General features: G+C 42.1%; 1 long non-coding RNA gene across 2 annotated transcripts; it reads left to right on the top strand.

The window, feature by feature from the left end:
• Window positions 1–34,089: 34,089 nt before the first annotated feature.
• On the top strand, window positions 34,090–107,377 carry LOC123367452. 2 transcript variants are annotated; one of them, XR_006578473.1, is made up of 6 exons: window positions 34,090–34,317; window positions 43,588–43,689; window positions 54,354–54,404; window positions 54,884–54,984; window positions 90,720–90,822; window positions 107,144–107,377. It is a non-coding gene; the product is annotated as an uncharacterized LOC123367452 (long non-coding RNA). The 2 variants fall into 2 exon arrangements; XR_006578474.1 differs by lacking the exon at window positions 90,720–90,822.
• The last annotated feature ends 12,132 nt before the right edge of the window (window positions 107,378–119,509 follow it).

The following is a 119,509-nucleotide window of genomic DNA, read 5'->3' as shown; positions in this document are numbered from 1 at the left end:
GAATGGGGCCCTGATTTTAACTGGAGCTGTACAGTAATACAAAATAATAATTACAAAAGGTAATACATACAATTCAATTAAACTGCAAACACCACAATACCCAAATGAATGAAATGCACTGGCATTAAGATCACTTTCCTAGTCACATGAAATACTCAGCTGTTATTATTTATTCCCTGATTATTAATATGCAATTTTCAAAATAAATTCTGTATAACATTTCAGCTGCAGTCTTCATTCCAGATGTTTTCAGGAGTAAGCAGCTGCAGCTGCACTGTAAAGATTGCAGGTTCAACAAAGCAAGAAACTCTGTTTTATCTTTAGTCTTTTGCAGAGACATTATCATGATGTTAAAAAACTTTACCTGGCTTTCCAAAGTAACTCTAGAAACGAGTAATCAAAACTATCCAACATGCAATTAAAAAAATTCAGTCTGGATGATGTTGGCAGGGGAAAAAGTCAAGAAAGTTATTTAGATTCAGTGAACAGCTGAATATTTGAGAACCACACTCCAAATACTCGCCTAACTCCTTTTCATACTTTTTTTTTAAATAGAATCTTGTCTTGCTCTCCTGGAGAGTCTATTCCATATATTGAGTCTTCTCTGTTTAAAGGAATTGGGCCAAATCCTGATCCCATGAGTGGTCAGAGGACAAGAACTTAACCTAGCACCTCCTGTGCTGTGCTCTGCACATTTAACTCCTAGCAATACTAGCTGGAGTTGAGTGTACTCAGCACACTTAATAGGAGCAGGACAATTGTACTCAGGTTTCCACAGTACTCAGCACTTCCAGGTCTCAAGTGGTAGAATTTGTCTTTGCTGTTTGTACTTTGCACTATTTCCTTGGGGACTTGGAATCCCTCAGGGTGTCCCCACTTTCATCTGTTCTTTATCTAAGAAAACTAATCAAAGTTTCCCTATCTTCATTTGTTAATTCATGGTGCCCAGTTTAGTCTAGGGCTTGGGATTCTGACCCTATGGCAAGTGAGCCTATGAACCAGGAAAGGCATTCTGCTGCAGAAGTGCTAACAGAACTGAAAAAGCAAAACCATATATATTTGCACTTATCCAGCCTCTTAGTTGCTTCTCCTGCTCCAGCCCCTTCTTCTGTCTCTGGCATGTGAACTACACTCATATTGTTCTCATCCTGGGTAAAATTCCCTAGTGTCCCCTGCACTGTGAAATTTTTTGTTTTAATCTTTCTGGGTTTTAGTTTACTCATCCGTGAAACAAAAATAATACATTTCTCTCTCTCAAAGAGTGTTTTGAGGCCCTCACTCAACCCATCCAACAAGGCTAGCTCCCTGTGCATTACTGGTATCTTGACCAAAAGGGACTAGGGATTTTCAGAGGTGGTTGCTTTTCGGCACTTTCTGAAACTCAGGTCCCTTCAGAGTATCTGCAGTTGAGCATCGAAAAATGGAAACCCCAGGCACCATTAGTCACTTGTGAAAATCTTTGCTCTTGTCATTCTTGCTAGAAAAACAGATTTTTAAAAAAAATGCAGTCATTTAAAATATTAAAATGAACGAACTTCTCAATAACCATCTGATCAAATATCAAGGCTCCACTGTTATTGCCAACTCTCCCACAAAATAACGATCCTCCTGACATACAGTAAGCATTGCATCTTTCAGCACAGGGTGCAGAAATTATTTCTACTGTTCATTATTCTGCAACGAAGCCTGCAATGGTGGATATTGCTTGATCTAAGTAAATCATGTGAGGCAAAAGCATTCATTTAGAGAAAGAAAATGTGAATCACTAACAAATGAAATAGTTACAGAGGCAGAAGTGCAGTAAAACAGAGCTGGAGAAAGTACATAATCCCAGTTTGCTGCAATTACTTTAACATGAATTTAAAACAAAATTAAAGTTAACAGTTTAAACTGATGTTTGAGGATTTTAAAAGATTTTGTTTCCTTTGTAACCACTGTGTTATTTGATCCAGTATAATCTCGGTGTGCGCTGCTCATAACTGCTTTTCCCAAGTGCTGTTACTACTAGATTATGCCTACAGGTTAAGTTACAAATGTCTAAAAACCTTAAAATTATTCAAGCTAGATTAAAGCGTTCAGAGAATTTGGTATTATTTTAGTCCCCTGCCATATCCTACATTTACTATAAAACTCTTATATTGGCATTCTAATAAAATGTCATAAAGCAAGTATGTAAGGAGGTGTTTTGGGTTTGTTGCAGTGGTATGGAAGCCAAGTTAACATGGCAACCAAAATGTGTAACAGAAACACTTAAATGTTTTTCATAAACTGCAAGCCTTGTAAGAGCATAAAAGCACATTGACTACTGGGCAGTTACGGGAGATTATATTCGTACTTTATACTATTTCATCTCAGATCATTTATATAAATATCCAAGATTAATTATCTGGAGTGAAATAACAGTTTCCTAGGGCCAAGCTCTGATACCCTTAAGCAGAAGATTCCTACTGTCTTCAGTTGGCATACTCAAGGAATAAGAAATTACTTGTGGTAAGGGAATCGGAATTTGACCCATAGATTTTGAAGATTTTAAGGTCAGAAGGGACCAATATTATCATCTAGTCTGACTTCATTAGTGTCTGAATACTTTGGAGTATAGTCTTCTCTTGAAGCATGTGCCTAAGATGTATTTGATAAGGCTAATAGGGGACGAGATATACTAATGCTCCAAGAGGTGAATATGCTTGTATAACTGACACAATATTTGTCCTGACTGTAATGCACTTCATCTTTGTTCTTGTGCACAGATGTTTTTAAATGCTTTATTTAACTAGATGAATAAAGCTTCATTAGTAGCACCCAGTAGTGACCGAAGACAGAAGGGTCTTATGATGTATGGACTATAGCTTAGAAGTTGATTTCACACAAACTAAAAGCATGTTTCCGAAGAGTGTAAACATTCTACAACCTCAAATAGGAGATCCTCCTAGCTCATTTCTGAGAGGAAGAGAGAAACTCCTCTATGAAGTTCCTTTTAGCCTAATGAAATCCAGATGAATGATTCAGCAGCAATTACCCACACTATGGCAGTTTTTTCAATAGTGCATGGCACTGCAGCTCATAGAAACCTCCACTGACAGTATGTGTAGCCAAAACGATAAATAAGCATACAATAAAAGCAATCTTACAGTAGGAAACTATATAGAAGTAGCAGGGAGAGGGGAAGAGAAACACAAAAAGGTCTATGATGGAGGGAAGTTAATACACTTTAGGGGTCTTATGTCTGTTGGCTAGCTGGGGAGGAAAGAAGCAGAAAGTTACTGGACCCCAAGAGGCAGTAGGACTATATATAGATCCCATTAAAGGTGTGCATGGCAATTAAAAATGGCACTTCCCTGTCCTTAGGAGCTGATAATGTACACTCTAAATATACAAAGGCCCAGGTAGCCTGAATAAACACTGCATCACAAATTTCAGCTACTCTGTGGCCCACACCATATAATACCTTGAGGCACAATAGGGGGAAAAAAGGAGAAATAGCATTGGGAATAAGTACAGCTCTAAGCAAAACTAACGGGGGCTGTGCAGGAAGGATGGAATCCACTCTAATGCAGACCCTTAAACAGGGACTAAGCAGCATGCAGGGCTTTGTGTGGGCTGTTTCACCAGGGTGAATTTCACTCAGAGGGAACACAGTGCAAGCTGGAAAAAGCACAAAGAGCAGCATTGGTGAGCTGATCACATCATCAAAACAGAGGTAGTCATGGCAATAGGACTGGAGGAAATACACTATAAAGGCCAGGGTGTGTCTTCCTTCTTCCCGACCTCCTGTATTTGTTGCATGTGACTGGTGATGAGGATTGTGCAGGGGACCATGACACAAAGGTCCATAGGCAGCTGAATTTGGGAAGACTTCCACAAATACACTAGCTCACAGGAATGGCTTTGTAGAAGTTAGTTATACTGTGGAGGGTATCTAAAGACCTTGTAAGTCTGAGAGAAAATTCAAGCTCTGATAGCTCAACTATGTACTTGCATTCCCTATGACAAATAGCTATGGATCATTAAGGGGTAAAATATATTGCACTTGAATGTCCCATAAGAGATATAGCTATAGTCCATTGTTCTTACAGTCTCTGACAGTTTAGCTGGCAGCGTTTGTAAGTCTCCTCATGGTCTAAATATCTCATTTTCATCATCCATAAAGGCTTTGCTGGTACAGCTGGTGGAACTTACAAATCCCACACCATAAATTAATATGGTCATGGTGTTTACAAGCTCTCTTGGCACAGGCATTGGACCTTTTGATTCCCAAGTGCGAAACAGTTATGGTTCATAATACTTGCAACTTTTGCTGGCTGAGGGGGCAGAGAATATTAGTGCCATGGTAGAAACACTTATGGTTCATGACACTTTGAAGATTACAGCTACAGTTGATAGTGCTTACAAAGTCTAATGGCATGGCTAGCAGAGTCACATGATGGAAAGAGCTACAGCTTGCAGCAGTTCCATGCAGAGGGAGTAGGTAACCTGCTGGTCAGTGTGTGTTACATGGGTACGTCCACATGTTACGTGCATCTGATCCAGAGAGCCCCAGTTTGAGAGCCTGATGATGATCTCGCTGAAGGGATTCATGCTTTTAGCTTTGGAGGTCCCTGGTTCAATCTCCAATGGTGGCCATCGCCATAATGGTTACACAGATTCAACTTTGTTCTATGTGATTCTAATACTGCCCTCATCATCATTGCATCTGAGTGCAGCAATGCATTAAGCAACATGGCTAACATCTGTCGTGTTTTTCATTCACTCTCTCATCCACTCACTCCAGGAATTGTGTGTGCAGTGTTTTATTTTGCTAGGGTTCTGGATTCTTTACACTGTTATGTGTTTATTGGAGAATTTAAGGAAATGTGCCTGACACTTAGAGTGGAAGGCGGTGAAGTTTGTGATGATCCTTATTTTCTGTGGGAATTCATTTCACGGTCTCAGATCAGCCCCCCCCCCCCAAGAAAGCTCTGTCTCCTGCACAGGTGGGCTTTACCCTTATGATACCATTATGCCTGAGGGATGAGGTGTTGATCTGTCTTCTTTCCAGAGCTTGAGGCAATCTTTCATTTGGTAATATGATCACATACCTATTTTGATGTAATATACATGCACTTGATAAAATTATGATGAGTGCATTGAGACACTGTGTGTTATATCTATCATCTATTTAACCATGCACATTGGCACAACATTTTCAGTATATTTAATTTCATTCCATGTTATTTTTTGATATCAAGTGAATTGCATGTATATTTAATGTATATTGTTGGTGATCCCTTGGAATTCCTGGATGATTGTCTTCCATAAAATGATAGCCAGTTATCACTAGTGGATCTGCAAGTGGCTAATGAGACCAATCTGGGATCCACAGATCTTGTCACTATTGGGCAGACATTTCCCAATGGAAGAGACACATCTGGATTGTTGAGTCAGGCTGCAGCGCGTTCTTTCCTCCTTTCCCATTTCTCTGTTTCCTGTTGTCTCTGTTGGACCTCAAAATACTGGAATCCTTGCCACAAGGTCCTTTTTCATTTTGGTCAGTTGAGGGTTTGGATTTCCCATGAGTTTATGTCAATATTGCACTTCTTCATGTTGACTTTCAGGGTGTCTTTTAAGTGCTTTTTTTTTTTTGCCCACCCCTTGTCGATTGGCCATGTCTCAGTTGTGAGAACATGACCTGCTTGGGAGTCAATTTTCTGACATTCGAATAACAAGACCAGCCCAACAGAGTTGATGGTGGATGACCATAGCTTCAATACTGGAGGTTTTGGCTTGGAACAGAACACTGATGTTGATGTATTGACCATTCCACCTGATTAGGAAGAACTTGTGGATGTGTCTTTGATGGTTTTGTTCAAGAATCTTGAGGTGTCTACTGTATGTGACCCAAGTTTTGGCACCATACAAGAGAGCAGGGATAACAATAGCCTGGTACATGAGAAGCTTGGTTTGATTCTTGATGTCACAATCTTCAAAGACACATTTTCTCAAGTGTTCTTAATTTCATGGGTTTTCCTTTGAAACTCATCTTTGAGTTGGTGGAGGAAGTATTGCTTCTACTTGGAATTGATGTCATTCTGCCAAGCACAGAAGGCCTTGCACTTATGGTCGATCAGGTGTTGGATTTCCTGATTGTTCTTGTCAAACCAGTCTTGGTGCTTTCTGGCTGAGAAGCTCAGAGTTCCCTCACACACAGCATGAACAGCCAAACTGAGCGATTTCCAGTGATACTTGGGGCTCTCCATCTCAGTTTTGATATTCATCAGTTTCTCAATGAGGCACTGCTGGAAAAAAGTTTTGTTTAGTTGGGTCCTTAAGACTCTCAACGTTGATCTTCCATCTGTCTGATTTCTTTCACTTGTCATCATTTTGGTGCGAGTTTGATGGAAGTGATGGAGCTGATAAGGCGATGGTACATGAAAAAATTGTCAGCATCAGTCGTCACTTTGGTGATGTAAATGTCTTCATGATTACGATCACAGACAATTATGTAGTCAAGTAGATGCCAATGCTTAGATTGTGGGTGTTCTCATGATGTCTTGTAGTTATTCTTTTGGTGGAACATGGTGTTTGTGATAATCACGCCATGTTCTGCGCATTTGGTTGATGTAAAATCCTTCCTTGGTTTCATCATCAGTGTAAAGAGTTGGAGCATATGCACTGATTAATGTTGCATGCTGATTCTTGGCAAGTTTAAGGCAGAGGATCATGAGTTGTTCCTTGATGCTTACTGGTAATTCCAAGAGTTGGTTGACAGTTACCAATGCCATAGATTCGTCATTCATCATCACCTGCTCGTTTCTAGAAAAAAGTGTAATCACCAGCTTGTTCCTTGAGCAGTCCTTCTGCTGCATGTTGGTTCTCAATGCAGCAATGTTGATGTTATGTCTCCTGAGCTCTCTCTCACCACAATTGCTGTTCTTTGTTCTGGCTGGTTACTTTTCAGGTTGTTCATCAAGGTTTGAATGTTCCAGGTTTCAAATTTTATTGTTTAGTTTCAACCGCAGTAAGGTGATCCCTTTGGATGCAGTTATCCAGTCCAGGGGAGGCAAGACAGACTATGTTTAGGGCACCTTTTCTAACCCTTTCACCATGTGGGGTGAGCAGAGTGGATCCTAAGAAAGGCTGCTTAGTCACAGTTGCAGCTGCCAAGTTGCACTCCTGTTTCTGTCCAAATGCAAAAATGACCATCCGATAGCTGCTGCCTATGTGTTGGTCCATGATTAGAAGCTTCCAGTCATCACTGTCCTGCTCCCATCACCAGTTGCCAATCACCACAGGACTTGGACATGAATATGTGGCAAATTACATGTATATTTAATGTATATTACAAGTTATGTTTACAGTATTTGTGGGAAAAGATATGTGAAATACATGTTTTGTCCTGAAGGCTAGCAGATGAAAGAGACAATAATTCTGATCCTCATTCTCATCTCACTTACTTGGATGTTAATCCATTAAATTCAATAAAATGGGTGTGAGTGAGATCAGAATTGGGCCCAGGGTATGGCATCAGAAAGAAAGCTGGTGATAGAAAGGGAATGGACCCATACTACTACCATAAGCAAAATAGAACAGTCTCAATACCTTTCAGTGTAACAGACCATCCTGCAGCAATTTTGGCTTTGGAAGATCCATCTAGTCAAATGCTTTGTGCCTAGAATTTTTATTGTAATTATTTTTATACCCTAACATGAAGATAATCTGCTTAGTAGAATTGCAGGGAATTAAGTGTCCTTATGGCAAGTTTTTAACAATCCTCTTAAAGTTGGTGAGATTGAGTTATAAAGCTTACAGCCATTCACCTTGTAATTTTAAAAGGGCAGAATACAGCCTATGAAGAGTTAAATCTCAAAACAAGTCATAAAATGGATGACTCTTTTTTCAGCCAACCTTAGATGAGTGACCATGTCAGTAAGAAAAAGAGTGCCCACTCTGTAAGATTTCTAGAGGTAATCCCTGATTACACTCAGTAGAGTCCTCTGATATCTCTAGTTAGCACTCACAATAAATAGATAACATGGAGGCATAATGAATCAGAATCAGATTCCTCACAATCAGAGTCAAGAAAACCTGAAAACTTCCGGAACAGAGATCTTTTGTTTGCATGAATTTATCTGACACTGCTATTCGGTGGCCATCAACTTTAATAATCTACATTAACATACACAGACAATATGGTAGTTATTTAGGGCCTCAGAGGCACTGCTCTCACATTAAAGTTACAGACGTTCCCAAATATCTTGCTAAATCTAGGCCTTGAACTGCACATCTCTAGCAGTGGAGTTCAGAACTAGCAGCTTCTGTTCCAAAACCACAGACCTCTACTGCTTGAGCTAAAGAAGATACCATTAGCTGGCACTACTAGCTGGGATTACATTTTCTCTATAGGATGGCCATCACTGGACAGAAACAATTACATGTGAGCAAATCTAATTCAATCCTGCAGAGAGAAGCATTCAACAAGTATGCCTGTCAAGCAAATACTGCAGCCATTGCTAGCTATTGCTTTGTACCCCTAATTTCACACGTGTAGAAGATAAGGTGTTCACTCTTCCAACACAGAGGTCTCTCTCTTGCCTCAAATTTAATTGGCTGTTGGACAATCTGAATACACACTTTCAGAAAAGAGACAGAGATCCAGATTTCTGGTTCTCATAAAGCAGCCAAATTCAGTTAGGCTACAGAATTATTATACAATGTATTAAAAAGGCAAGTATACTTCTTATCTTTATATAGTCTACATTATTTAGGAAGGATGGTATAGAAAATAAGAGACTGGATTGGGAATTAGGGGACCTGGCTTCAGTTCCTGGCTCAGCCACACACTCATAGGCACCAACTCTGTGAGTGCTCCAGGGCTGGAGCACCCACAGGGAAAAATTGCCTCCCCATCCCTCCGCCCCAGCTAACCTCCACCTCCTCCCCGAGTGTGCCGCGTGCCCGCTTTTCCCCCCTAGCTCCCAGCACTTGCACCACAAAACAGCTGTTTTGCGTGGCAAGCACTGGGAGGGAGGGAGGAGGAGGGGGAACGCGGCGTGTTCAGGAAAGAGGCGAGGCCAGGGCAGGGATTTGGGGAAGGGGTTGAATAGGGGCAGGGAGGGGGTGGGGACTTTGGAGAAGGGGTTGAAATGGGAGCGGGGCCAGGGACAGGGGGGCGCGAGCACCCACCAGCACCGGGGAAAGTTGGTACCTGTGCACACACTCCCTGTGTAAACTTGGGCAAGTCCTTAATCTACTTGATGCCTCAGTAGATCCCCATCTGTAAAATGAGGGGTGTGTGATGGGTTAGACCCCGCTTCTGGGATGCTACCTGATGTGCTGGGGTTTAACTGAGCCTCCCCTGCTCAATCAGTCTGGGCTTCCTCTCCTTGCTTTGCTGAATTAAGCTCTCCCACCTCTTGCAGCACACACACGCACACACACACACCCAGAGGTAGGGTGACACCCCACTGCAGACGTAGACTGAAGTCAGCTCTGTATAAGAGGACTCCGCCAGCACTCACGTGTACACCTCTTTTTGGGAGATAAACCCAGCATCCATGAGTCAGTGGCAGTATGGAGCATCCATGAGTCAGTGGCAGTATGACACAGCCTTTTCACAGTCCATTGTCCTTGCTGATGGGCCATCCACCCTGTCTGGCTTTTCCATGGTTGTACCTGAAGTGTTAGCAGTGGGAGTCACCCAAAGTAGCATAGTTGAAATACAGATACATAGTCAATATTCCTAACTTCAGATACAGAAATGATACAGTTATACAAATTGAATAATCACATTCAGTAAATTATAACCTTTCCAGTGATACCTTAGAAGACCCATCTTGCATAAAGTACTTCTCAGTTATGTCATAGACTCATAGACTTTAAGGTCAGAAGGGACTATTATGATCATCTAGTCTGACCTTCTGCACAACGCAAGCCACAGAATCTCACCCATCCACTCCTGCAACAAACCCCTAACCTATGTCTGAGCTATTGAAGTCCTCAACTTGTGATTTAAAGGCTTCAAGGTGAAAAGAATCCTCCAGCAAGTGACCCATGCTCCATGCTGCAGAGGAAGGCGAAAACCCCCCATGGCCTCTGCCAGTCTGCCCTGGAGGAAAATTCCTTCCTGACCCCAAATATGGCAATCTGCTAAACCCTGAGCATGTGGGCAGGACTCACCAGCCAGACACCCAGGAAATAATTCTCTGTAGTAACTCAGATCCCACCCTCTATAGTGTCCCATCACAGGCCATTGGGCATGTCTGTTACAGCTCCATTTTGTTCTTATAGCTGTCCCCTTACTCCATTTTGTTCTTGTTCTCCTCTGTGGCCGCCCCTCCCTGGCTGTTAAGTTGTTTACCAGGGCCTCTGCCCTTCTCAAAGGGAGGGCTCCTTAAGTTGTTTAACAAAAGCCATTGCCCTTCTCAAAGGGATGGCCACTTATGCTAAGTGGGACCACTGCCCTGTTCAAAGGGTTAGTCCTGTTATCACCTTGTTAAAACCTGGGCTTGGTGTAGGGTAGGCAATGTCCAGAGCTGCAAGACCTATTGTGTTTTTAAGATCCTGGGCATGAGTCATACCTCTGGGCTCAGGACTAGTCCAAACATGTCTTGGTGGCTGCCTGCAGTTTTTTCTCTGCCTCCCTCCTCCCTGTAAGAGGGGGAGCCAATCAGAGTTACTGGCGGGAAGCTGCCAGGGTTTGCCTTTAAAAACAGACATTTTTTGAACAGACTTCAGAAAGGTTCTTGCATTGCTGCCTGGTCTGATCAACCAGGGGTTCTGGGGGTCCTTTCTCCGCTCTCGTTTTATTTTTGAGCGTACCCCCGTTTTTGAACCCCCCCCCCCATGAAGAACGAATTGCTGCCTGAGAGATCTCCTGATTATCAAGACTGTACCGAGCCTTCTGATGTTCTTGCTGCTTCTGCCTCTGCTGCTGCCTTGTGGGATGGTAAGAATCCCTCTGTGAAACTTTCTATACTTTTATTTTTATTATTTTAGCTGCTGGCTCTGTCTCCCCAGCACACAGACTCAAGCTAAACCTTGGTCTGTGTTTTAAAACCTCTCTCTCAAACCCCGTGGCACTCTGCCACTAAAAGTAAGTTGGTGCTGCTGCTAAGCTCTGCTCCTGTGGGCTTTGCCCTGGACTCACGGTTTTCAGCTGTATCCACTGCTGCAGCCACCTCCCTTGGCTTCCTTGGGGGCTGCCTTGGGAGCTGTATTCTGGGGCACATACCACTCTGCCCTCTGTAACTTCCCCATAGCATAAGGTGCACCATAGATTTTGTTTCTTTAGTTTAATAAGTCATAGTTTGTTAGGATTGTAAAGCTTGTAAGTCTCACCTGCCTTGCTATAGTTCGTTGTTTTGTTGCTCCATATAGCTGCTTGTTGCAGTTTGCTTAGAATTGTGATATTTGTAGTTTTGCCTAGTCATTGGTTAAGATAGATTTAAAAAGTCATTGCCTGATTGTATTCTGTACCTGTTTTTGTTACTTTGTAGAAGCTGCTTGTCATTTTATATAAGTTTGATTAAGTTAGAGGATAGATAAGGTTCTTGCTGTTCCAATCTCCCCCTCTGAACTTCCCAAACCCCTTGCTTCTTTTTTCCCGTGTCTGCATCACCTCTGAACTTCCCAAACCCCTTGCTGCTTTTTTCCCCTGTGTCTGCATCAACCTCTGAACTTCCCAAACCCCTTTGCTGCTTTTTCCCCTGTGTCTGCATCACCCTCTGCATCACCTCTGAACTTCCCAAATCCCTTGCTGCTTTTTCCCCTGTGTCTGCATCACCATCTGAACTTCCCAAACCCCCCCCCCCCCACTGCTCTGTTGTCCTTACCTCGCAGGGCTTCAGAGTCTCTCGCTGCTTGCAGCTGCATCTCTCATCAGCTGCCACTATCATTCCCCCCCCCTCCTGTTTCTTGACCCAGCCTTTGGGTACACTCTTGCTATCACAGCCTCACAAATTAAGTCTACACTGCATAATTTCACTTATCACCCATATTGTATTATTGCACTGTGATTCACATATTACTTCCACCTTTCTGATATACTTTGTATTTGCATTGATACTATTGTGTTACATTGTGTATAAGGCCACCTACCACTTAATACATTCTATCTAAGATTGTTGACCATTCTATATAGAAGCTACTATTTTATTTTGCATTTCCTTTTGATATGTTTTACGTTCCACATTGTATCTAGAGCTGTTCCTATATAAAGTTGAGTTGCTTATTAACTGTACTGTATCCCATTGTGCTAAACCCCCCTTACTGTACCCCACTGTTAGAACTCCCCACACTGCTCAATAAGAAACCCCCCCACCATCATTGTCTATTGTAAACACCCTATACACCCCATCCCATCGTATTTCATTGTTAAATTCTCACCACTCCCTTTTTCCTTTAATAAAGAAATTAATTTGCACCCCACCCGTGTGGTAATTGCTCCCCAAGATCCCATATACCTGCAGGCAGGGACAGGGCATATTTACCGCTAATAGTCAAAGATCAATTAATTGCCAAAATTAGGCTATCCCATCATATCATCCCCTCCATAAACTTATCAAGCTTAGTCTTGAAGCCAGATATGTCTGTTGCCTCCACTGCTCCCCTTGGAAGGCTATTCCAGAACTTCACTCCTTGGATGGTTAGAAACCTTTGTCTAATTTCAAGTCTAAATTTCCTGATGGCCAGTTTATATCCATCTGCTCTTGTGTCCACATTGTTACTGAGTTTAAATAATTCCTCTCCCTCCCTGGTATTTAACCCTTTGATACATGTATAGAGAGCAATCATATCTCCCCTCAGCCCTTTTTTTGGTTAAGCTAAACAAGCCAATCTCTTTGTCTTTCATAAAACAGGTTTTCCATTCCTTGGATCATCCTAGTAGCCCTTCTCTGTACCTCACCATTGCCTTGTATAACGGTACTAACACTTCCTTATCTCTACTGGAAATACCTCGCCTGATGCATCCCAAGACCACATTAGCTTTTTTCACAGCCATATCACATTGGTGGCTCACAGTCATCCTGTGATCAACCAATACTCCAAGTTCCTTCTCCTCCTCTGTTACTTCCAAGTGATGCATCCCCAGTTTATAACAAAAGTTCTTGTTATTAATCTCTAAATGCATGACCTTCCACTTTTCACTATTAAATTTCATCCTATTAATATTACTTCAGTTTACAAGGTCATCCAGATCTTCCTGTAGGATATCCTGGTCCCTCTCTGTATTGGCATATTCATATCATAAGCATATTTTCATAAAGAATATGGAGTGAAACATCACAGGGTGTTTAAAGGATAAAAATGCATTAATGATTGTGAGATGCTCGGATAGTAGCATAATGAGGGCCATAAAAATGCTTAGACAGATTTTTCACTTGATTCCCATTTCCTGTTCACCAAGTGTCCTCCTTCAGCTTTATCCTTTAAATCCATTTAATCTAGGAATGCAGGAACCCCTCCTTTCTACTTCTCTTCACTAATAACCTCTCCTCCCCCTTACTCCTCTTGTTTTTGCTTCGTGGGCTTTTTAACTTGCCCAGAAAGTTAACAAATCCAGTTTCTGGTCGACCAAGAAAGAGGGAGTTCTGAAGGCAAGGTTATTATAAGAGCTGATCAGAAAAAATTGCCAGTTCAATTAATGGAATTTTGTGGGGATGATCCAATTTCTCCCCAGTGCTGATGGGTCCCTATCTATCAGGCAGGCATCCATCGAAAGCCTGCCTGGTTTCCTACCACCTCACCTCTTTGGCTGCCCACCTGGTAGCTTGTTGTGAAGCCTGGGTTTCCGGAGTCCACAGCTGCAGAGCTCACCCAGCCATGTGAACTGCCTCAAGGGCCCCAAGGACTTCCAGGGTCCATAACTCTGGGGCAGCTCAGCAGGTAGACTTCCCTGGATCTGGGACTCCATTTGATTTTCTGAGAATTTCAAAATCTGGGGGGGTTGGTTCCTAATCAGAATGAAATCAAATTTCAAAATATCAAAACCCTTGTGAAACAGATTTATATTTTTCTGCCCAGCTGTAGTTGTTATGTTTCAGGATACCCAAATGTTCCCACAGCCCTTCAGTAAACTCAATTACTTTAAGTAGGATAAGGGGAAAACAAGAAAATCACAAACAGGTCTCAAAGTCAGCACAGGAAGAGGGTCTTTGTAAATGGTTCCAACCAGCTTCAGATCCAGACTTCAGCTTACCACTCCTGAACACTTCCGTGCACAGAGTTCACGATAGATAACGTTTTCACAGCACACACACCACAGAGGGCCTTTCATGGAGAAGGTCCTACCAGCAGCCCACACCGAATTAAACCCAGGGGTTACCAGCTCAGACGCCTCCATTAACTAATGGAGTACTATTGCATGAGGAGAGAGCCAGTCTCTCAGGTAACCAGGTCCCAAACCACTTAGGTCTTTATAGGTTAAAACCAACACCTTGAACTCAGCCCAGAAATATTATTGGCAGACATTGCAGATTTTGGAGCACTGGTTTTATGTGCTCTCTGCATGATGCTCTGCTTGATAAACAGGTGGCTGAATGTTACACTAGCTTCAGTTTCCAAATGGTCTCAAGATGTAGCTTCACACAGAGCACATTATAGCAATCTAACCTTTGGGAAACAAATGTATGGATAAGTGTAGCATGGATCACATGTGATAGGAAAAGTTGCATCTTTTTGCTAGACACAGATGGAAAAACTCTTGACCAGCCACAACTGCTATCACAGCATCTACAAGCAGCCCAGGATCTAATATAAGCCCAAGAACCAGTATACTCTATGGCAAACTGGTCTTAAATTGTGAAGCCAGGTCCCTAGATTCTGAAAAACTGTGGAGCAGCACACTGGAAATTCTGTGGCACAATGATTTGAATTAAAAGATTGAGATAATTTAACAAACAATATACAAAATTAATAATATGGCATTAATAACAATGCTTCCCCCACATTTTCAGTTTTGGATGTGCCACAATTTTTTTTGAATCAGAAAGCACAACTGCATAAGAGAGATTGGAGCTGCAGGTTTGAGATGCTGGGAATTGGACAGCTGAGGCTTTGAGGGGAGGCAGTCTGGGCTTGTGGGGGTAAGTACATTAACTAGATGTTTCTGCTAAAAGGATCAGCATTGCAATAGCTAAGAATATTGATATTGAAATGGTCGTCATCAACTTTCAGAAGAAAGACATGATTAAGATGAATTAGGAAGTTCAGTGATTATTTCAGATTGTCTACACACTCAGCAAACAAGAATTGCATCTGTTCACTTTTTCCAAAGATATCTTCACAGCACTGAGAGCTGGAAATGTAATTTGTTTAAAAAACAAAAGCTTGGCTTTTGGATCACAAACGTGGCAAGGGTCGAAAAAGTGGGGATTCTTCAGCAACCCTACAGCTGCAGAATCATGAGGTGCAGGGAATCAAGAATACCTGAAGTTAACAGTGGATGCATTCCCTCAATCAAGGATATCAATGTAGGGTAAAATCCTGGCCCTACTGAAGTCAATACAAGTTTTGTTGTTTGACTTTATTGAGGCCAGGAATCTACCTATAGTCTTCAACTCTTCAGTCATTTCTTCCAGCATACTAACTCTTCTCAGTCTTGTCTAGGCTGAGCCCCAGCAATCTGTACCTCATCCGAGTCCCAAGCTCCTCTGGGAACTGGCTATCCTGAGAAACATGAGGAATGGTGCTGGTGTTTTTTCTGTGTATCTAAAACATACATGTGCACATATTTACACTAAATATAAGCTTCAAATAACCTCAGACAGACTATGGCTACCACTTTCAGGTGTAGTGACTTTTTTCAAGAATACCAGTAGTCATTCAAATGCTTATGAATAACAAAGTGGATGACACACCTATATCTGCAGATCAGGTAAAGCTTTCAAATGCACTTAAGTGATTTAGGAGCCTATGTTCCATTTTCAAAAGTGGCATTTAGGCCAAAGGTATTTATGTGCTTAAATCAATGGGAGTTGGCTCTGTGATGGGGCATTCCACCATCCCACTCCGAAGAAGGCTAATGAGCTCCTCTGGGCTCAATTCCTACCAAATAGGCACACCTGCAGAGACTGATCCAGCTGGAGGAAGCAAGCTTAAAAAGGAGAGCTGATCACAGGAAGGGGTGGCAACCAGGAGGAAAGCTGCCATGCCTCAGAAGAAGCTGACTCTTGTTACAGAGCAGCTGAGAGGGAGACAGCTGACAAGCTTCCGCCACCCACAAAGCCCTAGATAGACCTTTGAAAGAGAGTAAGGAAACTACCTGAGTGTGACCCCCTATGATAGGCCCTATCTATCACAGGTTTCTAAGTACCTTTGAGGATCTGGACCTTAGGAGCCTAAATCTTATTGACTTTCAGTGAAACTTAGGCCAGGTCTACACTACAGAGTTAGGTCGATACATGGCACCTGACATTGACCTAATTAAGCATCTACACTAAAATTTCACTCCTGCCAATGTAAATGCCTCACTATGCCGACTCAATAACTTCACTTCCACAAGAGGCATAGACTCATTGTTGATGTAATTAGGCCAACGCAACATCAGTGTAGACACAGCGTTGCTTACATTGACTGTTACTGGCTTTCAGAAGCCATCCCACAATGCCTCATGCTGACAGTACAATCAATACAAGCTCTCCAGGTGAGGATGCACACCACCGACACAAGGAGCAAAATGTAGACACGCACAGTTAATGCAATTACTGTGGCAGGTGTATGCCGACATAAGTTAGGACCACTTAATTTTGTAATGTAGACATGCCCTTAGGCTCCTTCGTGATTACATCTCTTGAAAATGGGATTTAGGCTCCCAAGTCACTTAGGGCTTGTCTACACTTACAACACTGTAGTGACACAGCGGCTGCACCGCTGTAGCGCTTAGTGAAGATGCTACTTACACCAATGGGAGAACCTCTCCCACTGGCATAGGTACTCTATATCACCAAGAGGCAGTAACTAGGTCAATGGGAGAAGCCCTCCTGTCAACATAGCATTGTCTACACAGGAAGTTCAGTCGGTACAACTCATCTCTCAGGAATGTAGCGTTGTCTGGATTTTCCACACCCCTGACGGATGTAGTTATATCAACATATGTTTGTAGTATTGACCAGGGCTTAGATACAGTGCCTAGTGCAATGGGGTCCTGTTCCATGACTAAGGCTCGTAGGCACTAATGTTATATAAATAAAATAATCAATAACAACAACAACAAGGTGCTTCAAAAATTTTACCCTAGGCCTTTTTTCAAGCAGCTCTATTAGGAATAAAACGTTTACAAATCATAGAATCATAGAAATCATAGAATCATAGAATCTCAGGGTTGGAAGGGACCTCAGGAGGTCATCTAGTCCAACCCCCTGCTCAAAGCAGGACCAAACCCAACTAATACCATGTCAACTAAATACCGTGTTACTCAAGAAATTTCTCTTTTTTTTGTAGTTAATGTAAAGTATTTTTTTTAAAAAAGCACAATTATCAAAATAAAAAAAATAACTTATTTTCAATGAATTGTTTTCAGTCACATGAAAGATGGTGGATTGACATAGCTGAAGTTCTTGGTTTTATCCAGGGAACAGGTGCTGGAGGGTTAACACTGCAACATTTGCCTTACTGCTCCAGTAGAAGGACTTCACTACTAGTTTAAAGAAACTTCCCCTAGGGATGAAATAATGGTGCAGTTTCCCTACCCATTCTTGGCCTCTCTGGTGAGGTTGCTGACAAGGGTGAAATGCAATGCCAGTTGTGGGTGGTTTTGTAACCTCAGTTTAGTGTTTTATTTCTTAACCAAAGTAGTGAAAACCATGATTTGTATGTCATTTTAACAATATTTTGGTTTCCTGTTTAGGCTAAAACAGCTTTTGGAATTGTAATTAATCCACTTGTGAACTAGACTAACTTCTTGTAAAACTGCACAGGGCTTACACTAATATCACTTATTTCATACATATGCAAAAGTTAATTGTTGTGATCCTGTATTATTATATGTGAACATTCATAATCTCATCCTTCTAAACACTGGCCCAAACCTGCTATTACTACACACTGAAAACTCTTGTTGGCTTCATGGAGAGTTTCACCCACGGACAATTACAGGTTTGTAGCATTGGTGTGCAGGCAATTCAATAATTTCCTCTCTTCCCTTGGAGTCTTGATTAGTTTTGTTCTCAACATCATGATTTAGTTCTGAATGAGTGCTCAGTTGTTCTGCTTTGTCAGGAGTAAAAGCCCTCAGCTAGCCTGCTTACCTGCTAGCATATCAGTCTGACAAGTCCAGCTGGGCTCCTGGCCCAACTGCCTGATTGAAGGGATCTGCAGGTCTACTCTTAGGATCACCAGCAGCAGGGCACTGGCTGCACAAAGCATTCGTCCATAGCTGCGTGTGCTCCTGTGCCTGTTTGTTCCTACTCTTGCCCTTGCCCTATTCCTGCCCAGGCCCCAGCTTTGTCCTGCTTTGCCTCACTCTAGCTAACCTGGCTCTGATCTGCAGTTTCGATTCTTAACTTCAACTCTGACCCTTGGCTCAAATTCTTGGGTACTGACTCCAGCTCCAAGCACTAGGCACACCTGCCCTTGCCCCAATCCCTGACACTTCTTTTCACCCTCCCCTTTTGTTTTTAATTTAATGCCCTCCTGACTACTCTAGCCAGCCTGTCCCCGAGAATATTGGTTCCCATTCTGAGATGGAGGCCAGCCAAACTACAATCAGGCCATTGTTGCTAAAATATGGATTTAGATGCCTACATTTATGTATTCAAGTTTGAAATGTTTCACATCAATTCCCTCCCTCATTGCTTGGCCTACACAACTTGCTCTACCATCAAGACCCAATATATATATATATATATATAATTATTATAATTTTAAAACAATAAAGGTAAATAAGGAGCCCTTGGTGAATTCAGAAAATATACGCGTGTTCACTCATAGGAACTGGGCAAATTCCAGCTCAGATAATTACATTCTGCCTGCCATCCATTGTCTCAGTGTCCCCACTTGGAGTAAAAATCAGGCCACTGATTTACATAATAATTTTTTTTTTTAAATTGAAATGGATAAGCCAGGTCAGGCAACAAGTTATCCAGGTTATTCACAACCCATAACCTTTTGCATGTGGCTATAGGCACCCCATGTAATCTAAATCTTGCACACTTTAAGAATGATCTAATTAGACAGGTATTATTCAGGTCATTATTAACTGACAAAACAGTTTCATTCCCTGTGCAAAAAAAATGGCTTTTTTTCCCTTCTGCAGAGAAATGCCAAAACCTAGCTCTGTGAGTAATAATATATCATATTACACATAGTAGGTTCCCAGGTCCCAAATCCCAATGGCCTGTTCTGGCTCCCAATTGGTGGTTAATATGATTATCATTTATTTTGTTTGAATATCTGCATTAAGAGGTGTGGGGTTTTTTCTTCATGATTTTATTTTACTACAGCTTTGTATATGTTCTGCATTAACATTCCAGTTCTACCCAGTAAAAAATAGTTGGATGTCAGCCAGCTTTTTAAAGTAAATTTTTGGTTTACTATTTTTTAAATTTGGATTTCTAGTTATAGCTACCTCTTCATAAATAGTTTAGCAGAGCTGGAGAGAGTGTTAAGTACTGCTTTTCTGAACCTTTCTTCCTTAATAAGTAGCTATAACCTGGCTCTGACACACCTCGGCTGTCCAAATCCCTCCCAAATCCAATATATTTTTTGTAATTTCCCCTTCTTTGTTCTGGAGGCCTTAGAGTCTCCTCAGAAGGGGAAATATCCCTCTTGCCTCTTGATCTCGGATGCAAATCTGCATTCCCTTCCTCCTCTCATCTCCCCAGAAATCAGCCCCTGTCTTTAACTGAATCTATGGTGCCTTACCTAGAGAGCTGAAGGTGTCTCAGATGTACTGTGTCATCTGAGAGAGATTCTTTGATGATGTGTTCAGCTTTTCTAGAGTTCTTAACAAGCCAGTCAGCTCATGCAGCTGTAATTATTATTGAGTTCACAACGTTAGACTTAGTCATTCAGCCCCATATATTAGTTTTAGTTACTATAGTTTTTGGCTATTTAAGCATCTTCAATTTACAAACTACTGTGCACTTTATATTTCCAGTGACTTATGGGGGTATGTAGAAAGGAATGTGCGAGGGGCATATGAATAGAGACACATATACATACATATATAAAAATTAAATACATGGTGGATACTGTTTGATGGTTTAAAGGATTTATTGGCATATGTTTAAGTTAGTCACCTTACTATACACAAGGGACGAATGAAAAAAGGAGCAACTTACGTGATGCCTATCAATGCTGCATACCATGAGCCTGATTCACCAGTGTTACTCCAGAGTTATAAAAAGCAACAAAGAGTCCTGTGGCACCTTATAGACTAACAGATGTATTGGAGCATAAGCTTTAGTGGGTGAATACCCACTTCATCAGATAGGGTGACCAGATGTCCCGATTTTATAGAGGCAGTCCCGATTTTTGTATAGGCTCCTATTACTCCCCACCCCCGTCCCAATTTTTCACATTTGCTCTCTGGTCACCCTATCATCAGACGACAGTGTTATTCTATAGCTCTCAAGATAGTCACAAAGGTGTGAAACTGGCATAACAGTGATTAATCAGACCCCATCCTTTCCTTTGTGTGGCACTTGCGGTACATATAGCTCCTCACTGAGCTCATCTGGGAGTTCTGCAAAAACACCAGTAGTACGATGGATGACTTCGCCAGCAGAAGTTCCCTTAGAGTTACAGGACTGAGGGTTAAGCATGTTTTCACTCACATGGCACCAAAAACATTGGATGACTGTTTATTAGCCCCATTTTAGGGCTATGGATATTTCTCTGTTCTTTAGGTTTTATAATCACTGCCTGAAATGTAAAACTTCTATTCAGGCCATTTGAAATTACCTATTGTTCCCTTTTACCCAGTGTAAAGGGGATGCAGCAGGGCTGAGGATCTCATTCTCATTCAAGTTCACACAGGAAGTCTGTGGCAGAGCTGAACCCAGATGGCCTGGATCCTGGGCCAGTGTCTTCACAAGACCATCCTTCCTCTCTACATATTAGCACCAACTCATTAAATGGGTGAACGTTCTTCTTGGCCAAACCATGTTTTATAACTTTTCTCTATCATTTTTATGTACAGTATGATTCTATCTATATTGCTCTGATTTTGTCCATATTGTATTATACATTGGCGCTCACAGTAAATTTGCAATTTCAGTGCAGAAATGGATAAATTTCAAGTTGCAGAAGGTTTTCACCTCTGCTGTCTTAAACTCTCATTCAGCCATCAAATTGTTGTTATGAAGTTGGGGGAGGGGTGTTTTTTTTTATTAACATCTGACTTACACAAGTTTTGTAAAAGATAAAGTGCACTTATAAACCTTGGTACCTGTGCAACTGTAATGTCTTAGCAATTTCATAATGAAATTCATATGGAATTTAGCAATCCAAGCCAGATTTGTGTCAGAATCTTTAACATGTTCCAGTTGCATGAAATACTAATTAAAGGCACTCATTGTTAACTGATATAAATAGTCCCCACTTAGCCCATTATAGGTATGGGTTGTAAAGCAAACAATTATGTGACAGATGATACATGTTAACACAGAGAAATTCTGTAATGACATTTCTGTAACACTGTAACCTCTTCAACCGCCATGTGTTCTGTATTATAAGCTAAAGGGGGTGCTGATTGCAAGGGTGACGTACTTTCTAGTTGTGATTTTTTTTCTAAGAATAGACATGCCTTAGAGCACCTCCGAATGATTTACTTTACAAATTTATTTCAGGTAATGAAACCATTAATGCAAGTTTGATATTAACTGCTATATGTGTTTGTCATTCTATGCACTAGTGCCCAACCGCAGAATAGGCTTACCTACCAAACTGCACCCTACCTAGAAAGTGGGTTATCCCAGAGAACAGTTGTCTTCTATTTAACATTTATTTTTTTCCAATATCCATTTTCCTGTCCCTCTGTACTTAGAATAAAATGATTTGGCCCAAACAGGAAATTGACTTTGAAATGTATGGTTTTTACAAAATGTGTCATCTAAACTTCAAGCTAATCACAGAATAAAAGTAATCTCCTGCCATTTGGACAAAATACACAGATTATTCAATTAGAGAAATACCAGTGTCTGCCTTAACACTATCCAGCATGTTCCTGTAACATTAAGAGCAGGTGTCTTCCTTACCAAAAACACAAACATGCACATTTGTCTAGCCAAAACGATGTGTGCTTGCATCTGTAAGTGTGTAATTCTGTGTTCAACCCTTACAGCTACAGAAATTAGACAGAAATCCAGCAGGCCTTTTGGAGAGTAGGACTAAAAAATGGCAAGGGTGAGTTTTTAAACATAGGCAACCAATGGGAAAAAAATAGCAGTTGGTTATACCACATAAACAAAACCAAAAGAGATTTCAGCCAAGACTTTCAAATGTGGGTATTTAAAGAAATGCTTCTAGGTTTATATTTATGCACCTAAAGATCTGATCTGAGCATTGACTTCTCCTGGGTGGTTGGTATTTTTGAAAATCAGTCTGGACTCAGCTGCTTTTTAAAATTTCGGTCTTCGTGGCATTCTGCAAATATCATACTGCCTGATTTGTCTGAGAAAGTAAATCAATAAAATGAAGAAGAATGAATGAATGAATGAAGCAAAGCTACACATTAAGGGAAATATCCTTGCCTCATGTGACAGCAACCCTGGATGTGATCAGCCCTGACTTTTGGAAATTTGGATCTAGATCTGAATCCAAGCTTTGTGGTTTGGGTCATTCATCACTGGAAGGCCCTCTCCCCCAACCCCACCCAAAAATATGTCACTCCAGGTCTTTCCTAGGTCCACTGTGTCATCCCATCTGGGAGGCAGGTAGATAAGGCCTGTTCATCAGGCAGTGGGGCTGGTGTGGGAAAGACACAGTAGCACAGATGACAGAGCTAAAAATCCTAGAACATCCTCACTCAAAGTCTCTGGCCCTGGGTTACTACTGACCCTTGTTCCCAGCACTGGTAACATGGCTGTCGAAGTGTCTGTGCCCCTAGTATTAAATGCCTCAACTGCCCAGGTCCCTCCAAATCCACCACATTAAACTTCACCTGACCAGCAGTGATCTTATGCCAGAATAGATTCCCTCTCCCCCCCACCCCCGAGAAGTTTGGAAGCCATTTGGACAGGGCATTTGAGTGATGATATTGTCCCAAATTGGAGGGGTGCTCATTTCTTGGACATTTTTCCTAATCCTTTTTGGTTTTCAGAACTCAAGCCTGATTTCCCCGAGAAATGTCAAATTTGAATCAATGTGTGCTTGGTGAGGAGATGTGTCTTTGGATGCTTTTAAAGAGGTTAGGTGGGTAATTCTTAAGTTTTTACCAGTTCTTTCCACATACACAGCATATAGTGCATGACCAATGCATGTTAATAAATATCTGTTGGGTAGATGTGTGTTTTATAAAGGCTTGGCCCAAAGCCACTGATGTCAATGAAAACACTTCCACTGACATTAATGGGCTCTGGGTCAGGCCATGAAACTCCTAAAAGGATATGTTAGAGCTCTATAAATCATGAATGCTCTGGAGAAAGTGAATAAGGAAGTGTTACTTACCCTTTCACATAACACAAGAACCAGGGGCCACCTGATGAAATTAATAGGCAACAGGTTTAAAACAAACACAAGGAAGCACTCCTTTAAACAGTGCACAGTCAACCTGTGGAACTCATTGCCATGAGATGTTGTGAAAGCCAAAAGTATAACTGGTTCAAAAAAGAATTAGATAAGTTCATGTAGGATAGATCCACCAGTGGCTATTAGCCACGATGGTCTGGAATGCAACCTCATGCTCTGGGTGCCCCTAAACCTCTATCTGCCAGAACCTGGGACATGAAATTTCCCTGTTCTATTCATTCCTTCTGAAACATCTGGCACTGACTGTGATGGGTTTCTCCCAGGATCCCACCTGGAACTGGGATACCACTGAACCTGTCTGACCCACCAGCCTGGGATTCCTTTACACTGTACTGCTGTGACAGCCCCTCAAGCCCCCCTCCAGCACACATACAGGTAGGGACACACCCAGCTGCAGCTACATAGAGATGCTGAGATCAGCTCTGCATGGGAAGGCTCAGCTAAGGCACCTCCCAGTTCCTAAGGCCTCCCCCGGAGTGTAAACCCCAAATTATACCATTTTGCACTGCACAGGGTAAGCTTATGAAATGTGCTCCCTCCCTTAATGTGGAGAAGAATATGCAACAGCTTTGTGCCCTAAGTTATAATTTTCACACACTGGTTTTAGACAAAACAAAAACAAGTTTATTAACTACAAAAGATAGACTTTAAATGATAATAAGGGATAGCAAACAGATCAAAGCAGATTACCTAATAAACAAACAAAACACACAAACTAATCTTAACATACGGAAGAGACTAGATATGAGTAGCAAATTCTCACCCTAAATGATGATTTAAAACAGCTGCAGGCTCTAAAGGAGCAAGCTGCACTTGCTTGCAGCTTAAAAAACCCAGGTATTCCCTTCACAGGCTAGAAATCCCGATAGCCCGGGTCCAACACTTCTCCCCCAGTTCAGTCCTTCTTCCTCAGGTATTTTCAAGAATCTCCTTTGGGCGGGGAATCAGTGAAGAACCACAATGATATTACTCTCCTGCCTTAAATGGCTTTTGCATACGGTGGGAACCCTTTGTCTCCAAGCTTGGTTCCCACACCTGGTCAGTGGAAAAACACTGGTATTCCAAGAGGGAGTCCAGTCCAAGGTGACTTGGTCACATGTCCCTGTAGGCAGCCATGGAAGGCTTTCCAGGAAGGCTCCCTGGTGGGAGATTAGCTTCTTCTAAGACCTATTATTCTCCCTAATGGCACTTCTCAGCCAGCCATCTAGACTGATAGTCTTTTGCCTAGTGGGTGTTTCCCAGGTATAGACACATTTGTAGTAGATACATAGACAAGATTCCTGACTTCAGATACCAAAATGATACATGCATACAAGTAGGATAATAATATTCAATAAATCATAACTTTTTCAATGATATCTCACATGCCTTATCTTGCATAAAGTACATCATAATTATGCCATACTCATATCATAATAATATTACTATGAAGAATATGGGGCATAGTGCCACACTGGCCACCTCCAAAAGCAAGGATACTGGACTAGAAGGACTATTGTTCTGACCCAGTATGGCCATTCTTATATTCTTGTGCATGTTTCCAGAGCTCTGCAGATACAATAGGGAGTATGGGGAACAGAAGGTGGAAAGAGTCTGTGTTTTGTGGAGCTCAGAAGCTTCACATGGAGAGAGGAGGATGGGAGGGAATCTGTTTCTTGTGGAGCTGAAGTGTTCTCTAGAGGAAGGAAGGGTGGAATTACAGCAAAAAAGGAGCTATGTGGGATTAGAGGGGGTGAGAAGAGAAGCAATGTCTTGGGTAATGAAACCTACTATGGTCCCAGTGGGAACAGGGAAGGATCCTGGTTCAGTTCATGAATTTGTTTGTTGGAACAATAATGGTTAATATTAATTATGACTGTGCCACTTATTGTGGATGCCAAGAAAGAGGCAAGTCTTAGGGCTAGTAGCCTCATGGGAGGTAAGGCATCCTTTGAATAGTAGGCAGCATAGAAAAGGCACTGAGATGCTTGGACAGAGCCATCTCTGACTGGTGCAAATATGAGTGAAAAGTGAGTCTATCAGAATCATACATTTGTACTTTTCAAAAGAAAGTTGTGGGAGTGTCTTCCTTGTTACCTGGGCAAACCAACAAAAACCCAGCTCCATATTTCATCAAAGACTAATGAGAACATTGGCTCCATATTTTTCATACATATGTGTACGACTTATATGTGTACATCTTCCTGCTTACGTACATATAACATCTCTTTCTCCCTGCTCACTCATACAGATATATATGCTTACTCATGCACATATTATATAATATACACAACATAGCTGGATATACTGTATACACACAAACAGAAAGATACACTTATAGTGTACAGATTATATAACAAGCTGATGTTTTCATTTGTCTGATTTGCTATAGCTTCATGCACATGGCAGATGTCCACACAATTATCCTTTGAAAAAACACCAGTGCTGGACAAAGATCATAGTCACTCTCATTCTCCCTCACTCCTTATTTGTGTAATTCAGAAATGATTTTACGCTCAACAGAAGCATGGAATCTAGACCTCTGCATACCTAACTGCAAACGCATATGCTTGCTTACTTCCTGTCACACACATATAGGCTGCAATATTTTGCATATTCTAGCCTAAATCTAGGATTTTCTCTGTTTATTCTGTTTTAATAGTAGTTCATTTTGGGGGCAAGCCCTAGAGAGAAGAAAGTTTTGCAGAGAGGATTTTTGGATTACGGAGGTGTGCAAAGTCCAGCGGTAGCTGGTTGGTAATTAGCCATTCAAAGTTGAAAGTTCAGCAGCCACCTGTGTCAAGTCTATACCTTTTGGATACAATGGGTGTTATAGGAAAGGCGTGTTTAGCTTATTTTTTTGGTAAGACTAAAAATGGAATGGAGTCTTGTCTATGAGATACTTGTTTCCTAGTGCAATTTAGTAGCCAGCTGGTATCTGGCCACTGAAAGGTGAAAGGCCTTTGGACAACTGTGTGGGATTTGTCCCTCACTTGATGTGTTTGGTTATGAAATAGTTTATTTCTGGAGTAGGTAATAGAAATGGGAAAGGTTTTACCTTTGGGACATTTGTTTCCTCTTCCACTGTGAATATCAAACTGACAGAAAGTTGGTCGTTGGCCATTCAGAAGTGAAAGGACAAAGGGAAATTGTCCCCTATTTATCTTTTACTGGGTTAAAATTCAAAAGCTGTTCATATTTCACTCATCTAGTCAACAAATGAGATGGGAGGAGTTTGCATGTCAAGAAACTTGTTGACTATGGCAGAGCAAATAGCCAACTGGACTCCAGTTTGCTATTGCGCTGACTAAAAGTTGAAAGGCCAGTGACTAACTGTGCCAGCTTTGTTCCAGGGTTAGCAAGAATAATACCGGAATTGTATTTATGTTTTGCTTTTGCTATGAAGTTCCCTAAAATCCAAGTACTGATCCTCCTTTGCCCACGTGATCTTTACCCAGGGCATATGGAAAGCAGGATCTGAACTTTCCAGAGATAGCAAATTGGCTGAGTGAAGTTGTACTCTTCCATTTAACTTACACTTCCTGTTCATCTCATATACTCTAACCTCTCTTGTATCTGCAAGTAGCTTTGGCAGACACTAGCAGGAGATTTCTATGTAGCTATCCAATCTCCACCCAATCCTGGAGACTGCGGACAAATTCTCTGCTAGTGTAAATGAGCAAAACTCCATTGAAGTGAGTGTAACTAGGCCAATTCACACCAGCTAAGGATCAGGCTGAGAGTCAGAGAAGTGCAGGACTGGAAGCAACCTCAATCGGTCATCTAGTCCAATTTCCTGAACTCAAGAGAGGACTTAGAAATTACTGGACCATCCCTGGCAGGTGTTTGTCTAACGTGTTATTAAAAGCCTCCAATGACAGAGATTCCACATCCTCCCTAGGCAATTTGTTCCAGTGCTTAACCACTCTGATAGTTAGGAAGTTTTTCCTAATGTCCGACCTAAACCTCCCTTGCTGCAATTTAAGCCCATTGCTTCTTGTCCTATCTTCAGGGACTAACAACAACAATTTTTCACCCTCTTCCTTGTAACATCCTTTTATGTACTTGAAAACTGTTATCACGTCCCCTCTCAGTCTTCTCTTCTCCAGACTAAACAAACCCAGTTTTTTTTTCAATTTTTCCTCACAGGTCATGTTTTCTAGATCTTTAATCATTTTTGTAGCTCTTCTCTGGACTTTCTCCAATTTGTCCACATCTTTTCTGAAATGTGGCGCCCAGCACTGTACACAATGCTCCAGCTGAGGCCTAATCAGTGCAGAGTAGAATGGAGTCCCAAACTAAAGCCTCTCACTTGCACTGAAGCCGTGGAACAGCTATACTTGTGTGATCTGGCCAACTACTGTTTTTAATTTATAATTTAATCTGTGTGCAAGCGTTAGCACTGGAAAGCTATACTAAGTACACTCTTGTTTGGTATCCTGGAGTAAAAAGCCATGTAACCACCAGTATATATTTCCATTCAAGAAGCCAATAGACAGCCTTTTGGCTCTTGGTCCTCTGCACGGCCTAACATCTTTAGTGATCCAGAAACAATTTCAATGTCTCTTTAGCAGTACATTTACTTACTTAAATTTAGACAAGAAATTAGCTCCTGTGCAGTCTGCCCAAATAAAAACTAAGGGTTAGAGATGTGCCAGCTTTTATTCTATCTGCTACTGCTCTCAAACAATAGGTAACTACTCACTGTTTCCTTGTACTCCGCTGCCTGTCTCCAGCTGTTGTCTTTTATCTTGCACATTACTTTGATTGCAAGCTGTTTGGGATAGGAGCTATCCTTTTCTTCTCTGTTTGCACAGCATCTAGCACAGACGAGTCTTGGTCAATGGCTTGAGGGTTCCTGGGCACGGTGGTAAGGCAAATAATAAATAACAACAACTAGGATTTTTATTTTTAAACAATAAATCTGCTTCTAGAAATGCAGAAATCCTTGTGGCAGTGATAGAAACTCACATTGGGATAGTTTTATATAGTCCTTACTCAGCCATGCACAAGAGTAATGCAGGATAAAACCTACCCACACATACCACCACACACTTTACTTCTCTGCTTAGCCCCACACAGATTGTGACTCAAGCTATGGGGGGAAAAGAGCAGGAGCTATTTGCCTGATTCAACCTACTGTGAGCAAATGGGCGGGGAATGGAAGGAGCCCTAGCTACACTCAACCCTACTTGCAGGCCAGAGTAATTGGCTAGGCCCATAAGTGTGAATAAGATGATTCCCCAAAAGAGGTGAAGTCAATTATTCTGGTCCATGTTATATCCTTGGGGGCAACAGTTTTAGGAAGAAATCACTGGAGACACAGAGAGCTGTAAACCTTGAAAGCAGCCATTTATTGCCACACACTGAACTAACCAAAAACCAGCCAAAACTGGCGGGGCTATCCCCTAATAATCTAACTCAGTTGCCATAGCAACACAAGATTCTATTACCACGACAACCAAATACACAACATATTCCTTCCCCCTTAATAAGAATGTCCCCTGAATAAAACACATACTAGACTAGAGAAGGAGGGTAGACTGCCTCCATTCCCGGCTAAACTCTGGGGATTATTTTGCCCCGTAACCGTGGGTTTGCCCTAGCTAAAGATCCAGCCATTGAGGAGGCCTTCTGTCTCTAGATAGATTACGGCAGAGTTCTCATGTTGTTGCACCCGAAAGTGTCTTGGGCTCAGGGTTCGTAGGGCGAATGGGTGAGGATGTGGCATCAGCTTGTTCCGGGCAGAGCGGTATCTCTGCCGCCGGCAGTAATGGAGGGGAAAAGTCAGGTACAGGTGACTCTTGATTCGGTGTCTCGCCAGAAGCGGTGAAGTCAGGCAACTCAACTGAAGATGTGTCTTGAGGACTGGTATGACCTGACAGCAGCTGATCTACATGTCGCTGCCAGGTGAGATCCTCTGCAGTCCTGACTGTGTAGGAAACAGGCCCTGTTTGAACGATGACAGTGGCAGGGACCCATTTAGCTCCAGAAGTATAATTCTGAGCCAAAACCAGCTGTCCCGGGCTAAAGGTTTGGTCTTTTGCTCTGGTTGCATGCCTGATGACTTGATCTTGCTGCTGATGTTGCACAATTTGTCGGGGTTCAGAAGGTTTCAGCAGATCAAAGCAAGTGCGCAGCTGTCGTCCCATCATTAGAAAGGCTGGGAATGCCTTAATTGTAGCATGAGGTGTGTTTCTGTAGGATAGTAAGAAGGTATCCAGACACTTTCGAAAGGATAATTGTCCCCTTGCCGATTTCAAAGCTTGTTTCATTGTCTGCACGAATCTTTCAGCTAATCCATTGGTGGATGGATGATATCGTGCTGAAGTGATGTGGTATATCCCATTTGCCTTCATAAAATTTTGAAATTCCTGAGAGACAAACTGCGGTCCGTTGTTGCTCACAAGTTGTTCTGGCAGACCGAAATGACTAAAGAGTCCTCATAGTTTTTGGATAGTACTCTCTGCAGTAGTGGACTGCATTACAGAGACTTCTGGCCATTTAGAATGGGCATCTACCATCACCAAGAACATGCTTCCTTCAAGGGGGCCAGCGAAGTCAATGTGAATACATTGCCATGGGTTTTCAGGCCAGTTCCATGGGTGTAGGGGTGCATTCCTCACACCCTGACATGACATACAAGCTATTGCCTTCTCTTCAATAACACTGTCCAATCCAGGCCACCAAAAATAGCTTCGTGCAATTTCCTTCATGCGCACTATTCCACAGTGATCGGAATGTAGCTGTTCTAACATCTGTGATCTCAGTGGTGGTGGGATAATGACATGTCTCCCCACAACAAACAACCAGATTGGATCAATAACTCCATCCTCCTGGACAGGTAGGTAACAAGGTCAAGTAAGACTGAAGAGGTTCGTCAAGATATTCCATGCATCACAAGGTCAATAATTTGGGACAATACTGGGTCAACTTGAGTTGCCTTCTTTACCTGAGTAGCGGTGATGGGTGTTTTATCTACCTGTTCAAAGTAAAAGATTTCCTTCTGGGCAATATCTTGACGTTTGACTGGAAAAGGCAGCCTTGAGAGACCATCTGCATTGCTGTGCAGAGTGGATTTCCAATATTTGATTTCATGCGTCTGCGCGGAAAGCAACAATGCCCAATGTTGCATACGACTAGCAGCTAATGAGAGAATGCCTGTGTGGGATCCAAAAATTGAAGTCAGGGTCGATGGTCTGTGAGAAGAGTAAACTTCCATCCAAACAGGTACTGATCAAACTTCTGACTTACGAAAACGATTCCCAATGCCTCATGTTCAATTTGGGAATAGTTAGTTTCTGCTTTGCTTAGAGTGCGTGAAGCAAAAGCAATAGGTCTCTCTTCTCCCAAAGGCATAATGTGCAACACGACTGCTCCCGCTCCATAAGGGGATGCATTGCAGGCCAACTGTAGGGGTAAGGATGGATCAAAGTGCATCAGAACTTCAGAATTTAGCAATGCATCCTTAGCTTTGTTAAATGCAACATCACAAGCTTCAGTCCACTTCCAGGCCTTGTTCTGCCCAAGGAGTTTGTGAAGTGGTTTTAGCAGTGTGGCTAACTGTGAGATGAACTTTCCATAATAGTTCAATAGTCCTAGAAACAAGCGAAGCTGGTTAACATTTCAAGTTGGGGGAGCCTCCACAATAGCCTTAACTTTTGCAGGGGCCTTACGAAGATCTGTAGCATCAATGATGTGCTCCAAATATTTAACAGAAGGCTGGAAGAATTCACACTTGTCTTTGCGGACTCGCAGTCCATAATCTTCCAGTCTTTGTAGGGTAGCCTCTAAATTCTTTAGGTGGTCCTCCTCATTCCTTCCAGTGACCAGGATATCGTCCAGATAGCACTGGACTCCTGGCAAGCCACACAACATCTGGTGCATAACCCTCTGGAATAGGGCAGGAGCAGACGTTATTCAAAAGGGTAGGCGACAGTATCGATATAAAGCCCCTTATGCGTCACAATAGTCAACAGCTTTTGGGACTTTTCACCAACGTGCATCTCTAAATATGCTTGTCTGAGATCAATCTTACTGAACTTTTGTCCCCCAGCCAGGCCTGCGAAGAGGTCATCGATGCAGGGAAATGGGTATTGCTCTGCACACAACACTGGGTTGATGGTGACTTTAAAATCACCACAAATCCAGAGGAAGCCATCTTTCTTCACTATTGGAACAATAGGAGTTACCCATGGACTATGGGTAACTGGTATAAGGACTCTATTTGTGACCAGGCGCTCCAAGTCTGCTTCAACCTTCAGCCTGATGGCATATGGCACAGTTCTGGCTTTCAGATATTTAGTTGACTGTCAGGTTTAATGTTCGATGTTACAGAGATTCCCTTCATACTTTCCAGATCCTCTCCAAAAACAAGCAGCATGTTTCCTTAGTATAGCGGGCAGACTGGATTCTTCTTTAGTCATTCGGTGCACTTCTGCCCAGTTCAGCTGGATCTTCCTAAGCCAAGACCTACCCATTAAAGCTGGGTAATTACCTCTCACCACAAACAGTGGCAATTTAGCAGCCTGTCCATTGAGCTCCACCTTAACATCAATAGTGCCCAACATGGGCACAGCTTCTCCCGAATATGTCTTCAGAATTGTTTTTGTTGCTTTAAGTGGAAGATGCTGTAGCTTTTCTTTATACACAGTCTCAGAGACCAGTGAGACGGCTGCACCGGTGTCCAGTTCCATGCGTATAGGTTTGCCGTCCAACAACGGTGTTACTCAGTATTCATGTGAGGCCACTGCCAAAGACAAAACGTGGAGTGGCTCTTCTTCTTGTGATGAGGTGTCTCCTTGGTCATCCTGGGCCTGCTCTAGGGTATGGTCGGCCAGACCACAGGCCTCTTTTTCTTTTGTTTACAGGCACACACAATGTGTTCCTTTTGGTCACAGTGTTGACACACCAGGTCCTTACACCAGCATTCTGATGCATGGTGACCCGGCTTACCATAGCGGTAACATTCCTGACTCCCCACCGTTTTGTGGGTAGGTTCTTGTGAAGCTTTATGCACCCTAGGGGAGGCATCAATGTATTGCGCCTCCTTTGTAGCCAGTTCCATGGAGACCGCAATCAGGGCCAGCACTAACATTTTTGCTGCCCCAAGAAAAAAAAAAAAAAAGAGTGCCACCCACCCCCGCGAGCGCTGCCCCGCCGAACCCCTCCCCGAGCGTCACGTCGCCCAAGTCCCCGCCCCCCCAAGCGTCGCATCGCACTGCCCAAGTCCCCGCCCCCCCGAGCGTCACATCACGCCACCCAAGTCCCCGCCCCCCGAGTGTCGCGTTGCGCTGCCCAAGTCCCTACCCCCCCAAGTGTCGCGTCGTGCTGCCCAAGTCCCCACCCCTCCCGAGCACCGCATCGCACCACCCAAGTCCCCGCCCCCCCGAGCGCCATGCCGCTGAAGCCTGCCCCCACTGAGCGCCGCACTGCTCAAGCCCTGCCCCCCAGCACCGCCCAGCCAAACCAAAAAAAACAAAAATGAACCCCGAGCGCTGCCTCGTCCCAAGGTGCCAAAACAAACCCCAAGCCCCGCCTCATCACAAGGTGCCGCCCCAAGCACGTGCTTGGTAGGCTGGTGTCTGGAGCCGGCCCTGACCGCAATGTCAACAGCCTTCTGTAAGGTAAGCTGAGCCTCTATCAATAGGCGCTTCCATATAGTTTCACCGTGCAGGCCACACACTAACCTGTCATGTAGGGCATCATTTAGTATCTCCTTAAATTCACAGTATTCTGCAAGCTTTCTCAAAGTTGCTACAAATTGTACAACTGTTTCATCTTCTTTCTGGTCTCTTTTGTGGAACCTATATCTTTCAGCAATTACCAATGATTTTGGAGAAAAATGGGACCCCAGGATTTCCACAATGTCACTGTAAGATTTAGTCTCTGGCTGAACAGGGTGTAGTAAGCTGCGTAGCAGAGAGTAGGTCTTAGCCCCTACAACATTTAAGAATATTGGCACTTTCTTCTCTTCTGTAATGCCATTTGCAATAACAAAAAGCTCAAAACGCTCAGTATACACATGCCATTGCACTATAGTCTCCTCAAAAGGTTCCAGTGGCCCTGTAAGTGTAGCCATGATTTTAGTTTCAGTTTGCACAGCCAGTGCAAACAAGCCAGTTCTCACCCCCTTCCAGCAGCAAAAAGTTTTTTTTGTTTTTTTTTGTTTTTTGGTACCTTAACTTCTACTTCCTTCTGTTGCTGGGGCAGCACAGAGATCCCACCCTCGTCGCCATGTTGTTATACCCCTGGGAAGAAATCACTGGAGACACAGAGTGCTATAAACCTTGAAAGCAGCCATTTATTGCCACACACAGAACTAACCAAAAACCAGCCCAAACTGGCTGGGCTATGCCACAACAACACAAGATTCTATTACCACAACAACCAAATACACAACAGGCCAGACAGTTTATGTCACATTTCAGTCTTTAGTCTGCCAATGGGATGGTGCAGGTCTGTGCTGACTCTCACTCAGGGCAGACTGTAAGGTTATCCCATTCTAATTAAACATTTTTTTCTAGTAAAAAAAACTGTTGCTGCTTGTAAAAGTGAGGCACTAATATCACTAATGTCAGCACCTTGGAATGGTGCAAAGAAATGATCACTCATCTCAATCATGCAAGGCTCCCGCTGATCCTGTGTTGGGTTTCCCTTGAACAAAAAATGAAGGTAAGCTTTCAATCTTTAAAATTTTAGTGATAAAAAATGGTACATGATCAAATTCCATTGCCAGGATCAAGTGATATGGCATGCTCTAAAGAAGATTACTAATGATTTACTAATCCTGATTTATTTGTTTGGAAGGTTACAATTTAAATAAATAAATATAGAAAAAGTTCCCAGCTAATAATGCTCTACTATGAATATAGATCACACATTCCTTTCATGGAAAAACAGAGCCAGGCCCACATCAAAAAACAGGCTCTGAACAGCCCTGGACTTCAGGGAAGTTGGAAGTCAGACCCAACTGTGGCTTATGCCATGCATCAACACAAATATGTTGAAGGGATTAATTGATTCCCCCTCCCCAGTTCACTCACCCCGAAATCTATAACTCCTGAGCTTCTGCTCTGGGAGGTAGGTATTGAGGTTCTATGCACCTGGGATAATATAGTTTCTGAAGGGCATTAAGGGCAATCAAAGAAAATTGTTTGATGTAAGGGCTTTGTGGGGGAATGAGGAGCAGTAGTGGCAGAGAGGAAATGTCCACTTGGGTGGGATTAAAATGATGCCACCAAAAACATATTAATTGGTGACCACGTATGGGCCTGAACCAAAACCCTGGACAAAAAACTCCCTGAACTTTGAGAATGTTCAGATTTGGATTTCATTCCACATAAGAATTTTGGGCCCATTGCTATTTGCAGCCAATATGGGATTTTAACCCAATATATCCATATGTGAGTAGTGCTTACATACTCTTTGTCTAAGCATCTCCCGCATTCTCCGCCCTGTAGTATCTTGGCATTAACCCACAGAAGCATTTAGCTCTCATGTCACATACTTGAGCACAACCCAATATAACCTTATTAATAAAGCATCGTTCTTCTTTGTGTGAAGGGGGAACTGCTGTTTTACAGAAATGTATTGAATACAAGCCTCAATTGCAGGCAAAATAATCTACATTACACGCAGGTTGGTTAATATTCAGTAACAAATACATAACTGTATTTGTTGCACTTTACTAATGCTTTCTGTGTGTTTGCTAAAATTATTGGTGGGATCATATCTGCTTTTTCATGGCTATTTTGAGATGGCTGTTTTCCAAAAATGTTAAACTACATTCTTGCTCTTCAAACTGCTAAGTAGGGTTGATTCCTGATGTACGGCTAGGCTAAACATGTCATATGCCAGCTTCCCCACAAAGCAAAAATAAAAATCTAGTTTTGCTGCTGTGTTTTTCCAGAGCCTAGGCCATATTCCATGAAGAATACAGGCCAGATTCTCAGCTGATTTAAATCATCATTGAAGTCAGTGGCACTACATTGATTTACCCCAGCTGAGAATCTGGTTCTATAGATGTGGGGCCTTGCACCTGACTGGTGTTATATTAAAGTCCCCTGACCCTCTTACTTGATTACTTTGCTCCAATGTGTGGTGGCAGCATAGGGAAATTACACCTCTGCTGGCCACAAAGCCTGCTGCCCTAGCAGTACTAATAACCTCAGGGTTTCTAATATTCCTACCAATGCTTACTAGACCCCCTATATAGTCCTCTGGGGCTGCTCTGACAATAATCTCAATATATTTTGTTTTGAATGAAAATAAACTTAATTGCAACTTTGGTTGGAGCAAGACCCATGACTCTACATTATAGAGTGCCTAGTGGGCAGCTGTGTAATCATTAGCAATCCTGTGGGGACCAGTACTAGGATCAGTTCAAATCCAACTGGGACTATAATTTACTATGCCACCATCACTAAAATAACAAAGGAGCATAGGAAAAACATGTCTGAAGGAGTGACAATGAAAACTAACCTGGCACTAGGTGTGGTCTTTGGGGCAAGCTTTTAATTAGCAAAATGGTGACTAAATGTTCTGGTAGCAAAGTGTTTCACCTATCATAAAGGCCAATGTGCAGCTGAAATGTGCATCTAAGGCATTCCCATAGAAGATCCTTGCCTCTATTGTAAGTCATATTTCTAGACAGCACACTTGAGCTTAATTTACGAGGATTTGCCTCATGAAGACTAATAGCTCTCTTCCAGACATTTTGCCAGTGATATGCTTTGCAAAGAATAAGTTTTCAGCCACTTAAACAGCCTAAAACATGAATCTGCAGAGTACACATTTGGAGGGTGTTTGAAATCTGATTGGCTAGGTCTGAGTGCACATATAGGTCACATGGTATTGTTTCTGTTCTCTGACTGGATGAGAACAACTCAATTGTTTAAGGAATATTCTCTAATATTTGTATCAAATTCATTGTTACTGTTCACACTCCTAAAGTAAACTCATTTGTTGGAACATCCAGGGAAAGCAAACAAAAGAAGGGCTAGGAACACCAGCAAAATGAAATCCGGTGTTTTGTGCTAGTGACTATTTGTGGAAAATATCTTGAAGTATTCACCCAACTGCACTTTCTTGATTGCTTTACACAGCCGTCTAACTTGAGCCATTTCTAGGCACTATAAATTGTCTCCCTACAGTCAGCACTATACTATAAATTGTACAATTGCTGATCCATGATGCTGCATCAAGCTACTCCAAAGCAGTTCCTCTGCTAAAGCTGCTGAGTGAAAAATCACACTTGCTTCATAAGCACCATATTAATTATATATTTCAAGGGCAAAACAATTCCCCACTTTCAGTAATTGATCATAAAGATCTAGGTAGAAATCTCTCCATGCTACCCAATAAAGACATAAAGGAGAATTTACTGTGATTGAATAAAAGAAAAGTTTTTAATCAGAAGATCTGTAACGTGGAATAAGTGACCTAACAACGTAGGTATGGCCATTAGTATTAGAGATTTAAATCTAGGATGTCTATCAACAATGCTTGTGATGGTGCTTGCTGAAAGGTAGATATTCCTGTCACAAGCACTGGCATGGACTACGCTGACTTACAGATTCCCAAGCTAATCAAGCTTTTCCATGTTTCTATGCAGCAAATCAAGATCTATGTAGCAATTTGGCCAAATTCATATGAAAAACACTTTTCCTTAATGAACATCAATCACTGTAGCAAAATTGACGATTAATTATTTGTGTTACTCAGGCCTGATGCAAAAGTTGGAGACACTACATCATAGGCCTGGTCTACACTAGGACTTTAAATCGAATTTAGCAGCGTTAATTCGAATTAACCGCTCAACCGTCCACACCAGGAAGCCGTTTAATTCGACCTAGAGGGCTCTTTAGTTCGAATTCGGTACTCCACCCCGACAAGGGGAGTAGCGCTAAATTTGACATGGCTATCTCGAATTAGGCTATGTGTGGATGCAAATCGAACTTAGTAGCTCCGGGAGCTATCCCACAGTGCACCACTCTGTTGACGCTCTGGACAGCAGTCCAAGCTTGGATTCTCTGACCAGCCACACAGGAAACGACCCGGGAAAATTTGAATTCCTTTTCCTGTCTGGGCACTTTGAATCTGATGTCCTGGTTGGACATCGGGGCGAGCTCAGCAGCACCTGCAACGATGCAGAGCTCTCCAGCAGAGGAGTCCATGCAATCCCAGAATAGAAAGAGGTCCCCAGCATGGACAGACCAGGAAGTCCTGGATCTGATCGCTGTGTGGGGCGAGGAGTCTGTGCTTTCGGAGCTGCGCTCCAACAAACGGAATGCAAAGACCTACGAGAAGGTCTCCAAAGCCATGGCACTCAGAGGATACAGCCGGGATACAACGCAGTGCCGCGTGAAAATCAAGGACCTGAGACAAGGCTACCAAAAAGTCAGAGCGGCAAACGGACGCTCCGGAGCCCAGTCCCAGACATGCCGCTTCTACGAGGCACTGCATGCCATTCTAGGTGGGTCTGCCACCACTGCCCCACCAGTGACCGTGGACTCTGAGGATAGGATAGTGTCGACGGGCAGTTCCTCGGCGATGTTCGCCGATGGGGAAGATGAGGAAGGGTTTGTGGAGGACGACGCAGGCGACAGTGCTTACAATACTGCTTTCCCCAACAGCCAGGATCTCTTCATCACCCTCACAGAAATCCCCTACCAACCCTCCCCGGCCGTTAACCCGGACTCAGAATCAGGGGAAGGATCAGTCGGTAAGTGCTATAAACATGGAAACATTTATTTTTTAAAAAACAGGAATAAAAACTATATAAAAACTATATAAAAACTTTTCCATATAAAACTATATAAAAAGAAGGTCCACACATATAGGGATGGAACAGAAATCCTCTTGGGACACTTCCATGAAGCTCTCGTAGAGGAGCTCGAAAAGCCTCCGCAGGAGGTTCCTGGGGAGAGGTGCCTTATTTGGTGCTCCGTGGAAGCACACTCTTCCGCGCCAGGCCATCCTAATGTACAGCGGAATCATTGCCTCCACCAGCATGGCAGCATACGGTCCTGGTCTGTGCAGGGATTCTAGCAGCATCCTCTCTCTCTCTCTCTCTCCGAGTGACCCGCCTCAGGGTAATCTCGTTCGGCGACTGCTGCATCTAATTAGGGCAATTAGTGTACTGTTACTATTGTGAATGCTTGACTTTTACTTTGCATAGCAATAACCTTCGTTTAACAGCCACGTGTTGGAGGCCGCAGAGGAAAAGCATACAGTGATCTTTCCCGGGCACAGCCGCGAGGGGCTGGAACAGGGTCAGACTTTATGCTTTCCAGATTGCCTTCAGCGGGAGGGCACAGCTATCCATTAACTGTTAAGCAGCCTATAGTGTAGGGCTTACCAGGCCTGGCTGCTACACGGATTCAGCTGTACCGCCCCGCTTGTCCGATCTCCTGTTTAAGACCGCAGCCAATGAAAGCGTATTCCGAAATCTCGAACTTGTCCTGAGAGCTCGTGAGACTAGGTGCCCTGTATGGTCTTGTTCACAGAAACTGAGTAGACTGTGTTCAGTGTTCGCAAACATGTATCTTTTCAAGGAAATCACTTCCTTTTTCCCATCACACAGCTGCGGCTCTTTCACGAACTGCCCCGGCTTCCCCCTCACAGAGGCTGGCGCAGATTAGGCGGCGAAAGAAAAAGACTCGGGACGACATGTTCTCGGAACTGATGGCCTGCTCCAGAGCCGAGGCGGCCGAGCAGAGACAGTGGAGGGAGACCCTATGTCAGCACCAGCGCTCACACAGCGAACGGGAGGACAGGTGGCGGCAGGAAGACCAGCAGGCGACTCAAACGCTGCTTGGGCTAATGAGGGAGCAAACGGACACGCTCCGGCGCCTTGTAGATGTTCTGCAGGACCGCAGGCAGGAGGAGAGAGCCCCCCTGCACTGTATCTGCAACCGCCATCCCCCGCCACAAAGTCCTGTCCCCCCCTCACCCAAAATCACAAGAAGGAGGGGCGCTAGGGGCCGTGAAAACTGTCACTGCACCCCAGCAGAGCGCTCATGTACCACACAGCTCTCATGCCATAAATTTTGAGAAGTGCTTCCCTTCCTGGATCACCCAGTCCAAAATCCAAGTTTCATCCCCCCACTGTGTAGTTGAGTATTAAAAGTAGTTTGTTGTTATTCACTGTTCCCGTCACGTTTTTCTTGTCAGAAGACTTTGTGTGAAGGGGGGGGAGGGGTTTTTTAATTGCATAGGACAGCCTCCATTACCAGGGTACAGACTTGGGGGCAGGATCAACAGCAGGACACACACAGACTACAGTCACTAGGCACCAGGGTCAGTCTGTGAGGTGTATGCTGTCCCAGGTCAGTCTGTGAGGTGTATGCTGCCCCAGGGTCCTAGCGCCTGCCATCCACAAATGGCAAGGCAGCCTGCCCTTACCATGCCCTTCCACCCTAGCCACGAGCCTCTCCGATGCCCTGAGCCCCAGCAAGAGCCCTCATCCACAGACACATACTCACCCTTCCCACACACCCCTCACCCCTTCCTATGCCCCAACCCCCAGCCCAGAGCCTGCATCCAAACTCCATCCCAAAGACGGCACCCCTCACCCCTTCCTGCAAACCCACCCCTTCCTGCACACCCACCTGCAACCGTCCTCCCCCCAGAGACCGCTGTAGGAACAGGAGCCTGTCATTCCTCTAGTGTAGAAGCGGTCTGTACATCAGTGCACACCATACCCACCACAGTCTGCGTCCATGTTTCAACCCTAGAACAGGAATTCATAATTAAAGAAAACTTTGTTAATAATCAGTGTTCCATTAAATTTATTTTAAAACGTGTGTTGGAAGGGGGGAAACCTGGAGAACGGGGTATGTAACCGCAGATCGAAGTCAACAGTCACTGAAACAGGCTCAGGTTCAGCTTCTCTGTAAATCAAGTGGACAGTCATAGGTTACCCTGCTCTCCGAGGAACCTAGCTTTCAAAGCCTCCCGGATGCACAGCGCTTCCCGCTGGGATCTTCTATCGGCACGGCTGTCTGGCTGAGCGTAATCAGCAGCCAGGCGATTTGCCTCAACCTCCCATCCCGCCATAAAGGTCTCCCCCTTGCTCTCACAGAGATTGTGGAGCACACAGCAAGCAGCAATAACAACGGGGATATTTTTTTCTCTGAGGTCCGAGCGAGTCAGTAAGCTCCGCCATCTCCCCTTGAGACGTCCGAAAGCACACTCCACTACCATTCTGCACTTGCTCAGCCGGTAGTTGAAGAGTTCCTTCTCACTGTCCAAGGCGCCTGTATAGGGCTTCATGAGCCAGGGCATTAGCGGGTAGGCTGGGTCCCCGAGGATCACTGTAGGCATCTGCACATCCCCAACCGTTATTTTGTGGTCCGGGAAGAAACTACCTGCCTGGAGGCGTTTAAACAGACCAGAGTTCCTGAACACACGCGCGTCATGAACCTTGCCCGGCCACCCAACGTAGATGTTGGTAAAACGTCCCCTATGGTCCACCAGTGCTTGCAGCACCATAGAAAAGTAGCCCTTTCGGTTAATGTAATGGCTGGCCTGGTGGGCTGGTCCCAGGATAGGGATGTGAGTGCCATCTATAGCCCCACCGCAGTTTGGGAATCCCATCGTGGCGAAGGCATCTCTGACGACCTGGACGTTTCCTAGAGTCACTACCTTTGAGAGCAGTTGCTCAACGATTGCGTGGGCTACTTGAATCACAGCAAGCCCTATGGTAGATTTGCCCACGCCAAAGTGGTTCGCTACTGACCGGTAACTGTCTGGCGTTGCAAGTTTCCAGAGGGCTATGGCCACTCGCTTCTGCACAGTCAGGGCTGCTCGCATCCGGGTGTCCTGGCACTTCAGGGCAGGGGACAGCAAGTCACAGAGTTCAAGGAAAGTGCCCTTACGCATCCTGAAGTTTCGCAGCCACTGTGATTCATCCCAGACCTGCAGCACTATGTGGTCCCACCAGTCCGTGCTTGTTTCCCGGGCCCAGAATCGCCGTTCCACACCATGAACTTGACCCATTGCCACCATGATCTCCACTGCGCGGCGTACCCTGCTTTGTGAGAGGTCTGCGCCACTCTGTGACTTTCTGTCCTCACTGCGCTGACGGAGCCTCCTCGCCCGATTTCTCAGCAGCTGACTGTGGAAGAGGTGGACGATAAGGTGCGAGGAGTTGACAACGGCCATAAGTGCAGCGATGATCGCAGCGGGCTCCATGCTCGCAGTGCTGTGGCGTCCAAGCTGTAACCGACCAGAGAAGGGCGCGAACAGATTTCCCGCCGGCGCTTTCAAGGAGAGAGGGCGGGAGTGACGGTTGAATGATGACAGTTACTCAAAACCACCCTCGACACATTTTTCCCCCAGCAGGCATTGGGGGCTCTACCCAGCATTCCAATGGGCAGCGGGGACTGCGGGAACTGTGGGATAGCTTCCCACAGTGCACCGCTTCCAAAGTCGACGCTGGCCCCGTTACTGTGGACTCAGACAGTCGAATTAGTGTATTTAGTGTGGATACACAAATTCGACTTCATAAGGTCGATTCCACAGATTCGAGTTAAGTAGATTCGAAATAGTCTTGTAGTGTAGACGTACCCATAGTCAAGAGCTCGACAAAGAACCTTAGAGCAGTGCCACCAGAGGCAATAATACTTGGCACATTTGATTTCAGTGGTTGAGCCAGTGAGGAGACAAATTTGGCTAACAATACCACTCTCTTGCCAACTCATCCACTCTGAGCATGGGGAAAGTCCAGTCCAACCCTCCAGTGTGGCTTGCAGGAGGCTGAGTATAGTTGCGATGGTGATGAGAATTGCTCAGGTGGAAACCAGGGGTGAGGGATAGCTCAGTGGTTTGAGCCCAGGCCTGTTAAACCCACAGTTGTGAATTCAATTCTTAAGGGGGCCATTTAGGGATCTGGGGCAAAAATCTGTCTGGTTGGTCCTGCTTTGAGCAGGGGGGTTGGAATAGGTGACCTCCTAAGGTCCCTTCCAACACTGATATTCTAAGTTATATCATAATCCTTATTCAATAACTTAGAACCTCAAGGAAATACATGTTCCCAGATTTTCCTCTATTGTCAGAAATGTGTCCCTTCAGAATGGGGAAAAAACCCCATCCTAACAGAAAACCTTTCATTAGACAGCACATGGTTTCGAGCAGAACATTAAACATAGCAAGATCTATAGTTACACCTTTTACACTTTAGTTCAATTGTCAAAGCTTTTTTTTTTACTACCTGCTTCAGTACTTTCAGTATTGAAAGTAAGAAAGAAATCTGTTGGACAACCTTGGGCAAGTCACATCACTTACCTGTGCCTCAGTTTCTCTATCTGTTAAATGAGGATGGTATTTTCCTCCTGTGTAAAACACTTTGAGATCTATAGCTGAAAAGTGTTATGTAAAGGCAAGTTATTATTCATTATTCATTATGATTATTTTAGTAGTTAGAGCACAGCACTCAGATTCAAAACTCTTGGGTCCATTCCTTGCTTTGCCAGTTACTTGCATTTGGCCCTGAGTGAGTAAGTCACTTTACTGCTCTGTGCTTCCTTTTACCCATCTGTAAAATGGGGATAATAGTATCTCACAAAGATGTGAAATCATAGGTTTTTTATTTTAGTGAAGTGCTTTGGTATTCATGAATGAAAGAGTAAAGAACTATTATTAGAATGCATCAGCCAACTATCCATTAGTTAAATGGACTATCATCAGTTTGTTTTTCTTCTTATCATCAAGACAAAAGATAAGGTCTAGCTCAATCAGAAGTTAGGGACTTGAAGCAGGATCCACTGGGTGAAATTCTATGGCCTGTGTTAGGCAGGAGGTCAGACTAGATAATCATAATGGCCCCTTCTGGCCTTAACTAGGTCTATGAATCAAAACGCAGATTTAGCTTATGCAGATAATATTTATTTTTATATTAATAGTATTACATAGCACTTATAGTTTTACAATGTGTTACAGCAAACCAGCTGAGCAGCGAGCAGTGGAGGCTAACAGAGGAAGTCTGCCTGGGATCTGTCCAAGAGGAGGTACACTAAGTGCTGCATTAGGGGGGCTGTGTTGGTGAGTATCTGAGTGTCTGTTGCGGGGACAGTTTGTCAGTTTGACCATGTGCTTGATTGTTTGTTTGAAAAGTGTGAATTGGGAATGCTTTATTCCAGGTGGGCCTTGAGTGGTCATACTTCTAATCTATGTGTTCCTTTGCATTATATCTGTGACTTCACTGGTATCTGAGCTACCCCTCAAATAGGTTACCTCTGCCTGTAGGGTCAAACTATGATCAAATTCTTCACACAAGCTGTACCATTGGCATTACTCAGGTGTAGAATGATCACAGGTCAACTTTTATTATCATCTGTACTTTTTAAAAAAAGTGTTGTTTAATCCCATTTCCAGATTATTAATGAAGACCCCTAGTCTAGCAAGGCACCAAATAATGTGATTTCACTGGAGCTACTCTCGTGCTGAATCTTAAGTCTGGATTTAGTGTTTTGCTCGGTTGCGACCAAAGATTAGACTTAACTCTGAGACCATTCATTGTGAAATGAACTTTCTGCCTTACAGTATGTCTTCACTGTAGGGTGAACTTGGGCAATTGGCACATAGGAATGAGCATGCAGGGTAACCTAGCTTGGGTGTAAGCGGTCACACTGCAAAGCCACACTCAAGCCAATGGATCCACAGTGGTGCCCAGGGGCAGCTCCAGGCACCAGCATGCAAGGGCATGCCTGGGGTGGCAAGCCACGGGGGGCGTTCTGCTGGTCGCCGCAAGGGCAGCAGGCAGGTTGCCTTCGGTGGCATGCCTGCGGAGAGTCCGCTGGTCCCGCGGCTTCGGCGGACTTCCCGCAGGCGTGCCGCCGAATCCATGGGACCAGGGACCGCCCACAGGCAAGCCACTGAAGGCAGCCTGCCTGCCATGCTTGGGGCGGCAAAATACCTAGAGCTGCCCCTGATGGTGCCACACTCACTCCTGCACATTGGTGGGATTTCAGGGGGCACATTCCATGGTCCTTAGCACTGTGGCAAGCTGAGCTGCTCTATGAGTCTTTCCCAGTGAATTATGGGAGAACTTGTCTGTCTTTCTAAGCACTCAGGGGAGCTGCAGGAGGGCACTGGAGGACAATGAGAACTCAAGTGTTTTAGCCTTTTGTACTCACTGCAAAGTGGGTGAGTTACTACCCTGACTAAAAGTAGCACTCAGGCTTTAGCCTATAGCCCCAAATAGGGTAGCTAGTTTGAGGTGAAAGCACCACCATGCATGGGTCAGAGGTTTGTGGATGTGCATGGGAGCCAGGTTCGGAGGCAACATCCAAGTAAGAGCCTGGGTTCACTCTGCAGTGGGGACATTCTCTTACTAAATGAGAATCCTTGCGCCAAAAGCCACATTCCACTTTTTATTTTTTGGTGTCTAGTGCCATTTCTACCATCATCTGTCTTGAATCAGCCCCCTGTGGGGAACTTCAGCTACCAATGCTAATTATATTACACACAAGTGCTGCCATTGATGCCAACATGAAATGGAACAACATCTTTTTTTTGTTAAGACGTAAAAACTTCCAGATTTAATTGAGCAGGGTTACATTTATCTTACTCACTTTATAATGAGAATGCCTTAGTGCGTGTGTTTACATTATAAAGAAACGCTAAAATTAACACATTGGAGACCACCTCTGAACCCTGGGCAAGGGGGACAAGGGAGAAAAGATGAAAATTAATCCAAACACCAAGCCAAATACTAATAAAAAAAGACTGTCTAATACTGCTTACTCATTTTAACATCTGGAAAGATTTGGGAGGCAGGTTTTAAAAGTTTTTATTTGACTTTTTTAATGTCTGATTTGCACTGCACTTGGTTTATACCCATGTATTTAGGTGTTTGCACCCTCTCTGTATACCTAGAGGGCTCGTGCCTATTTCTTGGGCACTGGCCCACAGTGGGGTGTTGCGAAGCTGCTTGCAGTGGGAACTCCCTAAGGCATTGTTCCTCCCAGAACTCCCCAGCACTCAAGGGGAGCACGATCACTGGTACACCTCTTAAAGTTGTATATGGAATGTGCCCTCTCCGTGATGGGCTGCCTCTCCTGGCCAGTCAGGATCGGGTAGGGTTGGGGAGAGGTGAAGGAAGAGAAGAAATGGGAGCATGACAATGAAGATAAGGAAGAATTTGTTTCTCCCCTTTCATTCCCATAAGTCTCACCTATACAAATGCCCTGGTGTTTTTAAATAACTAAGGCCACATTGGTGAGCAGTAACTCAGATGAGTAGTCTCAGTGACATCAATGGGATTATTCATGTGAGTAACTGCTCACTAATGTGACTAAGGGGAGGAGGGGGAGGTGACACTCTGGCTTTTTGTGGTGTAGAAGCAGCGACTGCTACTTGTCACTGACCGTGAAAGGCTGGGTTGAACTTTCTCTTGCAGAGAAAGCTCTTCCCCTGGAACTTCATTTCAAAGGCAATAAAGTCTAGTGGTTATGATCAAGTACTCTTGTGGTTTATTCTTTTCTCTGCCACTGACGCATAGGGCCACCTACACTGGAGGGGGAAGAGGTCGATGTAATATACGCAACTTCAGCTACGGGAATAGCGTAGCTGAAGTCGATGTATCTTATTTTGACTTACCTCCTGTCCTCACAGCGCAGGATCGACAGCCGTGACTCCCCCGTTGACTCCACTTCTGCCTCTCATCCTAGTGGAGTTCCGGAGTCGACGGGAGTGTGTTCAGGGATCGATATATCTCATCTAGACGAGACACAATATATCGATCCCCAATAGATCGATTGCTACCCGCCAATCCGGCGGGTAGTCTGGATGTACCCTTAGACAAGTGATTTACGCCCAGAGTTTTAAAGGTATTTAGGCAATGCAGCATGCAATGTTGCAACTCCTGATTTAGGATCCTAGATCTCTTTTTCAAAAGGGATTTAGGCACTTAGAACCCAAAATCCTATTGACAGTTGATAGAATTTAGACTTCTAAGTGCCTAAATCCCATCTGATAATGATATTTAGACTCCTAAATCAGTTAGCATTGCAACACTGAACACAGCTACACCTAAATACCTCTAAAAATCTGGGCCTTAAGCTTTCTATGCCTCAGTATAACCAGTAAATGTAGTTATCCCTACATCACAGGTGTTCTGAGGCTTAGTTAATGTATATAATGTGATTTGAGAGCCTAAAATGTCAAGAGCTATGCCCAGGCAAAATATTTTAAACATTTTACATACAGCCAATACACATCAATGAACCTCAAAATATAAAACTATTTCTCATGAGATTTTACAGACTATTAACAGGTACCAAATATGGGATATTCATGCTTTGTGAAATAACCCTTTTCACACCAATGTGCAACTATTTTTAGCATGCTGACAGATCTTGAGCATATCTCCTCAATCATGTATTGCTTACCACACATGGAAAATTCTATTGTCAAAACTGTGACTTCTGACCTAGAAGGTTGCAATGACACATGAACCTGGCGAAATGTCCTCGAGGAATAGGACAACCACACATGTTAATATTGCTTTGTTTTACTCTAAGCACTGTCTGTCCAGTTTCACTTGTACAGCATTTATCTTTCTAGCCTTTTTTAATATTAAGGAGTTGTAAGCACAACACTGCAGCACTAAAGGCTGCTCAGAGGTCTGTGTGAAATTAGTTAGTAGTGTTAGTCGAAATCATAGTAGATAGATAGATCACCAAAAAATCTCCATAAGGGACAATACAATGGCACCCTTCTGACAATTACAGAAAAGAGGACAAAAGATCTGATCCAAAGCCCATTGAAATCAGTAGAAAGATTCCCATTGATTTTAAATGGAAATTAGACCCAACATTTACATGGATGTGGAAACTCTATATCCTTATGCTGTAAGTTCTCTGGATTTGAGGTAGGACAGTGAACCAGCTTTGTGAATAGCTAAGACCTTTGGAGTCATGCTTGAAAAGTATATTCCCTTCATTGGTCAGTGTATCTGTCACCATCGCTGGAGCTTTACTAGAATTTATCCCTACCTGGTCCCTGTCTCAGCTGAAATCCCTATTAATGACTTATTCTTTAACCATTTCAGTTCCTTCTTTTGTGATCTAGTCTGTCTACTCACTAATCTTCATATGTTTGAGAATACTGTAGACAAGCTATTCTCTTGCTCCTAGAGTCAGGGCCACATCACCCTCCTCCTCCTCCTCCATTATCTTCATTGGCTTCCACCATCAAAATTGCCAGCCTGGTTTTCCAAACTTACTTTGTCATCGTAACCTTACTATATGCAGCAAATTCACTCATTTTGCTTCAGGTTTGGTCTTCTCTCTCCTTACAGGTCACTCTTTCATGTGTATTGTCCCAGCAATCCTGAATCTTCTGTCTATCCCTTCTAGGTTTTTATCAGGATGTCCATCACCATGGTGTCTGAGTGCCAGTACCATTGAATTATTCCCTCAGTACTTCAGAACTATGGAAAACTCCATGGTTTCACTGTGTGGAGGGGCTGTTTTCTTTTATTTGTATCTGGGTGGGTTCGCAGCCTATGAGTTTTGCTTTGAGTTTTAGGTCCAAAAAATCCTCAAAGTCTCAAAGTGAACCACAGTCAAAACTGCCAAGTTTTATCTGGTTTCATATCAAAACCATTTGAAAATTAAAAGCATAAATCAGCCAGGGTTCACTCAAAACTGGACCCAGATTCCCTTAGAAAGTCCAAGACTTTTAGTGAATCTTTTGCTCAACTTGGTATTAGTTTGTAACGAAACACAAAAACAACGAGGAGTCCAGCGGCATCTTAAAGACTAACAGCTTTATTTGGGCATAAGCTTTCATGGGTAAAAAAACCCACTTCTTCAGATGCATGGAGCCACTCAGTCCCTAGGTGGTGGTGGTTGGTGGTGTCTTGAAGATAGCTAGGAGTGCTGGTAGCATAGAGTCTGAGGAGAGTGTCCAAATAGCCAGATAATCCTGCTGTAAGAGTGCCAATGCCTGAGATGATGGGGCATCCAGGATTTCCAGGTTTATGGATCTTGGGTAGCAGATAGAATACCCCTGGTTGGTGCTCTAGGGGTGTGTCTGTGTAGACAGGCCCAACAGGGAAAATAACAAAACACCACTGGCCATCACATACAGCCCGCAGCTAAAACCTCTCCAGCGCAGCAACGATCTACAACCTATCCTGGAAAATGATCCCCCACTCTCACAGGCCTTGAGAGGCAGTTCAGTCCTTGCTTACAGACAGGCCCCCAACCAAGCAAATTCTCACCAGCAACTACACACCACACCACAGAAACACTAATCCAGGAACCAATTCCAGGAACAAACCCTGCTGCCTACTCTGTCCCCATATCTACTCCAGCAACACCATCAGAGTACCCAACCACACCAGCCACACCATCAGGGCTCATTCACCTGCACATCTACTAAGTGATATGTGCCAGCAATGTACATTGGCCAAATCTGCCATGTACATTGGCCAAACCGGACAGTCTATGTAAAAAGATAAATGGACACAAATCAGACATCAGGAATGGTAACATACAAAATCCAGTAGGAGAACACTTCAATCTCCCTGGACATTCAATAACAGATTTAAAAGTAGCCATTCTTCTACAAAAGAAGGTCAAAAACAGACTTCAAAAAGAAACTGCAGAGCTACAATTCATTTGCAAACTTAACACTATTAATTTGGGCTTGAATAGGAACTGGGAGTGTCTGCTCACTACAAAAGCAATTTTCCCTCTCTTGGTATTGACACCTCTTCACCAATTATTGGGAGTGGACCACATCCACTCTGACTGAATTGGCCTTCAACATTGGTTCTCCACTTGTAAGGTAGCTCCCTTCTCTTCATATGCCAATAAATATTTATGCCTCTATATGCAATTTTCACTCCATGCATCTGAAGAAGTGGGGTTTTTTACCCACGAAAGTTTATGACCAAATAAATCTGTTAATCTTTAAGGTGCCACCGGACTCATTGTTTTTGTGGATACAGACTAACACAGCTACCCCTATGATACTTAAAAACAAGAAAGTTTTGCATGATTCAGAATTCTATAAATCTCATCTTTGCACCTTCCTGTTTGCTCTAGCCTATGACTGGGCCCAGTTCTGTTTTCCATTTTGAGCCCAAACATCCACTTCTCAGTGAGAATTTTGGCTAGGTCTGAGTAACAACTCCAGGTTTGGGTCCACTGGGCCAAATTCTGATTTCTGTTACACTGATGTAATTGAAAGAAAAATCTGTTCTACTGATTCTAAATCCTGCTGGAAACATCATTGTTCTATTTCCCCTTCAGTACAACTGGGCTATAGGAATGCTGATTGGTATCTTTACTGCTTTAAATTCTCAGTCCAGAGGTGCACAGCCAAACAAAACAATCCTATGTTCTTACCCTCCCTGGGTAAACCAAACCAAACCATTATTGTTCTCCATCTTAAACAGTAAGCTCCTCAAAGGCATCTTTTATTTGTCTGTGAAGCATCTAGCACACTATTCTTGGTGCATGTTATGTATGATGCTCACTCGATCTATCATGCCCATCATTTTACTGTTAAGTGTTCAGGCAGGGATTTGTTTTTCCATGTGTCTTCTCTGAAGTGCCTAGCACACTTGCAGGCACTAGAAAATAATAGAAAATAGGAAGCAGACGCTGTTTTATGTTTTTAATTTGAGTGCTGGAAATCCATGTTATTGTCTCATATACTTTTCTCCCAGTCAGGACACCTTAGATTGGTACTCAACATGCTAGCCTTGTCAATTCTGGAGCTCTGAGGATAATCCTGGGAAAAGCCTTTTCAAAGTCTGGATTTTCTAGTCCTAGCCCATTTATACATCTCTGTAAATCTAGAATAAATTATTAGAGTGTGTTGAGGTAGCCTTTGGGGTTGAAATGGTTATCTTTACTAACTAATGGTTATCTGTTTCAGAGTAGCAGCCGTGTTAGTCTGTATCCACAAAAAGAACTACAGCATCCGAAGAAGTGAGCTGTAGCTCACGAAAGCTTATGCTGAAATACATTTGTTAGTCTCTAAGCTGCCACAAGTACTCCTGTTCTTTTTACTATTGTTGTGTATCTTCTTTCTTGCATAAGAGGTAATGCGCATGCAGAAACACTGGAGACACTGAGAACATTTTGTATGATGACTCGTTATTTAAAATATGCTGTGAAACAATTTGGGTTTAGAAATACTTATGCCCTGAAGAATATAATGAAGAATGACTACATTCCACAGCAAGTACAGTGTTTGGAAAGCTTTCCTCAGTGCAGCCTACACACAGTGATGATAAATTGAGTGCACTGTACTGTGTGTGTGTGTGTGTGTGCGCGCGCACACAGTTTTTATGCAGGTGTTTTTGTTTGGTTTCATTTTTTCCCACTGCGAACACTAAGATTGATTCCTTAGCCATTACAGCCTCTAACTTTGCATAGCAGTGAAATTCCTACAGATTCTCTGGCCTACTTCATCCCTAAAGTCTTCTGCAGGGGTTTCCCCCGGTGGGGAGGAGTCTCTAGTCGGCACAGAGATACCATAGCTAGTTCTATGCCTCCCTCCCGAAATCGCCAAGTACAATGTTAAGGTAAGAAGGGGCAGGAAGGCAGAATGGCTGGATCACAGTGTGAGCCTGCTATGCTTTTCTGGCAGATGGTCTCTTAGAGACCACTGTCATCTGTGACATATGACAGCAGCCTCTAGGCTGCTCTAACCTGCACAGGAGCCAGGACTGGGACAGAAAATCAGGAAGCAATAATCAGCTCCCTGATGCTCCCTCTTTCTGTTGGGAACAATTACAGGTAGCAAGGCCAAAGTCTTCTATAACAAGGTTCTCATATTAGCAACTCCAGGGCTTGAACTGAAGTAAAGAAATTATTAGTGTACTTCCCCCTCAAACACCTTTTCTTTTTTTCACGTGGGGGCATTGCACTGACACCTACCCTCACCCTCCTCCCAAGTCCAACATTAACCATTTCTCTGGAACCACTTTAGCATCTTACTTAAAAATCATGTTTAAACATAGTTCATACTAATAAGGTGTTTACATGTTTTCCCTTGCTAACATAGACAGAACCTCACCATGTTTAAAGGGGATTTGGAGAGCTCTGTGGTAGTGTAAACAAAACAACCAAACACATTTTAAATGGTCAACATTGAGACAAAAATATTTAGATTTTGTTGAAACCAAATGTTTTGTCCAACCTAAAATGATTTTTTTAAATGACCAGCTAATCGAAAAATCCATTATTTGCACAGCTCCCATGTTAAATGAACTGTTTAAAAAGCCTTTAGGTTGCTGAGACTATAATGCAGGAACAATCCAGTAAAGTGTATGTAGCAAGGCTTTGTCTACACTGATATTTAAAGCCAATAAAAATGGTTGTCTAACAAGATGCTGGCATGGTTGAAATATCAGTGCAGAAAGGGCATTTGTTAGATGATTCCTGCACTGTGTTCTCTTGTAAATCCTTTTATCATGGACAAATTTGGGTTGTTTTTTTTAATGGAATGGTCTGAAAATGTATTAAATGTCTGACTATTTTCTTTCCATGGGGCAGCATGTGACATTTAAAGTGGTATGAATTAGGTGTTTCAAAATTAAAAATTATACGAATATACCACTTATAGAGTTCCTGCTGCCTGCTAAATGTTTGGCATCATTAAAGCTGGGCATATTCCACCCCCGCACCCCAATCTGGATGTCAGTAGAAATGTGAAAGCATTGGGTTTTATTTGTTTGTTTCTTAGTACTGAGCTGTGTTAGTTGGATTTAAAATAGGGACTGTAACCACATAATATTTCTTCAGGTTCCCTGAATGCGTGAACTATATGCTCAAGAGCCTCAGGATAAATAATTTTGAATGGTTTTCCTGGGTCTGAGAGGGCACAAATAAGGACAAAAAACACGCAATCCAAAGAAGTGGGTTTGCCATCAGTCAGACACACCGATCTGGGATAGTGGGCACTGCCACAAAAAACCACTGCCAGCAGTAGGAGGGTGGGAAGGAAGGACTGATGCACAGATGGTAGGGGATGGAGGCTGTGTGGGGATGGGGAATGATGCTCGCTGTAAACTTGGATAGTTCTGATTAACAGCCAGATTAGTGATACTCATTTTGACTGAATTCTAAACCTTTTCAGGTTTTCAGATAAGTAATTTTGACCATGATCCTGCAGATACTTTCACACCTGCTTAACATTAAGCACCTGAGTTGTCCTCAATGGGACTACTCAGGTGCCTAAATTTAAGCATGTGCTGAAGTGTTGCTAGGATCTGGTCCTCTTCATGCATTTTTCATAATTGTAGCTGTACATTCCAGGTGAATAATTGTATATGAACTGGGGGAGTCCTTTACCGTACACGTAACCCACTGGTGAGTGTGTATTACACGGCCTCCTCTGCATCATGCCCATCCATAGAGTTTTAGCTCAAGCTGTACTAGCTCAAGTTCTCAGTTCTGGAGGTCTGCAGTTTAATCCCCACTGTGTCAACCAAGATGGTATCAGTCACACATGCTCCATATGTGGCTTTTAGTAATTATAGGTTGGCATGCAGTGTGTGTGTGTGTGTGTGTGTGTGTGTGTGTGTGTGTGTGTGTGTGTTATTGCCTTTGTACTGTAGTCCTAGAAGCAGGACAAGAACTATTTAAAGGGCAAAAAGAGTATTCCGTTTGGGAATTACAGATGAGCACAGGAAATGTGGAGAGTATACATGGTCTGGTCTGTGAGTATGAAACTCACTTCCTCCTACCTTTGAACGAGAGTAGTATTTGGCTGTTCCTTAAGAATTATCAGGCCAGCTCTTAGCACGCACTGTGGCTTCTTTTTACCACTTTGCCAGTGCAAGCAGCCAGAAAGTCATCCTAACCAGCTACCTGAGGATTCCTTTGGTACAGAGGAATCCGTGGGTGGCATAAGCTTAGATGTAAATAAAAGAAGCCTGTTTGTGATTTCATCTACACCAATGAAGCTTCAATGGAATCACTCCTGCTTTATACCAGTGCCAGAATCAAGCTCTAAGTTTCTCACTTGGTCCCTCTCACTTTCTCTTTGTAGACAGAAAAACTTCAAATATGTCTTTTTGTACCCCTGCCTGGTTTGATATGAAAAATATGCATCACCACAAAATTTCACGGTAAAACAAAAATGTCCAAAGTATGGAATCACCCAAAGCCAAATAGAGAAATGGTTCATAAGAAATTTTGTTTAAAACACCAATGTCCTTACTTCTGCACATAATTACTAGCAATCTTCTTTTGATATCAGCTGGGTTTCCATAGACCTTTGCTTTCTTAATACGACCAATGGTGCATCAAACACTATGGGTAAATTGTGATGCATTATTATGGTTTAATAACAATTTACCCCACAAGTAATGGGCATTGGTAAGCCTTGAATGGGACTACTTGTGAAGTAAGGTACTATTCATTGAGAGTTAGAGTATCACAGTCTGGCCCTATATAGACCCACTCATTAATGTAACAACTACAATAATAATAAAAATAATTAATAATAATAAACAAGTGGGTTTTGAATGATTGGGCTTTAAATCCATGATGGGATTCTGCTCATTATGATACACAAACCATCTGGAGCTTCAGTCTTGTGGTTTATAAATTAACCAGAACCCATATATGCAATTTTAGCCCCATAATTCAAATATGTCTTATTTATTCTCTGTAGACTGCCTCATACCATACTACAGTGGAACATAGCAAAAATAGCCTTTTTTTTTTTAAAAGACAGAATCTATACTGGATCCGCTACTTCTGCTACAGCTACTGATGCCAAAGGTAAAATTCACATTGATTTTGGTGGGCACAAAATAAAACCCATAATGTTGCCATATATATTTTAATGGGGACAGTTTAAATGTTAAACCAAGTATACCATGTCTATGAAGTTGACCTAATAACTGTGTATTCACTCATTTTAACTATATGAAGATTATTTGGTTCATCTTTAGGCCACTTAGTCTTCTGCACTCTTTGTCCAGAAATTCCAGATGTCAAATTATATTTGATGTACCTTGGAAATAATACCAGCAAAAACCAAAAACACACACATACAAAAATCACAAGTACTGCTAAAAATCCTGAAAAATGAACACTCCAGATAAAATGAAGAATTCTGTAGTATGCACTGATGTTTATTTGTACTGTTTAGATTTATTGGCATGCATAAAAATAATCATAAATAAGGCGATTACAACCCAGAAGTAGCAGCCAAAGGCTGATGGTAAATCACTAATCTCCTCCCCACTTTTTTCAAGGTCAGAATCATTCACAAGCCAAGCTCCATAAAAAGGATATACTACTGGAAACCAGAACTTCAAGAAGAGGATCACCAGAGACCAAGATTCTGGCAATCAAGGTCCAGTAAATTCTCTTGAAAAACAGAGCAAACTAGAAGCTGAGACAGGCCTCCTTGAGCTTTAAAGGAAGCCTAGAGCAGGAACATATTTTATAGCTTTTAAACACTGAGTAGCACGTAGCTAATTATACTTTCTTCCCTGTTAGTGCTTTGTGACAACTCATGCCCCATTCTGTTTACTCCAGTTAGTGAAAACTTACTCAGGCAAGTAGCAAAGAGTCCTGTGGCACCTTATAGACTAACAGACGTATTGGAGCATGAGCTTTTGTGGGTGAATACCCACTTCGTCGGATGCATGCAGGCAAGTAGTTTTATTGCTACTTCTGTCAGTAAGTGCTCTCTAACATGAGTAAAGATGCCAGAAGTAGGATCTTCAATAGCCCATAAAACTATACTCTGAACAGAAAATATACATTAGGGGTATAGAAATACCACTCTTCTTTTCTTATTCTATTGCACTCACCTGTTCAAGGTTTGTAAATAGAACTGGGTGTACTTTTCATAAAAAAACAGTTAGTCTATACACAATGTTTTTGTCTATTTGGGAATTACTCACAAACAGGCTTTGTGTTATTACAAATATGTTCACTATTTTCAAAAGGGATTGACAAACCTTTTATGTCAACATATTTCAGTCTGTTCATCTCAACTACATCTTTAATTATTTGCTGTCCATTACTGGCATGGCGTGCCTATCATCCATGTAATTATTTCTGCTCCCAGAATGGACAACACATTTTATAGACACAAGGAGGGAAATCAAAAAGAATTCAAGATGGCCACTGGAAGCATTCCAGCACAAACCTTCAAACAAACACAAATTTGTATGAGTAGTCATAAGAGTTGCTCTTGCTGCAAACAGTCACATGAAAAAAAATATAGCACTGGCAACCCCAAGCACTTGAAAAGCATGACTCTTGTCCCAAACATCATGAGACTAGCTTACAAAGATAAAATAAATAAAAACAAGTATTCACAAACACTTTTCTGCAGTATTCTCCCAGCTCTAGTTGTAAGGTGTGAGCACTCATAATACTGATTGGTTCTCTCTCTTTCACACATGTACTTTCATGCACACACAGAATCAACCTAGATGGAAGATTTTTCTTACTAATAACTTGAGGGGGAGCTAATGTCTTAACTTCAAGGGGTAAAATGTTCACAGAATAGATCAACAAACCCATCCACCAGTTCAGTTTCTAATTCGCAGGCAGGAATTTGAATAGAGGCCATAGACTCATTTAAGTTAGAGATGGATAAGATCTACAAAATCATCTAATTCATCTCCCCACCAGTGCAGGATTACTTCTTACATTATAGGCTAGATTTTCAACAGCACTCATGACACAGAACTTGGACTTGATTTTTAGGAGTGCTTAGCTCCTGTCTAAGCACTAAAGCAAGTAGCTAGATTTTCAAAAGAGCTAAACCTGTTTGTTACATGTTAAGAGCTGAGCTCTTTTGAAACTCTGCCTGTTTGCATCATAGTGGGAGCTGCTTGGTTCTAAGCACTTGGATAAATCTGGTTCCAATTTAAAAATCAGGCCCAGAGATCTTTTGAAAATCTGGTCCTATGACCTCTAGTGTTTGTCTGGGTGGGCAGATTATCCTACAACTTCCTACTGCAGCATTCTTACACCCAGGCCTGCAGACAGCAATTCCAGGCCCCAGGGAAGAATAGTCAAAGGGCCCCCACACAAAAGCTGCACCGGTGTGGACACGGTCAGCCTGACATTCGGGCAGTGCTGTGCCTGTGCTGGCTAGTGCCCAGTAAGCTGCCAGCTGCGCTGCTGGGTGCGCTCTTCCGGCATGGCCAGGGCTTCCTCATGCCCGCTCGGTAGGGTTGCCAACTGTCTAATCATGTAAATCCAGATAACCTTAACCCCTACCATGCCCCTTCCCTGAAACCATGCCCCTGTCCTGCCCCCTCTCTGAGGCCCCACCCCCTGCTCACTCCATCCCCCCTCCCTCCGTCGCTCACTTTCCCCCACCCTCACTCACTTTCCCCAGGATGGGGCAAGGGGTTAGGGTGTGGGAGAGGATGCCAGGTGCAGGCTCTGGGAGGGAGTTTGGGTGCAGGGGTACGGGTCGGGATCTGGAACGGAGTTTGGGTGTGGGAGGAGGTGAGGGGTGCAGGCTCTGGGTGGGAGGGGTGCAGGCCCTGGGAGGGAGTTTGGTGCGGGAGGGGGTTCAGGGTGAGGGCCCTGGGAAGGAGTTTGGGTTGGGGTGCAGGCTTTAGGCTGGGGCAGGGGGTTCGGGTGCAGGAGCAGGGCTTGGTGCTTACCTGGTGCAGTGGCTCCTTGGTAGGGGGCCCTGTGGGTCTCCAAGTGCCACTGCCCACAGGCACTGCCCCCCCGCAGCTCCCATTGGCTGCAGTTCCTGGCCAATGGGAACAGCAGAGTTGGCGCTTGGGGTGGGGGCAGCATGCAGAGACCCTCTATCCAGGGCCACAGGGACATGTTGGCTGCTTCTAGGAGCGGCGTGGAACAAGGGTGGGCAGGAAGCCTGCCTTAGCCCTGCTACACTGCCAGCGGTGACCAGGAGCCTCCAGGCCCTTTTAAATTGCTTGGGCCCTTGGGCAATTGTCTCTATGAAAGCCTCCCATTCTGCAACCAGTTGAATGAACATTTTCATAACATTTTGTCTCATAAGTCACCCAAGCTGAGGCCATTTTCACTTAAACATTTGTGTGTGTAAATCAGGGGTTGGCAACCTTCGGCATGCAGCCCGTCAGGATAATCCGCTGGTGGGCCATGAGACATTGTGTTTGCATTGACTATCCGCAGGCACGGTCCCCCACAGCTCCCAATGGCCAGGAATGGCAAACTACAGCCACTGGGAGCTGTGGGGGGCCATGCCTGCCAATGGTCAACGTCAGCAAAATGTCATTACCCTGATGGGCCGCGTGCCAAAGGTTGCCGACCCCTGGTGTAAATATACAGTATACCATAATGGAATTAACGTTGCATTCCCCAAGTCAGGTGCAGTGAATGATCTAAAGTTCAGCATCAATAGTTATACTTGTATCATCTTCCTCTTTCTAAAGGACACATCCAAGATACACAACAGGCTTTTCTTAAATGACTTATATTGAACTTACTCTCACTGCAATTCTTTGAAGAGTATAGTCTTTTGTTGTAATATGCCACTTTTTCTAGTCCTCATTCTTGGGCTAAAACTTCTCCCAGTCTAAAAGCACTTGTATCCCTCTCCATTGTGAAAGAGGTTTTGAGCCATACCTGGGGCGATCACACAAGTGCCTCTCTTACTGCTGCAAATGTCAAGTCACTCCTAACTTTATGTCCAGGTCTCCTTAGGTCCCCTTCCTCCCTTTACTGGAGCATTACCCAAACATATGGTTGTATTTAGTGGTTTCAGCCCATGGGGCTCAGGGAAAGGTGTGGAGACCAACTATTCACTTCAGAGCAGTCACCTACAAAATGTTTCACTTGAGTCACGTCTTTCAGTAGACTTTCTCTAGACTGGATTCATGGTAGCCCTGTACCATCATTTAATATACATTAGATCAGCGAGTCTTAACCTTTTCCACATTGGGATCCTGTATTCTAATAGAAAAAATATGCATGACACCCTTCCCATACGTCTCGGACCAACCTTTTCATCTAGCCAAAAAGAAAAGGAGGGTGTTTGTGCCCCCTCAAATCCCTGCAGTAAATTAGACTCTTCTCATCTCACTGCTAAAAATGCTGGTGAAATTCTTAATAAAAGTTGTAAACAAAAATGCACAGTAGCTATTTTTCCACTTAAAAAAACCAGTCAGATTATTTCAACACATAAGGGCACCAAACCACTTAATGGCCTTAAATAACTTGCACAATTTCATTATGGAAAGAAATATTCCTTCCAGTATAGGCATGTAAAGCAAGCTCCTGAAAACTCTTTATTTCTAATTATCTAATTTTATTTTGCCCTGTAGTAACTTACAAAATGGAGCTGAAGTTGCTTTTTTTTGTGCTCTTGAAGTTAGACATCATTTACCATGTCTAAGGCTAAAATACGTTTTTACAGCTGGGTCATAAACCAAATCAATGGAAATGTTGACGCAGCTTTAGTTATATCAGTCCTAACAGGTGTTTCTATAATCACCCTTGTAAAAGAAACACCTCTGTACAGCACTCAAACAGGTTCCAAAGACTGTGTTATAAGGAGGGAGCAGGACATAATAATTAATTTGAATTTTGTTATTTCACTAAATCGGAAGACAGTTTATTCCAATTCCTCTTGATTAAATTTACACATGTAAGCCTTATAACATGCTCAAATCATCGCACCATGCATTTCACCTACATTCTTCTGTTAGGCCTCAGGATAAAGAAAAAAAAGTCAATCCAAAAAAGGAATTGACAATTTTCTGATTATTTTATTCATTATGTATAGCACATGTGCAGACCTGGATTTAGGGGCAGGCAACCCAAGTGACTGCTCGGGTGCTGGACTTGGGGGGTGCTGGGCTTGAGGTATGTTTTTTGTTGTTAGCGACAAAAGGGAAAATAGCATGTTTGAAGTAAAATGTTTCAGGTATTCTGTATGTGGATTCATTTTTCACTCACCTCCTAGAATGTTCTGGACCTTTGTAGAATCTCATGGAATCTTCCAGACTTTCTGAGAACTACATTTTCCTTGAACCTCCTAGAATGTTGTCAGCCATGCCCTTGTGGATATATAAAGGGTGGGGCATCACCAGTTAGTCAGTGAGAGTTAAGAACAAGTGAAGCGAGAGTCCAGTTGCGATATTGTAAGCCTTGTTTTACTGTGTAATTGTAAAAGTGTAATTGTGTTTTAAGACTTGAAGAAAGTAGCGACTAATAAAGGAAATATTTACTGAGACACCAGAGATATCAAACCCTTATCTACGCAACAGTATAAAAGAAATACTGTTACTTCTTTTGCCATGCTCAACATGTAATGTTTGATGACTTTCTAAGGCTGCGGAACATAGACTTGTGCTCTCCCTAATACTGTCTGTTTTCCCCCATAGAAAAAAAATGCTTCTGAAGAAGCCTTCGGGGGCTCAGTAGAGGTAGTGAAAAGCTCTATTGCAATCTAGTTTGCAGCAAAGGGCAAATTTGATGGGAAAATATCTGAAACAGAATAATAGACTGGGCTTTAGGCAGTAGGGATCATCCCAGTGCAGAAGAAATTGAGGAGTGAAGCATAAATGGTGGCAGTCCTATTACTTGTCTCAACAAGGACAAGTGCAGAGTCCTGCACTTAGGACGGAAGAATCCCATGCACTGCTACAGACTAGGGACCGAATAGCTGGGCAGCAGTTCTGCAGAAAAGGACCTAGGGGTTACGGTGGACGAAAAGCTGAATATGAGTCAACAGTGTGCCCTTGTTGTCAAGAAGGCTAATGGTATTTTGGGTTGTATAAGTAGGGGCATTTCCAGCAGATCAAGGGATGTGATCATTCCCCTCTACTCAGCACTGGTGAGGCCTCATTTGGAGTACTGTGTCCAGTTTTGGGCCCCACACTACAAGAAGGATGTGGATAAATTGGAGAGAGTCCAGCGGAGGGCAACAAAAATGATTAGGGGGCTGGAGCACATGACTTATGAGGAGAGGCTGAGGGAACTGGGATTGTTTAGTCTGCAGAAGAGAAGAATGAGGGGGGATTTGATAGCTGCTTTCAACTACCTGAAAGGGGGTTCCAAAGAGGAAGGATCTAGACTGTTCTCAGTGGTAGAAGATGACAGAACAAGGAGTAATGGTCTCAAGTTGCAGAGGGGGAGGTTTAGGTTGGATATTAGGAAAAACTTTTTCACTAGTAGGGTGGTGAAGAACTGGAATGGGTTACCTAGGGAGGTAGTGGAATCTCCTTCCTTAGAGGTTTTTAAGGTCAGGCTTGACAAAGCCCTGGCTGGGATGATTTAGTTGGATTTGGTCCTGCTTTGAGCAGGGGGTTGGACTAGATGACCTCCTGAGGTCCCTTCCAACCCTGAGATTCTATGATTCTATGATATTAAGGAATTAGCGGATTTACCTGAAGATAAGGGATGGAAATGTGAGGAAAGTGATGGAGAATCGTCCAGTTTTCCTGACAGCATAAAGGAGAGTGATGATAAAGAAGAATGTGGCTCACAAGAGAAGGAGAATAATAACAAAGAAAAATCTGATTTACATGAAAAGGAGACAAATGATCAAAAAGAATCAACCTCGCATGCAGTGAGAAAAATAGCACACCACATATCAGTACATCAGATCCTGCTTTTTGGAGGCAATCCTAAACTCTGCCAATATTGATTTATACAATTTTGAACAGGCCAGGCAAAATGGAGGCTATGATGTTTCCAGTAAATGAGCAGAAGTGACACTTCCCAAAGTGCTCGAGAATGGTAAGAAACTGAATCGGTGTTGGCTAGTTTACTCAAAATCAACTGATAAAGTGTTCTGGTTTTGTTGCAAAATATTTGACAAAATGCCAAGTCAGTGCTTGTGCTCTCCAGATACAATTACTAGCATAATTTAGCTGATGCTCTGAAACAACATGAAAAGTCACTGGCCATTTTATGGCCCACTCCAAACAGATGGAGGTCAAATCCAGGCTTAAGCTGAATAAATGCATAGGTGTAGAAAACCTGCACTTTATTAAGGTAGAAACTCAGCTTTGGAGGAACATGCTCTCATGTCTGATCTCAATTACACTCTTCCTTGCAAAGAATAATTTGGCTTTCCGGGGCTCATCAGATAAGTTGTTCACATAACATCACAGTAATTTCCTTGGTTTGGTAGAGCTCCTTGCAAAATATGATGGTGTCATGCATAGGCACCTATGTCAAGTAGTTCATAAAGAAGCTATGGACCATTTGTGATGTTGCACTCCATGTGTTTATGGAAATATGCTTATGAGTGTAAATATAATGTAACTGGAATATGCTTTATGCAAAAGGTCTCTTTAAGGTATCATTACAAATCTTATAATCTACTGAGTGTTTTCATCCTATTTGTATGAATGTATAATTCTTGTATCTAAAGCTAAAAATATGAAGTATTACTCTGAAGTCCTATTGCAACTATGCAAAGTGTGGGTCATTAATGGTGGCTTGGAATCTTGATGGCTCCCATTAACTAGGACAATTGGTTGTAAATGGCTTTGTTTACTTGTAAGCCTTTCTGTACACAGTGGGTGCCAGCCAGTAAGTAATGAAGTCTCACAGGACATGTGAACATGTCACATGATACTGGAATCCATCTTAAAGCTGGTGCTTTTCCATTTAGAAGGAAGGGTGGGAACCCAGAGAGAGACCAAGGATTCCCTCCTTGTGAAACAGAACAAAGGGGGTGCAGTCATGAGAAAAACCCTAGTTACCACCTGAGCTGGAACTAACAAAAACTGTACCAGGGGAAAGGATTGGGCCCAGACTAAGAAGGAATCTAGGCTGTGAAAGAAGCTTATTGGAACATCTCTGATGGTGAGATTTACCTGTATTCAGTTTCTTAATTGTATTAGGCTTAGACTTGCGTGTTTTGTTTTATTTTGCTCGGTAACTTACTTTGTTCTGTCTGTTATTACTTGAAACCACTTAAATCCTACTTTTTATACTTAATGCAATCACTTTTGTTTATTAATTTACCCAGAATAAGTGATTAATACCTGGGAGAGCAAACAGCTGTGCATATCTCTCTATCAGTGTTATAAAGGGCGGACAATTTATGAGTTTATCCTGTAGAAGCGTTATACAGAGTAAAATGGATTTATTTGGGGTTTGGATCCCATTGGGAGCTGGGTGTCTAGGTGACTTGCTGAGCAGCTTTTGGTTAAAGACTGCAGCTTTGGGGGTATGGACCAGACTTGGGTCTGTGTTGCAGCAGACTAGCATGTCTGGCTCAAAAAGGCAGGTTCTGGAGTACCAAGCTGGCAATGGAAAAGGGGCTCAGAGGTAATTCCAGCATATCAGATGACAGCCTCAAGGGGGTCTCTGTGACCAAACCTGTCACACCATTACTACAGTAAAACAATTCAAAAGAAATTGATTGGCTTTATGGCAAGGAGGGTGCTTGATAACATATTGATGCTGCTCGACAAAGTGAAGTAGTATGCCATAATAACGAACTTCACTCCCGATTTCAGAGTAGCAGCCGTGTTAGACTGTATCCACAAAAAGAACAGGACTACTTGTGGCACCTTAGAGACTAACAAATTTATTTGAGCATAAGCTTTCGCGGGCTACAGCCCACTTCATCGGATGCATAGACTGGAACATACAGCAAGAAGATATTTATATGTTATAAATATTTATTTATATTTATATGTATAAGTATCTTCTTGCTGTATGTTCCAGTCTATGCATTCGATGAAGTGGGCTGTAGCCCACGAAAGCTTATGCTCAAATAAATTTGTTAGTCTCTAAGGTGCCACAAGTACTCCTGTTCTTTTCACTCCCAATATTAGTCACAGTGAAAAGATATCATTTACAGTAAGATTTGTTGGCAACAAGGATGGCTGTATCCACGTAAAAGAACACTTTATCTGTTTCCGGTCTGTGGATGACTCTACTGGAAAAGGCCTAACAGAAGTGTTTATGAATGTTTTGAATGAGTATAAAATAAAATTTCAGGACTTTCATGGCCAAGGCTATGAGAACTGTGTGAACATGAAGGGAAGAAGCAGTGATGTCCAGACAAGGATCCTTGCACTGAATCCAAGAGTTTTCTTCATGCCTTGTGGCTGCCATTCCTTCAGTGTGGTTGTGTCAGATGCCATGTCATCTTCTTTAGATTCAGCATCTTTCTTTGGAGTACTGCAAAGGATGTTTTCAGCATCAACTATCAGATGGAAAATCCTCACGGATAATATTGCAAATCTGACCGTGAAGCTGCTAAGTGACACTCATTGACAGCATAAGGCCAAGTGAGGTACCAAGTGACTGAGGTTTATGATGCCCTGATGGAACTGGTGCAGTTGAGTAAAGCTGAGAACAGAATCTGACGCAAGGCACAATCCCTCGGAAACCAGATCACTGACTTCAAATTTCTGGTCTCAGTTGTGGTTTGGCACAATATCCTTTTCCAAGTAAACATTGTAAGCAAGGCATTACAAACTCAGTCGATGGACATCGCGACCACTACTACTTTGATGCAAAGCTATTTTGATTTCATTGTGGCCTACAGAGACAACACATTTGAAGATGTCATCACTGCTGTCAAAGAAATGATGGAAAACTTAAGAGTTGAGCCTGTCTTCAAGGAAACATGTATTCATCAGAAGAAGAGACAGTTTGGTTACAAGGGCAGAGATGAAGTAATAGGAAACTCAGAAGAAAAATTCAAGAGGGAAGGGTTTTCTGCTCACTCGCTGACACTGCTCAAGTGACCATTGAAGAAAAGTTTTGATAATGAAGCACCACAGAAAGATCTGGGGGATTTTGCATGACCTTAATAAGCTGCCAGTGGACAGGAAAACACTCTTGAACAATTGTACAGACCTTCACTGGATGCTAATACATGGGGACTGTTTGGACGTCAATGATAAAGATATATGTCAAATTGGACAACCATCCATCACATTTTGCAACACAGGAAGCACTCTCTGCTCCAAATTGTCCAATTCATTCATGATGCGGAGCTGAAGGACACTTTTCCTAATGTGTGGATAGCTTTGATGATTCTGCTCACATTGCTGCTCACAGTCATGACTGATGAGTGCGGCTTTTTGAAGCTCAGGTTCATTAAAACATATCTTCTATCGACAATGGTTGATGAGATACTGACATCATTTGCTATTTTATCGCTTAAAAATGCCATTGGCCAGTCTTTGAATCTCTCTGATGCTGTGCTTCAGTTTGCAACGGCAAAGGCAGAAAAGCAACCTTTTGACCTAAAGGACTAGGGTTAACATTCTAAGGCTGTCGCCTGTAGTAACACTGTTTAATACTGGTTCACCCAATGTGGGTGCACAGTTCAATTTCTTGATGTTAGTACATTTCAGTTATTCTTAAAATTAAAAAGGTTTTATAAGCTTATAGGAAACAATTTTTGCTTATAAATGGCATGAATAAATACAGAGTTACAGCCCCTAGCATGCAAATGTATCTTATATGACAGAGATAAATCATGCATGCAAATCGTGCATCAAAGTCATGAAATGTGCTACACTGCAATAAAAAATATGATATTCAAAAGTTTAACAAATGGAGGGAGGCTCCAAAGATGCTCCTCGCCTGGGGCACCATTTGGGTCTAGGTCCAGCCCTGCATATGTGCCTCTTTGCGTGCGCACGCACACACATTCACACAATATTTTTAAAAGTCCAGTATCAATCTGTGTGATCTCTGAGATAAATTTGATGTCATATTGGCCCTATTCAATATCTGAGCCAAATTTTAAAAATGGCCTTTAATTTTACATCATCATTCAGCTGTAAATACAAAATTAGAGGCTGAGTTTGGTCTTCCTTGAAAATTTGGCCCTTTGTGTGTAAAATATTCTTATGTCAGAGTTTTTTCCAACTTTTCCATGATGGAACTTCCTTTTCCATACCGTTTCCCTTAGGGCAAGAACCTATGGCTTGTTCATGGGGATTCATGACCATAAAAATTAATGCAATTTAATCAGAGTTGGAAAATGCTACTTGGTATCTAGTTGATCCCTCTGCCACTGTGGGAGGATTGAGGGTATCAAAGTGCTATTTAAAGTCTAGTTTGAAATGAAGCATAGAGTGGAGGTCCCCAGGCTCCCTTTGGAAGATGTCCTATAGACACACAGAGATCTCTGTTACTTAAGAAATGTTGAGACTACCTTGGACGCTGTGTCCTTGGGTAGTCAACTACAGCCATGCAAAGGGAATGCAGAATGGGTGTAAAATGCTCACAAATCTGAAATCTCCACTCACACTATGGAAGCATTTTACATGCAGTTTGCACAGTTGTACATTTCTATATTAGGTGCAAGACTGTGTAAACTCAGGCCCCTTATGTCCTGCAGTGAAAATTTGGACCTGATCTTGTAAGTCCTGAGACACTAACTCTTGTAGGAGCTGTGACTGCATAAGTACTGTAAGACTTAGCCCATTTCCAAGAGCTACTATATTCAGCTGCAAAAAGACAATGCGGCTATTTCCTTGAAATGTATGCAACCCAATTCAGGGGAAGAACACAAACCTCCCAGGGACAGCACATGTTCTAATGGGACAAGATTTTTTCACTTTATTGGAGATGGCTTTGACAAACTTCAGGTGCCTCTGGACAAGGGAATGTTCAGTTGTGGGCACATTAGGTGCTTTTGCCTTTTTTGATATTCCCATCCAGCCATGAATGCTGTAATTTGTTCTGACATGCCAGTAAGTAGTTTCTCCTCTCAAGTGTTACACGAATGATGTGTGAAGCATTGAATGTACAAGTGTGTTGACACTCTGACACCCATTTCTGAGAAGCCTACTCCACCTTCCAATCCCTCACTTACAGCTATTGTACCTTGTCTCTAGAAACCTATGTTGAGGATGGTGCAGGAATGTGCTTCTCCAAAGGGAGCACTGCAAATGCCTCCCAAAGCTTTCAGATATGCAAAGGAATTTGTCCCCCACCCCACCCCCCGCTGGAATCCTTGCTACCCTGCACATTGGTCCCACTCTACAAGCCAGTACATAGGCGCGCAGAGCCATGGCACCACCTCTTACTTGTATCTTCTCTGCTGAAGTATCATTTGCCCCCAGGAGAGCAGGGATGGAACAACACCTGTGCTCTGCCAAGCCAATGGCTGCAATTCCGTCTGGCCCATACATAGGCCACCTGCTCTCATGCTTATACTGTGCACCTATACGTAAGGACCAAGCAGAATTTGGCCCTTATTTTGGGAACCTTTCCAATACTGATTTTTCCAAAAAGTCTTCACTTCTGGGCTGTGTCCTGGCCCCTTTAGACATCATACACCAAGTTTCAGGCTAAGGTGAGTTTGGACAGTTGGGTTAGAAACTGAACCAATGGAAATGCTGACTTGTAAAAGAACCACCCAGTTCTCCCCATCAAGGACTCCTGGTGTAAAAGGGATTCTCTGAGAGCACAAGTCTGGCACAATGACTCTAGGCAATCCCCTTGCAGTCCCCAGAGGAGAGGTGTGATGAGGCCATGCCCAGGGTAGGGAAGTATAGTGTTGGGGAGAGAGGAGTTATGGCCAAAGCACTCTACTCTTGCTTACCCTAGGCAGCTGGTTGGCCTGTTGGGGACTGTGAAAACCAGGGTGAAAGCATGAGCAAACGTAAGGGGGCAGCAGGAGCGAGCACAGCTTCTCCTCCTCTACTAGAAGCAGAGGGGAGTTCCCCTTTCTCTCCCCCTCCTCTTTGACTAGTACGGCAACATAGAATCATAGAAGATTAGGGTTGGAAGAGACCTCAGGAGGTCATCTAGTCCAACCCCCTGCTCAAAGCAGGACCAACACCAACTAGTTCATCCCAGCCAGGGCTGTGCCAAGCAGAGCCTTAAAAACCTCTAAGGTTGGAGATTCCATCACCTCCCTAGGTAACCCATTCCAGTGCCTCACCACCCTCCTAGTGAAATAGTTTTTTCCTAATATCCAACCTAGACCTCCCACACTGCAACTTGAGACCATTACTCCTTGTTCTGTCATCTGCCACCACTGAGAACAGCTGAGCTCCATCCTCTTTGGAACCCCCCTTCAGGTAATTGAAGGCTGCTCTCAAATCCCCCCTCACTCTTCTCTTCTGCAGACTAAACAAGGCCAGTTCCCTCAGCCTCGCCTCGTAAGTCATGTGCCCCAGCCCCCTGATCATTTTCGTTGCCCTCCGATGGACTCTCTCCAATTTATCCACATCCTTTCTGTAGTAAGGGGCCCAAAACTGGATGCAATACTCCAGATGTGGCCTCACCAGTGCTGAATAGAGGGGAATAATCACTTCCCTCGATCTGCTGGCAATGCTCCTACTATGCAGCCCAATATGCCATTATCCTTCTTGGGAACAAGGGAACACTGCTGACTCATATCCAGCTTCTCATCCACAGTAATCCCCAGGTCCTTTTCTGCAGAACTGCTGCTTAGCCACTCGGTCCCCAGCCTGCAGCAATGCATGGGATTCTTCCATCCTAAGTGCAGGCCTCTGCACTTGTCCTTGTTGAACCTCATCATATTTCTTTTGACCCAATCCTCCAATTTGTCTAGGTCACTATGGACCCTATCCCTACCCTGCACTGTATCTACCTCTCCCCTGCAGCTTAGTGTCATCTGCAAACTTGCTGAGGGTGCTATCCATCTCATCATCCAGATCATTAATAAAGATGTTGAACAAAACCAGTCCCAGGACCGACCGCGGGCACTCTGCTTGATACTGGCTACCAACTAGACATCGAGCCGTTGAACACTACCCGTTGAGCTTGACAATCTAGACAGCTTTCTATCCACCTTATAGTCCATTCATCCAATTCATATCTTTTTAACTTGCTGGCAAGAATACTGTGGGAGACAGTATCAAAAGCTTTGCTAAAGTCAAGATGTATCATGTCCACTGCTTTCCCCATATCCACAGTGCCAGTTATCTCATCATAGAAGGCAATCAGGTTGGTCAGGCATGACTTGCCCTTGGTGAATCCATGTTGACCATCCCTGATCACCTTCTTCTCCCCCAAGTGCTTCAAAATGATTTTCTTGAGTACCTGCTCCATGATTTTTCCAGGGACTGAGGTGAGGCTGACCGGTCTGTAGTTCCCTGGTTGCGCCTTCTTTCCTTTTTTAAAGATGGGCACTATATTTGCCTCCATGTTCAATCACCTTCCGGGTTAAGATTTTAGCCCCAGTATTCAGGATAAGCAAAGATGGCACAAACCTACCTTTACTCTCTATGTCTCCCTGGCAGGACTGAGCCCAGATTGGCTAGAGCCCACTCTCAAACTGTAATTATCTGTATCCTAGCTCTCAGTGCTAGACTGTAATCGAGAAGGGTATAAATTCCATGACTGCAGAATCCAGAATTATACATAAGGAATTCAATGCAGGGCCTTCCTTTGGTAGATTTGCAAAGCACCACGTGCACTGATGGCATTCTAGAAATAAGGGGAAAAGAATCACCTGCAGAGAGAGCACAATATTTAAAGTACCTATGCACAGGATTAGTATTTTAGCAATGTGCCTCTGGGTGATAGATATGTGCTGGCTGACTCTTCTAAACACTGTGCCACTTGGGTACTCCCTGGGAACTATAACAGCTAGACATAGAGATGTGTGTGAGGCTGTCTTCCTCCCCCCGGCCCCAAGTAAGATCCCACACAAATTCAAAAATTCCAGAACAGAATATGTTGGCAGCCTCTCATGCCTAAAAATATTTATATTATTTTACTGCATATATATATAAAACCACTTGACAGTCATATTTTTTATTATCTTAACATTATAAAACTCAGAGGAAAACCAGTAATATTTCCCTTTTAGTGTTGCCAACATTGATCTGTCTTTGATTTCCTATTCCCATCAATGTGCCTGAATGTGTGAGCAATTCTTCAGAGTGACTAGATAGCAGGGTGTGGTGCATCTGTTCTGTTCCTTCTCCTTGCCTGTTAGAAGCAAAAGGGGTGAGGTAATATCTTTTATTGGACCAACCTCTGTTGGGGAGAAGTTGGTCCAATAAAAGATATTTTATTACCTCACCCACCTTGTCTCTCTAATATCCTGGGACCAACACAGCTACAACAACACTGCATAGAAGCAAAATGAGCAGTTTAATGCTTTTTAATTTAACTCCCCATTTTCTAAGTGTATACATCGGGGTGGCCAAACCGTGGCTCACGAGTCTCATGTAGTTCTTCTACAGTTAAAGTGCGGCTCACGGAGCCCCACACGTCCGTGCTCGTCACGTTCTCCATCTACCAGACTTGGGGCAGAGGAGACGGGAACGATTCCCCTGCAGCACAGTGCTGGGGCTAAGGGCTTTTGCCAGAGACAACTGGTGCCTGCTGGGGGGGGGGGCACAATTTAAAAGTTCATCTTCTCCCAACAGCTAGAATCACATGCCTAACAGGAACGCCCCCCACCCCCTTACCCTCAGCAGCCTCTGCCAGCAGCTCCCAGCTGTTTGCCTCTGCCTCTCCCTATGGCTGCAGCTCCCAGCTTGCTGGCTCCAGGAGCTGCCATGCAGGGAGGGAGCCTGGTGGCACCATGTGACCAAGCAGGACCAGCAAACCCTGGCAAAAATCGGGGTGAGGGGGGCACATGACCCCATTTGTCCCCCCCCACATGCATCACCTCCATCTTCTGCTCAACAGGAAGGGAGTACTCGGGGTTTTAGCCCCACAGAGCATGCTTGCAGGGCTCGGGGCCTCAGAAGGAGCAGGGTTGAAGCCTTGAGCTCAGACAGGCACCTCGGCACAGCTGAAGCCCCAAGCCCTGGCAGGTGTGCCCCAGCTTTTGAACTTCTGAAGATTGTCATATGCGGCTTGAAGGGTCAGTAAGTTTGGCCACCGGTGAGTTAGCATGGTCTCTTTTAAAAAAAAAGGGGTGAGGGGAGAGATTTTAAACCTAAATTCAATCCTTTTTAACACACCATGTGAAATAAAGCCAAGTGTCACCTATGTGTATAGTGTTCTGTATATACAGAACATGAATGAAGTCAGCAAAACTTATACAATTGCTGGTCTTCTACCGTTTACTCTGATCTTTTGACAGAGTAAACATTGCTTCTAGCCCAGATACATCAAACTGGCTTTATATTCCATCATGCATTTCACTTACTTTAAAAAAAAAATAAAACAAAACATTTGACATTCACTGTTTAATTTTTTCCTGATAATCTAAAACCCAAAGGAAAAATTCTAATAATAAAAGAACAACAACAATAACAACAACTCTTCCCCTGCAATCACTCTCCCCTTTTTTTAATGTGTTGGCAACACAGATCACTGTTGATTCATTGAATGGAATAGAATCTGCAAACTCTTCAGTAACACTATATAAGCTGCTACTACAAGCAGCTGCAGTTGCAGTTTGCATCTCACTAGGGGTTTCTTGAAAACCCACCCACAACACTCACGGGGAATTCTCCAGGACAAGCTGCAGGTGCTATGGATATTTTCATTTAATATTTATTCTTGCAATTCAGCACATTTGTAATCCATGTGGTAAGCTGTTACTTACATTTCCCCCAGTGGACCACAACCAGATGTTGAAAATAAGAAGTCCAGTGGTGATATCGCTTTTTCTCCTCTTCACAATTTTGTACATTAAGATGGTCTTAAAACAAATCTGCCTTCTCAGGCCAAAAAAATATGCTTTTTTATTTAAAGCTATTTTGTTGACATTAAATAATAATAAATATTTCCAGAAATTACAAGCCCCACATTATTATGAGATGCTGTAATTGGTTAAGTATCCTCTGTTATATAGAAAAAAAATACATTTTTCTTGGCATCATCGTCATCATTGTTAACTACAAGGCAAAAAAAACCTCACACTAGGACATTACATGTATTCATAGATGTGTAATTATTTGCTTTTTTTATTAATAGGCATTTCTATGGCATTCATCACCATAGTATCTGTGTCCAGTGCTTGCAATCCACTGCATTCTGTAAATATGTCAAAGTTGACTTTGAAAAGAACTGAATATAGAGTTATATGCAAAAAACTGCAGTTAAATATAAACTGGAGACCTTGTTCTTCTTCCAAAAAAGAGGAAGGGAAAAACAACTCTTGTCACTAATGCAGTTCTGTAGAGTTTCAGAAGAAAATCCCTAAACTATGAATCATTTAATATTTGTATAGAAATTTTAAGAATAAAAAACCTAATCCTACAAACACATATGCACAGGAGTAGCTTTACTCATGCGAGTATCCCCATTGAAGCCAGGAACTGGCCCAAATTCATAGTGATAGGAGTATATCAATAGGGCTGGAGAAGCACATCAGAACTAGGCTGTTCCTTGGGATCCACAAAACCAGGCTGGAAATCTCAAAAAACCAGCCTCCCTTTCCTTGATTTTAATATTCTTTAAATCATGATTCTTATGATTATTATCCTTATGATGCTTCAACTGAGACTGGCGCCCCATTGTGCGAGGTGCTGTACAAACATATATTAAGAGACTGTCCCTGCCCCCAAAGAGATTAGGGTCATTCTCCTTCCAGTCAGAATTAGACTGGAAAGTATTTTTACACGTTTTACAGTTGTGATGTGGTATCCACCCCACACAAGGCAGAGCAGGTTAAGTTAGGTCAATTAACCTCATATGCATCTGGCGGGGAGCCAGGGATCTATAAAGCCTAATGGAAGATGAAGTTCAGCTGGGAAGGAACAGGTTGGGCCTGTATAAAGAGATGAAGTTGAGAACAAAAAGGGGCTACAGAAGTAGTAGTCTGCAGTCACTCCCTGGGAGGAGGAAGTTTGGGCTGGAAAACCCAGAGTAGGGACCCAGAAGATAGAGAAGAGAGTAGGAAGGGAAATAGCAACAGGATCTGGGAAGCAAGCAGACCACAGTTGCTGGATATAGGGTCCCTGGGCTGGAACATGAAGTTGTGGGTGGGCCTGGGTTCTCCCACCAGCTGCTAGGAAAGTGGCACAGGACCTGGCCTTGGACTGGAAGACTGTCTGGAATGGCATGTGGATGGCTGACCCAGTGGTACTTTGATACCCCAGAAGGGGAGGACTATACAGCAGCCTGTCACGAATAGGGAGAACTGCTAGTCCTGGAGAGTGAGGAGAGACGTGTGAGCAACTCTCAGAAGCGGGATGACTGACCTGAAAGGAGCCAATCTGCCACAAGGAGATGCCCCAATGATGAATGAAACCCATTACAATAGTATAGTCGATTGTATCTTTACTAGATCAATATGGAGATGGAAATGAAGGTCTGAGGAAACCAGGAAGCTACCGTGACACATTGAATTCGTTCATTAGCCCCGGAAAGATGGGCTTAAGCATCTGTTACCTCTGAACACATGAATTCTCAAATAAACTCAGGTAACAATTAAAAGTAAACGTAGCTATCTCATCCCAGTCTCATATTGTTGCCTTTGGGCATGATTTTCAGTCACTGAACAATCCTGTCAATGCTGAAGTCAATGGGATTTTTTCTATGTCTGATTCTACCATACACAGCCCTGTCCTAGTGTAACCCACACACCTTCTGGGTGTGGTGTTCTGTTCCATCTAGTGGCACCGAGACCAATGAAAGAGTGAGATTAATGAGTCTGCTCTACAGCCTTAGCTAACAGCGAGTTGGCTTTTAGCTCATGCAGTAGAGGCTCATGCACTAAGCTCCAGAGATCCCAGGTTCAATCCTGCCTGTCGATGACCAGGGCTTGTCAGTGTTACACTAGCTACCATCCCCATATAGCACAGAATTCCCAGCTAGGAGTAGTAATGTGGCTGTGGAGTCAGGTATATATATTCTGGGCCCTATCTGACCGGATAGGTAGTATAGGCTTAAAATCATAACTGCCAGTACTATTGGTCCCTCAATTTCATGAGAATTAAATTTACTCACACACTGAAAAAAGCTTGAGGGCATTGACCATTGAATTTCTCAAGTATATCTCCATTACTGAAACACCTGAGCTAAATAACTTTGTGTTAAGCCCCTGTAAAAATTCAATAGTGTTCATTATCCCTCAAAATTTCTCATTTCCTATTTGTGGCGAAGTGCTGGTTGCACACTGGGTTGCAGTCTGGAACATGTAATGACAATTGTTCAAGGCCTGTTAAAGGATTTTTTTTTTTGGTGTTCTTTTTTACAATGCCAGCAAGGTAGTGGCAGTAAAAGAAAAAGCTGAATGCATAACAAGATTGTTGAATGAGAAGCATATGTGCTGACAGAGAAGTGAGTTCTATTAGAATCACTGAGACTTTAAATATGTTTACAGAAGGAGCAGGGAAATCAAGGCAGGAGAAGGGTGACAGGAAACAGCAGTAAGAATGAATGTTTTATGAGCAGAAGGGTATATTACTGTTTTTGGCTAATACAGCAAGGACTATTTTGGGTTCAAATTCAGGGTAAAAAGGGGGAGCAGGGGTGGGGAGAGGTGGTGCTTGTTGCTCTGGAGTTCTTGGACTCTACATAAACTAGACTAGGGGTAACATTTTCAAAAGAGTCTAAGTGATTTAGAAACCTACATCCTATTTTCAAAAGTGACAAGCAATGAAGAGCCTGATCCTACTGAGTTTCAATGAGACTTAGGCTTCTAAGTACTTTAGAAAATTTGACTATATCATTAAAAAAAATAAAAATTAAAGCAGGCCCGTGAACAGCCCAGTAGACTTGTTACCCAAATACCAGTTACAAAAGCTAAAGGGAAAGGGGTTTGTCTTCATGGACATAGTATGGGGTGGTTTACTTAGACCAGTGGTTCTCAACAAGTGGTGCAGGGCTCTCTGGGGGGCTGTGAACAAGTTTCAGGGGGTCCACCAAGCAGAGCTAACATTAGACTCGCTGGGGCCAGGGCAGAAAGCCAAAGCCCCACTGCATGGGGCTGAAGCCCAGGGCCCTGAGCCCAGCCACCCGGGACTGAAGCTGAAGCCAGAGCAATGTAGCTTTTTAGGGGCCCTTGTGTCATGCGGCCCGGGGCAATTTCCCAGCTTCCTACCCCCTAATGCCGCCCTGGCTTTTATATGCAGAAAACCAGTTATTGTGGCACAGGTGGGCCACGGAGTTTTTATAGCATTTTGGCGGGGGGGGGCAGTGTCTCAGAAAGAAAAAGGTTGAGAACCCCTGACTTAGACAACATTCTAAACAACCAAAGAATTATGTGATTGCTTGAAATAAGACAGGTCTGGTATATGGGGACCAAGTTAGAAATTATCAGGTCGACTATTGATTCCTCATGCCAAATTTTAGAAAACATCCTGGAGTAGCCATAATGAAAAATGTAAAAGTTTTGGAAATACTATAAACCACCAAAGTCAGAACTCACATAAGAACATAAGAATGGCCGTACCGGGTCAGACCAAAGGTCCATCTAGCCCAGTATCTGTCTACCGACAGTGGCCAATGCCAGGTGCCCCAGAGGGAGTGAACCTAACAGGCAATGATCAAGTGATCTCTCTCCTGCCATCCATCTCCATCCTCTGACGAACAGAGGCTAGGGACACCATTCTTACCCATCCTGGCTAATAGCCATTTATGGACTTAGCCACCATGAATTTATCCAGTTCCCTTTTAAACATTGTTATAGTCCTAGCCTTCACAACCTCCTCAGGTAAGGAGTTCCACAAGTTGACTGTGCGCTGCGTGAAGAAGAACTTCCTTTTATTTGTTTTAAACCTGCTGCCTATTAATTTCATTTGGTGACCCCTAGTTCTTGTATTATGGGAATAAGTAAATAACTTTTCCTTATCCACTTTCTCAACATCACTCATGATTTTATATACCTCTATCATATCCCCCCTTAGTCTTCTCTTTTCCAAGCTGAAGAGTCCTAGCCTCTTTAATCTTTCCTCATATGGGACCCTCTCCAAACCCCTAATCATTTTAGTTGCCCTTTTCTGAACCTTTTCTAGTGCTAGAATATCTTTTTTGAGGTGAGGAGATCACAGGTATTGTTTGTGTGTAACATAACCTTACATTTCCATCTTTGAGCACAGATACAAAAAATGATGAATGAGAACAGAGGAGAAAGATTTGAAAAAATATTTGATTAGATAGGAAAGATTAGATTAAATCATTTGAGATTAGATACAATAGATTAAGATAGATTACATTACATTTAATACATTAGGTTAGACTAAACCAGGTTAGGTAGGTTAGGTTAAATTGATTTTTATGGCAATCACATGAATAATCCGTACACCATCAAACATTCCCACCATTCTGGGCATGTTTCCCTCCTACACTGCTTGAACTTTTGCATTAGTCTCCAACCTTCACCTGAGTACAGTCCCCTTCCTTTCTGAACCCACCCAGTACTTAACTTTTGCTTATATTTCTCCCCTTGTTTCCTTTCTCCTCTTCCCTGTGCCATGCAAATTTCGTGCCTTCAGCTCAGTTCCCATTCTTTCTCACACTAAATGGTAATTTCAGAGCAACACCATGGGCAATTTATGCTAAATTTCCCCATTTCAGTTTCTCTTTTTCAAATGACTTCTAAAAATAAACCCGCTCCAAAAAAAAACCAGTCTCAGGCTAACATCCACATGTTGCTCTTTGTTTACTGTGCGGTACCATTCACACCTCTGGACTGTAAATTCTTCAGGCCATGCAGCTTTCTTTGAGATTTTGCTGGGCATATTCTACCTATTATAAAATCCATGTACAACTTTGAGCCTATTTGTCTGTCGAGCAATATAGATCACATTCATCCCCATGGTATCTGTTTTGCATCATTACACAAATCCAACAGGTAATCTAAACATAGTGTATCTTAGGCACTCACTTTGATTCTCTCCCCTACTTTCATTTCTTATTAGATATCTGCACAATGCAAACAACTATTCTAGTTTGAAAATAATTATTTCTCTGTTACTAGGACTACTAAAAGACTACTTATTTTTGCCTTTCTGAAACAGGACTTAAAACAAGATTTTCAAGATCTACTTTCAATCTAGAGCAGAGATTGGCAACCTTTGGCACCCAGCCCATCAGGGAAATCCGCTGGCGGGCCGGGACGATTTGTTTACCTGTGGCATTTGCAGGTTCGGCTGATCGCAGCTCCCACTGGCCATGGTTTGCCGTTCAAGGCCAATGGGGGCTGCAGGAAACTGCAGCCAGTGCATCCCTCGGCCCGCGCCGCTTCCCACAGCCCCGATTGGCCTGGAACAGCAAACCACGGCCAGTAGGAGATGTGATCAGCTGAACCTGCAGATGCTGCAGGTAAACAAACCGTCCTGGCCCATCAGCAGATTTCCCTGATGGGTCGCATACCAAATGTTGCCGATCCCTGATCTAGAACCTTTGGTTTTTGTGTGGGTTCCAAACTGACCAAACCCTTCAAACTCTTAAAGCAATATTTGTTTCTTAGATTATTCTTGCTTAAAAATGCTAGCATCTAAGTGGCTTGCAAGTGTTGCCTAGCTCTTTCCTTTCCCCAAAATGATTCTAAAATCATAGAACTTTAGCATCAGTAAAACTCCAGTCTGAGGTTGTTTTTAATTAAAAATCAAGAGTCAAATTCTATCCCAATTTAGAACCTGTGAACCCACCACTGAAGTCAATGTGTCTAACTTTAACTCATCTCCATATTCTCCTGAGCATGTCTTGGTCCCAGATATGCTGCTGACATATGTCACAGAAAAGATATTTTTTGAACTGGCATACTTAGAGCTTAAGTCTGAGGTGCTGAGCATCTACAAATCCAGCTGTAGTCAATAGGACCTACTTTTAATGGAAAATTGGGGTTTCTTCTATGGAAAATGGGGGGGTTGACTAAACAAATTTTCATAGAAAGTGTCTGCTTTCCTTGAAAACTCCCAGTTTTCGGCTGAAATTTTGGCTGCCAACAATGAAAAAAATGATTTTGATGAAAAGTCAAAATTCTGTTAAAAATTAAAACAAAACATTGTATTTGTTTTAACAAAATATTCTGTGGGGTGGGGAGGAAGAAACATTTTTCCAAACAGCTCTAAAGGATAGTCTTTACAATGAATTAGTGGCTAGAAGGAGCTAGAGAGATGGTGAAGTCAAAAAGGTATACCAACCACTGTGCTTTCAATCACCCTAAGAACATGGATCTCAACTGAGCAAGGCACTTAAGCATGTAAGACTACTCAGATGCTTACAGTTGAACACAGCTTAATGCTTAAGTGTTTTGCTGCAACAGGTCCCTGGGAAGCACCTGGTTCTGTCACTAAGGAGATCAAGGAGAAAGGGGAACTCAATAGTAGTTGTTCTAGCATCTCTGAACCTTTTTCTTCCTGTGCAACGCCCCTGTCCTTACCAGTTATGGTTAGCTCATAACTTTTATGTCAAACTCATGGTTTTTTGGTCTGTCTTCATATCTCTATGGCAATGCTGGGAATGCTTAGATCCCACAGAGAATAGCAAAGTGTATGAGAACTGCCTTTTTTTTTCAGCCACATTTTTCCAGTGTGCAAATGGAGCTTTTATCTGGAGCACCGGGGAATAAAAGCTGTTAAACAGTCATTTTCCCTTTGTCTTAGAGGAAGAAGGTGGGATGAAGCCCTGACTAAGCTATGGATCAATTTTCCAGAGACAAAGGGAAGCCAGATAGCGTATAGTTAAAACCAGAATTTATTTAAAATGTTTTCATGAGCTTTAAGAAAGGTCGTGAAATTAACATTACACTCTTAGAAAGGAGGGGGACATGCCTGATGATTAGAAAGTGGCAAGTAAAACTCCATTAGCCTAAAAAGGGTCAAGAGATTAAACACCAAGAAACTAGAGACCAGTGAGTTTAACATCTGTTGTAGGGGATGCCTTGGAAACTTTAAAGTATGTGGTGGGAAGAACACCTGGGAAAGCAGTTTGGTTAAGTGTCAGCAGCATGGAATCAGGCAGGTTATGTTTAACTATAAAGTCCTATATTAAATAAATGATAGACCTGATCTGCTGGAGTTCCTTGAAGGCATCACAAGCATGATAGGAAAAGGGAAACATAGTTAATGTTCACAGCAAAATGAATGAAACAGAAGGCAAAATAGGATGGTGTACAAAAATTGGCTTATGAATATGAAAAAGGGTTGTAGGCTGCAAACGGTCTACAAGTAGGGAAGCTCAGGGGTGTGTTTTAGGTGGTCTTCTATGTACAATATAGCTATGATATATTATTAGAATGAAGTTATTTAAAATGAAGGTCCCAATGTTAACTGAATCTAGAGTGGAGTATAAGCTGGTATTACTAGTATCTTCCCATCATAATGTGATGTACATGACACCAATCTAGCTCATTTCATTTATTTTTAAAATATAAGTTGACCTGGAACCATCAAGTTGAGCAAGAACAAACGTACGTGAGCAAATGTTCTTACTTCCACAACCACAGGCACCCTTCCCACTTCCCTCCTTCTGAGTTTTATCTCAGTATAGACTGTAAGCTTTTTGGACCAGGGAACATATCTAGCTATGTGTTTGTACAGAGCACATTGGGCCTATTCAGGAGTGAGGCCTCTATGAACTATTATAGTACAAATAATAAAACTCAGACACACTCTACAGTTCCTTGGACTTCCTCACTTAGACTCATTTTCAACATTTAACTCACACTCTCACACATACCCTTATACCTCACAACTGAATGCGGTCCATAGCTAACTGACCAAGAGAGTCTAAGATGGTGTAACTCACAACAGACTTCCATTGGTTTTAACAAGCTTTAGATGAGGCAGTAAGTGGTCAAATCTAAGGGAATGTATCTTGTGCCACATAACATATTGTGGTCCACCTTCTTAGCTCCATTGAAGTCAATGGAACTATGTTAATTGACACCAGCTGATGATCTGACCCCAGCTCTGAATTTTGCCTCCGATTTCTTTGGAAGATCTGATCCTGTAAGTGCTCCATGAACAGATCTCCAATGAATTAATGGGAATTCTTCATACAGAGCACTAACCAAATCAAGTTTGATTTCAGAAAATATTGGAAACAGAGGCAGAAAACACAATGAGGAGGGGGAAAAAATCAGCCATATTCAGAAGACTGTGAATTATTTAGGTAAGAAGCCAGTAGATGACAAACACAGTTCAGTGATGACAAATATAAATGTATTGGACTGGGAGTGAGTAACCAGTCAAGGGAGTTTGTGCTTACTGTAATAGTCCCTCAACACTGCTAATCAGAGGGAAAAAAATCAGGGGATTATGTGGAAAATGTACTGAAAAAAATCAACACAGTAAACAGCTGTGGATTTTTAACAAAGCTTGCAGTGCACAGATACAAAAAATACATAGGGGTTGAACTGAAATACTGAAAACTGAATAGGTCATACTGGAGGCATTTCACAATAACATAAAGATAATCTTCCTTCTTTGGCAGCCAAAATATGCTTCTCTGGGAATTCCATAACATTCCTTCTTTAGAACAGACTTGTTGAGCCCGATTCACCTTTCAAACTGGTGTAATGTCTGATTTAAATGTTGATCTAACTCTTATTGAAGTCTATGGAAAGACTTCCCTTTCACTGTTAGAAGGACTAGGGTTTTATACTAGTGAGACATTTGGGCCCTTGGACTGTCAGGTCCAATTTCCAGGTATGCCAGTTGCAGTGTTTGAGCATAATGGTGAGGGAACCTAATGGGCGGGCTGGGCTTTTCCTAACTGGCTTAACATTGAGGCCAATGGGACCTCAATATGCCAACTAGACCTGGTTGGGAAAAAAAGTGACAAACCCTTTTCTGTCTAAATGTATGAATGTTGACAACAATTTTGTTGAAGTTTTCTCAGGTGCCAGTGTAACCCACACACCTTCTGGGTGTGGTGTTGTGTCCTATCTAGTGGCACCAAGACCACTTAGAGAGAAATAAAAAGAGTCTGCTCTACATCCTTAGCTAACAGCCAGCTGGCTTTTAGTTCTTGCAATACAGCACGGATCGTCAACCTTTGGCACACCGCCCGACAGGGTAATACCCTGGCGGGCTGGGCAGGTTTGTTTACCTGCCACGTTCACAGGTTCGGCCACTGGCCATGGTTCGCCACTCCAGGCAAATGGGGGCTGCGGGAAGCAGCGTGGGTCAAGGGATGTGCTGGCCAGTGCTTCCCGCAGCCCCCATTGGCCTGGAGCGGCGAACCACAGCCAGTGGGAGTCGTGATCGGCCGAACCTGCAGATGCGGCAGGTAAAGAAACCGGCCCGGCCCGCCAGGATGCTTACCCTGGCGAGCCACCTGCCAAAGGTTGCCGATCCCTGCAGTAGAGGCTCATGCACTAAGCTCCAGAGGTCCCCAGTTTGATCCTGCCCAACAACAACCGGGGTCTGTCAGTGTTACACGAGCAAAAATAGTGTAGCTACAAGCTGCTGGTTAGGACTTTGCTCAAGTTGGTGTCAGACTCTGGTTCAAGCCACTACTCCAGATCAGGCAGAGCAGGGCGCGCAACCAGTGCTGGTTGGAAAAGTGTCTTTTCTTACAGAAAATGTTGATGAAAATGAAAAAAAAATCCCTTGTCTACATTTTCCATGGAAAAAAAATTGTTTCTTTTTCAACAAAAATTTGAAAATTCTACTATTCTGGCCCCAAAAGGACGGCTGCTCTGCCTGATTTGGAGCAGGCACTTAAACCTGGGTCTCTTAGATCCTCAGCCAGTGCCCTAACTGCCAGGCTATAGGGAGTCTCTTTTGCTTTGTGATCCCTTCTGGAAGATCCCTTTTTGTTCTGCAATAAAACAAAAACAAATTTCAAAACTTCAAAGTATTCCGTGAAACAGAATTGTTGTTTTCCAACCAGACCTAACACCAACCATTTTTTTCCCCTACTGTCAATAGAATAAGTGAAAAGTGTCAGTCTTAATTGGTACTCATTTGCTGATTTCAATAATGTTCCTATTAACAATGATAAAAACATTAAGGGTTCAAACATGATCCAAAAAAACAGATCCCTTCCTGACACTTGTTATAAATTGGCATATGCCCTGAAGCATGAGCAGCCTCATTACCTATGTAATATAGATGGACAGAAATTCTCAACAAAAGTGGACTTTTCCCATTAAAACCAGCTCTAAATATAACTATGAATGCACTGAGGGTCCACAGCTATTGAGATTTCCTTCTGTAGCCAGTAGGCTAGAAATATTTCCTGCTGGATAATACTTAACTCTTCTCTAGTTCCTTACAGCCCCAGCTTTCAAAGCACTTCAAAAATCTTAATTAGCCTCACAAAAAACCCACTGTTTAATTATACCCATGTTATAGAGCGAGGAATGGAAACAAAGAGATTAAGAAACTTGCCCATAGTCACACAGGGCTGGGAACAGAACCCACCTCCTTTGAGTCCCAAGTCATTCACAAGATAATCCTTCTCACTACATTTGCTAGGAGGAAATTTTAAGAGATTAGTCTCATTGCAGAAAAGGAGAATTACTCTGATAAACCAGTGATGGTTGGGAAATAAGGTGTATGTTTTGTTTTTTCCCCTAGAAACAAAAAAGTTTCCACAGAAAATTTTGATTTTTTTCAGAAAAAAATTGAGAACATTTGAGAATTTGACAAATTGAGAAATTGTCTGAAAACCAAAATATTTTGATTTAGAAATACTTCTGCAGTGCCTCATGGGAATTGTAGTTCTGATGCCTCATGCTCCCATTCTCTTATATAGACTGGGTTTTCTGGTTAGACTCCATAACTCACCATGGCCGTTGACACCCGTAATGTATGTGGGTCCCCCCATGTTGGGAAAAGGAAAGCGGTGCATTAAGGGAGATGTAGTCCAGCTGGGGAGATCAGCCCATAAAGGAAAATGGGGACATGAAACAATGGAATTACAACTCCCATGAGATGTTTCAGCAGCATAGCCAAATAAAGATATTATGTCTTTTTCACTTTCTTTAAATCAAAATTTTGATGCAAAATGGAAAAAATTATACAGGTGTAAACCCAATTTTTTACTGAAAAAACAGTTTAGACCGAAAAATTTTGACCAGCTCTAGGAGAAACCCAATAGAAAAGCTGATGGACAAAGGTTAAGTGCTCAGAAGGGGCTGAATTCTGCACTCACTCACTGTTATATATTGGTGTAAGTGAAATGTTTTCAATGGCATTACTCCTGATTTACAGCAGTGTAAGAAGAGAATCAGGCCCAAAGAGTGCAGACACTGTAGACTGGCTGTTGACCTTGTAGTTGCTACTCTGCACTACTGTAAAAGAGACCCACATTTTATTTCTGCATCTGATTATTTGATCTCTGGGTCTCTGGAGGAGGCAGCGGCAAAGGAGCAGGAGGAGTAAGTGGGTAACTGTGAGGTGACTCTCCTGCTTCAGCAGGATTTGCATGAGGACGGTGCTGTTTTTAAAACACCCTACATCTATTAACAAAAAGAAGACGTGGTAAAGTAAACTTCAGGGAGTTCTTAAATGTACTGGGCAAGATCCTCCCCTGTGATGAGGAGCCTTCAATGGAGCTATGCTGATTTACAGTAGCTAAGAATCTGGTCCATTATACAGAAAGTAAAACTTGTGACAGTCTGAGCACAAGATTAGAAGCCAGGAACTCCTGAGTTGGGCAAATCATGGACTCTTCATGCCTCAGTTTCCCAACCTGTGAAATATGGAGGATAACACCTATGAACCTCACAGTAGTGTTGTAAGGATTTTAAGTCAGTATCTACAGACAAACTAATCAGCATGTCTGCTGAGAAATTTTTTACATTTCATGTTAAAGAAAGCAATGAAATAACATGCAGAAGTTGTTCAGTTTCTAGTGGTTCAGTATTTCTTAGGAACGACCACAGGGGGAAAAAAATCAGAGGTTTGAAGGGCTAGACTACTAAATTTCCTGAAGACATTACGCCACTTACCCAGTGAAATAATCACCCAGAATAAGCATTACCTTACCAATCTGCATTTTGTTATATAGCCAAATAATGAAAATTTGATAAAACACAATTTAAAAAAAAATCTAATTTACATTCCAGATGTCAAAATCTGAGAAAATGGGCAATGAAATGGTAGAAGAGGGGTGAGACCAGCGAAAGCCTTACTTGTTCTTCCAAGACTGAGCTAGAGTGATTTTTAAAAAGTGTGGTTCAAACATTTGTAGACACAGAAATACTCAAACAGAATTAATGCTTCTCAAATTTGGCAAGCCAAAAAAGAAGAGGGTTAGTGTGTAAATAACAGCCAGACTTTTTATTAGTTGTCTCCAAATTTTCTAGTTTTCAAGAATTATAAATTGAGATTTGTTTTTTTTAGGTGTTAGAGAAAATAAGATCCTGCTCCTGATTATTTCTAAGGGGAAATTTAAAAGAACTCAAACCATAACTATATATTTTCAAAATATAATATATCCAAAGTTTGTCCTGATTTGTCCATTGAGGACAATGTAAATCAGGACAGAATTAGGTTCCCTTTATTCATAATGCTCAAGGAAAGACAGTGTGGGAAGGGGAGCTAGTTGACATTCTTAAAGTCTGAAGAATCATTAGCTGTCTTAGTGTCTGTTGTGAGCTGTTCCAGACAGTATTTATTGCATGGCATTTCCATATGCTTGTGGGAAAAACCAGAATTGCATTACAGTGACTGCAAGTAACCCAACACTTGACCTAACAGCACATGGCAAGTATAGTAGAGGACAAATACAGTTCAGTGTAGACAAATGTCACCTAGTTTGTATGGAAGTAAGGAGCCACAAGTACGCCTCGTTCTTTTTGAGAATTTGTGCTAACAGCCATCTGTGGGGAAATACATGGGGATTTGACCTGCATGCTGAAGATCATAAGGGAAATGAATATCACACTTCTGTTTACTGCATTCTGTGTACAGGGAGGTGAGATGGGACCTGCATGACCTGTGTGCAACCAATCAATATTAGACTTGTATGCAAGTCTCCAAAGAAGGATAGGGGAGCCACGCCAGAGGATTCAGAAGGGAAGCTTCTGTCTATGGACAAGCAACAATCAGATTGTTAGGATCTGCGTTTCCCTAAGTATGTAATGTTAGTTCATCTATGTGCACATTTCATTGCAAGACACTGGCACATATATTCATATAATCTGAACAGGACTCTTAACCTGCTAGACAAAAAACCTCAAGATGGTGAATATACTACAGCTCCATTCCTTTTTGACAGTTCTGCAAATCTAGCAGCAAATTTTAGATTGATTTTTATTTGATCTTCACATCCAATGATAAATTCATGCCAGCACAGACTCCAAAGTAAGGATTATTTGCTTCCTTTTCAGATCAAGAGACATTAAATTCCACATATATCACACATTTAGAGCAGATGTTCCTGAAGACAAACCAGGTGCTAAACATATTTTATTCTGATGGGCAATTTTTGAAATTATTGCAATCAATGAGCTAATAATAATGATGGTAATGATGAAGGCAAGTTATTATTACCTATTACATTTAATCATTGACAGCAAGTTAATTGGACCGAATTAGAGAAATCATCGTAAATAGCAGAGCAGATGGCAGACGTTTGTTTTTCCACTTCTAAATCTATGTAACAGAGTTATAGATAAAAATGAAGTGAACCAATGTTGAAATATGACTATCCAATACACTCATCCATATATAGCAGTTTAAGTTCACACTTGGAATTTTCTAAATATACTACCCACAGACAACAATGATATGGATGAAGTGAGTAAACTCATCTTGCTAACCTTTAAGCACGGGTCTCAGTCCTTTTATTCACTGTGCATTACCTTGAGTCACCTTGGTCACAGCAGTGCAGGTTCAGGCGTTATTGGTGTAAAACAGGTGTAAATGAAAGAAGGTTTGCTGAATACCAATGAATGCAAAGCCTTGTTTCTAGAGGAACAAATTGTACATCTCTTTTCTTGCGTTTCCTTCATAACATATCTTTTAATTCATGAAGGTCAATTCCATGTTTATCATGCCACTTCAGCTCCTCTTCCTTTCCATCAACTGTTCCCTGCTTGTGGTCTTTAAATGGGAACATTCTTTCCTACTTACGATTTCTAAAGTTACAAGTAAAACATAAATATAACACTGTGGGATGATTGCATTATGAACTAAGACCCATTATTGTACCTCTTACAACAGCAATATTATTTTTTCTACTTATTCTGGTGCTCTTGCCAATGCACATGGCTGTAGTGTAAGATACTTCCATGGAAAAGCTAACTTGTAGAGGGTCATGTGCTATCTTCAGTCCACGTTCAGAACTGCCATTAAAGTCAATAGTAAATTATGCCAAAGCTGCTGACAGGGTACGTGCTTCTGCTTCTATAATTTAATCAGATGCAACTTTAAAAAACTTATTTTCCACCTGTAAAATCTGCCAAATATAAATGCCATAAAACAAACATGGTGTCTTCTTAGACAATGCGTGGATTACTTACACTGATAAGAATACATACAGGCCAGTATCTTGCTTCAAGCGGTGGACAGTACCAATTGCTTCAGGAAAAAGGGTAAGAAACCCTGTAACAGTCACTTATAGGAAAACTTGACCTTTTACCCCCAATAGTTTAAAAGAGAACTGGATAAATTCATGGAGGTTAAGTCCATTAATGGCTATTAGCCAGGATGGGTAAGGAATGGTGTCTCTGGCCTCTGTTTGTCAGAGGGTGGTGATGGACGGCAGGAGAGAGATCACTTGATCATTACCTGTTAGGTTCACTACCAATGGGGCACCTGGCATTGGCCACTGTTGGTAAACAGGATACTGGGCTGGATGGACCTTTGGTCTGACCCAGTACGGCTGTTCTTATGTTCTAGTTGGAGGGTTATGCAACAGTTTAATGTCCAATCACTAGACCACACTTAGAAGGTTAGATATTTTGAAGACTATTGAACACTGAAGTTTTCTTAGTAACTCAGTCCAAGGCTATTTGGTACATCAAACTGCTAGTTTATTATTAAAAAAGGTATCCAAATAACTCATGAAACCATTTTAAAATTTAGAGTGGTTAATATAAAAAATAGGAACAAATACAATAAATTAAGGTTATTTTTTCCATTCCCCTACAAGCGTATGTCAAACTATATTCTCCTTTCCCCAGATAACTGCCTCCAGCTTGATTCTTCTCCAGTTCTCTAACCCAAATATCCTTTTGATCCAAACATAATATCTTATCTTTAATCTAGCTCTCTCAGTTCAATCTCCACTGTGTTCTGCTCTTTAGCCTGTTCTCAGGCATCCTCAACTCCTCCCCGCTGCAAAATACACTCCACTTTTTCATGATGGTCTCCTGTTCCTTATGATCAGTCTTAATCGGAATCCAAATGTATGCAGGTTTTTTTACACATTTACTTAGCTTCGAGTTCTACTGAGGGGTTATTAACCCATCATTATATTTAAAACAAGTACCATTGTAATGGTTTGGAAAAGCTTGAAGCTTAAGACATGCAATCTGCTTGTTTTTTCCAGTTTGAGTGGGTTTGGTATTTGCATTTACACATGGAATATTTTATAAAGAGAAAACTAGTTTTTACAAACTGAGTTTTGAACTTGAAAATATTGCACATCATAACAAAAAGGTTTGGAATCCCCACCCTTGGACATATTTCATCCTAGATGAAGTTCACCTATCAGGGAAGGTAGCATACTCAGAAGCATACTAGGGGACCCATTCATCCTAATGTACTCTGCGTCTATTTGGGTTGCTAACATGTCAGTCAAAGGTACGCTATAAAAGGCAGGAGTATTTGTGGCACCTTAGAGGCTAACAAATGTATTTGAGCATAAGCTTTTGTGGGCTACAGCCCACTTCATCGGATGCATAGAATGGAACATATAGTGAGGATATATATATATATACATACAGAGAACATGAAAAAGAGAGAGTTTCCCTACCAACTCTAAGAGGCTAATTAATTAAGATGAGCTATTGTCAGCAGGAGAAAAAAAAACTTTTGTAGTGATAATCAAGATAGCCCATTTCAGACAGTTTGACAAGAAGGTGTGAGGATACTTAACATGAGGAAATAGATTCAATGTGTGTAATGGCTCAGCCATTCTCAGTCTCTATTTAAGCCTAAATTGATAGTATCTAGTTTGCATATTAATTCAAGTTCAGCTAGGCACTAAAATGTGAATGCAAGACCTACAAAGACAGCTCAACATCCACAACGGAGTCATCCAACAGTGCACATAGCACCTGCTACATATTTAAGAATGTTTTGTTGTAGTGTCAACATGGGGGTATTTTATTTAATAAAATAAGAATCCACCCCAAGTCCCAATCTTCACCTGCTCTTACAGCCAAATGCAAATCAAAACCTTTTTTGAAAAATTTGGATACCTGTTTTTCCACTTCCAAGTTCCAGTCAGGAACAGAACTGAGGAACCTGAGTTCCCACAACAGCAGATGCTCTCATGGCATTTCCAGTTAGGACCAGAAGCAGAAGTGCTGGAAAATTCATTAGAAATATTGTTCTCACAAGATTGCTATCCAAAACTTGTAGACTCTAGAGGCTCAGATAGTTTGGATAGTTGCCCCATGGACCCCATGCTCTACCTTTTGAAGGTTCGACCATCCACACTTTAAGAATATGTTCAAAAAATGAGTATTTTTCTTTCTTGAAGGCAATAAAACAGGTGTGAATAAGACAGGTTTGAAATAGGCTTTAACCTACAGATGAAGTACACTCCAGAAGTACACATTATAGAAAGTATATAATTAGAACTGAAACCAGTTCATTTTACATAGAATATAGGCTAAACAACTACCATATGGTAGCAAACTTTGATCACAAAGACAGACCGATAGATGACCTAGAAGTGAGAGTTTATACCTAATTATAAATCCTCCAAGCCATCCAGAGACAACAATTTAATTTCTTTAAAAGGCGGGGGGGGGGGTTAAATTCAGTAGCATTTGCCTAGGTGGAGCTTTCACTAATGCTTCAGCTGCACTTTCAGACATTTTTACTTTCTCTTTTTTACAAGGAATGCTAAATGGAAAGCTTTAATCTGCTGCCAATTTATTTATTTAATTTTAATAAAAACTAAAGTGAAGTGTGAATAGGCCACTGGTAAAGCACTATTAGTCAATATTAAGGAAAGAAACCAGAGACTGGATGAGTTTTGGAAGCAAAAGACAGTTGGGAATCCTAGACTAATAGAAATCAGATATGGGAATGATCTATTAAGTCATCCAATCAATGCCCCAGCCAATAAAAAATTGTTCCCTGCAGTACATTTTGTAGTGCTCTGTCCAGTCTAGTTTTAAATGTCACAAGCAATGGGGCTCCTTTCACTTCCCCACAGTCCTGTATATCTCACTGCCAGGATATTTTTCCATGTTATTCAGCGTATGTTTGCCTTTTCTTGCTGTTTTGTGTACGTTAACATTTCCCAAGTATTCCCTTGCTTCCTTTTTATCGGTAGCTATTTTTACAAGCTTTTCATTAGTCTTAATTGTCCAAACTGCTTCTCTTTATTTTTCCTGTTAAAACAGATTTAATAGGAAAAATAGAGACGGGGCTACATACTCCTCAATTCAGGGCAGCTTGGAATCTAAATCCAACTCTGGATCTGCATTTCACAACTAGTCAGTAATGGGTTGAACTAACCCCCCTTGAGCCAAACCTTTGGGGTGTTTAATACTTTAGCTGGGCCTGAATTTTGCAGTGTTTGAACTTTTAGTGGACATTAATCACATCCCCCATTTTGTTTGCTTTCTTCATAGTTCCTGGTTTTCTCTGATAGTATTGGTGAAATATTCCTGGTGAACATTCCTGTTACATTTAACCCCTTTGGCTAGTGTTAACTTAGTATGCGTCTTTGCTGTTCTTTGTCCCTTTCCCATCAAGGCTTAGCCAAGTCTTAATATTCTTCTTTGGTTTCCTCCCTACTACTCTTTTCCAGAAAAATATATTTTGGGGGTCAAAGGGTGAGACCCCATCTTTTTTTGAATAGTCCCTTATTTGACCACTTTGGCAATATCTTGAGCCTTTGCTTTCTTCTTTTCCACAGGAACTGAGATCTGTTTCACCTTAATTTAAGATGTCCCTTAGATTCTTCCATGCCCATAGATCTACTTCCTCCCATTGGCTCAATACTGCAATCAGAGCTGTGCAGGTGGACACATGCACATGCATGAAGCCCATTGAAGTCAATGGGCCCAAGGGTATTGTTACACAGATACAGTTGCAGGATCAGGTCAAGATTTTTTAAAATGGGGGCCTAAAGTAAGGTTCCTATATCAAATTTACACACATATACAATAACCTGATTTTCAAAGGTGTTGGGCACTTGGCAACTCACATGGACTTCAACCCTGCAAGGTGCTGTCTCTTTGCAAGCAAAGAAGGCCCAATCATGCACTATTTTGTTTAATGCCCTTGAAATCTGGTCTGTGGGCTCGAGAGCCTTAGATTTTTAAAGTCTCCTATTATCCAGTACACCCATTCCTGACTGAGAGGGCATCCCAACTATATAGTCTGATAATAGATGTCTTGTTAATCCAACAGAATAAGGCATAATGAGAGCCAATAAGTGGAAGATGAAGCTAGACAAAATTCAAACTAGAAATAAAGTGTCAATTTTTAACAGTGAAGGTAATTAATTATTGGAACAACTTACCTTGGCATGTGGTGAGGTTTTTTATATCAAGACTGGATGTCTTTCAGGACGAGAAGATGTAACTCAGTCAGAAATCATAGGCTTGCTGCAGAGCATACTAGGTGACATTTTATGGTCTGTATTATGCATGTTTTGACATGGAATGTTGACAATTTGTATTTGAATGGTTACAAAGCTTTAACTGTTTGAATTTCAACATCTACTGTCATTAAAAAAGAATTATCTGACACGCCTATATTTTCCTTCAGCTGTGAAAATATAAACCTATGAAAATGAGAAAATGCTTAAAACCCATAATTTTGCATGACTGTGAACATTTAAATTGATGATTTAAAAAAACACTTAAAATAAACTATTATCTGTAAAAATTATATATAAAAAATTACATTCTGCCAAGTCGAATTGTGCAGGAGGTCTGCCTAGATGATCAGAATGGTCCCTTTTGGCCTTAAGATCTATGAAGCTATGAATAAATTATTGCTTGTATCAAAGCCTGGAGTAGCTAACAAAACAAACAAAATGCAGGAAGAATAAGTAGGCCTATCCAATCTCCATAATGTCTAACCAGATGGCAGCCTTCATGCTAAAGAAAGGTAAAAAAGTCTGGTTACTCTAACCATATACACTAAATTTTACCTTGACTTTACATCAGCAATGCATGATAAATCAATCTGTTTCCACTAGGTAAGCCTGAAGCAGTTGTACAGCTTGTTCCAATGAAAAGTCATCTTGGCCTGGTGGCAGATTACCATTGCAAATTACCTGCCAGGTGCAGGACACAGGAAAGGTGGGTTCAAAGTTCCATGAATCTCAGAATACAACAATATAACATTTCAGCAAAGATAAACACTGGCACTTTCCAGCAGCCTCAGAGTGGAAATATACTCTGATTTAATAACATTTTACCTTGAAATAAATGAATCATTTCTTTATATGTAAAGAGTAATAAAATTTACCTTGCACTTCTGAAAACGAATTTTTGATCACCTCATGCCAAATGAAAACAACAGTTAAGGGACTACCACAGCCTGTGGGGAGAATACACTTAAGACAATTTATTGACTTCTGACAGTCCCCTCTAGGGTTGGAACAATTGTGAGTATGGCTTAAACAGACAATGTCAGATTTTATCTCTATTGAAACAACACACACACACACACAGCATCCCCTAGACCCAGCGCTGAGTAGGGGAGATCCCTGCACACACCCTGCTAATCTGGGGGCACTGGGAGCCAGGTGGGTGCCTCCTTTCCCTCCCTCCCAAGTCCCCAGTGTGGCTTTGGGGGAGAACTGTAGAGAAGAGCCAGCCAGAGATGTTCAACGGATTCCAGATGTAGCAGAACAGGGACGGCTGGACATTTGGAGAACTATCTACAGCTTTTGAGTGGACTTTCTCTGCCCCTTGCTGATTGGCTGCTTGCTCCAAACCTCCCCCTCCCTCAGACTCTTCACCTCAGCTTCACTCCACACCTGCCCCTCTTCTCCTTTGCCCTATCCCCTCCCTTTGCTTTCCATTCAGCTTATCTCCTCCTAACAGCCCTGCCCCAACCAAAACAATAATTGTGGAAATAGCATAACAGTTGCTGTCTTCACATTGTTCATTCTGCTTTTGTGTTATACCCCTTTGCCCCCACCCAGTGCCTCTCTTCTCTACTTAGGCCTGGTCTACGCTGTGGGGGGGGGGGATCCATCTAAGTTATGCAACTTAAGCTATGTGAATAACGTAGCTGAAGTCGACGTATTTAGATTGACTTACTGTGGTGTCTTCACCGTGGTGAGTCGACTGCTGCCGCTCCCCCATCGAGTCCGCCTGTGCCTATCGCGGCAGTGGCATACGTGAGTCAACGGGAGAGTGCTTGGGGGTCAATTTATCATGTCTAGACTAGACGCAATAAATCGACCCCCGCTGGATTGATCACTGCCCACCGATCTGGTGGGTAGTGCAGACATACCCTGAGATTGTCAGTTCTTTGGGACGGGGTCATCTACTACTCTGTTTGTGCAGTGCCTAGCACAGTGGGGCCCTATTCTTGTTTGGCCTATAGGCACTACCATAATAAACATGATAACTATTATTACTAATCAACACGGATTGCCTCACTGGTGCTACTTTAGATTAATACTGAAATAACTTTAAAGTGTAGCTTGCTGTACCAGGGGAAAAAAGGCTTTTGGTAAAAGCACTAAACAGACTTGGGAAAGCCTGGCTCCAGTTCCTGGCTCTGGCACAGACTTCCTGGGTAACCTCATGCTAGTCACTTAAATTCCCAGTACCTCGGATCCCTATGATAGAAATGCTTCCTTTCTCCAAACCGCTGTCTGTTTAAATTGGAGGCTTGAAGTAGAGGCCATCTGCTGCCACATGGTCATATAGTACCTAGTGCAATGGGGCCTCTGTCTGGGGTGGGTATTGTAGGCACTACAGGAATATTAGTAACAATAAATATTTCACTAGACTTAGGGCTTGGCTACACTTGCAAGTTACAGTGTGATAAAGGAGCTCCAGCCTCCCTAGCTCACTCCCTGTCCACACTGGCAAGGCACACAGAGCGCTCTGACTCCGCAGCTACAGCGCTGCTGGTACTCCACCTCGGTGAGTGGAATAACATTTGCTGCACCCCCGCTGGAGCGCCGCGGCGCCAGTGTGGATGAGGTGTTGCATTACTGCGCTGTGATCGGCCTCCGGAAATGTCCCATAATCCCCTTAAGTCAAGTGGCCACTCTTGTCATTGTTTTGAATTACTGTAGGAATGCGGATATGCTGTTTGAAAGCTCTGTTTCTGAAAGCCGGGAATGCTGTGTGTGAGAGAGAGAGGCGGGGGGGAGGGGGAGGTCTGCTGCTGTCAGAACTTACAAGACAGCATGCTGACATGCTCTCAGCCCCCCAAAACCCACTCTCTCTCCCCCCACATACACACAACACACTCTCTGTCACACTCCACCCCACCCCACCCCCATTTGAAAAGCATGTTGCAGTCACTTGCATGCTGGGATATCACCCATAACGCATCACTCCCAATGCTGCTGCAAGTGCCGCAAATGTGGCCACGCCAGTGTGCAAGCAGCTGTCAGTGTGGACAGACTGCAGCGCTTTCCCTACTGCACTCTCCAAAGGCGGGTTTAACTCACAGCGCTCTACATCTGCAAGTGTAGCCATGCCCTTACTTTTTACACTTTACTCAGCTTGAACAATGAATACTTTACTCAGCTGCACATTTTGCAATTAGTTTCAGTTTCCTATTCTTATACACCAGCAAAATTCTGCAACGTTTTAGTTGCAAATCTAGCTGTGGCCATGGGACCACTTATATAAGCCTTTCTCTCTTTCTGCACTTCAATCTAACTCTTATCTAGAACTCCTATGGCAAAAGGCTATTGAATTTAATATAAAGTAAACAATTTCAACAGAAGTATTAAACCAACCTCCAGAATTCTATTAATTGCTTTAGGATAGAGTAAAATTCTATAGAAATCCAGTAACTGCTAACAAGGGAACACAAACTTTCAGTTCTTTCCAATGGGTCTTCAAGTACATACTGTAAACATTCCCCATTATGACTTTCATAAGTACTTCTCATTCTCTTTCCATTTTTCAAACATTTAACTGTCTCTAACTGGGATAATGTTAACAAATATTGACTTAATGCACTATTAAACAAAGTATCCAAAGCACTTTAAACAAAGAGAGAAAACATAATAACTTATCTCAGTGGCTTTCAACCTTTCCAGACTACTGCACCCCCTTTCAGGAGTCTGATTTGTCCTGCGTACCCCCAAGTTACTTAAAAACTATCCGCTTACAAAATCAGACATAAAAATACAAAAGTGTCATAGAACACTATTACTGAAGAATTGCTGACTTTCTCATTTTTACCATATAATTATGAAAATAAATCAATTGGAATATAAATATTGTACTTACATTTCAGTGTATAGTATATAGAGCAGTATAAACAAGTCATTGTCTGTATGAAATTTTAGTTTGTACTGACTTTGCTAATGCTTTTTATGTAGGCGGTTGTAAAACTAAGCAAATATCTAGATGGGTTGCTATATCCCCTGGAAGACCTCTGTGTACCCCCAGGGGTACGTGTACCCCATTGAGAACAACTGACCTATCTGACTTGAGGATTCAGGTAGACTGTCATTCTCTATGTTAAATGAGATTGGTCTCCCCCACTTGTAAGTCTCTATTGTGGTCTGGTTTTCCTGACCACTTTTCTGGTTTTGGTCACAGGACTTGAAGAATAATCAGTTACTGTCAATCCTCTGATGACCATGAGACATTCGCAAAACTGTCTGGATGGCTGATTCTGTCTTCTAGTTCTAGTGTAATAGGGGGCCAATTATCTCATTAGTTATAAGCATGGCACTCTGATTAAAGTCAATGGCAGTTGCACACACACATGTACCACAACAGAGGTAAGTGTCCACTAACTCATTTGGCTGCTCTCACACAGTTCCCTTGTCACATTCCTTTCATCAGAGTGAGATTCTTAATGCATCTTTGTCAGCCCATTTGATTTTTTTTTTAAGATCTGGCTATCTAGGAAATAATTTATGTTCCCAAGCAGCATTTGAGCACATCGCTAGTTGTTTCAACATCAACTGCAACTGATATGGGTTGCACGTTATAGTATATTTTTGGAGTGGTGCTATAAATAAGCAAAGTCAGCTTGTTTCAGGAAATTTTTCAGACTGTACATTCCTCTGAGCCTCCCCATTAGTCTGAGGACAGCAGAGCCCAATTGCAATGTGTCAAAAACTTATATTTGTCCATAAATTAAATGTATTCTTCCCTGTCAAATAGTGGGCCTCCAACTGTGATATTTTCATCTGGACTGATCCACTTGATCACCATATTCTTTGGCTGATTTATGACACTTGAGCTATAAGTGTGTAATCTCTAAATAGCTGGCCAAGTAGCCAACTGCAACCAAAGATCTTATTCCTTTATCTCACAGACAGCAGTCTCTACTTTCTTAAGGGTCTGAGTGGTTATTAATGGTCGCTTATGTTGGGTTGCTTGACAAAACTCACAACTGGCTATAATCATCTAATAAATGTTTTCCAGTCCCTGGCCACAAAATAGACACCTTTGCTTCATAACACCTAGTAGTACCCAAATACCCATCTTGAGGTCTCAGAAAAAGATATTGTGATGCATTTCTGTTGGGGAAAATGAACTCACCTCAAAGTAACTTTGCATTAGGCTCTATAAGACTTTATCTCTAAGACGTTCAGATTCTCTTACGTACATTTTAACATATTTAGGCCAGGATTTTTCCATGTATTATGACACTCTCTGGACAGCTAATTCTTCATCAGTGGTCTGTCTCATAGTGTAACAATACTTAGACATTTCCTTAGTGGTTTGCACAGCCCTTTCAAGGTTCTATTTCCTCAGTCACTGTTAAATTTCATGATATCAGCCATCACCAAGACCTTACCAAGAGCACAGTCTGACCTCAGATTGTACCCCACCATTCATAGCAGTAGTTTTGACATCTTACTGGCATATGAGTCTCTGCTATTTATCAGGTGTACAAACATTTAGTGGTTAGTGAAAAGTTTAAAGTTGATTTTTTTCATATGCCCAGAGAGCAATATAAGAAGGCATATCATTAGTATATATCCTGGAATGGTATGCAATGGATTTCAGCTGACCATCATCATAATACTCTCTTTACTGGCACAGAAGTACTGGGGCTTTGGAGAGGAGTTTGTTCTTTCTGTTGTCTGCCTATTTTTGTGTCTTCCTTCCACACCAGGACCTTTCACTTTTCAGACTGTAGTATTTCTGGCAGGATTGGTATATATTTGTTTAGATGCTGAATGAAACCTACAATTCTCTTCTAATTCTGGAATGGATTTAGGAGCCTGTAGTTCCTAATGTCTTACTTTCTCAAATCCAGGCACAGGGCTTATCTGTTTATAATGTGTCCAAGTAGTCTATCCACCGCTGACACAGCAGGCACTTCTCTTAATATTGAACTTTATCTGCAGACTTGATTACTAGAATAATGGATTGTTATGTTCCTCTGAGTGGACACTATTTTTATTGTTTATTGTATTATTTTTATTTTTACCTTGGGATGCAGGCCAGTCCTCGCTTACAGACAACCCCACAACCTAAAGCAAATACTCACCAGCAACTACAGACCACACCACAGAAACACCAATCCAGGAACCAATCCCTGTAGCAAACCTCATTGCCTACTCTGTCCCCATAGCTACTCTAATGACACCATCAGAGGACCCAACCACATCAGCCACACCATCACCTGCACATCTACTATATAGTGCCATCATGTGCCAGCAATGCCTCTCTGACATGTACATTGGCCAAACCGTACAGTCCCTATGTAAAAGAATAAATGGACACAAATCGGACATCAGGAATGGTAACATACAAAAGCCAGTAGGAGAACACTTCAATCTCCCTGGACATTCTATAACAGATTTAAAAGTAACTATTCTTGAACAAAAAAATTTCAGAAACAGACTTCAAAGAGAAACAGCAGAACTAAAATTCATTAGCAAATTTAACACCATTAATTTGGGCTTGAATAGGAACTGGGAGTGGCCGGCTCATTACAAAAACAGCTTTGCCTCTCCTGGAATTGACAACTTCTCATCTATTATTGGGAGTGGACTACATCCACCCTGATCGAATTGGCCCTGTCAACACTGGTTCTCCACTTGTGAGATAACTCCCTTCTCTTCATGTATCAGTATATAATGCCTGCATCTGTAACTTTCACTCCATGCATCTGAAGAAGTGAGGTTTTTTACCCACGAAAGCTTATGCCCAAATAAATCTGTTAGTCTTTAAGGTGCCACCGGACTCCTTGTTTTTGTGGTTACAGACTAACACGGCTACCCCCGATACTATTTTTATTTGTCAAGAGCTGATATTGTAATCAATGCTGCACAAGACAGTCACTGCCCCACACAGGCTGCCATTTAGAAGACAGACACAGAACAACAAGATGCACTGGGAGATCCAGAGGAAGGAGTCACCTTAGGTATATTTTCCCCCTCTTCATCTGGTAATTATTCATTCATTACTTCTATGGACATTGAGGAGGGATTTGAATCAAGAGAGAATGGAGGCCATATGTTAAAATGTCATTCAAGTGTGCGTCTACCCTTTGTATTTTCTGCACTATGATCATCATTTTCCTCTGGAAAATTTTGTTTATCCAGAATTCCTTCAATTCAACTAGAATTTAAATTCCTCTGAATGTACGCCAAAAGGTTTTTGGCATCTTAATTAGAAATCCGTGTAGTAACTTTGTTCCCTCAAACATCAGTATACTTTTCTTTTTAGTTTTTCAATGATATAAAGCATTACTAATACTGGCTGCTAAAATAATGGTAGAGCTGAAGTGGCAAAGGAAAAAAAGTAGGACAGTAATCAGAATGACTTGATTTTACCTGAGATACACCTTCAGTGCAGATTTTGCTCAAGTAATCTACACTTGAGTAAACGCCTCTTGAATTAGCCTAGCTTGAGTGAGTGTAGCCACACTGTACACTAACACTTGAGCTGCACAGAGAGATGGGATGTAGATACTCTGTGGCGCTAATCCACACTGCATTACTAGCTTAAGCATCAGCAGCACTCCCCCTTCTCTCTCACATCAAACATAAACTATTTGCATTTACTTTCAAGGCCCTTCATGGCCAATTTCTACCCTACCTATCATTTCTGTTGGGCTGTCAGTCCTCGCCTCCACTCAGCCCATGAGGCCAGCCTCCATTGCCCACTTGTAAAATTTTCAAACAAGCACCTTTGTCCCTTCTCCCAGGCTGCCCCCATGTGCTTGGGAGGCTCTCCCTGTAAACAACTGCAACTTGTTCATTATCCTCCTCAAACCTCTCCTCTCCTTTGCCTTGATGCCTGCAAAAAAATAACTGTTCAGCTGCTGGTGTCCAGAGATAACAAGCTATCATGCTGACCCATATTCTATCAGTGTTTTCCCTGTATGCCCCCATCTGGCTGGCTGTATCCATCTGACATCACTTGTCTTATGCTTGACTTGTAAGCTCATTGGGGCAGGAACTGTCTTTTTACTCTGTGTTTGTACAGCACCTCACACAATGGGGTCCTGGTCCGTGAATGACCCATGCACCCTGATGGGACAGATAGGTGGTGCATTACGCTTGAGCTAGAGAGTTTTGTGTATGCACAGGAGTTGGGTTGGGGCAACATTCGAGTAATGCCTTAAGCTAACATTGCCGTGAAGACAAGCCCCAATTTATCTGGTTTTATTCCAAGATTACCCTTTGGGATCATGACGCTTGGGGCCACAGGCCACAGTTTACATCTGGGGAAATTCTCATTTACATTTTCAGCTTTCATTGTTTAAAAAAAAAAAGTCTCAAGCCCTTTCTTCGGGTGGATACACTTTTCATGGGAACAAGTGCATCAAATGTAGACCAATCTCTACGGGCACGTGTGTTCTGCTATCAGAGGTACAATTGCAGCACATACAGACATGCCCAAATAGGCTTTGACCTATCTTGAGTAACAATAGCAGTGAAACTGTGGCAGCTTTGGTGGCTAGCCCCACCAGCCCAGGAACCTAGATACATGCTCAAGCAGCTCCTACGTGTGCTGCCACAGCTTTACTATTATCATTACTCAAGCTAGCGATGATCAAGCTAGATCAAAGCTAGCTCGGGTATATTTACATGTGCGGCAATCACCCAACTGCAGCATAGATGTAGCCTAAGCAGCTTGTCACTGATTTTTCTCTAAAGGTCACTGGTTGTTCAGAGCTGCCATCACATTCCATCACCCCACCCCAGGACTGGTGTTGGGATCAACAAAAAGCAGGAATAAAAGTATCAGAGGGGTAGCCGTGTTAGTCTGGTTCTGTAGAAGCAGCAAAGAATCCTGTGGCACCTTATAGACTAACAGATGTTTTGCAGCATGCGCTTTCGTGGGTGAATACCCACTTCTTCAGATGCAAGACCCACTTGCATCCGAAGAAGTGGGTATTCACTCACGAAAGCTCATGCTGCAAAACGTCTGTTAGTCTATAAGGTGTCACAGGATTCTTTGCTGCTTCTACAGGTATAAAAGTCTCTCTGTTTTCGGGAGAACCTCAGCTAAGTTTGTGAAGTGTTTAGGGGTGAAGAGTTCCACCTAATTTTGGACCCTTAATATACCACTACTACATGTTTTTGGTTTTGTTGACATTTCTCTCAAAAGTCTTGGTGAGTTCTGAATATTTTTATTTATATTTTTGCTGAAGTAATTGTGGTATGGTATTGCTACTACTCATCTAATCTTCGTGTATTTGATAGGGTAGCAATGAAAAGCTCACATCACACATGCAAACAAATTACATCCATGAAAATTATTTTTGTATTGCTTAGCCAGGAGTCAACATTGTTTAAATGGTTGTGTCCTGGCTTGGCTCAAAGAAATCCTGAAATGGATTTACAGCCAGCCTTTTTCACCAGCTAATAGCAGTGTGAGAAGCCTGGGGAAAGGATGAAGATTAATTAAATATTAGAAAAGGGGAGTGGGGGAAAAATTTTTGATTTATCAATGCCATTTTTCATGTTTTCTGGGTGAAGCAGAATTCATGGAATATGTAATCGGGTTGACAAATATATCATGAAGCAGAGGTTAAATAAACAACCTCTGGTGAAAACGATCTAGACTAACTTTACATAAGAAAATGTTGCACGAAGCAGAAAATTCTATGACAGTTTGGTATACGGGGTATTCATTCTCTTTCAGTAAGAGGACATTTATTACCCACTAACTGTGTCTTGGTGCTCAAGCAAGACAGATGATGTGGTGACAGATATTCAAGATTGTGAACTAATATTCAGTCTTTTATAGCGAACAAGGCAAGGCGGCAGAAAGCGGCGTCTCTATTATTTGCTAACAACTTGCTGTTTTTATTACTCTCTGGGAATGGAGTTGTGCAGTTGTTGCTGAAGTGTCAGAATGCGGGAGGGGAAGCTAGAAACTTTACCCCCTACCTTGGATTTTTATTTCATTCCTGACATGGCTCAAATCCACAAGAATGCCAACGCAATTTTTCCTGCCTTACTATTATCCCAACGTATAAGTAGACTTTTCAAAGACCTATCCAGTGACCATATCATTCTGAGTTCAATGCAGAACAAGAAGTGTGTTGTACTTATTTGAAATGTTGGTATTTGTGAGCTGTTACCTTATATTTTAATAGAATGTAGTCATCCTAAATGAGCAAACTCCTCCTAGACTATTACGAGCTGAAGAATGTGGCCATACAATATGTCACTCTACAAGGATGTGCAATAAAGTGACATAGAGGAACTAGATGATATGAGATATTAATGACCTCTATACAGACAGGCAAAGAGAATATGACTTTATAGAATACTTGCCTGAATTTTGTACATTTACATGGAAAAGCTCAGTTAGAAGAATGATTCATTTCTCAAATGAGTCTTGTTTTGGATACATATATTTTTTTTGCAGACAGGTGCTTACATAGGAGTCTGATCCATTGAAGTCAATGAGAGTCTATCCAAGGACTTCAATGAGCATTGAATAAGTTTCCTAATTATTCTCTTTATGCATAGACCCTCTCCATATTTTAACTACCAGCAAAGCTGCATAGTCTGTGGATGCTCCAGAAACCTTCCAAGCCTCACAACAATCAAGGCCGGTCTATTTAACTCCCTTGGGATTTCACCTTATATGACAGCTTAATGTATTAGTTGTGACATTCAGGGAATAGAAAATATCAGGGTACGTGTTCAGGGAATGCTGCCCTGTGTGACTGATAGTCAGATCAGAAGAGAAGATACTAAAAATGGCTTATAACAGAAAGATGACATCTCCTTTGCTAATAGTTCCGTTATGATGGCTTCACTGGGTGGAAGATTTCTTCCCCAAGTCACTGGAAATTTAAAGAGGAGAGAAGGAAGGGTCAGATAAGCCCCTCTGATATGAGAGTGGATGGGAGATTTCCACTACCATGATCAGGTAATTGGGGGATTTGAGCAACTCCCAACAAGAAGCTGGGGAGGGAAGAGATCACGTAAATTCAAAACCATTGTTATTATGGATACTGAAGAACACCTGTTAAGACTCATCCCCACTATAAGCACTTCACTCAGACAATATGCCCATATAAGGATGAGGATGTACTGAGAACCGGAAGAAATTATGTAAACAAGCAGACACATGCTCTATGGAAGCAGCATAACTTTTCAGAGGACCGGGGCCAATTGTTACCACACTTCATTTCTTTAACTGATGAAAGCAACATTAACAGACAATGTTTACAGCTGCCTCACACCCGTAGCATTCAGAAAAAACAAAAATAGCCCACTCAATGTAAGGGAATACAGACGGGGCTTAAACAGGTAGGTGAACAAACTGAACAATGTTTTAGCACCATTGTAGCTATGGGTGAGATTGGAACAAGAGCACAGGGCTTGAGGAGGAGGAAAAGGGTACAAGTAGCCTTCACCCAGCCTTTTGCATGGGTGAGACATAGTTTTGGTCCTTGCACACAATAAGTGCAAAGGGCAACACCGGTCCTTCTGCATTAGCCTCTGCATGGCCAGTGAGAAAAGCATTTGCACCACTTGCATAAGGTTCTAACAAGGGCCTCTCTGCACCTTGCTCCCTGAAAATCCCCATAGGATTTGTGCTTCCCGGTGCCACTTTTCCAGCAGATCCCCTCTGCTCAGGAGATCACCTAGAGTGAACACTGTTCCCAAAACACAGCTGCTAGGTATTGTGTTGCCAAGCGGGAGGTACCCCAGAATCCTCTCATTCCTTAGGCTGCCAGAGACCACAGTAAGCAGAATGGTGATCATATTCTCCTCCAGAAGGTGCTGATATTTGAGCTGGGGAAGGGAAATTCACCCATTTAGTACACTTCTACCAAAAGCTTGTGGTTTACTGACTGGCCTGTAGTAGGAATCCTAAATCAAGCTTCCACCCCTCGTTGTGGCAAGTGAGGAATCTATTCTGCCAACTCATGTCCTTAAAGACATTTGCAGTTGGCGGGAAGATGCACAGAGGAAGGATTGCACGCAGTGTGTGTGTGTGTCTCCTAGCTTGGCGCTGGTGTGATTCCTCTCCTGGGAAGTGTGCTATGTGGTAGCCTCTCTCAAGCTGTACAGAAGTCTATATATAAGAAAGGTGGAGTATAAGAAGGAGCAGAATCATAAGCAGCAATTTCAGAGCTTCATGGTTAGTTTCTATGTCAGTTAAAGAGAAAAGCAAGCGTAGCAGACAGTATTTTAGCAAGCTTCAGTTAGAGGTGGCCCCAAACCCATACTCTGGATCCCATCACCACAAACTTTGGAGCAGCCCCTCACCCAACATGCTATTAAAAACTCCACGGCTCACCTGTGCCACAATAACTGGTTTTCTGCATATAAAAGCCAGGGCTAGTGTTAGGGGGTAGCAAGCAGGGCAATTGCCTGGTGCCCCATGGGCCCCCGCAAAGCTACATTGCTCAGGCTTCAGCTTCAGCCCTAGGTGGTGGAGCTCAGGGCCCTGGGCTTCAGCACTATGTGGTGGGACTTCAGTTTTCTGCCCTGGGCCCCAGCGAATGTAACGCTGGCCTTGCTTGATGGACCCCCTGAAGCCCGTTTGTGGCCCCTCAGGAGGCTCCAGACCCCTGGTTGAGAACCACTGACTTACACCAAAAAAATCAAACTACTCACATTGCTTCCAGTGCCAAGAGACCAGTCACTTACCCCAGATCAATTGATACCCTAGATCTTACACCACAGATACTGCATATAGCCAACCCTGTAATAAATTACCTATGTTCTATTAACTAGGAAAAAGAAATAGTCATTCACAGGTTAAAGCAAGCAAATATATACACACAAATGAGTTGCAATCTAAAGAGGGGACCCAGAAGTAATCCCCGGAGAGCCCTGCCTTATTTTAACGTCTCTGGCCCCATGAGAGTTCAAACAGTAAAGAGATGAAAAATCTTCATGTCACCTATTTCTATTTCCCTCTTCCAGCATTCAAACTGATGGGTCGAGGCCTTCTGCATGTTTTTCTCCATGGGTGAATGGGACAATTAATAAAGCTTCTGTTTAATAATGGCCCACTTAATTTTGATAGTCCTCCTGTATGGGTGGGGGTAGGGGCGATTCTCATGCCCGGGTTCACAAGTTCAGAGCAAACTTTTTCAAAGTTATAAACAAAATGTACCTATTTCCTTATAGTGCAATTAATGCAGGCAGCAACTTACAAGCATTTCATAGAGTCTAAACACTAAATACATTCTTATGAGACGAACACCTATTCTGAACAAAACTAACATACAAATGAGCTGGTTTGGTTTCCAGCTATGAGTTTGTCAGTTCTTAGCTAATGCCTACGGCCTTGGCCAGAGCTGGCACTTAGTTTACCTGTCTTAGTTCACACCTGTCTCTGATTACAGGCTGAGAACCTCTGAAATAACAAATGCTAAAGAAAAGGCAAGTCAGCACACCTGCTCACACTCTTGCAAGGCAAGACCAAAGGAATTTTTCATGAAATATAAAGGGAATACACTAAAAATATGAAAGATTTTTTTAAATTTAATCCAGTGCATAAATTACCTGTGGGACCTATTCCCCTGAAATATCACTGAGACCAAGATCTTGGTAGAAGTCTAATGGTTATATAAATGAATATGGAGAATGAGAACATCTACACTTACATTTAATTTAAGTAAAATAAATCCTCATCCATCAGGGCACAACGCTGCCACTAGCTGACAGACATCAGGACAAAGCTGGCTTTATGAGCAGGTTATTCCATAATTGTCCATTGCATGGTTACTTGAACCTTCATCTAAACCATCTGACACTGGCCTGTGTAGGAAACAAAATACCAAACTAGTTGGATCACTGGTCTAATCCAGCATGGCAGATCATATGTTCTCAATACTTTTAAGGCCAGTGTTTCCACAGTTGGTCTAAGGTTCATGATCAATCCAAAGGCATCCGTTAGTTTGGCTACAAAAACTAACGAAGAGTCTCAGAACAGCCCTGCAATCAGTTGTAGCCAAAGTTCAATGAATTGCAATGATTTACAGTTGATCCAACTCCAAAGAATATTAAAACAGACGTTTGAGATGGAAAAGGCCTATTTGTTCATCCTGTCTGCCCCTCTGCCCCCTGGTGTAAATTCTCAGTGTTGTGTTTTTGAATTGTCTCAGCCGTTTTGGATTACAATAATTCAGTAATAATCAGACTACTAAGGAGGAGTCTTTATCTTTTTACTACATATTCCATTCTGAAAGCTTTTTTTTTATTTTTAAAGAGAAATACAAACATGCACTTATGAAGGCATTTTTTTGCAGTCACTTTTGCTATGCTACATCTGTAACCACTTTGCTGTCCCCCTTTTTTTCTGTAGCCGAAGGATGCATTCTGACAAACAAACAGTGGTAAATGTTCATCTGAGAAATTCTTCTGCCAATCCTGAATTGCAAAGGGTTGGTCCCCGGCACAGTCTAAAAAGCCACACACACACAGGGAGACCAAAATAAAGAAAGTAAAAGCATATGGACAGCTTGGGCCTGCTGTTCCATTCTGAAAGATCTAAATAACTGATATGTTTCTGGTGAAGGAACAGAATGTTTTGACACCTGTGCCAGCCGAGTACCAGTCCAAGAAGTTTCATAATCGGACCTATTTATGGAATCAGAATCAGATGCCAAGTCAGGTGGGAAAATAAGAGTTGGAACTTAAGTCATAAATACTACCGGGGAGGGGAAAGTAATGCTCTTGTCAAGTTGTGAGTGGGGCATGTGGGGAGTGGGAGAAGGAAATTTGGGAGAGAGATTAGATCCCACAAATAGCTAGAGGAGTCAGCAGGGAGATGGCTGTGGGAGAAGAAAAATGGAAGGTTTTGCTAAAAGCCAGGGGTAAAGGAAATAAACTGTACACCAGAAAACCAGCCGGCATGGTCACAGCTTTTCAAAGCTGCACCAGCAGTAAGTGAAAACAATCAGCGTTAACCTCCCCAAGCATGGATGGGTGCCACAAGAGCGAATGCAAAAGAAAACACCAACCTGGCCTGTAGGAAAATGATGAGGTATCCTATCTGCTTTCTGGATTTCATGTGAATGTTGTTCAAAGGTGGGAGAGGGGAAGCACCTGGACACCTGGCTGACTTAAGTCTTGGAATGTCATTTACCAGGAAAAAGCGACAAAGAGTCCTGTGGCACCTTAACAGACGTATTGGAGCATAAGCTTGCGTCTGACGAAGTGGGTATTCACCCACGAAAGCTCATGCTCCAATACGACTGTTATTCTATAAGGTGCCACAGGACTCTTAGTCTGGATCTGTAAAAAGCGACAAACATGGCTACCCTGCTGATAATTTACTAGGAAAGAGTCACTGGAGAGAGGGAAACCAACAGTGTAATAAATGCCTAGTAAATGAAAGGCTGAAACAGGAGAGGAAGAGCCCAGAAATGGTTGATAGGGATGCTTTCAAACACAGCCTTTCACCTCATATATTGTCCATAAGACTCTTCCAGATTCCCCTGAGTCCTGCCCGTTCAGTCTTCCTTCGACACCTTTACCAATCTATGTTTCCTAACAGCTTTTCTAACTTCCATTCCCTTTCTTGGCATCCTGGCCAAATCCAGGCACTATCTATCTTTCACTGCTCCCTTCCCCACATGACATACCAGTGCCTCATTTTCACAGCCTTGGGGTGCTAGTTCTGTGCTGTGCATTAAAATTACACCAAAGATTATATGGCTCAACAGAAGCTAGATTTTTTTATTGGGTTTTGCATATAGTTCCTCCGTAAATATCTTATAAAAAAAGAACCATATGATATTGTAATCATGGCGGGTATTTGACTGATTCTAGCCAACTTTTTTTCCCATTGGTGACATATCCCAGTCTTACACTGCACTTCCCTGAGATAGATGGAGTATACAGGAAGCAAGGAGGACACAAAAAGCAAGGAAGAGAAATGCAACACTTGGGAGTGACCCCTTCACATTGTCTTCTTTACATAGATCCTCAGTGAGGTCCCTGAGATGGCTAACATTTAAACCAAAGCCCCCTGAATTCAAACACATTTCATATAATGTATTTCCACTACTGCTGAGGTTCAGACATTTAATCAAATACTGTACATTTAGCAGCCGATGATATAATAGAGAGTGTATAGTATCATTTCATGTGTTTAAGTGACTTGAGTGTGGAAAATGGAGGGCGGAAGCCTTACATTTAAGAGTGAAAATTAAACAGAAAAACCCCAACGTGAGTCACATCACAGTGTTTCTGATTAACATTAGACATTGTGGGGGAACAGTAGCCTGTAGATATAATGCAGAAAAAAAGGGGATGTGAGGATGCAAAGGGAGACAGGTTGGAAAGTTGTGTAAGTGGCTGTAAATGTAACAAAGGGCCAGGAAGGAGGATCCCTTTAAAAGAAGAAATAATAAAAAATGATTATTACAGCTGGTTGAAAAATTTCTGATAATTTGTTGCAATTGCTCATTTTCTGACATTTTTCTAAATGAAAAAAATTAAAAAGAAAATTTGAGGAAATTTTCACTTTTTTAAAAAAGAAAGCAGCAAAGAATCCTGTGGCACCTTATAGACTAACAGACGTTTTGGAGCATGAGCTTTCGTGGGGTATTCACCCATGAAAGCTCATGCTCCAAAACGTCTGTTAGTCTATAAGGTGCCACAGGACTCTTTGCTGCTTTTACAGATCCAAGCTAACATGGCTACCCCTGTGATACTTAAAAAAGAAAGAACTTGTGGGTTTCTTTTCTTAATTTTCTTTCTATTTTCCAGGTTTTGCCAAACTTTTGTCAACTGCCCACTTTCTCACATTATTGTTGATGTTCCCAAGCTGGGAAAGTTTGGGAAGCAAAAAGTGTGGGAAATTAGGAAAAAAACTACTCACAACTTTTGGAATTTCTCTCAGGAAAACCAGCATTTTCCAATGGGAAAATTGCCAAAGATTTTTTCCTCTGAAAACTATTAATGGGAAAATCCAGTTTTCTGGCTAGCTCTACCGGTTATATTTTATCTAAACCCGTCACGGTTTGTGGCAAAGGAAAGCTCTAACATGACTGTATTTTTTACAGCTCTGATGCTACAGTGAAGACCATGAAGACTGACTGAGGAATCCCATTATATGGAGCTCATTGGAGGATTGGGGTCTCACTTTGTCTCAAGTCCAAACCCCTGCTAAGAAAAGCTACACTTAGATCCCCTGACTCTCCTTTTTAAAAAATCATCTTGTTTACTCACTTTACTTTATTGGCCTTACTTAGTAACATATCAGTTTTAAATTTGGACCCCAAAATGCCAGAAGAGAAAGAGACCATTGGAAATGTTACTGTGTTTGTTTAACATTCCGGAATGAATACATGTTCTGTGGACAAAGGCAATGTTTTACAAGTTTTCACATCACATTCCGAAATAAGTGTTTTCTTTATAGTCTATGTATCTTTATATAGGCTGTAGGCCAGATTAAGCAGTGTGGTGCAAATGCTGGGCATAGGGCCCCTGTTCACAAAGAAACACTTATTTCACTACATTTTAGATAGGTATCTGTAAGGCTAAGCGCACTCTCTATGTATGTTTTCTATACATTACCCAATATAATGTGGTGCTGTGCAGGGCCGGTGCAACCCATTAGGCGACCTAGGCGGTCGCCTAGGACACTAGCATTTGGGGGGCGGCATTTCGGGTCCTTTGGTGGCGACCGTGGCGGCCGGATCTTCGGCCGCCCTGGTCGTCGTTGGCATTTAGGCGGAGGGACCTGGGGCAGGGGGGCGCGGGGAGGGCTGCCTGCAGCAAGTAAGGGGAGGCGCGGCACACAGGGGAACCGCTCCCCACCCCAGCTCACCTCTGCTCCACCTCCTCCCCTGAGCACACCGCCCTGCTCTGCTTCTCTTCCTCCCAGGCTTGCGGCACCAAACAGCTGATTGGTGCTGCAAGCCTGGGAGGCAGGAGAAGTGGAGCGGCAACGGCGTGCTCGGGGAGGAGGCGGAGCAGAGGTGAGCTGGGGCGGAGAGCTGCCGCACAGCTCCCCGGGCCGGGGGGAGCTGCCATGGGGGGGTGCCTCAGGATGGAGGGGGGCAGCTGCCGCGGGGGGGGCACCTTAAGGTGGAGGGGGGTGGCAGAGAGCTGTCACAGGGCTCGGGGTCGGGGGTGCAAGGTGGAAGTTTCACCTAGGGTGCAAAACATCCTTGCACCCGCCCTGGTGCTGCGGCATTAGAATCTTTACCACACTTGTGTAAACTCATAGCAACTAAAAGTGCCTCTAGCAGCAGCCATGGAGCACAAGGCAATGTTTGGAGAAGAGCCTTCTCTTTTGCCCACCTGACAGACCACCATCCAGTTGGTTTCGTCACTGCACTGGACATTTTCATTCTCAGAATTCTGTGCCCTAAAAGAAGGACTTCTGAGAATGGCAGTGGAGCTGAAGTGGCAACACAATGGCTTGTCACCCCTCTCTATAGTTACAATTATCATGATGAAAGGTTTAATGAGAAATTGTCCATTCCTCAGGGGCTGACTATAACTGATGAGAAGTGAACCACATAAAGTGCAGAAGTTTAACACTGATATCTGAACCAATACTGATTAGAATTATGTTAGATATTTAGCAAAAACACGGTCAATTGCAAGTTTCTGATATTCCTTGGTTTATGACATATCTGATATGTCTATACCTCAAAAACCTCCCTTGTGGTGCTTCAGTATTTTAACTCCCAATCCCGGACAGGTAGAAGAGGAAATATGGACCTGTGGTTAGGGTTCTAGTTGATTACTTGGAAGTCCTAAGCTCAACATCCTCTCTACCACAGGCATCCGGCATGACCTTGGATAAATTGCTTAATCCCCTGGTGCCTCAGTTTCCACTCTGTAAAATGGTGATACTAGTGCTTCCCTGCCCCACACAGATGTGTGGTTGTCAGGAGCTCAGACCCTAAGTAATGGAAGCACATCAATACGTGAGGCAGACAGATGTGAATGGGGGTGGGAGAGATACAATTAACGGAACTTCTTAGCACCTGAAACAAGTTTGGCTCAGGTTTGGATTAACCAGTTCTCCTGCCCGTAACTATGTAGAAAAGGGAAGCATAGTCCAGTAGTTGGAACTCAGGACTAAAAGAGTCAGGAGACCTGTTCTGTCACAAACTTCCTAAAAGACCTCAGAAAAACATCCTAACATCTTTGTGCCTCAATTTCCCCATCTCTCTCAGGTGTTGCAATCCTTAATTTATGTTTTTTAAATCCTTTAAGAGCTCAGATAAAAGATATTGTTTGAAGGGCCAAGTCTGTTATTTCAGGAAAGTCCATTCCCTCTTAAGAACTGTAAATCGCAGAAAAAATATTTACTTTGTCCCATTCCAGAGAAGTAACTACTCTGTCAGGTCAGAGTCTCATTCCTGTAAATTGTGTGTAGTGTGAACACAGTACTTCTCAAAGTTTGGTTAAATAAGAATTAGGTTACTACTTTTTATCTTCTGTACATTTTCTTCTTCATTTGGGACCAAGTTCTGCTTCTACTGAAGTCAGTGAGAGATTTGTTGTTGACTTCAACAGAAGCAGGATTTGGTCTTTGCTGAATAAATTGTATTTTTATTTTTCTTATATGAAAAATCCTATAGAATTTAATAGGGATGAAATATTTTTCTCTATTTAATGTTATAAGTTTTCCAGGGTAATTTCTAGAGAATGAGATCTTTTCTAGAAAATATCAGAGGGGTAGCCGTGTTAGTCTGGATCTGTAAAAGCAGCAAAGAATCCTGTGGCACCTTATAGACTAACAGACATTTTGGAGCATGAGCTTTCGTGGGTGAATTCACGAATAGTCAAAATGGGTATTCCCCCACGAAAGCTCATGCTCCAAAACGTCTGTTAGTCTATAAGGTGCCACAGGATTCTTTGCTGCTTTTCTAGAAAATGTTCCTGAACTCTGTTAGAAAATAACCCTTCTATACAATTTTATTAAATTATAAAGAATGGTTCAAAAACCCAGTGGAGAGAATTTCATTCTCTATTCATTTCTATAGAGCTTTTCCAACAGAGTCTATACTAATTAATTCATATTCATTTTAGAAAGTGTTAGAGAGAATACAGCATTCTACATTCTCACAGAATCACTCTCAGAATTATCACCTTTGTACAATCAGAACATCCAGGATCATTGTAAGGATCATTGGCTTAGAGCATCTGCCAATAAGTTGGGACTTTGGAGAATGCATCCATACACCTAGACAACTAACTAAGCAGACTTATTCATTGATACCAAGGCCAGAAGGAACCATGGTGATCATCTAGGCTGACCTCCTTGAATCTCTCTGCTTTATAAAGTTCATCTCTGCTACTAACCAAAAATAAACAAAATGAGCTTTATGTAGATCTCTCCAAATTGAATTACATTATATAATGCCACTCATTTTCATAAATTATATCTTCATATACAATTATCCTGTTTTCTAGATGATATATTTCATGGATTGCACAGGATTTTTAAAAAGAGAAAACAAACAATAAAATTAATGTGCAAAATGTTCCTTTGCCAGCCAACATATTTATTTTTATGTTAGACTTAAACACACAAAAGTCAGATTTCAAGACAGTTAAGGAATAGGCTATTGCTGACAAGTAGAATTATAGCATTACATGGCACTCAAGCCGTCAAAAGCCAAGAAAAAAAGAAATATATTTAAGAATTAGACAAACTAAATATAGACAAACTAGTTTGGAATAAACTGGAATTCCCCTGAACTTTCAGCCATTACTAAGATTGAACCCAAAGCAAAGAATTATTATTCTATTTATTACAGAAACCCCAACCAGAATTGGGATCTACAGTGCTAGGAGCTGTACATACACATAATAAAAGACAATCACATCCCCAAATAGCTTAAAGACTACACATCTAGCTCATATGTAGCACTTTTTATCCATAGTTCTCAGAGCACTTTACAAAGGAGGCCAATATCATTATCTCTATTTTACAGATGGGAAACCGAAGCACAGAGCAAGGATGTAACCTGCCAAAGGTCACCCACCAGCCCAATTACTGAGCCAGAAGTAGAACCCAAGTCTCCAGCTAGTGGTCTATCCTCTACGTCACATGGCCTAGACAGACAATGGATGGGAGAAAGTGTATTATATTATTGTCCCCAGGCAACTTCAGTGGGAACAGTTAGGGCGAAACTGAGTGCTCATTGAATATCTCACCTGTATAGTACACTGTGCAGATAGAGATATAGGCAAAAGTCTCACAGTTATGAGGGATGTAGTGCAAGGTATACTTCAGTGCGGTGGTCATATTTTATTTACTTCATAAAGACTGTACAATGCATACATCAATTCAATGTGAAGACTTAGAAAAGCAAATGTTAATTAATGGTCCTAACTGAAATTTGGAGGAAAAAAAACCTCGAAATTAAAATGGGCACAATCCCTACATCTTATATAAAGACTCACGTACCAGTGTCAGCTATTACAGTGAATAACTCTTAATTTATCCCAAGCACTGATTTTCTGTAATATGTATGTACAGGATGATATTGAAGTCAGTACTTGGGCCAATGATGAACACTATTATAAAGCAGGTCTACAACTGTGATCAACTGAGAGAGAAGGAAAAAGAAGGTCTTGATGAAAACTGATCAGAGCAGATGAATATATATTTGTACAGAGTTTTGAAAATTGCCAGATTACGTTTAGCCAGGGTTCAAATTCAATGCTGAATTAGGGCTAAGTGAATGCTGAAATCTCACAACCTTTTGTCACGACAGTGTCTCCATTTGGGGCTGAAATCTAGTGAGACCAGTTCTAACTAGAATGCTGAAAATACTAGGAGAGCTGCTGTTCCCATAAGATTGGAATCTCATTATCCGGGAGCCTGAAAATCAGCACTTCCACTTTTAGATCCAATTCAGAATTGGATCTGAAGTCTGAATCAGGGAATTCATACCCCCACCCCCTCCTTGACTCTGGAAGATATGGAAATCTGCCATCTCTCAAAATATTATTTACCCATCTCTCAGCAATTCTGTGAGATTTAATTTTTGTAATGTGCTTTGGGATCCCTGGCTGAAAGGTGCTATACAAGTCACTATAATTACAAAGCGTTTTTAAAACATAAATAATTATTACACTTAAATATAAATTTGCTATATTCACATTTACATAGGTGAAATGAAGGAAGCTTACCGAATGTGCATCCTAGCATGTATTTGCTCCATTCCATCCCTGTGAGGGTTAACTGTATGCACAGGAGTTCTGCTAAATGTCACGGTAGTTAGTATGTTCTAATCCTGATCCCCAACCTACTGTAGCTGCTGTAAAATATATAGTAATAATTTCCTGAGGCAGGGTAATGTATAAGGAATGTCAGACCAGACTCTGGGCATATTTGCCTTAGCTCTGTTTTATTAAAGTGAAACTTTTATTAAGGCATGTGGTGAATTGAGCAATCTGCATGATTCATGCAGTTATAAACCTATTGCTACACTCGCAATAAATCAACGATCCATTGTCATATGTTCACCGTAAAGTAGATTAAAAATAAGGAAAAAAATCAATGTGGAAATATTTAGGCCATATGAAAGTATTAAATGCATTCAAGGTGTATTAAATGAACCAAATTGTATTTCAGATAGATTTTTTCAGTAAATGTATTTTCTTGTATATAGGGTATTTATTTACTCATGGCCTATATACAAGTCAATATAGTTAAATAATTTAAATTAAAGATTTCAAGGTCACTACATTGTTTCTGATGGGAACATACTGTTAATGATTCATATAGTAAACTATGGGCCCAGAGTCTGACTTAACTAGTACATATCCTAAAATCCATTGCTGTGGAGAAACATAAGAGGGAACTATTCCCCTCCTGATTGTGGCTCTCACAAACTCCATGAAGATGCTAATTTATATCTCCTTGGATGCCAGAACTGCAAAGAGACATTAAGGGTTGGGGCTAGGAGCAATGGCTATGGTCCATACATTAATATCCAGACACCCCTATCTGCTCTCAACCCTATTTATATTCTCATCTGCCATGGTCAAAATGAATCTGTGCAAAGAATGGTTGGATTTTACCTAGATGATCAGAACACAATAGCATAATAATATTGTTCATTTCTTTTCACAAAGGATTGGGGAAGGGGGGGGTAGGGAAGAGGAAAGAATTTTGCTAGTTGCTGGCTGGATGCAGAAAATGTCTTGCACTGATTCAAAGCAATAGAGAGAACTGTGTAGCAATGTTTCACTGATAGCGATGCAAAATAAAGTAAGAAATAATCATCCAAAATGTAGCCCACAATTTAAAAATTGGCATGCAACAGATTTCATCCCCATAGCATGCAAAAGCAGAATAATATGATTCAGCAATGAAGGGCGGTAACAAATTAAATGTGGCTTCTCTTTTAGTCTGATTTATCCAGTTGATCAGTTATTTGCTTGACATTTGAAAATTATATCTATTTTAATTGCAGCCATATCCAGCAGAACCATTATGGTTTAGGCCCCATTCCCATTATTATCCTACCACTGACATTAACAAGTGTTTTGATATCCATTTATTCAAAGTAAAATTTAAGAAGTTTTCTGTTAAATCATTTCACACACCACCCCCCAAAAAAACCTAAATGAGATTCAGTTAACACAATACAACTTCATTTTCTCTATTGTTTTATGTGCATATTGTCAGCTAAAATGCTGTTAAGTTGTTTTGTAAGTTGAGCCTGATCCTGATCTGAGATACCTGCCCATCATCAAAGAATGGAATGATCTGTATGTTCTGGAAGCTAGCAGCAGCCTACACACTAACCACAGTTCTCCAGAATCATAGCATACACCAAAATATGCCTGAGGAGTCTTTGGCCTCTATATTGGATAATCCCCTCAAGGCAGAGTGGTTTGGAAGCAAAAGTGGGAGGTTTTAGCCCTCGACTCCACTTATTCATATCCTAGCCTCTTAAACAGCCATCATAAGAACACATTTCTTGAGTGTAAGTTATTCCATACACACAACCTCCTTCGATGTGCGGTCAACAGGGAGCTGTCTGGCTGAATGTCATTTTGCCCATCTTTCAGCAAACACAGAAATCCAAATGCAAAATCCAGCACTCAGGGACATCATGTGGATTTGTGACTCTCTTTGGGGGACTCAGGGTCCATAAATCAATGAATGGATTACACTCAGCCATCTATGCAGTTTTCGCATCTGTGGCTGCTAGAATAGGGATAATATTTTTCATTTATGAAGTAATGCAGGTACTCTCCAAACAAATTACTAATAGGAGCCGCTGACAGTCGGTTTTACTTAACTGTTGCAGACCACCATACGTGAAGGAGCCCAATACTATGGAGATTGCCAATACAGAATGTAGCAAAGGGTTGCAGACAATTTTCTGGTAGGTGACATGCCTGTCTCAGTGACTGCCCACTAATCCCAGCCACAAACATCCTACCAGTCCCGCTTGTTCACAACAATCTTCAGACCCAAGAGGGTTCCCTAGCTACATACCATTCAAGCCTATAAGGAACTGAGCAAGAATAAAAATACTTGTAAGGCATTTGCCCTCCCATGGAGAGTTCAGCCATCCACATTTCCAACACAACACAGCCTAATTTCTTCTTGAGTTTGTTGAGCTGGAGCACGACTGGACTCTCTGGCCAGATCCTCCAAGCTATTTGGGTGCTTAACTCCCATTGACTTCAAATAGGAACTAGGCACCTAAACACCTTTGAGGATCTGGGCCTCCATGACTTGACTATGGCCATAGGACAGGTCAGCGGATGAACCAGGAGTAGAGCTCTGAAGGATTTCAAATCTAGGCTGCATCCCTAATCCATTCTTCTTTCCCAAGCTATACACTCAGCTCTGCGGTGCCCCTGGTATCTATTACCCAGGGGCAGAGCTGTCTAACATATCCTTATGTCTTAGGGCTGCTCCCAAGCCACTAGCCTCATTACATTTCTAAATCCATATTTCCCATTTTTCAAGATACTCATGATGAAGCTTGACCATGGACTTTGTCATCTAAATTGTTTAAAGCTGAAAAGGGTAATCCCAAAATGCACAGCATGTTGGATATGTAGACAATACTGTAGATTTGTGTTCATCCAAAAACTCAATGCTGACAGACTTACGAGTATTTGGATGTTAAATAATCTTTGCAGAAGGAAATGAAAAATAGTTCCTTTTCCCCTAAATGTATTAGTTACTAGAGAGACAAGAATCTGAAACTGCACTGATACTCTAATCCTCCGGCCACTAGCATAGACACAGTAGTTACTTTATTAAAACTAATGATTGGCCTGAACCAAAACTCAGGATCGCAATACCTCAAAGTTTATAAACTTCAGATAGACCCAAACACCTCAAACTGACTTGGAGTAAAATTTTGTCATGTGCCTAAGTGATTTAGGAACCTAACTCCCATTGACTTTCAATAAGATTTAGACTCTCTAAGCATCTAAGTCACTTTTAAAAATGGGATTTAGGTGCCTAAGGTACTTAGGTGCTTTAAAAACTTCTCTCTTTAGGCCTCTCGCTAATTAAACCCTTAACTGAGTTTTCATAGAAAGAAAGTAGAAATAGTAAAATGCAACTGCTCCAACAATGTACAAGTTGTTCCCGCCTATGAATTATATGGGAATGATGCTAACAAAAGTTTACCTCCCAGGAATAACCTCTATGACAATCTACTAGACTGAATGGAATTTGAAGGGTTAAGAGGTGTGAAACAAGAATAGACATAAAAAACAGCAGCACTGAGATAGCACCTTTCTTCCTTATATGATTCCACTTGTGTAGCACCATACAGTAATGCACTTATAGAGCACCTCTCTCACATAGATCTCAAAATGCTCTGCAAAGGGGGCAAAAGTTTTCGCAGATGGGGAATACTGAGGCACTGAAAAGTTTAATAATTGCTCAAGGTCAGGCAATTAGTCAATGCTAGAGCTAGGAACAGAACCTTAGTCTCCTAGCTCCCAGCCCAAAGCCCTCTCTATTGGACTGCAATTCCTCCTCTTATATTTGTATTGTATCTTATTTTATCCATTAAGTGTTTTATGAATTTGAGCAATTTGTCCTCCAGTTTCCTCTTTACAAGGGCTTGCACCCTCTTTGCCCAAACCACCAAGTTTTATCTGGTTTTGGGGCAAACCACTATATTGTACCTGGCTTACGCTTGAAAGACTAACTCACTTACAACTCAGCCCAGCCTAGCTCGTATAGAATTGTGAGCTGTGATGAACCTTTCAGCAAACTTGACATGAGGTTCAGGTTTTTAATGAAACCCCAACTCGGGCAAGTTTTGCATTTCATTACAAAAGTTTTGCACAGCTTTCCTAAAAACTCAAACTTGATTTCCTAAAAGCATCTGTTGTATGTATGCTGGGGAAGCACGCGGGGAACTATATTTAATAAGAAATTAAGTAGGAGAGCTGATATAGCTGTGTAAGAATCATTTTCAAAACTCTGGAGATTTTACAAAGAAGCATCTTTAAAAAGCAAGATGGAAATTAAAGGTACAAGGGCCAACCTTTACTTGTGAGAGTTGTCCCACTGAAGCCCATGGGATTGTTTGCATTAAGTGCCACCCAGTGAGAATTAGAAGTGCAGAATCAGGGAAAGTAGGATCCAAAAATAATTCAGTGCTTCCTAACCTTCACAGAACAAAAGGGGTAACTTGTTTTTAGCAAATATGGTGGACCCACTCCTTCTCCCCTTGACTTCAAAAGAAACAGGAGCAGAGCCTTTTTCTGGCCTATTGTAGCATTGTTTCACTCTTCAGAGTTACTCTATTCCATCTCTATGACACAGACCAGTTTTCATTTATAAGCAAATGCAAGGAAATGTTGGCACAGCCAAAAGTCTCCTTCATTCTTGTAGGAAACAGCTTCCAAAATGTACAGACTTACAGAAATTCTCTTTACTTCCCACCTTGTGGCCCAGAGCTGCTGAGCATCTCCTGAAAGCCCTGCAATCCCATTGAAGAGACTGGGAGTTTTGTTTAAGAAAAAGCAGCACTCCATTTTCTGTATGACATCTAGCACAACGGGGCCAGGTCCATGGCTAGAGCTTCTAGGTTCTATGGTAATGCAACTAACAATTTAATTTAAGAAGGTTTCTAAACATAGAATATCAGGGTTGGAAGGGACCTCAGGAGGTCATCTAGTCCAACCCCCTGCTCAAAGCAGGACCAATCCCCAGATAGATTTTTGCCTTAGATCCCTAAATGGCCCCCACCAGGATTGAATTCACAACCCTAGGTTTAGCAGGCCAATGCTCAAACCACTGAGCTATCCCTCCCCCATATGGGACAGTGGTATGAAAGAAGTTACCAGCAAGGAACTAAAGTACGGGGAAGAGATTACTCACATGTTTAAAATTTGGCATGTGCTTAAATAATTTGATGAATCTGGTCCAAAGGAGATAATAGGATGTGACCAGGAGAGAAGTTCTGGTGGAGTGTAGGAAATAGGAGAGGAGGTGTACAGCAAGGTCAAGGCAGAGGCAGAGTTTTAAACACACTTTGAAACCAGGTGAAAAAGCTTGAATTTAATGCAAAAGGAGAGGGTGGTCAGGCTGAGATCCGAGTATGGGGAGACAGTCAGAGAGGCAGGGAAGGAAGTGGGCGTTAGCAGTGGCATTTTGGATGGAGGAAGAAAGAGGCCAAAAATCAGAAGGATCCAGCAATAGTTAAGAATGGAAATTACTGGAGAATGGTTAACATCATGCAGCTGCTTCCAATGTGCTAAACATACAAAAAATGAACATTGATAAGTAAAGGCGCTCGAGACTGGCCTGGACAGTTTTGTTTTGTTTTAAAGAAACAACTTTATGTATCTTCAACCAGCTGTCCTATGTTTTACGCTGCAGTCTGAATTGCAACCCATTGACTTTTGTATCTAAAGAACAGGCCATTTCACTGTCCCTTTTCTCAGAGGATCAGCACAGACATTTAGCACAACTGTTTCTGCAATTGTGTGACATTGAGAAATTTCACTATTTAATGATCCTCCAATGGATACATACACCTCTGAAATGGTATGGTGATGTAATTGTCTAAAGGCATTATATTGGACAATAATATACAATATGCAGGAATATTGGCTGGGTCAACACCTGCTAAACATTTTGGTTCTTCTGACATCATCTGTAAATATTAATCCGGATGGGGTTTTTTAATTTTACACTTATTTTAAAAACACATTTTTTAAACATTTTATTTAAGTAAGCATCTGACCAAGTGTCAGCATGCCATGAGGTTAAATCACACTATTTAACTATCTGTAAAAAAAAAAAATCATTGAGAATACACAACATTTGCACACCATCACTTGGGTTACATGTTCTAGCCCTTTTCTCTACCCTTGGTCTGTCTTGTCTATTTGGTCTGCTCAGGGCAGAGACTGTATTGTTGTATGTTGTACATCGACCTTTCATTTTTGGTTTTTATTTAATTTAATTTTTCCCAGGAATTTATCAGGGTTTATGACTACTACCACAAAAACAGGTGAAAATCAGTGCAAAAAACTACTAATAATTTTTCTGGGTAAATATTGGGGTTTATTTTGGTGGATGGAAGGACCGGGGGGAAGTATTCAGTCAATTAATGCTTTGATGAACGGAATTCAATGTGGCTGGCTGCAGAAGTAAAAAGGAACTCAAAACACAGTGCCACCTCTGAATTTAAGAAAACAATCTCTCTCTAATCCCCAAGTAAAGCTTTTCATTTGAATAAACAGTTTATTGTTGTAGACTTAGAACTATTAGCCTATAAATATTTACATTTAATAATTGGGCCACACCATTTGCAGCGCATACACTCAACTTCATCCTTTTCTCCTGTTTTTGTTTTTGTTTTTTAACTTTTGAATACTTCCCTGTGTTCTGAAACATATTCTGATACAGATTTTTGTTTTCTTCCCCTGTCACTGTGTCAAATCTTTAAACCATTATCTACTAACGGCTTGAAATGTGTACATGGTGGGCCTGAGATTCATCAGTACGTTCAGACGGGCATGAGCTTCAAAGCTTGCATGTGTGCCTGTTTGTTTATTGTGTGTATCTTCTCAACTAATACATAGCCTTACTTCAACAGGCAGCTTTGCATATATGCACAGAGTAATGTATTATCATAATACATATATCTCATGCAATGTATATATTTGAATGATACAAAAATAGGGTGAAAATCGGAAAAACACCAAATATTTTTTTTTAAAACAGGATTTTTTTGGTAAAATCAGTTTAAACTGAAAACAAAGGGCCTTAATTGTACAGTACCTATCACAATTGGGACTCTGTCTTAAGTGGACCTTAGGCACTACTTTATTCCAAACGATAAATAAAAATAAGTAGTAGAAGCAGACAGAGAGCTGGGTGAGAATCCACCTCCATTCATTGGTAGCATAATTTACTGCAGTCCAAATGGCTATCAGTCATCACATTT

The sequence above is a fragment of the Mauremys mutica genome, chromosome 3, assembly GCF_020497125.1.
Source record: "Mauremys mutica isolate MM-2020 ecotype Southern chromosome 3, ASM2049712v1, whole genome shotgun sequence".
In the NCBI taxonomy this organism is placed as follows: Eukaryota; Metazoa; Chordata; order Testudines; family Geoemydidae; genus Mauremys; species Mauremys mutica.
This window is presented reverse-complemented; position numbering and strand designations above follow the sequence as displayed.